This window comes from Pleurodeles waltl, chromosome 1_2 (genome assembly GCF_031143425.1).
Source record: "Pleurodeles waltl isolate 20211129_DDA chromosome 1_2, aPleWal1.hap1.20221129, whole genome shotgun sequence".
In the NCBI taxonomy this organism is placed as follows: domain Eukaryota; kingdom Metazoa; phylum Chordata; class Amphibia; order Caudata; family Salamandridae; genus Pleurodeles; species Pleurodeles waltl.
In genome coordinates this window covers 661,568,379-661,712,557 of record NC_090437.1, presented here as the reverse complement: position 1 = coordinate 661,712,557, position 144,179 = coordinate 661,568,379, and positions in this window count along the sequence as shown.

Here is a 144,179-nt window from a genome sequence, read left to right as displayed (position 1 = left end):
CCTCTGATCCCCGCCCACGCTGCTGCTAGCGTGTTCGAGGCCCTCCTCCACCCGCAGGCATCCTCCTGCGCCTCATCCCTGGTGTCTAGTGGGCTCTAGTAAGCTTCACTTGACCCGTGTGCCGCTTTCCGCCGTCCTGTAAGTGTTTTACTACTTTTTCTCCGCCTTGCCTCCTGGCGCTTCTGCCCCCGTCATGCCCCTTCTGATTGTGCCGCTTTCCGCCGTCCTGTAGTGCTTTTCTATTGTTTTCACGCGCTTTGCCTCCTTGCGCTTCTGCCCCCGTGGTGCCCCTTCTGATTGTGCCGCTTTCCACCGTCCTGTAAGTGCTTTTCTATTGTTTTCACGCGCCTTGCCTCCTGCGCATCTGCCCCCGTTGTGCCCCTCTGATTGCTGTTCCCCGATTGTATTTTGTGCCATTAGTGTATTTTTGTGACTGTTTTTCATATTGTGCCCGACTTTTTTGTGCGTTGTTTTTCTTGTTTTCGCCCCTTGGGCGCTCCCCCCTGCAGTTCTCTCCCTGCGGCCCCGCCCCCCTCACGCCCCCATTCGCCGCTCCCTCCCGCCTCCCAGCTGCTCCTCCCTCCCCCCTCCCTTCTTAATGGCTGGCGCTGCGCGTCGCGAGTGAGCGACCTCTGACCTGCCTTAGGTCTAGAGCTCGCCCCCACGTCCGCAGCACCAACCTGCTGTCTCCTGCCTCTGACCCCCGCCCACGCTGCTGCTAGCGTGTTCGAGGCCCTCCTCCACCCGCAGGCATCCTCCTGCGCCTCATCCCTGGTGTCTAGTGGGCTCTAGTAAGCTTCACTTGACCCGTGTGCCGCTTTCCGCCATCCTGGAAGTGTTTTACTATTTTTTCTGCGCCTTGCCTCCTGGCGCTTCTGCCCCCGTTGTGCCCCTTCTGATTGTGCCGCTTTCCGCCGTCCTGTAGTGCTTTTCTATTGTTTTCACGCGCCTTGCCCCCTGCGCATCTGCCCCCATTGTGCCCCTCTGATTGCTGTTCCCCGATTGTATTTTGTGCCATTAGTGTATTTTTGTGACTGTTTTTCATATTGTGCCCGACTTTTTTGTGCCTTGTTTTTCTTGTTTTCGCCCCTTGGGCGCTCCCCCCTGCAGTTCTCTCCCTGCCGCTGCCTCCCTGCGGCCCGCCCCCCTCGCGCCCCCATTCGCCGCTCCCTCCAGCCTCCCGCCTCCCAGCCGCTCCTCCCTCCCCCCTCCCTTCTTAATGGCTGGCGCTGCGCGTCGCGAGTGAGCGACCTCTGACCTGCCTTAGGTCTAGAGCTCGCCCCCCACGTCCGCAGCACCAACCTGCTGTCTCCTGCCTCTGACCCCCGCCCACGCTGCTGCTAGCGTGTTCGAGGCCCTCCTCCACCCGCAGGCATCCTCCTGCGCCTCATCCCTGGTGTCTAGTGGGCTCTAGTAAGCTTCACTTGACCCGTGTGCCGCTTTCCGCCGTCCTGGAAGTGTTTTACTATTTTTTCTGCGCCTTGCCTCCTTGCGCTTCTGCCCCCGTCGCGCCCCTTCTGATTGTGCCGCTTTCCGCCGTCCTGTAGTGCTTTTCTATTGTTTTCACGCGCTTTGCCTCCTTGCGCTTCTGCCCCGTCGTGCCCCTTCTGATTGTGCCGCTTTCCGCCGTCCTGTAAGTGCTTTTCTATTGTTTTCACGCGCCTTGCCTCCTGCGCATCAGCCCGTTGTGCCCCTCTGATTGCTGTTCCCCGATTGTATTTTGTGCCATTAGTGTATTTTTGTGACTGTTTTTCATATTGTGCCAGACTTTTTTGTGCCTTGTTTTTCTTGTTTTCGCCCCTTGGGCGCTCCCCCCCTGCAGTTCTCTCCCTGCCGCTGCCTCCCTGCGGCCCCGCCCCCCTCGCGCCCCCATTCGCCGCTTCCTCCCACCTACCAGCTGCTCCTCCCTCCCCCTCCCTTCTTAATGGCTGGCACTGCGAGTCGCGAGTGAGCGACCTCTGACCTGCCTTAGGTCTAGAGCTCGCCCCCACGTCCGCAGCAACAACCTGCTGTCTCCAGCCTCTGACCCCCGCCCACGCTGCTGCTAGCGTGTTCGAGGCCCTCCTCCACCCGCAGGCATCCTCCTGCGCCTCATCCCTGGTGTCTAGTGGGCTCTAGTAAGCTTCACTTGACCCGTGTGCCGCTTTCCGCCATCCTGGAAGTGTTTTACTATTTTTTATGCGCCTTGCCTCCTGGCGCTTCTGCCCCCGTCGTGCCCCTTCTGATTGTGCCGCTTTCCGCCGACCTGTAGTGCTTTTCTATTGTTTTCACGCGCTTTGCCTCCTTGCGCTTCTGCCCCCGTCGTGCCCCTTCTGATTGTGCTGCTTTCCGCTGTCCTGTAAGTGCTTTTCTATTGTTTTCACGCGCCTTGCCTCCTGCGCATCTGACCCCCTTGTGCCCCTCTGATTGCTGTTCCCGATTGTATTTTGTGCCATTAGTGTATTTTTGTGACTGTTTTTCATATTGTGCCCGACATTTTTGTGCCTTGTTTTTCTTGTTTTCGCCCCTTGGGCACTCCCCCTGCAGTTCTCTCCCTACCGCTGCCTCCTTGCGGCCCGCCCCCCTCGCATCCCCATTCGCCGCTCCCTCCCGCCTCCCAGCTGCTCCTCCCTCCCCTCTCCCTTCTTAATGGCTGGTGCTGCGCGTCGCGAGTGAGCGACCTCTGACCTGCCTTAGGTCTAGAGCTCGCCCCCCCCCCACGTCCGCAGCACCAACCTGCTGTCTCCTGCCTCTGACCCCCGCCCACGCTGCTGCTAGCGTGTTCGAGGCCCTCCTCCACCCGCAGGCATCTTCCTGCGCCTCATCCCTGGTGTCTAGTGTGCTCTAGTAAGCTTCACTTGACCTGTGTGCCGCTTTCCGCCGTCCTGTAAGTGTTTTACTATTTTTTCTGCGCCTTGCCTCCTGGCGCTTCTGCCCCCGTCGTGCCCCTTCTGATTGTGCCGCTTTCCTCCGTCCTGTAGTGCTTTTCTATTGTTTTCACGCGCTTTGCCTCCTTGCGCTTCTGCCCCCGTCGTGCCCCTTCTGATTGTGCCGCTTTCCGCCGTCCTGTAAGCGCTTTTCTATTGTTTTCACGCGCCTTGCCTCCTGCGCATCTGCCCCGTTGTGCCCCTCTGATTGCTGTTCCCCGATTGTATTTTGTGCCATTAGTGTATTTTTGTGACTGTTTTTCATATTGTGCCCGACTTTTTTGTGCCTTGTTTTTCTTGTTTTCGCCCCTTGGGCGCTCCCCCCTGCAGTTCTCTCCCTGCCGCTGCCTCCCTGCGGCCCCGCCCCCCTCGCGCCCCCATTCGCTGCTCCCTCCCACCTCCCAGCTGCTCCTCCCTCCCCCCTCCCTTCTTAATGGCTGGCGCTGCGCGTCGCGAGTGAGCGACCTATGACCTGCCTTAGGTCTAGAGCTCGCCCCCCACGTCCGCAGCACCAACCTGCTGTCTCCTGCCTCTGCCCCCCGCCCACGCTGCTGCTAGCGTGTTCGAGGCCCTCCTCCACCCGCAGACATCTTCCTGCGCCTCATCCCTGGTGTCTAGTGGGCTCTAGTAAGCTTCACTTGACCCGTGTGCTGCTTTCCGCCGTCCTGTAAGTGTTTTACTATTTTTTCTGCGCCTTGCCTCCTGGCGCTTCTGCCCCCGTCGTGCCCCTTCTGATTGTGCCGCTTTCCGCCGTCCTGTAGTGCTTTTCTATTGTTTTCACGCGCTTTGCCTCCTTGCGCTTCTGCCCCCGTCGTGCCCCTTCTGATTGTGCCGCTTTCCGCCGTCCTGTAAGCGCTTTTCTATTGTTTTCACGCGCCTTGCCTCCTGCGCATCTTCCCCCGTTGTGCCCCTCTGATTGCTGTTCCCCGATTGTATTTTGTGCCATTAGTGTATTTTTGTGACTGTTTTTCATATTGTGCCCGACTTTTTTGTGCCTTGTTTTTCTTGTTTTCGCCCCTTGGGCGCTCCCCCCTGCAGTTCTCTCCCTGCCGCTGCCTCCCTGCGGCCCCGCCCCCCTCGGGCCCACATTCACTGCTCCCTCCCGCCTCCCGCCTCCCAGCTGCTCCTCCCTCTCCCCCCTCCCTTCTTAATGGCTGGCGCTGCGCGCCCGTGCAGCGGGCGCACCGCTGGCGCGCCGGAGGTGCGCCAGAGGCAAGCCCGTCTGTGCCCATCCACGCCTGGACCGCGCCCAGCGCCACCCCCCCTGGTCCTCACGGCCCCCGCACCCCCTATCGCCGATACTCGGCCAGCGAACTCCTCGCCCTCAACCCTGGCCCCTCCACAGAGTGCTTCCAGGCCACCCCGAAGCACACCAAAGGACCCTTTTCCTGCCGCACCTGCAACTTCTCCTGCAACAGAACAACGAAGCCAGCAACAACTAACACAAACCACCTGCACTGCATCCTCCTCAACACACGCTCCGCACGAAAACACGCCATCGAGCTCTGGGACCTGCTCGACACCACCGCCCCAGACGTGGCCTTCCTGACCGAAACCTGGTGGAACGACTCCTCGGCCCCTGACATCGCCATCGCCATCCCTGACGGATACAAGATCACCAGAAGAGATCGCACCAACGGAATCGGCGGAGGAATAGCCATCGCCCACAAATCTACCCTCAAGATCCACACCCACACGGACGACACCCTCAAGACAGCCGAACACCTCCACTTCCAGATTCACACGGACCCCAACACTACCCTCAGAGGAACCCTCATATACCGCCCTCCAGGACCAAGAGCCCCCTTCAGCGACACCGTCTCCGACCTCGCAAGCACCCACGCCCTCGCTTCTCCAGACTACATCCTCCTGGGAGATCTAAACTTCCACCTGGAGAACAACAATGACGCCAACACCGCATCACTGACCACCAACCTCTCCAACCTCGGACTCCGTCAACTGGTCAACACTCCCACCCACATCGACGGACACACCCTTGACCCACTCTTCACTTCAAGCAACCACATCTCATTCAGCCACACCTCCGAACTCCACTGGACCGACCATCACTGCGTACATTTCACCTTCAAGAAAAACACCGAACACCACCGCACCCCTCTACCGCCTCACCGCCGCTGGGGAAAAGTCACCGAAGATCAACTAGCCAGCACCCTCGCCAAAAACCCACCACCCGACCCCACCGACCCAGACTCCGCCGCCATCAACCTCCATCAATGGATCCTCAACTGCGCCAACATCCTAGCTCCACTCAAGAGACCCACCGCCAACCAAAGAAAGAAAAAACCAGCCTGGTTCACAGACGAACTAACCACCTCCAAACGCACCTGCCAGAAACTCAAGAAAAAATTGATCCTCGAGCGCACACCCGACAACCTTGCTACCCTCAAGGAAGCCAACCGCAAACACCATCAACTGATCCGACTCACCAATCGCTCCCACTTCACAGAACGCCTCAACAACAACGCTCACGACTGCAAAGAATTCTTCTGCATAGCGAAGGAACTTTCCAACCCCAACGCCAACGTCAACGACGTCCCTCCTTCCCAGGAACTCTGCGATGATCTCTCCACCTTCTTCTACCAGAAAATCGCAGACATCCACGACAGCTTCAACACCTCACCTCCGCCAGACCCCACCCCCAACAACTCCTCCCATGCCTACCGCATCACCTCCTGGACTAAAGTAGACGATGCCGAAACCCGAAAGACCATGAACTCCATTCACTCAGGATCTCCCTCTGACCCCTGCCCACATCACGTCTTCAACAAAGCCGACGCCACCATCGCCCCGAAACTCCGCAAGACCATCAACCTCTCCTTCAACACCGCCACCTTCCCGGACAGCTGGAAGCACGCAGAAATCCAACCCCTCCTCAAGAAACCTAAGGCTGACCTCAACGATCTCAAAAACTTCCGACCGATCTCCCTCCTCCCTTTCCCAGCGAAAGTCATCGAGAAGATCGTCAACATACAGCTCGCCCACTTCCTAGAAGACAACTCCATCCTAGACCCCTCTCAATCTGGCTTCAGATGAAACCACAGCACTGAGACCGCACTCCTCGCCGCCACAGATGACATCAGACAACAAATGGACAACGGCGAAACCTCAGCCCTGATCCTCTTGGACCTATCAGCCGCTTTCGATACAGTCTGCCACCGCACCCTACTAACCCGTCTCCACGAAGCCGGCATCCAAGACAAAGCCCTCAACTGGATCTCATCCTTTCTCTCCGGCAGAACCCAGAGAGTCCGACTGTCACCCTTCCGCTCCAAAGCCACCAACCTCATCTGCGGCGTCCCCGAAGGCTCCTCACTTAGCCCAACGCTGTTCAACATCTACATGGACCCCTCGCACAACTGGCCCGCCAACACAACCTCAGCATCATCTCCTACGCCGACGACACCCAGCTCGTCCTCTCCCTGACCAAAGATCCTCTCACCGCCAAAACCAACCTCCACGAGGGACTGAAATCCATTGGCGAGTGGATGAGCAACAGCCGCCTGAAACTTAACTCCGACAAGACGGAAGTCCTCATCCTCGGGCGCACCCCCTCGGCCTGGAACGACTCTTGGTGGCCCACCACCCTCGGACCCCCACCCACCCCAGCCAGCCACGCACGAAACCTCGGCTTCATCCTCGACTCCGCTCTCACCATGTCCAAACAGGTCAACGCTGTCTCCTCTTCCTGTTTTAACACCCTCCGCATGCTCCGCAGGATCTTCAAGTGGATTCCAACAGGAACCAGAAAGACGGTGACCCAAGCCCTCGTCAGTAGCAGACTCGACTACGGCAACGCACTCTACACAGGCATCCCAACAAAAGACATCAAACGACTCCTACGCATCCAGAACGCATCCGCCCGCCTGATCCTCGACATACCCCGCCGGTGTCACATCTCCCCCCACCTGAAGGACCTCCACTGGCTCCCCGTGGACAAGAGGATCACCTTTAAACTCTTCACCCACGCACACAAGGCACTACACAACACCGGACCCTGCTACCTGAACTCCAGACTCAACTTCTACGTTCCCTCACGCCAACTACGCTCTGCCAACCTTGCCCTCGCCATCGTCCCCCGAATCCAGCGCAAGACCTCTGGCGGCAGATCCTTCTCCTACCTCGCCGCCAAGACCTGGAACTCTCTCACCACCTCACTACGCCAGACCCAGGACCTCCTCACCTTCAGGAGACTCCTCAAGACATGGCTCTTCGAACGATAGCAGCAACACCCCCCACCCCCCAGCGCCTCGAAACCCAACGGGTACATAGCGCGCTTTATAAATCTATTGATTGATTGTTTGTTTAAGTTTTCTTTTTCCTTCACTACTCTACCTTTCCCCATTTCCCACTTTTACTTTTTTGTCAAATTTTTCACCTTTCAATTTGTAAATATGTCAGGTAGGCCTCGGCTTGCCAGGATAGGTGAGGAGGAGTTGGGGGGATTCATTTGGCTTGTTTGCCATTTCCTCCCACTCATGCTGGAGGCTGGGGGCCGTGTGATACAGGGGTATATTGGGGCATAGTAATGGAGGTGTATCTTAGACACCACATGACTGTCCTGGCCACTGCATGTGTGTAGTAGGGTGTGTAACTGTAACAGGAGACTCATCCAATGTAAATGTTGCTTAAAAATACATCCATGCAGTATGAGCATGTGTGAAAGTGTATCATTACGCATGTCATATTCACACAGTGTCATAGTAACTGCAATTATTTGTCAGTGCACGGATTCTGAGTATATTCTTCCTTTCATGCTTTACAGGTGTACCTGCACCGGACACCGTGCCAGAGGTGGCACATTTTGAGGACCCCGATACCTACAGTGAGTGTGGCCTGAGTGCTATTTTTATTGTTTGCTAGTGATGCATGATGGCCTACTGTGTGTTCAACAGAATTCAAGATTTGATGCGCTGCCCGTTCATTGGCATTGTTGCTTTAGTGGGATTTCAAATATCACTTCTGTTTCTGTAGACCAATACTTAGCCATCTCTCAGATTTAGGGGCTGTAGGTCATTCCAGTCGGCCCGCTATGGGGAGTGGGATGAGTCATGTGGAATACACTGGTTAATGTAAGAGTTGCTCTGGGACTTAGCTTGGACTGAGTCTGCATATCAGACTGAAATTCTCCCAGATAGCTTTGGCAAAAGGCTTGTATAAAATATGCAGCTTCCTAGTTGAGGATGGACTGTGTACACTGAAGGTTGGATCTTCCGGGGGCATGTACTTCCACAAGTTGAACTAGAAGTGTGTGTGACTAGGGTGAAATGGCCTAGGTGTTCAGTTGACTCATGATCATGGGTGTTCTTGCTCCTCTGTGTGTGTGGTAAAACATGCCTCACTGGTAGTATGTGATGTTGGCCTGAGTCAGTGCATTTTGACATGTGTGGACCTTGGATAGGACAATGTTTGGCTGACTCCAAAGTGTTGCTAGCCCTTCATTGGTGTTGTGTGTGGAGCCAAATACTTGTTGACCTTTCTATACACTCCTGGGTGTGCATTGAATCTGGGATTGTTGGTTGTTCTTCCCACCCCACCCTCAAAGAGTGCCATGTGATTGGGAATAGGGTACCTAGGACTGTAGCAACCAGTATGTTACACATACTTGTGACCTTTTGCAACTTTGTTTAGAACCTAGTGTACACATTCGGTTATGGCCCATGGGTTCAATATTTGCAAACAACAATTTACAAATGGCATTGAGTGAGGGTTGTGATAGTTATCACATAGAGTGACATATGTAGTGAAGTCAGTATGCGGAAGAGGTTCAGCCATAATGTCAGCTGCATTAGGCATTATTTGGATGAGAAGTTTAGGCTGATGTCACCCATCATGTAGAGACATGGATATGCTAGGTGTGAGATGGCCTTATGTATGCAGGCTTCACATGTACTTCCTCTGAGACTTTCAATGAACTATGTTGTGACAATTACTGGAACAAATACAGTACAAGTAATGTGCAAATGACCCATTGTGCTATTCCACCCAATGCATTTCCCATGGTAAATATTTGCCATATCTCTTCACAGCTGCAAACATGAGTGCCGCAGATAGACACCAGTTTGAGAGGCGTGCCATGCGATACCGGCACATCCTGCAGGTGCAGTCGGGGTACAGGAGGATGGCCCGCAAATACCAAGCAGATCGGGCCTCCGGGGCATGGTGGGCCTCACCACAGGGTGGCCCTACATTGCCCACAACAGCCACCACCACCACATCCACCAGGTCTCCCCAAGTGGCCCCAGCATCGGCGGGGACAGTTGACCCTGCCTCGTCATCAAGACCTGGACCCAGCCATGTTCAACACCCAGGACAGTCCAGTGGGCATTCAACTACTGGCACAAGGTCCACCTCGGCCAGCACACAGACTGCAGCAGCCCCTCCTGTGGACCCAGCCGCATTCCTGGCATTAAGCCGTAAATTGGACAAAGTTTTTACAAAGGTGGACAAGCTAAGCCAGGATGTGGCATATATCAAGAAAAGGGTTTGGTCCATCAGGGCGACCCTACGGAGGGCCAACCTCTAGGACTTTTGCCATGTTTTACTTTTACCCCTCCCCTCTCTCCTCTTTCCTATTTTGTACTGATAGTTGGGTTTTGGGGATTAGTATTAGGTTAGTATAGGTTGTTAGCTTAGTTAGTGTTAGGGAAGAGGGTGGGGGGTCCTTATTCTTTCTATTTTTCTTTTTTGTGTGGGTGGGTGGGGGTCAATGTTGGGATTCCTGTTTGTTTTTAAAAAAAATAAAACAAATAAAAAAAAACAATTAAAAAATACAAAAAAATATATGATTGTTTAGGATAGTATAGTATGTGTGTAGGTTAGTATGTGTTGTCCTGCATGTGTCCTGTCTTATAATGGTGGGTGGGGGGTTGATGTTTAGATCGTTTCGTTATATGTGTAGAGTAAGTTTAGCTTAGGTTAGTTAGGGACAGTTGTGGGTTAGTAGTAGTCAGGTTAGATTAGTGTAGTTATTACTTTTCCCTTAGTTGCCTCTTGTGTGAATAAATAGTAATAAATATATAGTTAACCCTTTGCATGATGCGTTAGGTGCTACTTTATCATGGCCTTGACATCAGTGTAGGTGAATGTTTTTCTATGACATTAGTGACCTATGCTACCCACCACAGAAAATTGAGGTTTAACATGCCAGCTACCCCTGTGCTAACTTGGTAAGTATCCACCATTTGGGAGACCCACCATTGGTAGTTTGCATCGATCACCAAGGTTTTGTGTTGATGAGTAGGTATTCTACTTCACAAAGTGTGCTTCCAGACTTGTTATTGTGGGTAATTTAAGAGGTCGGACTACAGTGCGATGTTCAGGGAGATCTTTGTAGATGAGGTGTTGTTAACACTCTTGTCTTGTTGCCTTCATTGCTGACCAAGATCATGTGTGTAATAATTCAGCATGACTTTCCTTCATGGAAGTATACTCAGAAAGGGTGATTGATGCAGTGTTTTCTTTTTTTGTTTGCTTAGATTTTGCTGCATAATTTCATGTTTTAGTATTGCATGGTGCCTACATTTCTCAGCCACCATTAGTTGACTAGAATTGCTATAGATGGAGCATTATTCTGTCCAACACAGCATGATTGTGTGTGGTTTGTCCCTTCATCAGTTATTCTCCTCAGGATGGTAAGGCTATGATGCAATCCTGGCCACTGCACAGATGTATCAGACTACATGATGTCAGGACAGTTGTATTGACAAGCTACATGGTTGCCACACAGGCACTTTAGAGTTATCTACTGCACAGTTGATGTGTCAAATCACACAGAGACATATTAGGTGTGCAAGTGCTATTTATTGATAGGTGCTGTAGTGCAAAATGTCCATTGTCCATGTTTGCTGAGTCCGTTCTGGTGCATTCTTACATGGTGATCCTACAGAAGGGGTGTGGATGATGCTCCTGACATGCTGGGGTGATGTCACAGACAGTGCAGAGGGACAGGAATTGGCAAATAGTAGGAGAGAGACATTCACTGGCAATGGTGACAAGTCATACAGTGGATTGCAGAACAGTCATTGAGTGTAGTTGTAGTGAGACTGGCATTTGACAAAACGTAGGACCTTGGTCAAAGTAGGCCATGGTGCAGGGACTAGTGCTTCCAGGTACTCTTCCATGAGAATGTGATCTGTTCCATGTCTTCTTCTTCTGATGTGTGTGTTGCCTGGTTTGTCCTTGTTGTAGGCAGCCAGGTCGGCCCTGAGGGGTTCAATGTTGCATTCGTGCACACGTTGACTGGATTGCAGTTGTAGGTGTTGTGTCAACTGGATGACAGCTGTGCTGATTTCCTTCTGTGTTTTAGCAAGTTCCTGCAAGAGAGATGTTAGGGCTTGCATTGCAGCTGCCTGATCTGCAAATGACGTAATGCACAAACGCACCCCCTCAAGGCTGGCTGCCATGTTTTGCATCCCCACCCGCACCTCCTTGGCCAGCTCCCACTGGACACCAACTACAGTTCTTTCAAAGCTGGTGCCAGTGTTGTCAGAGTCCTCAGCTGTGTAGGAGCTGGCAGGTCTTGCAATTGGGGTGGTGGGTGGGTCTTCTGTGATGGCTGCTAGTTCTCTGCTCCTCCTTGTGACTGAAGGTGGGGTCTGGAGGGTTTCAAGGACCTTTTGGATGGTCTCCTGGGAAATGTTTATGGGCTCGTCATCCATGTCATCAGGGAAATCAGGGACAGGCATATCGGCAGGAGATCCATGTTCCTCTGCAATGAAACAGAGTACAATTAGTGTGTCTGTGTTGTGACAATTTTGCCATAACATGCAAGCCTTTTGCTGAGTTTACTTTGTGCTCTGGTTTGGTATTGGTATCTGCTGTCCTTCATTTGAGCATTGTTATAGGCCTATGGCCCACCTGTGTGTCACATGTATGATATATAGTTATCAGACTTGTCCGCCTAATCGCCTCTAGGTGTTGCTTTTTACCAATTAGGGAATTGCCATCTTTTTGTCCTACTCGTCCCTCCGTGTATATCTATTCTTATGGAGAGACATTTTGTTGCGTGGGCTCCCATTATCCTAAATGAGACTACTGGATTTCTAGGCAGCAGGATCGATAACGGTGTGGGGGCCTGAGACTGACCCACTTGTAAAGAACTCTGTCACCCTAAATCTTTTTTATGGCTCTGGCTAACTAGCAGTGCCTCATGTCTCCCACGGGGAATAAATGATTAGGCAGCCGAGCGCATGACATTTTTGCAACTTCTCAGGGAAGTGGTGGTCACTCAGATCCAAACCAACTCTCTCATTTCCAGTATGATCTCATATACAAATGACAAAGACAGTATGAGTTTTATATGATGATTTCATTAAACAACTGTATTTTAGATAATAAGGCGTGAGCCGCAATAACCAGAACAATACAACATAGTAGAATTGAAATAGTCACCAGGAGAGTAAAACTTAAGAACAAAGCTATCATAGTGCCTAACAGTTTCTACTCTCCCTCTGCTTGTTCTATTTAGAGCACAGCATGTTCAGCTTCTAGCTTGCCTTTCCGAATCACTGGGGAGACATCAGCCTTCATACCTGAGCAAAGGCCTGTGATCTGGTTCAGCATCTGCAACAAGGCAGGCAGCGTCTAGTTGTGGTTCTCTGTTCGGAAACTCCCTCTTGTGTGTATTGGGACAAGGAAGTGTTTTTATAACTAACATGTCATCGTGATCACAAAATGTCCCTACGCAGGAATGCGACATCTAAACTCCTACCACGTCTATCGGCAATGTACCAGACTGTATCCTTGACTGAAACACAGAGTGAATATGTTATGGAGAACTCCAGTGCTGAAGTAGGCAAAACAGTGTGAAATTAATACCAAACAAGACCGTAGAACTGGCTATTTGAAAATAACAGTACGATGCCTAATAAAAAGCATTTAGTGCAAAGTGCACAGAGGCTCTAAGCTGTCAGCAAATGAATAAAATACATTCAGGGCAAAGTGCACAAAGGCCTAAAGCCTGAAGCTACTGCGCAAAGGATAGGTAAAACTTACCACACTACACTTTCACTGGCTGTGGGTGTTGTGATTGCCCTGCCAGCACACTTGCCTCTCAGGACCTGCCCCAAAATCTTTTTATTCACATTGACCTAAATGTAATTGGTATGTGACATATCCTATGCATGGCAATGTTAGGATGTGATATGGATTTAAACATTGTTGATGTTTCTGTAATCAGAAGGAAGAATGGAGCACACTATTATTGATTTACTTCCAATAATGATTGAAACCCTGAGTCCTTTGGTTCTATTTAAACTTCAATAGACTACCATGGTACAGTTCAAATATATAATAAGTTCTACATATTGGCTACACTATTTGAAATTCACATTTAATACAAATAGAAACACACCTATACAAATAAAACTAATAATTCAAAATAACAACAGAAAATTAAAGAAATAAATATCACAAATTTGACACAACTCGTCTAGAAAGTCCATATCATTGAACTCCGGAGACTTAAAAGTCAAAAGACACCCAAGTCCAAAAAGTCCGTGACAAGGGTGTATCTTATCCCATATGTTGACTTGAAGCAATGCAGTTTCTTAGTATCCAATGCGAAACAGTTCGCTGCAGAATCCGAACCAAATTCAGCCGACACGTGTTTCGTCCCTAAAGGGACTTTCTCAAGGCTGACAAAATAAATTGTAAAGGTACTTACTGCAACTTAGTGTCCTATTCAAATACCAATCATTACCTAAAAAGCATGCTATTAAACCAAGTATCATAAAAATCACCGCAAGCGTGTCAAAAATAAAAACTATGAATCATGTAAACATCAAGCCATTACACCAAAATAACACAAACATCAAAAATAATCTGTGTAGCCTGAGTAAATGTGGAGACCAGCCTAATTTTAACCCAGTGATATCTCTAATATTCACCTTTGAGGGAAATGAATTTGATTTAGGTTATCATGCAAGTGATAGACATGCATCAATTGTTTTTATGCGGATTAGTACTGAGTATATCACCAAAATGATGTAAAAATGCATGAACCCATAATTGGTTGGAATAATCAAGATATTTATTAGTACCAACTGTGGTCGTATTCCATTTATTGCCCCTTTCTGAGGAAGATATTTCAAAATTTTGTACCTCGTCCCTTCGCATTTGGTATAAACTTTTCAAAATCTGTTTGTCCAGTAGGGTACAGGGATGCTACACATCTATACTTATTTCATTTCCAGTGGAGAGAATCCCGATGAGCCGTAATTTTCTAACCTGGCAAGAGATGACATGTGTTCTAAAAAGGTCGCTCTGAAATCCAAACACTTTTTGCTCTGTAACACATTTAAAAATGAGGAGGGGTTTAATAATCTCGATGGCATTAAATTACTGCTTTTCATGAAGTGAAAGAGATAACCTCTGGAGAAAGCGCCAACTGTTATCAAATATCCCTGTGAGTCCCAATTGACTCATACGTTTAGTGTATCATGGACTCATCCATGCAGTTAATCTTCACATTCTATTGACCGCATATGCGGTCGAGTCCTACCTTACTGCAGGCAGTCCCGTCGGGGAAAAGCATCTTCTCGTGCCGAAACCGCAAAACCAATTGCCTCCAATGCTCGTACGGATAAGTTCTGTTTGCCGAGGGAAAAGAGAGGTAGGACTCATCCCTACGAGACTCACTGCCGGTCTCGTGACTCTTCCAAAATGTTAGTACACCGTGTTGTTAACGCTGTCCGCCATCTTTAAATTGTATGTTATCCCGTTCCGAAATGCCGATTAAGTGAAAACTTAAAACTACATGGAAAAATGTACGCTATGTAGCGTCCCAATAAAGATTCGATCCTTACATTCATAACAGTGTTTTATATATATTTTATAATTGGGAGACAAATGTCTCCGATGAACTCATTAACTTAATCTGAAAGCCAAGGTAAAGGAAAATTTTAAGCTCATCCCTCCACATTGAATTTCTATCTCGTGACTACTACGAAGTGTTAATTAACCATAGCGTTGACGGCGTATGTCATCCTTGAATTCCATGTGTCTCATTCAAAGAACACCAATAGAAAGAAAACCCACTACCACACGGCCTAATTCCCATTCTGTTGTATCCTTAAAAAGGACTTAGTCTTTTCTTTGATGGCATTGTTTTATATTTGCTTTATGATCAAGATATAATTTAACGTTGTGAATCATAACCCCGTTATAAGTACAAGTTGTATGTGGTTCCAGACATTTAATTATTGGAACCCAATGTGTATTAAAAACTACACTGAACATTCAGAATTCAATGAAGAACACCCTTACCTAATTACCCAAGTATTCTGATGGAACAATTTTGATTTTGAATGGATAACCGACTGTTATACCACATGTGCCACGAGCACCATTTAGAGAAGGTTGTCTGCCTGTTTTACTGTAGTGGAAAACTGAGTATATTTGACTATTTTTGTTTATTACATCTTCTAGGCTTGGTCTTAGGATAACAAAAATTCATCTTATCACCAATGGACTTAATGTGAAGTGATGTTAGTACCTAGCGTTTTTCAGTAACAAGTATGTTATTTAGTGGGTACGAGCATATAGCATGCAAACCATTGGTGTATCATGCTTTGTTATGTTGTTAGTTGACTCAGATTCCTGCTTAGCTGAAATAATGATGACATTAAATACCAGTGCATAGTATCAACAGTTCTTATAACCTATTAAGGCAGCAAGTGGAATCATAAAAAGTAATGCATTTCATGATCTAAGTTCATGCCCAGTTGTATACTTCTCAATCTCAGTATCCATTTTGACTCATTTCTTCTGAGCTCTAGCTCACGATTGCCCCCTCTCGGATGTGCTCTTGTCTGGCTGATGCCCATAAATTTTAGCATCGGGACCTCTGTTGTCGAATGTTCCTTCATCATGTGACGTACTACTGGAGAAAATGAATCATTATTTCTCAGGGCCCGTACATGTTCCTGAATTCTTTCCTTCAGTGGCCGGATAGTGCTTCCTACATAGATCTTGGTACATTCACATATCAACACATAAACCACATATCTGGTATTGCAGTTAATGAAATCTTGGATCTTATATACTTTGCTGCCATTGAACTGAAAAGAGAAGGTCTTATGTAACCCCAATTGGCATATATTACATCTACTGCAATTAAAAAAGCCCATAGGTTTTTCAGGTAACCAAATTAATGATTTTTCTTTTAGCGGAGGTAAAAAGCTTTTGCATACTAAATTCTTAATGGTGGTACCTTTTTTGTGTATCATATGAGGCTTAATGGGTAATATGTGTTTTAGAGTGTTGTCAGTATGTAGGACATTCCAATGTTTGAACAAGATCTTGTAAATATCTTGGCTGTTTTGACTAAAAGAGGTACAAAAGGATAACAGTCTTGTGGATGGGGTATTCTTTTTTGCCTTATTTATCAACAGTGATGATCTCGGCAACTTGTTTACTTTTTTTCTTGCACTCTTCAAGACTTGATTAGAGTAACCTCTCTGAATGAATCTATTTTCTAGTTTGTCCAATTCTACCTCACAAAGCCTGTTATCGCTACAATTTCTCTTCACTCGAACCATTTCCCCAAAAGGAATGGCATTAATCTGTGTAGTGGGATGGGAACTATTAGCATGTAGCAAGGCATTACAAGCAGTTGATTTCCGATGTAAATTCGAATGTACGCAATTATTCTCTACAAATATTTCCAAATCTAGGAAGGTGATTCGATCCTTATTGTATTCATGTGTCATTTGTATATTGAAATCATTATTATTAATATGGTGAATAAGTCTCATCAGTTGTGGTTCATCACCAGTCCAGATCATGAGTACATCATCAATGTACCTTCCCCAAAAAAATATATGCTCCGTTAAGTCAGATGGACCATTTAGCCACAGATGTGTTTTTTCGAAAAGTCCCATGTATAGGTTTGCATAGGAGGGCGAGAAACGTGAACCCATCGCCACTCCCTGTGCCTGCCTATACCATTTCCCTTCATGAATGAACACATTATTTTCGAGTATAAACCGAATCATGTCCACTATCATGTTGGTATGTTCCAAATAAGAGGCCGATCTGTTCGCCAAAAAGTGACAAATAGCTTCCAGACCCTTATTTTTCGGTATACAGGTATAGAGGGAACTCACATCCAAGGTTACCCAAGACATTTCTGGAGACCATATGATGTCTTCCAATTTAGTCAGAACATCACGTGTGTCCTGCAGATATGAGGGGAGATTCTTGACAAAAGGTTGTAAAAAGCTGTCAATGTACTTGGATAATGTCTCAGTAGGCGAGCCTAAACCAGATATGATGGGTCTTCCTGGTGGTGCCGTCTTATGTTTATGAATTTTGGGAAGTGTGTAAATGCAGGGTGCCTTTGGATAAGCATTAAAGATATATTTAAATTCTGCATCAGAGATTAAGCATTGTTCTACCCAGTTGTGTAGTAAAGTCTCTAAATCTTGCACAATTTTAGACAAGGGATTAGTTTTTAATTCTATATATGAAGACTTGTCAGTCAGTTGTCGATTTATTTCATTAATATAGTCCACTCTATTGAGGATGACTATATTACCTCCCTTGTCTGCTTCCTTCACTATTATGTCCTGGTTGTCACTTAAATTTTTTAAGGCCATTTTCTCATTTTTACTTATATTGAAGGAGATATGTGATCCACCCCCATCGATCTTTTTTTCAAGTTTATTCAAATCCTCCACAACCAACCTTTGGAAGATGTCAATGGCATTATCACTAGCCAATAAAGGTGTAAAAATAGATTTTGGTTTGAACCCACTACTCAGTGTCAAATCTTGTCTGATGTTCAAGTCACTTAGGACTTGTTGTGTGTCCCTAGTCTCATTATCCATATTGTTAAGTGAGAGTAAAACTTGAATGTCCTCAATGTCCTTTATGGTATATGTACTGGGTGATGTCTCTGGTCCTCCTTGATATACATTCTTGTCTTTTTCTGCAAAGTATTTTTTCAGCTTCAATTGCCTGGAAAATTTATATAAGTCAATCTGTACTTGTGTCATATTGCAATGACTAGTCAGACAAAATCCTAGACCTTTGCTTAATACTTTTATTTGATCACTAGATAGAACATAATTGGACAAATTAACAATTGAAATGTCACCATTATATGCACTGTTACCCTCTCCATATCCATCTTGAGAGTGTGATTGGTCTAAGTATGTGGGTGTCTGTTCTTGGAGGCTCTGGTTTGCATTCCCATTCCCTTGTTGAACCCTACCGCTCCTCTTTCTTTTCCCTCTTCGGGTTCTTTTATATTTGGTTGTACCGTTGGAGAAAACTTTCTCCTGTTGCCTAGTCTGTACCTCTTGGCCTCCTGTAAAAAACCAGACGGGACACTGATACTAGTATCTGAGGCTAGACTTGAGCTATCACTTGGTGTTTCCCTTTCCTGATCTGTAGATGTTATTGAAACCTCAGACTCACTCTCTGAGACTTGTCTATTCAAATTTGTCTCATTTGTTGATGATTTAGTTGAGATGCCATCAAATCTCCTAGCAAAAGTGTAAATGCGTCCTTCCTTATAGTCTCTCTCATCTCTTTTTATTTTTGTCATCTTTCTATCTCTAATATATGCTTGATGTTTGTCCAGGACCTCTTTTGTTGATGTTTCTAGCTGATGTTGGGTAATGTGTGTTTAATTGGATTGCCCTGTTTATCGTATCAATGTCCTATTTGGGTCTCAGACTGTGCAGGTGTGTTTCAGTGACCAGTTGCATGTGTCCCCTCCTCAATGTTGTTGTCTGAGCAGTATGACATTAGTGATGTTGCCTTGTTAGCCAGTCACGTGAGGGACCCTGACGTATGCAGCATGTGTGTGTCCTCAGTGCTGTGTGGCTCCTATTGCTGTTTACTTTGGCTGATGTATGTGTCAACTATGGGCATTGGCATTTGAGTGTACTGGTGCCTTTGTCTTATTTCTAGAAATAGTTGCAGCTGTCATCCTCACCCCCTAATTTAGGTAGGTATGTTCCATGGGGAGGTTCCTGCCATTTGCTACTATAGCTGCACAGAGATCAAAGGTGTTAGTGTCAACTGTTGTTGCAGTTACATTGCAGTTGTTGTTTTGGCTACTGGATTACTGATAGGGACCTAGTTGATGTAGGATACATTTTGACTGTTGAGTGCCTGGATGTAAGTTTGACGTAGTGGCCTTCCCACCTGTCGCTGCTTTCCCTTAGCTCCATTGTTGTCATGACAGGTTGGCCCCATGGGACTGGTGTTGGTGCTGTGTTTTGTCGTGCCCCAGCTTCTGTCTGTGCTGGGCATGCCCCCCTGCCGTGCCCCTTTACCCATGCCACTTCATATATATGCTGACTTACATGCATTGTGTAGTTGGTATTCCCCACCCCGGTTGCAGTTATCATTATTGCATTATAATTCCCCATGTGACTTACCCTGCATGTGCGTTGTGTCCTGGTAGTCTGCGCTGTCCTGTCCTTGAATCCCTGTGACGATCTCCTCAGGGATGACGGCTGCGACCATCTCCTCCATGTGGTCCAGGGCCTCCTGTTGTGCTGGACTCCCCCCTCCAGTCTGCAGTGCTGCCTTCCTGTTCCTGGCCATTTTTTCCTTTGTCCTACGTTTGCAGTCATGCCAGCGTTTCTTACACTCTGTGACTGTTCTGCGTTCTTTAGCCACACTGTTGATCTTGTCCACAATTTGTTTCCATATGCCCTCACTCCTGCTGATTGGCAACTTAGAGGTGATGAACAGTTGGTGCTGGTGTTCCGTCACCTCTTTAACCAGGATTTCCTGCTCCTCTGCACTGAAGCGACACTTTCTTTTTTTTCTAAAAATGTCCTGGTTCCTGTATGTATTATCCTGGCTGGTTCCTGGTCTGCTGTCATCTTCCTGGGGTATGTTGGGGCATCTGGGATCCATTTTGGCTCTCCTCTGCTGAAAGGGCAGTGTTCGCGGGTAAATTTGACGCTATTGCGTCAAAATTAACGGCGCTTTCCAGGTTGCGCTGTCGTAAATCGACCCACAGTCATTTGCGTCGCGTTAACGTTGGTTTCCTTTACGACTTGACGCCACTGTGTGCATCACGAAATAATGACTCCCACCTGTTGGTTGCGCCGCCGTGCGTCAAAGTATAAATTTGACGCCCGCACGGCGCATCGAAATGGCGTTAGCCGGCGCTAATTTTTTTGACGCAAAACTGCGACGGCGCAGCTTTGCGTCAAAAAGTATAAATATGGCCCTGAATTTCTTCAAGATGCTATCTGAACAAAAGATGTGCTTTTGATAATGGGGAAAGTTTCATGCTGGGAAGAGCCATACAGTTTTTTTCCTAAAATGCAGAGCGATTCCACGCTCCTAACCAATGGTAGGTACTTTCAGGCTGCTTGACTTACAACATAATAAAGAAGTTTAGAACTTGACATTTTTCAGGCACCACACCATTCATAATAACATCATGTGATCTCCCTACATTTGGGAGTCACTCTTGCTGGTAGTGGGAATTATGAGCATGCAGAACCTGAAATCAAAAAACAAGGCAGTGGGTAAGGTGAGAAAGGTTCAATCACAGGTCATTTTCCAGCTGGCTCAGGAGTCAACTGGGTACTAGATGTCTAAATGTTTAGGGAGGGTTAGAGGGATGCTCAGGGACCATTGTTCCAGCACCATGATCAAAGTGTTTTGAAGGGTCAGTGCTCACACCATGCTAGACAGCAGCAAGTAAGCTGGAACAACCTCCCCCTGCGCCTCAGACAAAGCCCATTGCTCACCATCTTCAGGAATAACATCAAGATGTGGCTCTTCGGATGAGCCCCTCTCCAGCACCTTGAGACCCTCACGGGTGAGTAGCCGCGCTTTACAAATATTGATTGATCGATTGAAGTATCAGGAGCTCTGCAAGGGCCCTCACAATCACAAAGCATTTGCTCAATGGACTGTGTACACCAGGAAGAGTCACCACTCCCTAGGATAACTGGTAGTCTTCCCTTTTAAGGGGGCTGGAGAGCTTCCGGGCACTCTGTCAGCTTCATGAGCCTCCAAGTGTGGGCTGCATGGCCCTTATAAATAGGTCAGTGACAATGCATGGCATTAGGGCCTATCACTCACCCCCCACCAAAGACTTGACACCCTCTGCCAAACTTGTGCACACTTACTTGCTTCCAAGGTTCAAGTACAGAGAAGCAGAGCCCTTGAATTAGCTTTTACTCTCTCACATTAGGACATCTCAAGGAAGCACTGTGAGGAAATGAGTGAGGTGACAGAACTGGGCAGCCAGTGTATGAAAGAGAAGCACAGTTCAGACAGTGAATGAATGAGTGGGAAAGATGTACTGTGCAGCTAGTCGGTAGGGTGTAGGGAGCAGCACCATTTGTTTGAAGTGAGCTGGTAGAGTCACTGTACAGCACATTACACAGCGGTGAACAAGGAAGAAACATTGCACAATGATTGTCAGCCAATGAGGGAAGGCAGCAGTCCTAACTCTCTTGGGACCTCAGAGACAGAGCTGCAGTTAAGTGTTATTTTGTTTTAATCAATGTTTGGTGGGTGCATGCATGTTTGAATATTTGGTAGTGAGTGTTGTGAATGGATGGGTGTATGTGCGTGTGTGTGAGAATAAAAGGGTGTGAGTGAGTGTGTATGTGTGTGCCCCGTCTGCCCCCGCTCCCTCCTAAAATTACCGGTCACCACTGCCAGTACATCATTTTAAAACCACTCCTACAGCTGTGGGAGCTCAACACTGTACCTCAATTAGTGGTCATGATATTATCTGGATCAGAGACAATGTAAAACCTCAATTTCATGAGGCAATGATTTCCGGTATTAAGGCACCTCCCAAAGAATCAAAACCAGAAGAAATATATTATACATTAAAATAAATTCAATTTGAAATTGATTGGGCCCACTCAATAACAGAGATCAGTGAAAAGTTAAAGTATTTTATTCCAACATTCAGAATTAAAGTGGTACAGAGACAATGCAATAAAGGCTCTCAGATGCAGAGTTATACAGGGTATGCAAAAACAAAAAATATTCTAAGTCAAAATTTGCAGCAAAATCGATAGAAAGATGGGCAGCATCTCTAACAGCATCTAGGTTTTCAGGAACATCTTCTAGCTTACCCTCCCAAATCAAGGTTTTTTTATACATTATTCTTGCAGATTAAATCAATATCATTGCAGATTCATCATGGTGTGAGCAAATGTATAATTTCTTCAGCAAATCAAAGCAAATGGAAAAAAAGTCATTTTGCCTGCCCGCTATGCTAATGTACTCCAGAGACATTACAACAGAATATTACACATGAACAATAAAGTCTTATGTGAAATAATAAGTCTCAGTGTATCAGTGGAAAAAAAACGAAACGTTACAATTTATAGCTGAACAGGGAAGGCTCTTTGTGAGCAACACATTATTAATAGTGGAAAATAATTCAGTACTTTGCAGCTTGACTGTGTTCTGGAAGCTTTATGGCAGAGGATGTATACTTCACACTCCAAATAATGCACAAAAATGCAAACCCATAAACATCTCTGACACTGCTACTTGCTGCCACTCAATAATCATATGTACGCATGCATCTCTCAGAACTACAATACATCTCAGTATAAATATATAAACAATGAACGAAACCTGTAATATACAGAACATCGTTTCACATTGTAAACGCTTTCATCACTCTTTCATCGTACTTAGGTCTCTGTTACTTGAATACCATAAATACTTAAAGTATTATCATTAAGTATACATTTTCTGAAATGGATGTTTACAAGGGCTTTGATTCCCACAGGGCGTCATTTTAAATGGACACTTGTTTGCTCGGCTGCAGCAGGACAATTATTACTCTCAAAGTTGCACATAGTTCATGCTATTATCACAGGAGGTTTGACTGTCACCACTCTAACGTCTCTGGGGCCTGCTGCCAGTCTGAGTTCACACTTAGTTCTCATTAGCAGTTCTTAAAATCAGTAATCCCCTAAAATGGGGGTGGGGACATGTGCTTGATGAAGAAGCTGCAGCATCAGTTCACATTTCAGTCCAGACTGCAAGTTATCTTGATGAAAAATGGTAATTTCAAAATGCCTGCATCTACATGAGATGAGCTTACTATTGATTAAGGTCTTGTTGTTGAGTGTGTAAAGAAGTGTGCATTATGAATGTCATTTAAGGGGAGAACGTTGTAACTGTGACCACGTAGCTCCCACCTTTGATCGCTATGATTCCCTCTGCATTTCCTGGTTCTCATAGGCTAGCATTCTGGTGCCACAGCATCCATAAATACCTCATGGGCCTCCCTGCTCTCTTAAGACTGCCTGCACTCACAGTGCCTACACTCACAGGCCCCTCAGGAGACTTATATTAGTGTCAATGGAACTTGGGGTGGGATAGCTGGATGGAACTGCTTCCTTCCCCATTACCAGGACACACAAGAAAGAGGAGCACTGGGAACAGAAACAAAATAGGTAAGGCACATTATTCATTTTTATGCCCTGTTAGCGCGTCAGAGCCTTGATAAGTAAACTTACAAGGAGACACGCCTTGGTCGATGAACCTTTGGACCACGTTCGGGGAATTCCCAGTACGAGATGTCTTTTTGGCATTACAGATCAATAGATCAATAACCCAATCAATAATCACAATAACTAATTAACAAGATAATCAATAACATTTAATAAGAATCAATAAGTTGAACACACCATGACCTTTCAGTCATGAATAACCACACCAATTTAGTTTAGTGTTAGGATATTTATTTCCCTATTGGTTACAATCTAAAGTCATTTCTGTTAATCACATTAGCAATCAATCTCATTAGAAATTCATCTAATTAGTACTTAGAGCGCAAATTAATCAATGCATAGAGAATATTTATTCAGTATTTAGGCACATCATTAATATGAAGCAACTCAGCAAAGATTCGTCAATGAATAATTCAACAAAGCAAAAACTCAGTCATTTGTCTATTTGCGTCTGATATTTGTGAACACCTTAACTAACCTCAAATTAGCATCGGCATGTTGGGCTTCATGCAAAACAATTTAGTAAACATGAATTTAGAAAACATCTAACTATGGCCTCTATCAAAAGAGCAGTTGGTACTAGAAAGAAAAGGCAAACAGACAATTACAATTTTGCATTAGATAGTTACCAATCCAACAGATCAGCAAACAGCATCAGTCTTCGTCCTCAGGACATCAGTCGATTCACCTTCAGCAGAGATAGGACGGGTCAAAGTCTCAATATAGCATAGCTAAGGGATAGGATCTTCCCTCATAGGGAGGAGAAGTAAGTATCAGGTAAGAAACAGGTAGAGGATGGTTTAGAGTATCAGGACGAATAAACGGCAAAGTCTCAAAAGAATGGCCTCATTTCTCCTTGGGTAGTGCGGTTAAATCAAAACCGTCTAATCAGCCCTTAATTCCTCATTGGGTCATAATGGGTGCATCGTTATCTCTGTCCAATAATTCTCCACGCACTTTACCAGAATTTTCCACAAAACACAGTTCTCATGTCGCTGATTGGCCCATGTTATTGACATCTTCATCGGTTGGAATGTCAAGTAAGAAAAGTTACACTTTACGCTCCAGTCAGTGGCTCCATTGTTTTCTCCTACTCCAGGCAGCCTTGCACCTGTTACGAATTATACTGTTACATTCAGCAAGAATGTCTTCTTGAGCAAGTCGGGTCTCATGAGAAAGAATTTACTGCGGCTACACACACATAACTTCTGGAAAAGTACAGCTTTGTGTCCTTCAGGAAAACAGCACATTGCACGTTAGAAAAATACAGTTTAACATGAGACCAGGCAGCTAGGCCCAGACCCTCGCTAAGCTAAGGAATTAATAGGCAAACTCTTAATACATAACTCTAATCACGATATGCTTATACAAATTCAAAACATTAGTACATAATTAACTCAGCATTTAACAGCTTTCATTAGTCTTCGTATACATTGGTAGCTACTCCCGTGGGCACATTTCAAACGCGTGCATTATTTTCTAGGTTAACACGTTCTCAATGCAGCTTCATCACACAATATATTGCAAGCTTTTTCATGTTAATATTAATTTTGAACACACCCTCCAACAATCCCTCCTCTGATGACTCTTGTCATCACACAAACCTTCCCACAAATTTTACATACTAAAATTCCCTAATCTCAATCTCTTCCCTTATTGGCTTCCCCTTTGATTTTGCCCTATACAACTTTTCCCTTTGTTTTTCTTCCCTCCTCTTATTATTTTTCGCCATCTTCAATTTTATTATTTTACTAACTTTATATGCCACCCACAATCCAAATAAGCAAGCTATAACAATCAATATCCCCTGTATTATTTTAGACAATATCCCATGCCAAATGTTGTAAGCCAGTTTCCCACTGAAGCAAATCCCTTTCTAACCTTTTCCCAAACGCCTGGTTCTTTCAATTCCTTCAAGTCTGTACTATCCCTAGTTAAGTTAGTAAGCATACTTCTAATCTCATTACTATTATCTGGTATATATGCACAACAATGACGCTCATTGAGCATCCTACAAACTCCGCCATTTTTCGCTAAAAGAATGTCTGAAGCAAGCCTGTTTTGAAGAGTCATAGCCCTCTCCGCAGCAAGTTCAGTATCCGTCAGGAGTATAGCCCCTGAAACATTTGTCGGCATGTTATCCACAATAGTAGACAACTTTCGAATCTTTATGGAGTTTAAGATAACTCCCACTGAAGGAATTATCGCCCCAAATATGTCTCCTACTACACCAGCAGCAGTCTCTCTCTTTTGTCTAGTAAGATGTAATTCAGACAATTTCGGAAACCTTTTCAAATCGTCAAGTTGATATATTTTTGGGAAAACTATCCCCAAATAACATGTCCCATACCATCCCTTGGGAAGACGGTAATAAGCATTTAGTCCACATATGTAATAGATCCCTAGGATCGCAGGATCCTGTCCATTTAACATGAACGTCCATTTACTCTGAAACAAAAACACATGCTTACATTCACTCATTCCCACAAACACATTGTCATAATATGACTTCGGCCTAGATATGCAAAGCTTCCCTACATGTAATGCATCTAAAGCTAGCTTCCCTTGTTCTCTAATCGCACCATAACCTTCACTACTAGCAAAAGCTTGTTGCTGCAATCCTTTCTCTAGTTTACCCTTCAATGCCCTTCTTCTATCTTCCGTGTGGTCTAAAAAGCTTTTCTCTACAGGGGTTAGCAAACACGTCAAGTTATTACGGTGTGCATAAGATGTACTAATCGTTAAAGTCGCCTCAAAGAATCCTTCACCTAACTTTATACTATAATACCTAGCTACCCCACTCAAATCTTCTATTATAGGCACATAAGAAAACACAAGGTCATAGTTTGAGAAAAAGTATTGAATTTCTTCCTGGTTATGGAATCTTGTTAGTAACAGACTACAACTTATCCCATAGGTTAATGGCAGACTATGATAGGTAACCCCCTCCTGTACCGATACAGGAATCTGTGTACACACAAAACAATCTAACACGCATCCATTGTGTCAACATACTCACTCAGCAAGCAATAGAAAACATTAGTGGAGAGTTCCCCTTTTGTGTGAGTTCCCTCATGCAAGCATTTTGTATCCAGCTCAAACCTCTCCCAAGCTGTTAGTGCAGTGGTAGTCTCAGGAATTGTAGCATTGTTAGTCCCACTCTTATCCATTAGTGTCATACTCACAACCACAACCATAATGAATATCACATACACAACTCCTAAACCAACACCCAAATATTTACAACGCCTACTCCCTCTATTATCCTCTCTAATGTTAGCCATGATCTGTAAAGAATCAGAAAGAGAAGGATGGTTAATTCAAACAACAACAGAGGATGGTTAGAATTTATTTTTCTCGCAGCAAAGTCAAACAAGCTATTATTTACAGCTTTCAGTTTCACTCCCAGGGTCTTTGTCAATTCAGGTTAGCAGCTTGTCAAAATCGGGTTTCAAAAGTCAATTCAGGTTAGTTATCAAAGTCTCATCTGATTAATTTTCTCAGTCTCTTTTCCCAATTTTCTTTTCTCTTTAATTCGATCCTTATACCAATTCAGTCTCTTCAGCCAGACTCAGGTGCCAAAGTACTGACCTGGAATTTCTCGATCAAAGCAAAACGCCAAGAACTCTTGTTGCCACTCAGCTGTCGTTGCATACGCCCATTCAGGACCCGCGTACCTTCTGTTTGCTACTCTCTTTCTTTTCAACTTGCGATCACCTTGCAACTCTCCTTCACTTAAATCTTCTTTCCTTGTTGTATCAACCTCTTCCTCTATTGCATCTTTGACAACCACTTCTCCCCTTTTCACTTGCAATTCTGGCCACTTATCTCCTTTCAGTGTCTCTCTGGTCTTTGACTTTTCCTCTGGCTCTATGGTGTTTTCTCTTGATGGACCTGCAATTTGCTCAGGAGGAGTTTGGACTCTTTGACTCCTTTCCACCTCAACTCCTTCGCCTTCTGGGTCTGTCAGGTGCTCTAGCTCATTCCCATAATCATCTCCTTCTGGGAGAACCTCCCTCTATTAGGCTCTCCTGCTGCCTCAGTTGAGATAGGCTCACCGGAACCCGTCTAAATCTCTTCTCCTTCGTCCCTTACTGGAGTGACCAAGCCGTCCTCAACGGGCTCTCCTTCTGTCTCAGTTCCCCTTCGATCACTCTCCGGGCCTGAGACTTCCTTCTCTGTTGTTGGTACTTTCAACAACTCAACTTCCTCATCAGTTGGACACGTCACCTTCTTCGTGTGACTGGCATGGATCCAGTTTGGAATTCCCGCACACTTCACAGCAGTAGTAGTCGTTAGTATCACTTGATATGGCCCCTTCCAACGTGGCTCCAAACACGTCTTCCGTACGTGTTTCTTTATGACAACCCAGTCACCAGCTTTCAGGTTGTGTCCCGGATCATGAATTGGTGGCAGGGTGGTAGCTTCTACCTGGTGAGAAAAAGAGCGGACCACATCAGCCAGACTCTTGCAGTAGCCCATAACCATATCATCCGTGATATTCACAAGAACATTCGCAGGCACTGCGGGCAGTCTCATAGCTCGGCCCATGAGAATCTCATGAGGGGACAGTCCTGTTTTCTTGGTAGGTGTATTTCTCATTCACATTAGCACCAAAGGCAAAGCATCGGGCCATTTCAAATTTGTGGCTGCACACATTTTTGCCATTCTCGACTTCAGGGTACCATTCATCTGTTCCACTAGTCGACGCTTCAGGGCGGTAACTACAATGCAACTCCTGCTCAATGTTCAATGCTGCACACAATAGCTTAACCACCTTGTTGTTGAAGTGACTTCCCCTATCTGATTCTAAAGAGATCGGAAACCCGAAACGTGGTATCAACTTCCTAAGCAGCAGCTTCGCTACTATGAGGCTGTCATTGCTGCGTGTGGGGTACTCTTCAATCCAATGACTAAAGATACATACAATCACCAACACATACCTCAGACCTCCGCACACGAGCATCTCAATAAAATCCAATTGCATTCTGCTAAATGGACCTCCAGCTCTCCCAGTGTAGCTCAAATTCACCACTGTCCCTTTCCCCGCATTCATCTGTTGACAGATGATACACCTATGGCAAATCACTTCTGCAGCTTGTCTGAACTTCAGGTTAAACCAGTCAATCTTGAACAACCTGATCATGGCATCCCTCCCAATATGTGCTTGACCATGGTAAAACCTTGCAAATTGTGACAAAAGACTGTTCGGCAAGACCATTTTCCTTTCATGTGAGACCCACAAGTCATCTGGCCTTTGTACGCACTGCATCCTAACCCACGAAAGCTTCTCATCTTTGCTGGCACGTCCCTACAACAATCTCAATTCTTCTAACGTATCAATCACCCTTAATGCGTAACCTGTGCATGTCTCATTTTCTGTTTCAGGTAACAATTCCCACTGATCCTTAAACGATATACAGTTCAATGCGCAGAACCTTGCGACTTGATCTGCATATCCATTTCCCATTGAAACAAAATCTTGCGACTTCAGGTGAGCACTGCATTTCACCACAGCAATTTTGTGAGGTAACTGAATCGCGTGCAACAACTCCTTAATTCTCTCACCATTTTTCACTGGCGAACCAGAAAAGGTCAAGAAACCCCTTTGTGACCATAGTTGGCCAAAATCATGGACAAATCCGAATCCGTATCGGCTATCAGTATAGATAGTCACTCTCAACTGGGCAGAAGCATGGCAAGCTCTAGTAAGAGCAATCAATTCCGCTACTTGAGCAGAATATACTCCTTGAAGCCAAGACACTTCCAGGATGCCAGAAATCGTGCATACAGCATATCCGGCTCTCAACACTCCTACTGAGTCTCTCAAACATGAGCCATCGACAAAGATAATTTGGTAATTTTCTTCCAATTGGGTATCTTTAATATCAGGCCTCGGTTTGGTGCACATTTCTGTTACCTCAAGACAATCATGTTCTACATCTTCCACATTTTCAACCTCTGTGTTTTCATTTGGAAGCAAAGTTGCCGGGTTCAACACTGTACATCTCTTCAACATTACATTTGGTGACCCCAATATAATCATTTCATATTTAGTCAATCTTGCATTCGTCATGTGCTGCGTCTTAGTAAGGGTCAACAGGATTTCAACTGATTGAGGGACCATAACTGTTAGAGGATGTCCCATCACTATGCCTTCACACTGTGTGAGGCTTTGCCCAACAGCTGCTACTGCGCGCAGACAACCCGGTAAGGCTGCTGCAACTGGGTCCAAAGTAGCTGAAAAATATGCTACTAGTCGGTTTACACCTCCATGGACCTGTGTCAGGACAGACAAAGAACGTGCATCACGTTCATGACAAAACAGAACAAAAGGCTTCGTGTAGTCAGGCATACCTAAAGCTGGAGACCAGCACATGCTCTCTCTTAACTCAGTAAACGCTTTCATCTCTTTCTCTCTCATCACTATGACATCTGGCCCTTCTTTGACTGTCAGTCTCACCAATGGCTTGGAGGTGACTGAAAAATTTGGGATCCACTGAGGACAGTAACCCACCATTCCTAGGAACATCCTAACATCCCTCCGTGTTGTTGGAGGATTCATCGGTAATAGTGCAGTCACTCTTTCCCTGGATAACCTCCTCGACCCTTTCTCAATTTGATGACCCAAATACTTCACCTCTTTCTGGCAATATTGCAATTTCTTTGGGGACACCTTGTGTCTGTTCTTTCCCAAGTGATTCAGTAAGGCAATCGAATCATATTTGCACAAATCATCGATGTACTGCACTAGAGTCGATTGAAAAGGCAATTCTAATGACTCCAAATCCTTCTTCAGTATTTGATTGAATATGGAAGGTGATTCCGAAAACCCTTGAGGAATTCAACACCAACTGTAAACCTTGTCCAGGAATTTAAAACAGAAGAGAAATTGGCTATCCTCATGAAGAGGCACAGAAATGAACGCTTGGGACATCTCAATTACTGTGAACCATTCTGCATCACATGGAATCTCGAACATAATCACAGCTGGATTTGGCACCACTGGGCAGCATTTCACCACTATGTCATTGATCTTTCTCAAATCTTGGACAATCCGAACCTTCTCACAAGGCTTTCTCAGTCCCATTATTGGTGAATTACATGGACTGATCATCACTTCTTTCAAGACTCCCTGTTTCACAAAGTCTGAAATTCATTGCGCCACCTTTATAAGGACATCTTGTGCCATATGATACTGCTGCATCTGGGGGAACACAGCATGTGGCTTTACACAGGCTTTAACTGGTTCTACTCCTTTTATCAATCCTACTTCTTTCCCTGTCAAGTCCCACACCTTCTCTTGGACTGTTCCCTGCAAGTCTGCCGGGAGATCAGCCACTGTGAACATCAGGAAGAAGTTAATCAGAGGATATTCCTCATCGGTAGTCTCAGTTTCAGGCTCTGAAACCTGCTCCTCTCCTTCACCATCACTGTTTGTCTGGACCTCAATCCCCTCATTGGAACAGGTTATGGAACACCTTGTCTTGCACAGTAAATCTCTTCCCAGTAAGGACACGGGACTTGAATCACAGACCACAAATCTGTGCAATCCCTGGAAAATGCCAAGCTCAACCTGAACCGGATCTGTGATTGGGTTAGTCAAGAGTTGGTTTGCTACTCCCACTACCTTAACCGTACGTCCCGAAAGAGGCAGTTTCGGAACCTCTGCACTTCTGACTGTAGAGCGTGTAGCTCCTGTGTCAACCAGGAATGAAACCTTGTGACCCATTACCTTCCCCTGAACATAGGGCCCTTTCTGGTCTACCTCTAAGGACGCTGCAAGCCTACACTCCTCACTATCTGAACTCTCATCCAACCATTCATCGTTTATTCCATTCTCGCCACGCAATGCGAACTGTTGCACTGTGTTATTTTGACTCATTCTTTGACCTGTGACCTGTTGAGGAAGCATCACCTGTTGCTGTTCCATTGGCGCTAAAGGTGTCGAAGCCAAGTTGTTGAAGCCAAGTCGGAGTATTTCAGATCCAGACAATTCAAGAAACAAACCGAGACCAGCCGCTCTTTCTTAGATTACTTTTAATAAGAACTAATAAGACACAATAAGAAATACATGTACATGGAGACTGAGCGGGCAAAATCCAGCTCGAACAGTCTGTACAAGGAAGTAATGCATGATCTTTTATAGCATTAAACCACAGACACATTAACACATTTCATTGGTTCTTGATAATTGTCGTATGATTAACTTTTTTCTATATAGCACACGTGATGCTCCATATAAGGGTTAGAATCATGGACAGGAAGCTTGCACAATGTCCTCTGAATCAAATGTCTTGTGATACATCTATATGTGGAGAAAGAGGAACCATAAGTGCATACGTTAGTACTTTTAGCAGTGAGGATTTCGCAAGCTAGCATGCGGTGGTGTCTTGTGATGGCCGTCAGTTTAGCAAGCCTTGCAACATAATGCGTTTCAAGCACAATAGACATTTCTTCAAGGCCTAGTTAATTCAACATTGTAATGTGTTCAACAGAACAGGCCTGTATTTTCACTGTGTATCACAGGGTCTACTAGGTCCAAATGGATCCAGGAGAACGTGATTCCACATTCCGCCCTCTGATACCCAATGAAAACACTCATTGGCAGTTTAATCATCCTGATGGACAGGTGTCATTTCAATAGCATCATTTTCCCTGCCTCATTCTCATGCCTTCTCTTACGATGGTGCTCAGTGTCCTTATGACACATTTTCTTCATTAACATGTTCAAATAGGAAGGACACACCCTTATCAACACACATAATGTTATAAATCCTACTATTCCCACCACCAGTACTTCTATCAGCCAGGATCCCCAACCACGGAACCATGCTGTAATGTCCTTTAGTATTCCTCCTATTTCCGTCACATCCGTCACATCCGCCACTTTCCTTGTTCCTTCTTCTACCACCTCTATTTTCCCTATTGCCATCCTCACATTCCCACTGTTGTCTGGTATAAAAACACAGCATTCCTGATGGATCACGTTACATACACCACCGGCTCTTGCTAAAATGATGTCTAATGCAAGTCTGTTCTGTATTACAACAGCTCTTAAGTCTGTAAGTTCTTCAGTAATGTTACCTAAGGCTGATTCAGTAGAACTTGCTAATGTTTCTACCAATACTGCCAATCTGTGTATTTGATATTCTGAATGCGCTATCCCTAATGGCATCACAAATATACCTTCCACTGCTATGAACCTATCCAACCAAGTAGTTGCCCTTCTTCTTCATACCCTACCGGGTGCCTCTTGTGTTGCATTGGTCAAATTTGTTATATGCAACATTCGGGGTAGTACGAACGCCAGGTAGCAGGAGCCCTGCCACCCTGCAGGCAGTCTAAAATATGCAGATGTCCCGCATACTATGTATATTCCCCTTGGAGCTGATAGACCTATAGACAAACCTTCTGGGCCCTTCCGTATGTTATCCAAATCAGAGTATTTGGAGCAGGTGCTTTCTCCTACCTTTATGCTGCTATTATTATGGTTGGGGAGGTGTATGTTAGGGCATTTCATTACTGGTGTAACCATTCGACACACCTTATCATAAAATGTATTTGGCCTTGGGATGCTGCCTTTGAGGTATCGAAAACACCATGACCCCTTTTTCTCCTTATGTATAGAAAGGGACATTTATGATATATCTATGTTCTTCTCCCCCTGTACATAACCCTCATCTCTTCCTATGTTGAATGCTTCGAGCAGCTCTGTTTCACCTTTTTCCGGTGCGAGTTGTCCACACACACCCATCCTACCTCCTCCTTTACTTTCTCTTTCCGCCCCACTGTTTCCCTGCTTTAATCTCCCTTTTCCAACCTTCCTCTTCCTTTTAGGTGGCCTTCTCTTTATAGTCCCATTTACTTCCTTTGCAAACATGCTGTTTAGTATGTGACATGAAGCATACTGAGGAAGAGGAATCTGGGCGTAATCTGTCCTTCCCTGGGCAGAGGTGGGTAAATGTGTACAAATATAGCAATCAGACACATTTGCCAATTCCTTATAAAATTTCACCATTGGCACAAATGCATTATCCCCGTAATTGTTCCCATCTTCCTCCCATTTGGTATATTTTATCCACTGTGTCCTGCTCCCCTCCCTTTCTACCACACTAGAGTTCTCCCCTTGTTCTTGTTTCACTGCAATGGTAATCCCTATTTTATTTACACTGTTATTTATATACTGTTCTTGGTCCAGATATGGGATTCGTATTTCTTCATGATATATAATAATTATTATAGTGATAATTATTGCTGGAACAGGGGTACATATGGCAGTTAGTACCATAGGCCACTTTTTCTCCTTTCTTCTTCTTCTAGGCATTATTCTACTCCAGGTGTCACAAATTGCACTGTTTAGTCCTTGTCTGTTAATCTCTTATTCTCTGTATCTTCTTGTTGGCACGTCACAGAGTGGTGTCAGAGGTTACTAGCACTTGAAACCACTTTCATGATATACGTAGATATTTAGGTAAGACCCGCTTGCACCCATCCCTCTCCTGAGGTGTGCAGCACGAGCAGTCTATGAAGAACTCTTTGATGGACCCGCTTGCGTCTCCTGACTCCTGTAGGAGCGCAGCACGAGCAGCCCTGTAGTCTCACCGCAGGACCCTCTTGCACCTCCTGACTCCTGTAGGAGTGCAGCACGAGCAGCCCTGTAGTCTCACCGTAGGACCCGCTTGCACCTCCTGACTCCTGTAGGAGTGCAGCACGAGCAGCCCTGTCGGTGTTGTTTGGTGTTTCTTGTTGATCGAAGGTTGTACCCCTGCGGTGCAGGTGTGACCTTTATGGGTACCGCAGGTGGTGGCTGGATGACCTCAGGTTCAATTGCTCTCTTGGTGTGTGAGCTGTGGATCCAATATTTGAGACCCTCACACTTGACCGCTGTGGCTGTTGTCAGTAGGACTTGGTAAGGCCCTTTCCACCGTGGTTGAAGGCAATGGCGTCTAGTGTGGGCCTTGACCCAAACCCAGTTGCCAGGCAGTAGTCCGTGTTCTGGTGGCGTTCCTCCTTCTGGCAGGGCCTGCAGTACCTGGCGGTGAAGACAGCGTAACGTCTCTGTTATCTTCCTGCAATATTGTAACAAAAGATCATCTGTTATTGCCAATGGGGCAACTGACATGTGGCCTGGAATATTCATGGGGCGCCCAAATAGCACCTCATGGGGACTTAATTTTGTGACTCTATCAGGGGTACTTCTCATAGCGAGGAGCTAATGGTAATGCATCAATCCAAGATAGTTCAGTCACTGCGCATATCTTCCCTATTCTGTTTTTTAACACCCCATTTTTTCTCTCTACTGCCCTGCTGCCGGTGGATGGTATGCGCAATGCAACTTTTGTGTTATTCCCAGCCCTTTGCAAAGGCCCTGAATAACATGTGAAATGAATCCTGGTCCGTTGTCTGAACTTAAAAGAATCAGCACCCCAAAACGTGGTATTAACTCTTTTAAAAGGCACTTAGCCACAGTTTGTGCATCACAGTTCCTGGTGGGGTATGCCTCAGTCCATTTGCTGAACATACAAACTATTACCAAAACATATTTTAGCTTGTATACCGGGGGCATCTCAATGAAGTCCATTTGGAGGCTTTCAGAGGGTCCATGTGGCGGTGGGAAATGGCCTGAAGCAGTTGGTGTACCTTTTCCCATGTTGTACTGTGCACAAACCGTGCATCTCTTACATAAATGTTCTGCATATTGCCAAAATTTGGTATTAAACTTAAACCAACATTGTGAAAACAGTCGTACCATTCCATCCCTACCCACATGTGAGGGGCCATGGAAAAGGCGTGCCATAGAGGACAGTAACGTGGATGGTAGACATATTTTACCGTTTGGTCCCACCCACACACCCTCCCCGTCTGTCTTGCAACCGCCCTTTTCCCAATCTGTTAGTTCTGACCCATCAGCCTGCTGTTGAACACATTTTGGATCAAAAGATGTACTTTCCTCCTTAGCTATTGTGGTGGGTTTAACCTGGACCATTACATACTCACACCCACTGAGGGCTATTCTTCGTGCCTCTTTGTCAACAAAAGCATTTCCCACAGAAACATAGTCCTTAGCAGAAGTGTGGGCTGCACATTTTACAATTGCAATTTTTCTGGGCAGTAGTAGAGCTTGCAGCAAGGCAACAATCAATGAAGCATGTTGTATGTGTTGGCCTGCTGAAGTGAGAAATCCCCTCATTGCCCACAGTTGACCGAAACCATGAGTGACCCCAAAAGCATATTGGCTGTCTGTGTAAATATTTGTTGTCTTTCCTGCTGCCAATTTGCATGCTCTGATTAGTGCTACTAATTCTGCTGCCTGGGCACTTTTAATCTTTGGTAGCCTTCCTCCTTCAAGTAGTCTTTTGGCCGTCCCCACAGCATAGGCTGCTTGTAGCATCCCTGTGTGGTCCCTAATGCATGAACCATCCACAAACAAATCACCCTCGGCCTCAGGGAATGGGGTGTCTCTGAGATCTGGCCTCACCTTGGTGTGTGTCGACTGCCATAATACAATTGTGGAAAGAATTATCTATGGTGGGATCATCGTGATCCATTTCGGTAGGCAACAGGCAGGAGGGATTCAATGTTGTGCATCTCTTTATCCTTATATTTGGTGCCAATAGTGTCAACTCATAGCGTGAGAGGCGAGCATTTGTCAGGTGCTGGGTCTTAGTGGTAGTTAGTAATGTGTCAATTGCGTGTGGGACATGTAACACCAAAGTATGAGCCAGGACAATGTTTTCTGATTGTTCCACTGCTAAGGCGGCCGCTGCTACTGCCTTCAGACACGGGGGAAGACCTGCTGCTACTGGGTCCAGGGTAGCCGAATAGTAAGCCACCGGGCGGTAGAAGGTGCCGTGTTTTTGTGCCAAAACCCCTAAGGAGCAACCACCTTTTTCATGGCAAAATAAATGGAAATCTTTGGTGTAATCTGGGAGGCCTAATGCTGGTGCCGCACACAATGCGAACTTTAATTTCTGAAAAGCCTCTTCACAGTTTTCTGACGATGGTACTTTGTCTGGCACATCCTTGTGTGTTAAATTCAAAAGTGGTCGTGCAATCAGGGAGAAATTCGGTATCCAATGCCTGCAGTAACCTGCCACCCCAAGGAAAACCCTCACCTCCTTCTGTGTTTGTGGCCTGGGGTGCTGAGTTATTGTTGCTATCCTATCTGGCAACAATCTCCTGGACCCTGCTGACAGTTCGTGCCCTAGGTACTTCACCTTTGATTGGCAAAACTGCAACTTCTTTGGGGAGACCTTATGTCCTTTTATGGCAAGCTGACAGAGTAGGGCCACGGTGTCCTGGACACACGCTTCCCATGATGGGGAGGCTAGCAACAAATCATCAATATATTGTATCAAAGTTGATCCTCCTGCAAAGTGCAATGATGCCAAATCTGCTCTTAAAGCGTCTGGGAATAATGTTGGACTGTCCACAAACCCCTGAGGGAGACAAGTATATGTTAGCTTTCTATTTTTGTACGTAAAGCAGAATAGACCCTGAGACTCCCTATGAGGAGGCACTGAGAAAAAGGCATTACTGAGATCCAGGACTGTGAAGTGCGTAGCTGTACTGGGAATGTTTGATATGATGGTGGCTGGGTTGGGAACCACAGGAAATGATGGTATAACTGCCTTGTTCAGTTCCCTAAGATCTTGAGTAAATCGGTATACCGGGGACCCATCTGGTCCTTTCGCTGCCTTTTTCACAGGGAGAATAGGAGTGTTGCATGGGCTGTGTCGTACCTCCCGCAGTATCCCCTTCTTTAGAAGCTCTTCTATTACTGGAGCTATCCCTCCTCTCCCTCTTTGGCTATTTTGTATTGTGGCAAATGTGGTAGACGGGCTCCAGGGCGCAGTGTCACTCGCACTGGGGGGCAATCTAATATTCTTCCCACATCATTTGGCCCCTTTGCCCACACTTCACTGGGGACCGAGTCTTGTAACTCTTGTGGGAGACTTTGTTCTTGTCCCTTGCCTCGTGGTGTCACATCCCATGAAAGCCTGTAATGCTATCCCATTCTCCTTGCTTTCCAGGAAGATCCCTTCAGGTGAGCAGCTGATGGTGCACTGTAATTTACATAGGAGATCCCTTCCTAGCAAATTTACTGGACAGTGTCTCCCAAAAATAAATTGGTGATTTACAGTAATAGGGCCTACTTTGAATTTCAATGGTTGTGTTAAGTATTCACTCATAGGTTGTCCTGTCAAACCTACGGCTGTTATTTGAGTTGCTGATAATGGTGCGTTGGGTACATCAGAGGCCTTTAGCATTGACATAGTGGCCCCAGTGTCAACTAAAAAAGGCACAGTTCTGCTTAGCACTGTTCCATCTACATATGGACCTTCTTGATCAACCGACAGTACTGGGCCTGTAAAATGTGTCTCCACAGGAGGTGGGTATGGAAACCCATATCCCCCCTGAGGTGTCTGTGGTATGTCTTGATATGTACCCCACCCTGCACAAGCCGGGTCATTTACAGTGGCAGCAACATATGCATTGTTAGTATAAGGTGGGGGTAGTAACTGTTGTGTCCTGTGTTGTATACTGCCCTGTTGTTGTCTCTGCTGACCTCTACCTCTTTGTCCCCTGGCTAAAAAAGGGCAATCTGCCTTCCAGTGTCCCTGTTGGTTACAGTGGAAACAGGTGGTACCTGGCGGGGGCGTGAAAGGTACCCGTTCACCCTGTCCTCTGCCCCTTCCCCTACCCCTGCTTTGATTATTATTGTAAAATCGTTCTTGTGCCACCATTAGTTTTACCTTATCCTTTTTCAATTTCTCATCATCTGCCCTTTGGATATTTGTTTGATAGGCTGCGCAATACCTGGCTGCTGCTAACACTTTGTCAATGGGTTCTTGTTGCCAACACACAAAAGACGTTTGTAAATGAGTTTGTATAGGCTGCTGTAATCCATATACAAAGTTGGTCACAAATTCAGGCATCGCCTCACCCAGTGGGTTCCTCATTCCACTACTCTGCTGGTAGACCTGTAGAAGGCGGTCATAGTAACTTGTCACACTTTCATTCTTCTCCTGTTTTGTATGTATTATTTTAGACCAATCAACCTTTTCCTCTGGTACTTTTTCTCGTATGTATTTCATCACCTTGTCTCTTGCTGTCTCCACCTCTTGTCCCGGTGCCCCCCTTTTCCCCTCACCGGTTCCTCTGCCGGCCATCCTACCACCTTCTTACAATCCTCCCATAAATCTCGTGGTATTATTATACTGAATAACATGTTCAAATCCTTCCACAGCATTTCTCCCATTGCCACTATTCTATTCAATTCTGTGTACCATTTGTGTCGCTCATCGCGTAATTTTGGGAAGTCTTTGGTGAAGGAAAACAGGTCAGTTCTATGCCAAGGTACATAGACATATGTTGGGGTATGGCCATCCTACCCTAAGGAGGACGAAGGTACTTCTCTCAGAGGCATCATCTTTGTCTGTACCTGTTCTGTCCCTTCCTTATTTTTCTCTAGGCTCTGCAGGACCTGAGCTGCTTTTAACCCTTCTTTCAATTCTTTCCATTTCTGTAATTTTAATATAGCGTATTCCAGTTTTTCAGACCATTTGTCGTTACTCCAGGATGGCACGTCTGCATCGGTGAAACTCATTTGAGAAGTGTCCCAACTGTATTCTGTTGGCAGGGGACTCGTGCTGTTGGTGTAGCGTGCATATATCTGGTGTATCTCAGGGCCTAGGGCCATCAGTTCTGATCGCGCCATGGCCAAAGGTTCCTCTCTGTATTCCCCATTGTTATCTCTTTCTACCTCCGGAAATGTCTGTCTTCTATCAATGAGATCTGTGAGTATGGCACGACAATTTCTTCTGTTTGATTTCAGGAACTTAGTCTTTCTTAGTGTGCTGGGAGAAGCACTCGGTGTACCGTATGGTGAATTTCCTTTCGTTTGTGTTCCTGTGAGGCTGTTCCTCCTTTCAAATAGACTTCCGTCTAAAAACCTTGTCAAAATATCAATGTTATGCTTCGTGTGGTGTGTGAAAATACATATCTCCCATATTATCTCATGCAATCCCTTTGTCCCTTCACTACTGTCCCTGGACGCGTCTTGGAACTGCTGTTTCCAATGTGTATTCAACACTTTTGGTCCATTTCCTTTCTTTGTAGCCTGCGCCAACAAACTGTCACTTTCCTTGTTCGTTTTCTGAGCAATGTGGGCCACTTCCTCTCTGACTTCCTGCAGCATTTAAAAGTCTTTCAATCGTTCAAGGTTCATTTTTGTTAGTTCCTCTTTTATTAAACCATGTGTGAGCTCACGGGCTGCAGTTTTCTGAGCCAGAGATAGCTCATGAGGCTCTGTGCCTGTCACTAAGTGCTCAACGTGCACTTTTTCCTCCGAACTCATTGTTTTGTTCTCATTACCTAACCTCCCCATCAGTATGTCTTCTATGAGTGCGTCCTCGGTCTCTTCCTTTGTCGCTCCCTGCATACTGTGTTTCTGTGATGGTACACCTACCACAGGAAGACATGGAAATGTTCCTACCATATCGAGCATTTTATCCCTCCGCTCCTCCCTCTTCTCATTCCTCTCTTTTTCACAATAAAATCCCTCTTTCAACACCACCAATTCCTTGCACACTTTAGCTTTTATGTCGTTGGTATGTCTGAGGTCTCGTAGGCAATAGTCCCATGAGTAGAAAGAGTCCCATTCAAGGTTACGAATCTTACGTCCCTTTAGAATCAGCATTTGTCTCAAGTATGACAACTTGTTCATGTCATATGTGCCATTACTTGGAAACTGTAAGTCGGGTCGCCTTGCCGTCAGCCTGTGCCATTTGTCAAGAAACATTAATGCATGTAGTCCTTGCTTAACGGCTACTTGGTAGGCAGGACTATCCCTAGGGGGTGTGATTTGGTGTGTGTTCAAATGTTCCTTGCTAAAGGGGTTCCCCATAGCTAAATAAAAGGTCACTGCTTTCCCTTAGCACTTCACGTAAACAGTTCGGTCACACCAGGAAACACCAGGGAGTCGGCTATTTCTGCCACTCATATCAAATGACACATGAGGAAAACCCGCACTCAAATCAGCACTGCCAACTGCATTTGTTATTAGTGAAGCGGAGAGTTTGTCTGCAATCACACAACAGTACACGCAGCCTTGTTCACCGCGAGCATGCACAAGTTTGGAATGAAAAAAAAACAGTGCCAAGGTGCTGGTGACGGCGTCCTTTTAGCGAATAAAAGATGACAGGAAGGTCAAGAGAGAAAGGCAAAGATCCCACACCCTTGCTTTCCTGCCCTGAGGCAGGGTGCGGCTGTATGGGATTAGAACCCGGACCAGATCTGTGGCGGGTGACACACAGGTAATGCAACAATGGTGAACAGTGCACTCAATCACATATAGGACAATACGATAACAATATAACAAAAACAGGTACTTGCCCTACGTGATGGTCATGCCTCCCACCCTTTGTGCTGGTGCGTGGTGACAGTAGAGTGTGGTGCACAGGCAGACCCTGTCAGTTGTAGTAATCAGTCACTGTAACGGTATTGGCGGGCGTAATGCTCCTGAGTTCTGGTACAATCGCAGCTTGAGTCAGTCAGCTAATACACATCTCCTTCCTCACTATATTCTCACTACTATCCTAACACATAATTCATCCACCCCGTCTATCTCCCCATCACCCTTTTCCTACAGCTCATCCATTCATCTCACTCGACTCTCCATCTAACCAGCAGGAGAGAGAGAGAGAAAGAGAAGAAAGAAAAAGGAAAAAATCAATACGATGCCCCCACAGAGCACGACACCGCAACGCTATCAGCGCAAAGAGAGAGAGAAAATAAATAAATAAATATGCGAGAACACGGCACTGCCTGCCTTGCCTGCTCCACTGGAGTGGACAACTACCACTCGATAAATCACCGGGCACAACCTGCCCTTCCTGCTGGGGTGGACAATCACCACCCCCTCCGGCCAGAGTATTCCTCCCCAGACCCTCCGGCTGGGAAATGCTGCACCAACCCTTTCCGGTTGGGAGCTGTGGCCACACAGCGCCTCCCGCTGTGTACCGAGACCATACCATTAACAGTCTCACACATGTACCGTCGCTGGATAAACAGAAACCCTTGGCTAATATTTACAGCAACTACTGAACCATGAATTCGTTAGGCACTGAGAACAAAAGAGGGAAGGAAATGGCGCAATAAAGCAGAAACGATAATATCAACACAAAACTCCAGCACGCGGCCATCTGACGGCCATCATCTGAATGTCTGAACGAGGTACTCTAGAAGAGCCTGGAATAATGGGGACAGGAACATCTGCATGCCACCGTAAACAAAGAACAAACATAACAAGAAAGAACAGCAGGCTAATAGGAATAGCATATAGTACAATTATCCACAACTCCATTTAGAAATGCAAACGTAAATCACCCGCCACCTCCCCCCTATACAACACCCTCTGCTAACAGAGGGAGAGAGAGAGAGGAGAAGAGAAAAAATAAAAATAAAACATAAACAAACGGGACGGAGGAAATGACAGATACTCACGACAGCACCAGCACCCTGCCCCGGATGGGGCCCGACCAGCCCAAAACGCCGTTGCCCCCCTCCGCAGAGAGGCAGGAGCTGTGCCAGCGAAATCATAAATCCAACCGCAATCCTCCACCAGATGTCGAAGCCAAGTTGTTGAAGCCAAGTCGGAGTATTTCAGATCCAGACAATTCAGGAAACAAACCGAGACCAGCCGCTCTTCCTTAGATTACTTTTAATAAGAACTAATAAGACACAATAAGAAATACATGTACATGGAGACTGAGCGGGCAAAATCCAGCTCGAACAGTCTGCACAAGGAAGTAATGCATGATCTTTTATAGCATTAAACCGCAGACACATTAACACATTTCATTGGTTCTTGATAATTGTCGTATGATTAACTTTTTTCTATATAGCACACGTGATGCTCCATATAAGGGTTAGAATCATGGACAGGAAGCTTGGACAATGTCCTCTGAATCAAATGTCTTGTGATACATCTATATGTGGAGAAAGAGGAACCATAAGTGCATACGTTAGTACTTTTAGCAGTGAGGATTTCGCAAGCTAGCATGCGGTGGTGTCTTTTGATGGCCGTCAGTTTAGCAAGCCTTGCAACATAATGCGTTTCAAGCACAATAGACATTTCTTCAAGGCCTAGTTAATTCAACATTGTAATGTGTTCAACAGAAACAGGCCTGTATTTTCATTGTGTATAACAGGGTCTACTAGGTCCAAATGGATCCAGGAGAACGTGATTCCACAAAGGCACTTGCATTTGCTGTCTAGATACCATGGGAACCTGCTGTTGCAATTGTTGTAACTGCATCGGCTGTATACCTGGCATCTGCACCTTCTGCATCGGTTGAAAACCCTGCATTTGATTCATATTATTCTGAAAATTCGGATTAGGACCTCTCAGCCTCAGTCCTTTCACATTTTGAAATGCACTGACATCATTGCTTTGTTGAACAACACCCTCCTGCACCATCATCGGGCACTCCCGCTTCCAATGCCCAATGACCCTGCAAGCATGACAAGGTAACATCTTCTTCATTCCCTGTACATCGTTTTGAACTACTACAATGTTCAAATCTGGACTGCGGTTCACAAAACCTCCTCGGCCTCTGCCTCTCACTTGCGCCTGAAACATCCCGTTTCCTTGCGGCTGTTGCACCATCTGCTGTAACAACCTCCCTGCATTCCTGACTGTGCTGCCTTAATTTGCATCACCATCGCTTTCTCTTTCAACTTTCTCTCCTTTAACTTAATCTCGTCACTACAGTACTTTGCATACTGCAACATCTCGTCAATCGGCTTTGCTTGCCAGCAAATCAAATGGTTCTTAATCATCTGGCTAATCTCAGGTTTCAACCCTTCAACAAACCTAAACACAAGGTGATTCATGTCCTTTGCCTCAATAACCTCTGCACCACTGTAGTGCTTGAACGCCTTCAACAACCTCTCATAATAGGCATGTATCGAGTCCTTGGCTTCCTGAGCCGTCCGATCAATCTTTAGCCAATCAATATTCTTCGGCAAACCTCTCGATTTCAAAAACTCATCACCTTATAGTAATACTTCATCACTTCAGGAGACGGTGCTCCTGTGATTCTGCCAATCCACGCTCTTCTTGCTCTCAAGCCACAACTCAGCTGGAACTATGATCTCAAAGAGAGTATTCAGGTCTTCCCAGAGACATTTTGCAAGTTTCACAAACCTGTCCGTCTGCTGATACCACTCTATTGGCTTCTCCCTCAGCCTGGGAAAATCATTCTTAAATGACAGAATATCACCTCTGGTCCATGGCACATGAACAAGAACCCCTCCGGCCATCTCTCTCATTGGTAACATTGGTAACATCTTTACCGTACCGGCATCCGGTAAGGCTTTCGTTAGCTGCTCCAAGCAGTCACTCTTCCTCTTGTCTCTTTTTTCACCCATCTGCCTTCCCACTTTTCTAAGGCTCCCCAAACTTGTGCACTCTGCAGTATTTCCTTGCGGTGTGCCTTCATCCCAGTAGACCTCATGTGTTCAAAATCCTTCGGCTCAAAGTCTAACCTGTAACTCCTCTTCAGATGTTTGGTATTTCCTAAATCTATGCCATATTTATCTGCCAAATTTGCCAACCTCTGATGCACCCTGCTCACTTCTTTAGTTATCTTTGGACACAAGTATCTCAATTCTGCTTCCGTGTATGACTCTAGCCTGTTCACTCCCATGCTCCCTTCAACAAGTTCATTTGCCTCCATGACCAACCTCACAAAATTTAGGTACTCTTCTCCTTCTGTTCTCCCTGCTGCTGCAGGAGTAGTCTGTGGAGTATTAAGCTTGTCTAACCAGTCGTTCAGCTGTTGTGCGGTTAAACCTTGTAATGAGATATTCCCAGCCTGCGCTAAAGGTGTTTGCGGTATATTCACATTCAAGATCTGCGGAGTTAACAGTCTCGAACCTGTCTGTCTCATTGCTTCTGGAGGAGCCCCAATCGGACTGAAGTCTAACAAAGACCTAGATCCTTCGAATGTCGGTTCCACTGGAGTCATCCCTTGAGAGCCTCCTCTTGTCATCTCTTGAGTCATTATCCCTTGATCGCATACACTAGGCTTCGCCTGCGCATACAATGGTACAGGTGGACCAACTGTAATGGGCAAAAACATGGTGGCTGGCGTCTGTCTATTTCCCAAAACCTGTGGAGTATTAACTCCCATATTCTGGTTCATTACTGGTGCCATGGTTGACTGCTGTCCTGTGACCGAAGTGTAATTCGGAATCATTTGTTGCTGTACCTGGGGCAGTAAAGGTGGAGTTGGCTCAGACTGAATCAACTTTGACCCTCCATATACTTGCTCTGTCGGCACCATCAGATTTGTAGTAGTCTCTAAGATTGGGACATCAGGGTAAAGTCTCTGAACCTGTGGTGGTTGCAACTGAGATTGCATACCCTGAGCAGGGGACACGCTGAAACTACCCTAAACAGGAACTGGTGTTGAGACAGGACTAACCTGTGCCAGATTCGTTGTCACCTTCTCTTGGGTCGAACCTGCAGGACATTTACTAGTACTCGGTTTATTGTCATCTATTGCATATGGCGGTGGTCGGTCTGATTAAGGAACTCATCATCGTCTGAGTCATCTACCTCTGAACACGGCTTCCTAGCCTCTTTGTCTTTGGAGGGACTTTTGCTAGTCTTACAAGTAGCTTTCCCCCTTTTGTCTTCACCTTCTTGAGCTATCGCTGGAAACAGCCTGACCCCATCTATTGTCTCTCTCCTCCAAACTCTCTGTGCACTGTCCCACCTAGCCTCCGCTAGTGTCTTTTCTGCCTTCCTCATCCTCAAATTTCTGTTGCTGTTGTCATATTACCATCAGTTCCCAAATTGCTAACGCCTCGAACTGTGCTGGCCTCGGAGGTGGCTTTAGCTCATTTAGCACTCTCTGCAAATTTTCCAAAACCCTCAAATTGAACATTCCGTGCTCCAGAAACCCCAAACACCCTTCTTTCTCTGTCGCTTTGCACCATTGCTTTAGCCAAAGACATGGCGCGACACCCTTTTCCTCCATTACAGCATAGGCCGGTGTATCCTCTGGCAGTGTAACCTCCCCTACACTTGCGGTAATATATACGTCTCCCCTCAAAGCGCTCTTTAAAGCCTTGAAAGATTTCATGTTTGCTTCTTTTATTTTGTTCAAAATCAAATCAGGAAGTGACTTTAATTCCCAGAACTCTCCTCGCCTACCTTCTCAACCAATTGCCTCTCACGGACGGCTGCCAATCCGTGCGCGACCCTTCTCACTAACCAACCTATCCCAGCGCGGCTCCAATGATGTCACACTCACACACACTGCGGCTAACAAAGTCTTGCGGTTTGTCTTCCCACTCTCGATTCACACAAAACGAATGCAATATATTGCGAGCACCAACCAAAAACAAACTCAAATTTGCCGGTTTACCACAGGAAAGGCTAACACAATCGCTTCAGAACTTTACAGAGATTTCGCTTAGCCTCGGCCGCTACTCTCTCCTTCTCAGATCCCACACTCACAAGCAAAATTTGACCCGCAAATTTTACTCTCCAATTGTCAATGGATTATTGTTCTAGTGCACTTTAGAACTCACCAAATCTCCATCGAACTTTTCATTCGCTCACTTTGACTCATTCTCAACTCGTCGATTTCACCATCGACCTATTAAACCCACGCAAATGACTACATAAACCAGGTGTCTCATACACTTATCAATATACTCTGGAGTCTTATACCACGCAGGGTCCATACATCATCAACAAACACGTGGACAATTTTTGAGCACAAAGCGCCACACTCACATGAAGCTCGCTGACTTCCCTACTCTCATACTGCAGAGTACGCACACTCCTACTAAAACATCATCATCTGGCCTAAAATCCTCACAAACCTCACAATTCAGCTCCGGTATGCATAAGCTGTGCAAGCGCAAAACATACTTCATTCACACTATCACTAGAACACCGAGAACATACTCAAACTCCCTTCAGCAAGCTCCGAGATTCCAGGAAAGTCATTTGGGACTTAGGGGCACATCATCTCTCCTATGTGCATCATTGAAAAAGAAAAATCTTTCTCAAAATCCAATTTTCTGATACACCTTGCTCACTTCCAAACCACGCTCATCAATTCATCAATTCCTACCAGACCTTTTGAACCATCAACCCTATCAAACCGTAGTCCCTCGTCCTGGGGCCCCAAAGGGCCAAACCATCCGCAATGCTACCAAAAACTGTTAGCGCGTCAGAGCCTTGATAAGTAAACTTACAAGGAGACACGCCTAGGTCGATGAACCTTTGGGCCACGTTCGGGGACTTCCCAGTACGAGATGTATTTTTGGCATCACATATCAATAGATCAATAACCCATTCAATAATCACAATAACTAATTAGCAAGATAATCAATAACATTTAATAAGAATCAATAAGTTGAACACACCATGACCTTTCAGTCATGAATAACCACACCAATTTAGTTTAATGTTAGGATATTTATTTCCCTATTGGTTACAATCTAAAGTCATTTCTGTTAATCACATTAGCAATCAATTTCATTAGAAACTCATCTAAATAGTACTTAGAGCGCAAATTAATCAATGCATAGAGAATATTAATTCAGTATTTAGGCACATCATTAATATGAAGCAACTCAGCAAAGATTTGTCAATGGATAATTCAACAAAACGATAACTCAGTCATTTGTCTATTTGCATCCGATATTTGTGAACACCTTAACTAACCTCAAATTAGCATCGGCATGTTGGGCTTCATGCAAAACAATTTAGTAAACATGAATTTAGAAAACATCTAACTATGGCCTCTATCAAAAGAGCAGTTGGTACCTAGAAAGAAAGGGCAAACAAACAATTACAATTTTGCATTAGATAGTTACCAATCCACCAGATCAGCAAACAGTATCAGTCTTCGTCCTCAGGACATCAGTGATTCACCATCAGCAGAGATAGGACGGGGCAAAGTCTCAATATATCACAGCTAAGGGATAGGATCTTCCCTCATAGGGTGGATAAGTAAGTATCAGGTAAGAAACAGGTAGAGGATGGTTTAGAGTATCAGGACGAATAAACTGCAAAGTCTCAAAAGAATGGCCTCCTTTCTCCTTGGGTCGTGCAGTTAAATCAAAACTGTCTAATCTGCCCTTAATTCCTCATTGGGTTATAATTGGTGCATTGTTATCTCTGTCCAATAATTCTCCACGCACTTTACCAGAATTTTCCACAAAACACAGTTCTCATGTAGCTGATTGGCCCATGTTATTGACATCTTCATCGGTTGGAATGTCAGGTAAGAAAAGTTACACTTTACACTCCAGTCAGTGGCTCCATTGTTTTCTCCTACTCCAGGCAGCCTTGCACCTGTTACGAATTACACTGTTACATTCAGCAAGAATGTCTCCTTGAGCAAGTCGGGTCTCATGAGAAAGAATTTACTACGGCTACACTCACATAACTTCTGGAAAAGTACAGTTTTGTGTCCTTCAGGAAAACAGCACATTGCACGTTAGAAAAATACAGTTTAATATGAGACCAGGCAGCTATGCCCAGACCCTCGCTAAAATAGGCAAACTCTTAATACATAACTCTAATTACGATATGCTAATACAAATTCAAAACATTAGTACATAATTAATTCAGCATTTAACAGCTTTCATTAGTCTTCGTATACATTGGTAGCCACTCCCCGTGGGCACATTTCAAACGTGTGCATTATTTTCTAGGTTAACACTTTTTCTATGCAGCTTTATCACACAATATATTGCAAGCTTTTTCATGTTAATATACATTTTGAAAGACACACTCCAACACCCCCACGCACAACATCTGTTTGGTCCTCCCTACATTATGCAGTCCCACTTGCCATAAGAGGCAGACAGCAAAGCGGAATGGAGATGACTGCTCTGTACTCCAGTAGAAAGTGATTGTTTCCAGTCACACAAAATATACGAAGTTAAAGCTGCAGTAGAGATGGTGGAAGGTGAAGGCAGAAGCTACATTAGCTTTACATTTCAATGGCCGCTGGAAGGATAAAAACATCTATGACACACTGAACACAAATGTGGCCCATTTAGCATATGCTCTAAAAATTTAGACAGTAGCGATACACACAGAGTATGCCTACACCATCCTCGTAACAGCCTGTAATACTAATACCTCAGTACTAGCATTTCACTTCGGTCAGCTCCGGAGAGTACACCCAAAGCATCTGTGTTCTGAATCTGCACCATCTTGCCACCTTTTATCTATCAGGTTAGCACTGCAATTAAACTGAAATGAATGATGGGCTACTTATCCACTAACAGCCCTGGTGCCATCTTGTAATGCATACTCTTTTGTGAAATTGTAATATCTAAAAAAAAATCACTTATTATGAATCTGTTGCATTTTACTGTACCGTTCCTGTAATGGCCATTACCACATCTATCCTCCATATCAACCGCTCAATGATATCTCAATAAGTGGATGATGAGAACAGGCTGAAAATAATGTGGACTTCCCTTTTCCTGACCATATAGCACCATCTTGAAATGCATTAACTAACACTTAGAGGGTCATTGCAAGTTTGGAGGCGGCGAAAGGTTGCCTGCCAAACTCAACCCGCCACCTGACCGCTGGTGCCGTCAGGACACCTCGGCCCTATTATGACTTCACCGCAGGGCCGGTGGGTGGAAACAGTGTTTCCGTCGGCAGGCCCTGCGGTAAAGAGGGCCTTAACATTGACGCCGGCTCGGAATCAAGCCGGCACCAAATTGGCAGTACAGCAGCACCCGTCGCGCATTTCACTGCCTGTAATTTGGGCAGTGGAATGCGAAATGGGGACCCCAGGGAACCCCCGGCACCCCCATTCCGCCAGATTTTCCATGGCGGTGTAAATCACCATGGAAATGCTGGCGAAATGGAACTCATAATCCGGAGGGCAGTGCTGTTTGCAGCGCTGCCTTGGCGGATTACAACCGCCGGAACCGCCAGGCTGGAGGCTGACCCCAGCCTGGCGGTGTCGGCGGTATTACCCGGCGTTTCAGCCGCAGTCATTATGTGGCGGATTGGACCACCACTACCGCGGCGGTCAGATGGCCACCCGAGTCTGGCGGTCTCAAGACTGCCCGACTCGGACTGACCGCCTCAGTCTCGATGTTTCAAAGAAGATCTGGGCAACATAATGCCACATGGAAAAACTTTATTATTCATTTCCCTTAGGAAATTATGCCATAACACATGAGGGGTGACTGTACAATGTCTTGTTAAGATACTGGAGTGGTTCATAAGTGTTCACATGATGTTATCATAATTTCTGGATGACAGCCAGGCACGAGCAGCAGCCTCGGTTGAAGGTAAGTATTACTGTCCGAATATATCACTAAAATAAGTGATGACGGTTGGTTTAGTGGTAGTTGATTGTGACTCTGTTCTGTTTCAGCTTCAGTGAGTACGAAGCAGGTATTTTCCACACATTATGGGTGATTGGTGATGGATGGTGAGCCTGGATATGGATGTTAATTAGTCATTATATTTATATTATTTTAGAATGGTACTTGGTCCTTATTAGGTATTTATATATGGTTTATAATAGGAATTTCTGGTTTTTAGTTCATGGGTTCCTCACTTTGGGTGTAATATCAATTTGGATGGTTCACACTAAGAATTTCTATGTGATGGAGTGGCAATGGATGTGTGACACAGGTGTGGTATTTGTGTATCTGCACTTATTATGTGAGAAATTGTTTAATTTTATTCTAAAATTATTCTATTGTTTTGAATAGACATTTGACTATGATGCATGAGTTTCCATCCTCAATATAGTCAGTTCAATTCACTTGTAGATCCGAATATGACTTGCCACATAGTGATAAAAGTGTAAAATGTTGGAATTTGGATTGATATTTATGTTGTTATTTTATTCCAGCCCTGATGAAGTAGTGGGGTATATGATCAATTGACAAAACACATGTTGGCTGTGGCTGTGACACGGATAATAAAGAGAGATACTAAATAAAGGAACCAAAGGAATGCCTAAATCTTTATTATTTTGTGGAATTGTGCTTTGATTCACATGTGCTTGGGGCTTGTTTCATTAAAATATTTTAAAATGCAACACAAATATGTTTTATTTATAGATACTTAATCTAACATTCCACTATATTTACTAATAATTTAAATAAGTTAATCTAATTTAACATTATTTCCTATGGGGTTTTACGTTAAGTTTATTTCTCCATTATTTTCTATAGGAGGGTGCTGCAGTGCCTGTGAGGTGCCATGTGTGGTGCTTGACTTACTCCAGCACTGAGTCGGAGTACATATACAACTGTTTTGGATGTTTTTTCCGCTGTAGTAAGTATAGTATTGTACCTTGTAAATAACAATGGGCTTACTTTTTGTGGATGGGTACATGCCCCTCCCGAAACATCTTCGTAACCCTACCAAAAGGTTGCCTAACTCCTCCCATCACATTTTTCCTTTAGTAGTAAGTATTCACCATTTTTAAGCCACTCCCCCATCCCTCCCACATTTACTACTAATATATATACCTGCAAGTGTGGAGATCTCCACAGTTGAGCCGTATATATACAACATATAGAAGAGTGGCAAAGCAGAGGCTGAGAACTTCACAGGTAGGGTGATGAATAACATTTTGCACTATGTGAGTAATACTATTGTAGTACTACCAAACATACTACAAAATGCAGTGTGTGAACATGCCCCCTCATTGTTTATAATAAGAGTTTAATCCTTGTTATTCTCAGAATAGGTTTCTACATGATACTAATCTGCCAACACAAACTAAATATGGCACAGCTGTGGGTGTCAGTTTTAAGGCCACCAAATAACAGGTATGATCAGTGAATACAACAGGTGTCTGAACTACTTGGTTAGGTCTCCACTATCAAGTGGTTCTAAGGACCCGACACAAAGGGCTTCATTACGAGTTTGGCGGCTTGACGGTAAGACCGGCGCAGTGGCAGCCGCCAAAAGACCACCATGTTGGCAGTCATACAGAACGCCAAATTATGAGTTACATAGGCAGGACTGCCTAAACCAGGCCAAAATGCTGACACCATCAGAACTCTGGGGGGGTGGTAAAGAGGCAGTTCCACCGCCAGCCTGTCAAAAATCCTTTGATTCAATTACGACCCACAAATCATGAAAGCGGTTCTCCTATGGCATTAAACCAATGGCGGTACAACCACAGCAGTCAGTGGTCTACACAGTAATGCACTACACCACATCGGATAATTTGAATTTCACACACCTGACACACATCCACACACCCAACACACCTAAAAAGTGCCCTATTAAACACACCCCTTCACACTCCACAATCCTTTGCATCAAAAACGCCATACACAGCAATATAGAGGCCGCACACAGAAATTAGAAACCATAGAACAGGCATCGCTCAGCACTCCAAAACCACTTAAACCTACACCTGCACATCATACATATCACACAATTCTTTTTCCACACATCGGACACCACCCATTACCCACTCACAACACAGCACCCACACCCCATCACTCATTTTCTTTGCCTTATCATGTCGTCCACCACTGCCATGTCCCCACAAAAACTTCCCTGCTTCACAGACACTGAGTTGAGGGTCATGGTGGATGAAATAATTAGAGTAGAGCCACACCTATTTGGAGCCTAAGTCCAACAAACCTCTATTGCCAAGAAAATGGAGATGTGGCAAAAAAGAGTCAACAGGGTACATTCTGTAGGTAGCTAACCACGCACAAGAGAGGACATTAGGAAAAGGTAGAACGACCTCAGGGGGAAGGCGCATTCCGTTTTCACCAGGCACCAGCTGGCGGTAAACAAGACTGGTGGTGGGTCCCCACCTCCTCCCCCAACGTTCACATCATGGGAGAAGAAGGTCTGGGACATCCTGCATCCTAAGGGCTTGACAGGAATACCTGGGGGAGTGGAGTCTGGTAAGTCATAACAGTGAAAATGTCACCCTAAAGTTCTGTCTTGCATGATCACTGATCACCTTTTCACATCTTAGCAGCCAACACACTCACCATCTCTGTGTTCAACTGTCCAAATACCCCCTCCCTGGCATGCCACATGTCTACTAAACTTAACTGGGGACACAGTGTCGGTGTATGGGGTGGGTAGTAGAGGGACTGACAGCACTACATCGCCCAGCAGGCACTGTTCTACCATTACGAAAACAGAACAGTGTACCATAGTGAAAATAGCCTTGCATGTCAACTACACAATCAACTAATCCCACCTGAATGATCCACAATTTTACAGTGTAGGGCAATGACAGTAATGCTATGGGCACCTGCCAGTTCATTACCAGCAACACACAGATACAGTTGTGCCCTCTGCTAAAATGGCTCTTTTACCTCCCATCACCGATTTAAAGCTATTCACCTGGGAGCACACACATATCTGCAGTGTGCTGTACTAGGGGTAACTTGGTATATATGGGGAGGTAGAATGGTTACTCTTAAGCTAATGGACAGGTCAGTTTCCACTTTACATTCTGCAGATCACTGGTGGCTCAATACAGAACTACTGCTAACTGGTAGGTAACATGAACAATATAAAGCTACACATCAGACAAGATATGAGTCTATCAACAGACGTCCAACTGTCAAGCTAATCTGATATCCTGTAGCAAGGTGCATGATATAGGAATTCAGTGTATCTCATATAGCTGCACCCCAAATTTAAAAGCAGTTGTCACTGTCATGTCAGGGAATCAAGCAAAGCGTTTCTGTACATGGCTCAAAGCATATCTACCTGTCAAAGTTTGATACCACATGTTGCATTAAAACTGTCTGTTCCACTTCTTCAACAGATCACCTACCCACTGTGACCATGGAGAGAACACCTGAGACAGCCACGTCCCCCGTGAATGAAGCCCTCAGTGAATAGATCACCACAGAATGTGAGGACATTGAGGACGACTCTGGCCCATCTGGGACAGCTGTCAGCCTCACCCTGACTACATCGACCCCTCTCAGCCCTTTTGCATCTACATCCCAAGCAACCATTTGTCCCCAAACCTGTGTTCCAAGGACATTTACAATCATAATGTGCCCCCCAGTACAGGTAATGGAGTCACCACTAGAAAACCCAGACAATGAAGGGCCTGACACCAGTGGGATTGGACAAAGTGTGCCAAGAGCACAGGCACATGGGGTTAGGGTGCATAGGAGGGATGGTGTGGGCCAGCGGATTAAGGCTCTTCAGGATACAACTGACCAGGACACCATCTCCGAAGTCTTGGAACCTACCAACAGTGCCAAGGCGTGATGGGCCAGGTACTTGCCATGATGGGGGAGATTAAGCAGCTGCAGAGGGACAACCACACGAAAGTCATGCAAAAGTGGGAGACCCACAATGCCAACATGGCCTCACTAACATAGGTGCTGAGAGACATTAGGTTATGTCTACAACAGTAGATCCCTTCCATTGGCCATGTAACATCAGCCCCTTCTACATCTGTGGCAGCTAGTGAAATGGAGGCTTTTCAAGGGGAAGGACATGCCTCAGACACCCAAGCCTCCGTAGCTCCCCCCCCCCCCAAGAACCCATGGACATCTACCAAAACATCCAGGAGGAGCAGATGCCCAGACTTCAACCACTGCTAGAAAGTGATCCTCTACTCATTGGTTCCCTTTGTGTATGTCACAGATACACCCTGTTGACTGTTTTACAACCACTCTCCATTGTTGTAGCAGCTACTCTGATGATTACATCCACCATGACTGAACCCTTCACTGTTTGCACTTTATAATTTGATCCCATTCCTTTAATTTTCCTATGTACTTGTAAATACAACTAAAACACATATCATGTTTGAGAGTCATTTTTCAGTACATTGAACAGTTAACTGTGCAATTTGTTGCTTACATGTGATATTCACATATGTACCAAATCTGTTAAGTCCCATCTCACATGTACTGTTGAATCTGGGCCAGATATATGTGCAATTATACAAATGGACACACTCCTAATCCCATTTAATGCATTTTCGTGCACATAGGTTGACAACATGCCAAATATCACACAGTGCAATACAGCTTCACAATTTAATGCTTAAGACTAGGTGTGAATAACAGACACCCCACAGACTAATAAAGTTAGGGACATGCCAGTCTTTGTCTATCCAAATAGGCAAACTGATTGGTTTAATTAGTCATCAGCTAAAGCCTTATAACATACCCATACCATACCTCCCAAATGACCATACCCCATAATACAATAATAATATAGACAGAGGTCAGTACAATTCTCCCTGGTCATTGAATCTTCCACTTAGCATGGTCAGGTATCTGTAGGCATGCTACTCACCTACGTCAGTCTTGACACATATGCACAGTGGCCTGCAATGAGGAAACACAGTGACAGCTACATACAAGTTAAAGTATCATAATCAAACCAATTAGAAGGTTGAGCTTATGGAATGCACAGGATGACATGTGACATGTGGCGGAGACACAAGACCAGGCATATGACACCAATGGACACAGATAACATGGCACACAGGTCTAATGTGTGGAACAGTACCCTACCATCCCACTGTCCAGACAGTCTGGGCATGGAACTCATATACCATCAATTTTACGCCATACAGTACCTGGATCTTTCCATGTTCTCTTCCCATGTCATACCTGCAAATCACACCTGCCTGTGACACAATTCACAGCTGACCACATGATGATGACCTGTTTTAGGTCTAGAGCTCACCCCCCACGTCCGCAGCACCACCCTGCTGTCTCGTGCCCTTGACCCCCGCCCACGCTGCTGCTAGCGTGTTCGAGGCCCTGGTAAGCCTCACTAGATCCTTGTGCCGCTTTTCGCCGTTCTGTAAGTGTTTTTCCACTTTTTTCAGCGCCTTGCCTCCTTGCGCTCTTGCCCCCAGTGTGCCCCTTCTGATCGCTGTACCCCGATTGTATTTGTGCATCCATTGTATATTGCGACTGTTTAACTTGTGCCTTTACTTTTTGTGCCTTGTTTTCCTGGTTTTCGCCCCTTGGGCGCTCCCCCTTGCCGATCTCTCCCTGCCGCTGCCTCCCTTCAGCCCGCCCCCCTCATACCCCCATTCGCCGCTCCCTCCCGCCTCCCTCCTCCCAGCTGCTCCTCCCTCCCCCCTCCCTTCTTAATGGCTGGCGCTGCGCGTCGCGAGTGAGCGACCTCTGACCTGTTTTAGGTCTAGAGCTCGCCCCCCACGTCCGCAGCACCACCCTGCTGTCTCGTGCCCTTGACCCCCGCCCACGCTGCTGCTAGCGTGTTCGAGGCCCTGGTAAGCCTCACTAGACCCTTGTGCCGCTTTTTTCGCCGTTCTCAAGTGTTTTTCCACTTTTTTCAGCACCTTGCCTCCTTGCGCTCTTGCCCCCAGTGTGCCCCTTCTGATCGCTGTACCCCGATTGTATTTGTGCATCCATTGTATATTGTGACTGTTTTTAACTTGTGCCTTTACTTTTTGTGCCTTGTTTTCCTGGTTTTCGCCCCTTGGGCGCTCCCCCTTGCCGATCTCTCCCTGCCGCTGTCTCCCTTCAGCCCGCCCCCCTCATACCCCCATTCGCCGCTCCCTCCCGCCTCCCTCCTCCCAGCTGCTCCTCCCTCCCCCCTCCCTTCTTAATGGCTGGCGCTGCGCGTCGCGAGTGAACGACCTCTGACCTGTTTTAGGTCTAGAGCTCGCCCCCCACGTCCGCAGCACCACCCTGCTGTCTCGTGCCCTTGACCCCCGCCCACGCTGCTGCTAGCGTGTTCGAGGCCCTGGTAAGCCTCACTAGACCCTTGTGCCGCTTTTTTCGCCGTTCTCAAGTGTTTTTCCACTTTTTTCAGCGCCTTGCCTCCTTGCGCTCTTGCCCCCAGTGTGCCCCTTCTGATCGCTGTACCCCGATTGTATTTGTGCATCCATTGTATATTGTGACTGTTTTTAACTTGTGCCTTTACTTTTTGTGCCTTGTTTTCCTGGTTTTCGCCCCTTGGGCGCTCCCCCTTGCCGATCTCTCCCTGCCGCTGTCTCCCTGTGGCCCCGCCCCCCTCGCGCCCCCATTTGCCGCTCCCTCCCGCCTCCCGCCTCCCAGCTGCTCCTCCCTCCCCCCTCCCTTCTTAATGGCTGGCGCTGCGCATCGCGAGTGAGCGACCTATGACCTGTTTTAGGTCTAGAGCTCGCCCCCCACGTCCGCAGCACCACCCTGCTGTCTCGTGCCCTTGACCCTCGCCCACGCTGCTGCTAGCGTGTTCGAGGCCCTGGTAAGCCTCACTAGACCCTTGTGCCGCTTTTTCGCCGTTCTGTAAGTGTTTTTCCACTTTTTTCTGCGCCTTGCCTCCTTGCACTCTTTCCCCCAGTGTGCCCTTTCTGATCGCTGTACCCCGATTGTATTTGTGCATCCATTGTATATTGTGACTGTTTTTAACTTGTGCCTTTACTTTTTGTGCCTTGTTTTCCTGGTTTTCGCCCCTTGGGCGCTCCCCCTTGCCGATCTCTCCCTGGAGCTGCCTCCCTGCGGCCTGCCCCCTCGCGCCCCCATTCGCCGCTCCCTCCCGCCTCCCAGCTGCTCCTCCCTCCCCCTCCCTTTTTAATGGCTGGCGCTGAGCGTCACGAGTGAGCGACCTCTGACCTGTTTTAGGTCTAGAGCTCGCCCCCCACGTCTGCAGCACCACCCTGCTGTCTCGTGCCCTTGACCCCCACCCACGCTGCTGCTAGCGTGTTCGAGGCCCTGGTAAGCCTCACTAGACCCTTGTGCCGCTTTTTCGCCGTTCTGTAAGTGTTTTTCCACTTTTTTCAGCACCTTGCCTCCTTGCGCTCTTGCCCCCAGTGTGCCCCTTCTGATCGCTGTACCCCGATTGTATTTGTGCATCCATTGTATATTGTGACTGTTTTTAACTTGTGCCTTTACTTTTTGTGCCTTGTTTTCCTGGTTTTCACCCCTTGGGCGCTCCCCCTTGCCGATCTCTCCCTGCCGCTGCCTCCCTTCAGCCCGCCCCCCTCACACCCCCATTCGCCGCTCCCTCCCGCCTCCCTCCTCCCAGCTGCTCCTCCCTCCCCTCTCCCTTCTTAATGGCTGGCGCTGCGCGTCGCGAGTGAGCGACCTCTGACCTGTTTTAGGTCTAGAGCTCGCCCCCCACGTCCGCAGCACCACCCTGCTGTCTCGTGCCCTTGACCCCCGCCCACGCTGCTGCTAGCGTGTTCGAGGCCCTGGTAAGCCTCACTAGACCCTTGTGCCGCTTTTTTCGCCGTTCTCAAGTGTTTTTCCACTTTTTTCAGCGCCTTGCCTCCTTGCTCTCTTGCCCCCAGTGTGCCCCTTCTGATCGCTGTACCCCGATTGTATTTGTGCATCCATTGTATATTGTGACTGTTTTTAACTTGTGCCTTTACTTTTTGTGCCTTGTTTTCCTGGTTTTCGCCCCTTGGGCGCTCCCCCTTGCCGATCTCTCCCTGCCGCTGTCTCCCTGTGGCCCCGCCCCCCTCGCGCCCCCATTCGCCGCTCCCTCCCGCCTCCCGCCTCCCAGCTGCTCCTCCCTCCCCCCTCCCTTCTTAATGGCTGGCGCTGCGCATCGCGAGTGAGCGACCTATGACCTGTTTTAGGTCTAGAGCTCGCCCCCCACGTCCGCAGCACCACCCTGCTGTCTCGTGCCCTTGACCCCCGCCCACGCTGCTGCTAGCGTGTTCGAGGCCCTGGTAAGCCTCACTAGACCCTTGTGCCGCTTTTTCGCCGTTCTGTAAGTGTTTTTCCACTTTTTTCTGCGCCTTGCCTCCTTGCACTCTTTCCCCCAGTGTGCCCTTTCTGATCGCTGTACCCCGATTGTATTTGTGCATCCATTGTATATTGTGACTGTTTTTAACTTGTGCCTTTACTTTTTGTGCCTTGTTTTCCTGGTTTTCGCCCCTTGGGCGCTCCCCCTTGCCGATCTCTCCCTGGAGCTGCCTCCCTGCGGCCTGCCCCCTCGCGCCCCCATTCGCCGCTCCCTCCCGCCTCCCAGCTGCTCCTCCCTCCCCCTCCCTTTTTAATGGCTGGCGCTGAGCGTCACGAGTGAGCGACCTCTGACCTGTTTTAGGTCTAGAGCTCGCCCCCCACGTCTGCAGCACCACCCTGCTGTCTCGTGCCCTTGACCCCCACCCACGCTGCTGCTAGTGTGTTCGAGGCCCTGGTAAGCCTCACTAGACACTTGTGCCGCTTTTTCGCCGTTCTGTAAGTGTTTTTCCACTTTTTTCAGCACCTTGCCTCCTTGCGCTCTTGCCCCCAGTGTGCCCCTTCTGATCGCTGTACCCCGATTGTATTTGTGCATCCATTGTATATTGTGACTGTTTTTAACTTGTGCCTTTACTTTTTGTGCCTTGTTTTCCTGGTTTTCGCCCCTTGGGCGCTCCCCCTTGCCGATCTCTCCCTGCCGCTGCCTCCCTGCGGCCCCGCCCCCCTCACGCCCCATTCGCCGCTCCCTCCCGCCTCCCAGCTGCTCCTCCCTCCCCCTCCCTTCTTAATGGCTGGCGCTGCGCGTCGCGAGTGAGCGACCTCTGACCTGTTTTAGGTCTAGAGCTCGCCCCCCACGTCCGCAGCACCACCCTGCTGTCTCGTGCCCTTGACCCCCGCCCACGCTGCTGCTAGCGTGTTCGAGGCCCTGGTAAGCCTCACTAGACCCTTGTGCCTCTTTTTCGCCATTCTGTAAGTGTTTTTCCACTTTTTTCTGCGCCTTGCCTCCTTGCGCTCTTGCCCCCAGTGTGCCCTTTCTGATCGCTGTACCCCGATTGTATTTGTGCATCCATTGTATATTGTGACTGTTTTTAACTTGTGCCTTTACTTTTTGTGCCTTGTTTTCCTGGTTTTCGCCCCTTGGGCGCTCCCCCTTGCTGATCTCTCCCTGCCGCTGCCTCCCTGCCGCCCGCCCCCCTCGCGCCCCCATTCGCCGCTCCCTCCCGCCTCCCAGCTGCTCCTCCCTCCCCCCTCCCTTCTTAATGGCTGGCGCTGCGCGTCGCGAGTGAGCAACCTCTGACCTGTTTTAGGTCTAGAGCTCGCCCCCCACGTCCGCAGCACCACCCTGCTGTCTCGTGCCCTTGACCCCCACCCACGCTGCTGCTAGCGTGTTCGAGGCCCTGGTAAGCCTCACTAGACCCTTGTGCCTCTTTTTCTCCATTCTGTAAGTGTTTTTCCACTTTTTTCAGCGCCTTGCCTCCTTGCGCTCTTGCCCCCAGTGTGCCCCTTCTGATCGCTGTACCCCGATTGTATTTGTGCATCCATTGTATATTGTGACTGTTTTTAACTTGTGCCTTTACTTTTTGTGCCTTGTTTTCTTGGTTTTCGCCCCTTGGGCACTCCCCCTTGCCGATCTCTCCCTGCCGCTGCCTCCCTGCGGCCCGCCCCCCTCGTGCCCCCATTCGCCGCTCCCTCCCGCCTCCCGCCTCCCAGCTGCTCCTTCCTCCCCCTCCCCCCTCCCTTCTTAATGGCTGGCGGTGTGCATCCGCGCAGCGGGCGCGCCGCTGGTGCGCCAGAGGCAAGCCCGTCTGCGCCCGTCCGCGCCCGTCCGCGCCTGGACCGCGCCCAGCGCCACCCCCACTGGTCCACACGCCCCCGCACCACCAGCCTTCGCTACTCGGCCAGCGAACTCCTCGCCCTTAACCCTGGCTCCTCCACAGCCTGCTTCCAGGCCACTCCAAAGCACACCAAAGGACCCTTCTCCTGCCGCACCTGCAACTTCACCTGCAACAGAACAACGAAGCCTTCAGCAACCAACACCAACCACCTCCACTGCATCCTCCTCAACACACGCTCCGCACGAAAGCACGCCATCGAGCTCTGGGACCTGCTCGACACCACAGCCCCAGACGTAGCCTTCCTTACCGAAACCTGGTGGAAAGACCCCTCGGCCCCAGACATCGCCATCCCTGACGGCTACAAGATCACCAGAAGAGATCGCACCAATGGAATCGGTGGAGGAATAGCCATCGTCCACAAATCCACCCTCAAGTTCCACACCCACACGGACGACACCCTCAAGACAGCGGAACACCTTCACTTCCAGATCCACACGGACCCCAACACTACCCTCAGAGGAACTCTCATATACTGACCACCAGGACCAAGAGCCCCCTTCAGTGACACCATTTCCGACCTCGTCAGCACCCACGCCCTCGCCTCAATGGACTACATCCTCCTTGGAGACCTCAATTTCCACCTGGAGAACAACAACAACGCCAACACCGCATCACTGACCACCAACCTCTCCAACCTCGGACTCAGACAACTGGTCAACACACACACCCAAATCGTCGGTCACACCCTAGACCCACTCTTCACTGCAACAACCACATCTCTTTCAACCACACCACCGAACTCCACTGGACCGACCACCACTGTGTCCATTTCACATTCAAGAAAAACACCGAACATCACCGCACCCCACTACCACCACACCGCCGCTGGGGAAAAGTCACCGCAGACCAACTAACCAGCACCCTCGCCAAGAACCCGCCGACCGACCCCACCAACCCGGACTCCGCCGCCATCAACCTCCAACAGTGGCTCCTCAACTGCGCCAACACCCTCGCACCACTCAAGAGGCCCACCGTCAACCAAGAAAAGAAAAAAGCAGCCTGGTTCACAGACGAACTCATCACCTCCAAACACTCCTGCCAGAAACTCTGCTCGAACGCACACCCGACAGCCTAGCAGCCCACAAGGAAGCCACCCGCAAGCACCACCGACTTATCCGACTCGCCAAACGCTCCCACTTCACAGAATGCCTTAACAACAACGCGCACGACAGCAAGGAACTCTTCTGCATCGTGAAGGAGCTCTCCGACCCCAGCGCCAACGTCAACGACATCCCACCATCCCAGAAACTCTGCGACGCACTCTCGACTTTTTTCTACCAGAAAATCGCTGCCATCCACAACAGCCTCAACTCCACACCTCCGCCAGACCCCACCCCCGAAAACTCCTCCTACGCCGACCGCCTCACCACCTGGACCCACGTAGATGACGCCGAAACCCGAAAGACCATGAACTCCATCCACTCAGGATCCCCATCAGACCCCTGCCCACACCACGTCTACAACAAAGCCGACTCCACCATCGACCCCCAACTTCGTAAAATCATCAACCTTTCCTTCGACACCGCCACCGTCCCGGACAGCTGGAAGCACGCCGACATCCAAGCCTTCCTCAAGAAACCAAAGGCTGACCTCAACGACCTCAAAAACTTCCGCCCGATCTCCCTCCTCCCCTTCCCAGCAAAGGTCATCGAGAAGATCGTCAACGCCCAGCTCACCCACTACCTCGAAGACAACTCAATCCTAGACCCCTCCCAATCCGGATTCAGACGCAATCACAGCAACGAGACTGCACTCCTCGCCGCCACAGACGACATCAGACAGCAAATGGACAACGGCGAAACTTCAGCCCTCATCCTCCTAGACCTATCCGCCGCCTTCGATACGGTCTGCCACCGCACCCTACTAACTCGTCTCCACGAGGCCGGAATACAAGACAAAGCCCTCAACTGGATCTCCTCTTTTCTCTCCGGCAGAACCCAGAATGTCCGACTCTCATCCTTCCGCTCCGAAGCCACCAACCTCATCTGCGGCGTCCCCCAAGGCTCCTCGCTAAGCCCAACGCTATTCAACGTCTACATGGCACCCCTCGCACAACTGGCCCATCAGCACAACCTCAGCATCCTCTCCTACGCCGACGACACCCAGCTCATCCTCTCCCTTACTAAAGATCCACACACCGCCAAAGCCAACCTCCACGAGGGACTAAAATCCATCGCCGAATGGATGAGAAACAGCTGCCTGAAGCTAAACTCAGATAAGACGGAAGTCCTCATCCTCGGACGCTCCCCCTTGGCCTGGGACGACTCCTGGTGGCCCACCGCACTGGGACCCCCACCTACTCCAGCCAATCACGCACGCAACCTCGGCTTCATCCTCGACTCCGCCCTCACCATGTCCAAACAGGTCAACGCAGTCTCCTCCTCCTGCTTCAACACCCTCCGCATGCTCCGTAGAATCTACAAGTGGATCCCGACGGAAAACAGAAAAACGGTGACCCAGGCCCTCGTCAGTAGCAGACTTGACTACGGCAACGCACTCTACACAGGCATCCCAGCAAAAGACATCCAACGACTCCAACGCATCCGCCCGCCTGATCCTCGACATCCCCTGCCGATGCCACATCTCCCACCACCTGAAGGACCTCCACTGGCTCCCTGTGGACAAGAGGATCACATTTAAACTTCTCACCCACGCGCACAAAGCACTACACGACGCCGGTCCTGCCTACCAGAACAACAGACTCAACTTCTACGTCCCCTCCCGCCAACTCCGCTCGGCCAACCTCTCCCTCGCCATCGTCCCTCGAATTCAACCCAAGACCTCCGGAGGCAGATCCTTCTCCTACCTCGCCGCCAAGACCTGGAATTCTCTCCCGACCTCCCTGCGCCAGATCCAGGACCTCCTCACCTTCAGGAGACTCCTCAAGACGTGGCTCTTCGACCGATAGCAGCTGCCCCCCCCCCCCCCAGCGCCTTGAAACCCTAACGGGTACATAGTGCGCTTTATAAGTTTAATGATTGATTGATTGATTGATTGAAGAAATCTGCAAAGTAAAAATGTAATACAAAAGGTATAGGCAGGTAATAGTAATGAAGACCTATAAAGACATGTCCCAAATACAATAGTAACACTGATTGTGCAGTGTGACAAGCATTAACAAAGGAGATCATCACGATAGGCACAACTCCAAGTACAATTTTGCATGCACACCTGAGCTATGTACTGCTAAGCAACTACTGAGCTGTCTGATGGTCATACAAAGACCCTTCTCAAACATATCTTAGCCCCCCAATAACCCACTGAGTCAAGTACTTTACAGAACAACACATACCTACAGTCAGTGGAAGTACTGATTTATGAGATTTGCCCGGCTGTCCCCACCTTCACCCTCATCACAGTCATCCTCACTTGGCATTTCTGCATTCTCAGCCACTGGAACTGCTGGCTCCCCCTTATCTGGTGCACATGGGATCTGACATCTCAGGTTGAGGTGCATGCAGCAGGCAACAATTATTTGACACACTTTGACAGGTGAGTAGAAGAGGGCTCCAACAGACTTATCAATGTAACAAAATCTACCCTTTAGGAGCCCAAATGTCTGCTCCACAACACCCTTGTCCTTCTGTGGACCTCATTGAATGAAACTTCCCCTGGCGTGTTTGGGTACCTCACTGGTGTCAACAACCAGGGGTGTTTTGGGTAGCCAGAATCCCCTGTAAGGAATCATTACACATGTGCAAACTGAAATCTTTGACATCCTCACATTTGGCAGCAGACATAAGATACTGACACACAACACATCTATGACTTACTAACCAGCCACACCTGCTCTGTGTACTGTTGTGTCATCAGCAGTGGGATATTACTGTTCCGCATGATGAAGGCGTCATGAACTGAACCCGGATACTTTGCACATACTTGGGAAATGTAGAGGTCGGCCAAACAGCCTACTTGGACATTTATGGAGTGGAAGTTCTTCCTGTTCCGATACACCTGTTCATTGCCATTTGTGGGAACCAGTGCTACATGGGTACCATCAATGGCTCCCACCACAAGTGGGATGTGTGCCAAAGCATAACAGTCAGCCTTCACATGGGCCAAATCTTGATGTGTGGAAATCAGTGTAGCTGTCCAGAAGTTTTTAAGGTGCTGAGAGGACATCCTTCAAGACCAAAAAAATAGGCTGTGACATCCCTGCAGTTAGGGCCACAGTATTTTGAAAGGAGCCTGTGGCCAGGAAGTGCAGCACTCACATGACTTGTATAATGGGTGGAATGCTATTGGGATGACAAATGGCAGGCATCAGATCTGGCTCCAACTGACGACAGAGATCCATGATTGTCTGCCTATCCAGGCAGTAGATCTGGATGACATGTCAATCCTCTATGGTCTGCAGGTCTGCTAGTGGATGGTACACTGGAGATTGTCTGACCCTTCTCATTCCAGGGTAACTAGATGAAGGATTATAAGAAGGTATGTCTATCAGTCATTGTGTCCATTGTGTGAAAATACATATGTCACACATGATGCTTGGACATGCCATATGAAATAGTTAAAACATGGTACATAGGACATACCTAGGGAAATAATGGCTTTTTGCTGCACTGTTGTAGTGAATCCTAGTTCGTTTTACTGGGATAACAGGAGTTAGCTTAGCCTCTGGCTTGTAGACTCATGCCCCCGTCACCTAGTGACTTTTAACCTACTTAGCTTGCTCTGTCTTAGCCCATTTAATTATTTATTTCTTCTAAGATGGCTGCCTTGTTTATAGTTAGGCCACTTGTTATGAGTTACATTATCAGTGTCACCGCGCCAAGGCGTCAAGATCAAGCACCAAAGACAAACAAACAGTAGTTGTTCACACTTAGGGATTTTCCCTCTCTATACATTCGAGGGATTGTTGAAATTAATTGCCGTCCCAAGCATGCCTGTTATCTATTGTTTAGGAATACATCTACGTCAGGGGACCTTGTAGATCTGTATAAATACATCACACTTTAGACAGATAATCAGAGGGATTCCGACCAGAGGGCATCGCCACCAATCGCTGATACCGATGTTGCAGTCGTCTTGACGCTGACCCAGTCTTCGTGTCCCTGCGGAGTCTGAGATAGAGACCTCATTCCAAGGTAACGAGGGTTGGGGGCTCCTCTCATGGACATGGCATTGGCAGATTAGGTTTAACAAATCCAGCTCTCCTTTAGGTAGGAGGTTAGGCCTTTTCACATTAGGGTATTAGGGCATATTACATCTCATATATCTTTTCTATTTATTGCAAAATGGTGGGGGTCTTCGTAACAATGACTCTCGTCTTCACAATACTGTTACTTGCTTTATTCATTATCCTAATCATTGCAGTCCATGCAACTTATCGCAAATTGCAGTTATGTTAAATAAAAAGCTATTATAACTTTACTGCATCTGTGTCATTGCCTGTGTTTGTATGAGACATACTATATCTGTGAGAAAAGGGTAATCTCCGTTTAACCACGACACTCCTTGAGATAACTTATTTTTGAGTCCATGCGTAAACGGCTTCCATAAATCACCTTTTACGATTATGTTTCTGGTGAGGTGCTGCTAGTGAGCCGGTAAGGTAGGGATAACAGTTGCGACTTGTTGTAGGAAAGACGCAGTCGCCTACAAACAGAAGTACTGTCATCCTTAAACCAGCAGTCTTGTTCAGAGCAAGAGTCCAAACTATGACATGGCGCTACCAACGATGGTGTTTAGGCACTAATTTACGGATGCCCAGACTATCACTGTCTCACAGACAACAGGTACCCTAAGTACCATTATACGGAGACGTCCGTGGTCTTTGGGAGAATCCTCCTCAGCTGAAAAGGTAACACCTAATTAAGCTGTAGGTTGTTCGAGCTAAAACTCATAAAAGGAAAATACTTCCCCTATCTGGTGTTCCATTTCTCTAAGTAGCTATGGCTGATACCATAGACATTCCTAGAATTTCTAGACATGCACTAACACAACATTTATTAACGCATGGCCTTACAGATGAGGGCGGGGATGTTACTCTGATAATTTAAGCTACTGAAGCATACCAAACAGAAACATTTTACTGTTGGGTCACCTTTCCTGAGGTTGACCAAAGAACGCACACATTTCACACATATGAAGTTGCGAACGTACCTTTACGGTACCAAGCATACCAGTATCATGAAATATCGCTCACATACCAAGAGCATCAGAACTGGTTTGAAGGCGCCCTACCACATGTACTACGAAGAGTGAGGTTAGGTCCCTTAAGCAATGAGGGACCTACCTGGCCTATGTTCGCCACATACACACCTCACCCAGACATACAGAATATGCTGGTAGCAGATTTACGAGTTTTATATAGTGAATTAGTGGCATTATATAGACGATTAGTTCAGTTCGTAATGCGAACATTGAACACAATACCAGCGCGTCCAGCACCGCCAGTAGCTGTTGGTTATCAATTGGCTACTGGGATTAATCCAGAAACAGTGCATACTATTATGGGTAAAGTGCCCACGGAACGGGAAAAAATACCGTTCTAGATTGCCCAGAAAACTAATCAGCTGGAAGCTGTGTTTCCCCAGACGGGACCACAGGAAAAACATATATTGCTCACTATGTGCTTGCCGTTTGGGATGGTTCCCTCAGTGGATGACTGAGCCACATGGGGGACAGTATTCGCTGCCATATATACTACCACACATGGTACCCCGACACTTGCCAATTTACCGGAAGTGTTAAAACAAATACAAAATGAGCATGGGGCTGCACCAGCCCTGGATTTGGGGATGAAATTAATGCGTAACTTTGACGCTGTATCCTCAATAATACACAGTAATATTAAAGGGGAAGCGGTAGCACTGGCAATACGCCAGCGTCTCAGGGAAACTCCAAACCAGGAACAAGAGAGAAAGCTACCGAAAATAATTTCCGATACCTATACTAGTATAGGACGGGATAGTTTGGGAGCCAAACCTAAAAAATCGGAGTTACAAAGTACCGCCCATAAGGAGGGTACAAAGCAGGCACAAGAGGGCTCTAAGAAGCGCTGGGACAAACAAAAATATTTCAAAGAAAGAAGAAATAAGAGAGCTGATTCCCCACACCCGGAGAACTCCGAAAGGAGATATAGGGGGTCATTCTTACTTTGGCGGGCGGCGGAGGCCGCCCGCCAAAGTAACCCCGTCAGAACACCGCACCGCGGTCGAAAGACCGCTGCGGTGATTCTGAGATTTGCCCTGGGCAGGCGGGCGGCCGCCAAAAGGCCGCCCGCTAGCCCAGGGCAAATCAACCTTCCCACGAGGACGCCGGCTCAGAATTGAGCCGGCGTAGTGGGAAGGTGCGACGGGTGCAGTGGCACCCGTCGCGTATTTCAGTGTCTGCATAGCAGACACTGAAATACTTTGCGGGGCCCTCTTACGGGGGCCCCTGCAGTGCCCATGCCATTAGCATGGGCACTGCAGGGGCCCCCAGGGGCCCCGCGGCACCCCCTACTGCCATCCTGTTCATGGCGGGTTTCCCGCCATGAACAGGATGGCGGTAGGGGGTGTCTGAATCCCCATGGCGGCGGAGCGCGCTCCGCCGCCATGGAGGATTCAGAAGGGCAGCGGTAAACCGGCGGGTGACCGCCGGTTTACCCTTTCTGACCGCGGCTGATCCGCCGCGGTCAGAATGCCCTTCGGAGCACCACCAGCCTGTCGGCGGTGCTCCCGTGGCCGGTGAGGGTCAGAATGAGGCCCATAATCTCAGAAATAGGGAGAACATTAAAACTCCTGACAGATATACTGATTCACGTCCCTCTCGTTCCTTTCAGGACGCACCGGATAGACGTAGCGAGAGAGGGGGCCGTCAGGATCGACGTCCGGAATACGTGAAAGAAAAGAAAGACTCACCACAGTCTACCATTAAAAAAGAAGAAAAGACTCCTCAGCAAAAGCCACAGTTTAAAAAGAAGAAGGTGGCAGCACTGACAGTTACAAATGCCAGTAGTATTGAGAACGCTGTTGAGGAACAAGAGGTGGGCAGTGACTCTGTTTAACAGCGCGGCAGAGGTCACGATATGTCGCCAGAGTCTGAAAGATCATCTGGATGCGACAGCAACTAGCGATTACATCGCGGTTGAAACAGCGGATGGCCGCGTTCTTCCCCCGATAGGGTTTATGATTTAACAATTCAGATAGAGGGAGATGTGAAGCGCACTATTAGTGTAATATTTTGGGATGAACTTACTAGTGATATCCTATTGGCCGAGAGAGTCTGGCCACCTGAACACGTCCGCAAGCTCCCGAATGGGGAAGATGTAATTTTGCCTTCTTTCTCCGATCTTGTTCCGGAAGCAGCAAAAGGAGCCTATGCTGCTGAATGGGCTTTAGCGCAGGCACCTGCACTATACCGCAATCATGTAGGTTGGGACAAGGAGTCTCCTTGTCATATTATTCCCGTTAGGTCTACACCCCAACTGCAGCCACAATACCCTGTTAAACATGAAGCGAAAGCTCCGGTAAAGGAGATCCTATCACAACTTGAGTACCAGGGAGTAATTGAGCCCTGTACGTCTGCAATGAATAATCCATTATTCCCCGTTGCAAAGCCAGATTATTCATATAGAATAGTGGTTGATTATAGACACTTAAATAGTCATACACGCACGTATGCTATACAAAATTCACACAGCACAGCACTGATAAACAATATAGTGCGTAAAAAATATAAAACTACGGGCCAGATGTATGAAAATATTTTGCACTGGCAAACGGTAAAATCGGCCGTTTGCGAGTGCAAAATAGTGGTCTGCAATGCATGAAAGGCATTCGCAGACCACAAAGTAGAAATCGCAAAAATTACGATTTTTAGCGTTGTGACCTGGATTTTGTGAATCGCAATTTGCGATTCGCAAAATCCAGGTCCCAAGCCAATGCTGCAAAAAATCGCAAATTACGATTTTTCGCAGAATAGTATTTTGCACATGCAAAATACCATGATCTGCAACCAGGTGGTAACCTGGTGCAAAATTTAAAAATGCAGTAAAACTGCATTTTTAAATTGAACATGTAAAGCACACGTGCCCTTTTGGCATGTGTGTACCTTACATGTTAAAAAAAAAAAAATTGGGGTGCAGTAGAGGGGGCCTTAGGCCCCCAGCACCCTGGCCTTTTGCATTTCCAAAATTGCGATTTCTGGTTCAGAAATTCCAATTTTGGAAATGCAAAAAATTTGCAGCTATGGCCCAACAGGCCCATAGCTGCGAATGGGGCTGGTATCGCAATTTGCGATTCGGTAATAGCATTTGCGATTTTTAAGAAATCACTATTACCGATTCGCAAATGTGATACATGGCCCTTTGCGAGTCGGTAATAGCGATTTCTTAAAAATCGCTGTTACCGAATCGCAATGGGCCGTGATGGTACATCTGGCCCTACATTAGATATATCTAATGGATTTTTCTGCCAGAATTTAGCACATGAAAGTAGGGACCTAAGTGCATTTTCATTTGGCTTTCAGAAACGCTTTTGTCGTTTACCTCAAGGCTATAAAAATAGCCCAGGCCTGTTTTCAGCCCGTGTAACACCAATATTACATGATATTGATTCCGAGGCATTGTCCTATGTGGATGACATATATCTCACAGACGACGTCCTCGACATTCATCTTGCGAGGGTCGATCGGATCATTTTGGGGTTTGCAGACCTCGGTTCTAAATTCAATTTTAAGAAAGGCAAGATAGCCTTTCTTAGTGTATTATTCCTGGGATATGAGCTATCAAACGAGGGGAAGAGCCTGGCCCGCACTTTCTAGAGAAGTGTGCTCAACTACAGCCTCCAAACACACTTAAGAAATTGCAGTCATTACTGGGTTTCTTCAATTTTGGCAGAACATACATTCCAGATTATGCAGAACGCATCAAGCCACTTTATGACTTAGTTCAGCCCAATTTCTCTAGCAGACGCTGGACGATTGAACACACACACATCCTTAGGGACATACAGCAGGACATGCTAGAAGCTAAACACTTACACACGTGACAATAAAACAAACTTGGTCATCAGAATAATTGCTGGTGCCCTTGGATTTACTTATGTCACCTTTAATGAGGATGACACGGTACCAATAGCATATAAATCACATTTATATTCAAATGCTGAACAACGTTTTGCACCTACAGAAAAGATTCTGACAGCAGTTCAGATGGCCGTCATAAAAGAGAGGCCACTTGCCCAGGGGAAACGCATTATTGTTGTCTCCCCAGTGCCGGCCTTAGAGGCTGTCACTAAAGCGAGCGTTCCGAACGCTAAGGCATTACATCCACGTTGGATTCAGTGGGCAACGTCTCTGACCGCCACTGATGTCGATTATATATTCGATCCAAGACTTCAAACACAAGAATCTCTCCAGTATGAACAAGAGTACCCCGCTCCTCTAAATATTTTGCCACTAGACAGTTACAATACTATCATATATACTGACGGATCAGCACAACCGGCTGTAGGTACTAAACATCAATACTCGGCAGCTTGTGCAGCTGTGTGCGGAGTGATGGAAGATGGAGTTTTCCACCCTCACAATACCTACACGCAGACCTTAGGGGACTGCACAGCACAGTTGGCTGAGCTTAAAGCTCTTATTCTAGCGCTTGAACACACTGAGACAGGAAGCCAGACTTTGATAGTCTGTGACTCATATTACTGTGTCCAGTCATACAATGAATATCTCAATCATTGGAAACTGAACGGGTTTAGAGATTCAAAGGGGAACACCATTAAACACAAAACGTTGTGGGGGAGGGTATCTGATCTTAAGGATAAGCTACCGTGTGTCCATGTAGTTCATACATTAGGACACCAACGTGTAGGAGTAAACGTTGCCGGTAATACATTGGCTGACGAAGCGGCCAAAGCATCAGTAGCTACGGCTTCTGTGGCTGCAGTGACTCGTTCTCAGACGAGATTGGATAATGAAATACTGATTGCCGTTAAAGCTTTGGCTGCAGGCAAGGCCCTTCCGAAAGGGTACCCTACGAACTATACTTACCATATCAGTGCACAGAATGTTGCTTATACAACGATTCCTGGGGTTGGAGATCGAGTGATCCCCAATGAAGACCAGAGATTAGAGCTGATTACAGCAGCACATGAGGGTGTCGCTTCTGCACATGCTGGTATACAGGTCACGATAACAATTCTACAGCAACGCTACTGGTGGCCTGGTCTATGCAGACGAACTAAGCAGTATGTCCTTTGCTGTGACATTTGCCAGCAGATTAAGGGCTCTAATATCAAACGCCCTCCGCAGACATCCCTCTTAGTGTCTGACAAGCCACTTCAGTGTGTGTACCTAGACCATTGTGGTCCCTTACAGCCTGATGGTGCATACAAATACGTTTTAGTGGCTGTGGATTCCTGTTCTAGATTCCTGTGGGTGTGGCCACAGCGGTCGGCTGACGCCCGGACTGTTATAAAAGATTTGCTGATCTTTATCGGTACATATGCGATTGCAGCATTCCATTCGGACCAGGGCCCTGCAGTTGCCTCTAAGGCATTCAGGGACACCATGGGGACGACAGGTGTTGAACTCCATTACTCCTCACCATACCATCCCGAGGGAAATTCAGTTGTGGAGAGGCGGAATCGTGATCTAAAGCAGTCCTTAACAGCTCGAGTATTAGGTTCAGGCCGCAGTTGGTTACACCACCTATATGGGGTCCAGAGAGCACTGAATAATCTGCCAAGACGGTCCTTGGGGGGACGCTCTCCATATGAGGTTCTCTTTGGGATACCTATGTATGTCCCAGATCTTGATGCCCCTGGTATGGTGGCAGCAGAAACACCATTTGACATAGAAGAATGTCTCTCTGTTTTACAGGAGCTTCAACAATTTTGTGATGATAAATCATCTACAAGTGCTGCCACTTTAGGAATAAGGGAATAGGTGAAAACTTCGACTGGCTGGATTCCTAAAGTTGGGGATCTGGTTCGTGAGAAGATCGCTGTGAAGAAGGAGTTTGGTCCATAATACAGAGCACTCGTGCCAGTCTTGGGAATAAAAGGCACCAGGACTGTCATCTTACCACCACTGTCTGGTTCTAGGATGAACAGATTCATCTCCTTTGATGACATCAAATTACACCATGTGGCCAATCCTTCACAGTAGACCAGGAGGTCCCTTGGGTGGTTCCCGATCCCCTCTCACTACCCAACAGGACATCCATCTACATAGTAGGATGAACATCACTACTACTGACTATGCAACTATGTCAACTGCTGTTCCAGACACTTCCTCGACCATGGGGAGGGCGGAAAATGAACTTTTGTTGGTTCCAGTCACATCTTCAGTGACCACCCCGCTTCAAGATTTGGCTGTATTTTACACGAACACTTCCACGACTAATGACTTTGTCTATCAAGAGCCTCCACGTGCAGTGGATCAGAATACACCGGCTACTGTGTTTGCAGAGACTACCTCTGGCTATTTCATTGACAGTGATGATTTTTCTTCGGATTCATCCTCTACAGTGATTGACAATATTTCAAAAAGTAGTAAGCTGTATCGATGGCTTAAAAAGAACTATTTGATCTACCCATGGAACTGCCTGTGGTTCTGTTTGACATTTATTGCATTATTTTTATGGATTGGTTTTGTGACTGTTTTCTTTTTGCTCATAAATGGTCACTATATTTCTGACCGCTCCTCAGTGGAGCCTGTTGATGAAATTTTAACACCACATCATTCTTCACATAAGGTCCGAAGAGATTTGTCCCCTGTAAATATTACAGCAATACCAATTACTGATGGGATTGTGTGGGACAAAGTTCCATTCGATATATACGGGCCTACAGAGATTATTCAAATACCATACGTGTTCAAAATTTCAATGTCTGATGTTATTACACCTGATGTTGTCTCTGATGATTGGGATGTCCAAACAGTTAATTCCATGCTAACTGAAATGAAAGACTATTCCGCTTTTGAAAGTGATGATGTATATGATTATACAATGAATTATGGGGAAATGTTCTGCTATAACAATTGGGGACATCACTACCTACACCGTGCCACTAGATATAGGCCTCTCTTGAACTACACACAGTGGGAACACTGTTCTACACCACAGGTGGGGAGTCCAAAGTATTATAGCGATAAATTTACATACTTTTCTGGGCATGATACAAAAAAGCAGAGTCGTATTATTTTAAAATACCTCCGGCACAAATTAGGAAAATTTTGCTAACAGATACGAAACTGATTTATTCAGATCCCTTTGTTTCCCGGCTCTAGATTGAGGGTTACGAATATTGGAAGAGCACTATTGACTTTAAAAGTGTGTGGGGAACACAAGATTGGCAGATACAGGGTAGGGAGGCTTTGTTTCGAGCATGCCTGATTCCTGTGCAAATGATTTTCTTAAATGACACTATTGAGCAGACATCCTGTCTGGGGTTAGTAAAAATTAAAGATCTGAACACGCCCAGTATCCCTACTCCGGCAAAATTTAAAGATTGGCAACACTTTCTTAATGTTACAGAGGACAGGCTAGATGCAATGGTTAAGGCTGGTACCTATAATTCTTCACTTTACAGTCCCGGCGGGTGGTTGGTATGGCCCACCGACACTAATGAGTGTCAAAGGCGTTTCCTGAACTCTTCAGGGGGTTTCTTTAATTAACAGGCCAGACCCTCACTTTATATCGGGTCAACAAACAGGTATAGTTACAACATACAGTGTGGGTAAGCTGTGCCAGCAATGGGTGAAACGAACATGTTAACAGCAGTTAAGAAACACCTGAACACTCTTTCTGACAGTATAGACTTGCAGGATTTTCTGCTGGGTCCTAGAAAACAGGGCTTGAAAAGGATTTTATATGCTGTGTACAATGAAATTTGGAAACTTTCCCAGTTTGAGGCTGCCGCGCGTTTAAGGCAACTAGATAAGGAAAGTTTAGAAAAAACATTAGCTGTTGTCGACAATGGCATGAATACACTGTCCAACAGGATTTATTCACTATCAAATATAGTGTCGTCTGCTATTGATATCACTCAGACAGACTTGTCCCGGTTATATCATGGGCAAACACAGCTACGTTCCATCATGCAGCTAGGTTGGACGTTGCAGACACTGAAAAATGGCCACATTCCATGGAAATATATTAATGGGAGTGAATTCTTCACTGCTTTTAATTTTTCCAGGGAACAAGAGACAATGGCTAAAAGGGAGGCTAGTTTCACCCTGCTTCAAGTAGAGAAATTAGATAAGTTGCCCTTCACGGTAGAAGAGAGTCCTTCAACTATCTGGCTCTTACACTGCATTATTAATTTACCAATTTCGACCTTTCGTTTCTCGAGCTGCCTGAAACATCTTGCAGTGGGACGATATGAGCAACTAGGAGATAGCTTTATTAAGGAAGAGTGGGAGTTGCCCTTTGACTATAGATGTCTGAACAGTGAAAGGGAGGTCTTTCTTAGCGGAAGCGAATGTGAGACTGCTGTTCGTCATTCTATGATATGCAAACAGGTGTCTCTTCACGGTCTTTGCAATGCGGGGGTCGCACATTTGGCCTGTTTTCTGAAGCATACTCCCGTCCCCTTGATTCGTCCAGTGTTTCATGAACTTTCCAGTGGAAGTTATGTGGTACTGAACGATCAAAGCTGTTGCAGCATGCGAGCTGGAATTGCCTATGCAATCTCGGTCACGAAGGTCGTTACATGTTGTGGACATGTTTTGTTTCCCCCCACACGAGAGATAAAGGTATCTGACATGTGGCCCCACATAGATACTATTAATTTTAACTATGACAAGCTGAGTAGGCTAAAGGCGCTATTGTTTCAGAAGCAGGTCGCCTTGACATCTGCAAAAGAGACGTATGCTCTCCAGATTGCGAGATCATCAGCCGAGATACAATCCCTTTTAAATACCAATTTCCCCAAACACTTTGGAGAGCTGGTATCCAGAATATTCAATGCTTCGAGCACCACTGGGATTGTTCATTTCTTTAAGGCTGTCGGGTCTGGTTTCGTGTCCATCTTCCAGACTGTCTTCGGAGTCATCCCATCAGCCATCCATTCTCTCTTTTCAAGTGTGTTTGGTGGCTTTCCAATTTTTTTGGCTTTAATTGGCGGACTACTACTGCTATTTCTTCTGATTCGCAGTGGTTGTTTCTTTCAAGCAACGCAGAGCAATGGAGCCGCTCCCGCCAACTCCACTGTGCCGTGAGCGCATGGTTTGGATCTTCGGTACACCTTTGCTGGTGGAACTGGAGCTTGACTGGTCGTTGTCATTTCGGCTACTTCTCTGGTGTGTACAACCAGTCTTCCACTGCATATGGTGTCTCTTTGAACATCTGCCTATGGTCTGTCTTGCTGTTGCACCGACATCTCCTGTGGACCACGAACTGCTGATGTCCCCGATGAGGGTTCATACACGGTCATGCCCCTTTAGACTGAGGTTGCTCCGCGAGGCCACCTACGAGCCTTCCGTTGTTAGATCTACCATGGATGAGGACATTGCAACGAATAACGACACACCAGGAAACACGGCTCACTTCTGCTCTGTTGATCCGTTTGACGGCCTAGCATTCGACTTAACTTCGGACGATGTTGACTCATTTTTTAGATCCTTGACTGGTGACTTCGATGACATTCTTCAAGATCATGCGTATAATAAATAATTTGATGAATTGACTTGCCATTCCCGATTCCAAATTATGCATTTAAATTGAAGTTTGCTGTTGCACGCTGTGCTTGTCATAGTTGACATTAACATCTCTGTATGTGTTTTGACAGATTTGTTTCAACATATCTTTTTTAACACATACGAATGCTTTTTAGCTTGTTTTTGCTTTTAGCTTTTAGTTCAGAAGCAACTTTTTAGCATTGGGGTTCCTGTACCTTCATCATACCTGTTACGGCAATGGGGAGGGTGTAGTCAATCCTAGTTCATTTTACTGGGATAACAGGAGTTAGCTTAGCCTCTGGCTTGTAGACTCGTGCCGTGTCACCTAGTGCCTTTTAACCTACTTAGCTTGCTCTGTCTTAGCCCATTTAATTATTTATTTCTTCTAAGATGGCTGCCTTGTTTATAGTTAGGCCACTTGTTATGAGTTACATTATCAGTGTCACCGCGCCAAGGCGTCAAGATCAAGCACCAAACACAAACAAACAGTGGGTGTTCACACTTAGGGATTTTCCCTCTCTATACTTTCGAGGATTGTTGATATTAATTGCCGTCCCAAGCATGCCTGTTATCTATTGTTTATGAATACACCTACGTCAGGGGACCTTGTAGATCTGTATAAATACATCACACTTTAGACAGATAATCAGAGGGATTCCGACCAGAGGGCATCGCCACCATCGCTGATACCGATGTTGCAGTCGTCTTGACGCTGACCCAGTCTTCGTGTCCCTGTGGAGTCTGAGATAGAGACCTCATTCCAAGGTAACGAGGGTTGGGGGCTCCTCTCATGGACATGGCATTGGCAGATTAGGTTTAACAAACCCTGCTCTCCTTTAGGTAGGAGGTCAGGCCTTTTCACATTAGGGTATTAGGGCATATTACATCTCATATATCTTTTCTATGTATTGCAAAATGGTGGGGGTCTTCGTAACAATGACTCTCGTCTTCACAATACTGTTACTTGCTTTATTCATTATCCTAATCATTGCAGTCCATGCAACTTATCGCAAATTGCAGTTATGTTAAATAAAAAGCTATTAGAACTTTACTGCATCTGTGTCATTGCCTGTGTTTGTATGAGACATAATATATCTGTGAGAAAAGGGTAATCTCCAGTTAACAACGACACTCCCTGAGATATCTTATTTTTGAGTCCATGCGTAAACGGCTGCCATAAATCACCTTTTACGATTATGTTTCTGGTGAGGTGCTGCTAGTGAGCCGGTAAGGTAGGGATAACAGTAGCGACTTGTTGTAGGAAAGACGCAGTCGCCTACAAACAAAAGTACTATCATCCTTAGACCAGCAGTCTTGCTCAGAGCAAGAGTCCAAACTACGACACTGTCATCCCCTTACCTCGATTATGACTAGGAAACGGATATGCATGTCACTAAAAGTCTCAGTGATCATGACACTCTTACCATGTTTCACATATAATAGACACTAATGGCACCAATCCAATTGCCTTGAGGGTGCAGACTATGCCACTAATGATACATTACTCACACATCATGAATATTACAAAGTCTATTATGTCAGATTTTAAATACATGGTTGCTCAAAGCCAGCAGTAAAAACTATGGCGTAGAAGTGTCTTTGACCTCGTGACGCATCTTTAATTTAACTTTTCTGACCATCTAAAGACCTTAACATGGCAGCTGCCTCACCTTCTGTACTGGACATTTGGAAATGACCTACGTCCGCCGCCTGAAGTCGTCATGGCAGTAGGCGGATACTACTGCGGTGGATATTGCCATTGGAACACATTGCTGCTTAAAGTCTACAGGTTGCCAAACTTGTGATAGAATGGGATGATTTCCTGGTCAAATACGTTTGTTTAATGACAGATTGTGAGTCCTGAGACATTATAGAGAGTGTTTGATTTATGTTCCCTGACCCACATTGTGAGTTGGTATACCAGACTCCTCCTGAAATACTATATTTGCCAGTGTGTTTGCTGTCTGGGCATATGTGATAACATGACAGCTGGTGCGGGAGGTGCATGTTGTCTGCCTGTTTCCACCTCACATCTGGTCTGACTTCATATGCTCATCGATGTTAAAGACAGTCTGTGTTTGGCTTGTTGTACTAACTAGTTAGTAACCATGCCTGTTTTAGTATGGTACATGTGCACATGACATACTTTTTTATCTATGTCGTCCATGCAGGGGTCAATGCCTATCCGAAGAAGGGGATTTGGCATGCCATCGCAACGAAAGTGCAGACCCTGTGGGTCCACAGTCAGTAGATTGTGCACTGTCGGAAGAGGTTGGAGGACCTGAGACACTGAGCCCGGAAGACCACAGAGGCCCAGCTTGGGATGTCCTCCCAACAAGGACAGGGTGCCTGTCGGACTATGACCCTCCTAATGTCCTGCATTTTGGCAGTGGCCTACCCTGAGTTGAATGGGTGTTTGAAGGCAGCCCAGTAGCCACAAGGGGTTGAGTACAGACCTAACTCATGTTTGTTCCTATACCAGGAGATTGAGTGAGGGAATAGAATGTTGGCTCTGACAATGTGATAAGTGCAAAGTGTTACAGATATCCTGTGCACACATTGATGTACCATAGCCATCTATAGCACAGAGGTGTGCACCTACAAATGCATTTATTGGCATGTTACTCAACTATGTTGTCCCCTCAGTACAATAGCATATTATGGTTGCCATATGACTGTGTAATATGTATACCACTATACAGCATTTTCTACTCTGGTGATTGTTAATACCCACCAAAAGGTCAATCCTCCCAGTGTCATGGTGGTAAGGTGTGTAAGTCCTTGATCTCTGTCCTCTGCAATGTCTCACGATCCCTGTCTATGTGCAACAGAGTCAGACATATTCTATTCATCTCTAGTTTTCTAAAGTTTTCTAATATGTGACAGCAGCATATGAGGCTGTGATGTCCATCTGACGTGTCACATGACATACAAGGTTAACATCTTCACACCGTTTACAAGGTAATCCCGCTTGGTAAGTGAAGGATGTACAAAGACATTTGTGAAGTCTCATCAGAGTACACAACATGTATGTTGGATACCATTGAGGTATTCCAATATTTCTATGGGCACACATATATTGATATCAGAGGCTAAGAATGTTACAACCTTGCTAATGTTCGGTTATTGGAAATTGGCCACAAAGCATTGCCCTTGGGCATACTGTTGTAGGCATGACAAATAGGCAATGGTAGCCTATTCACAGTTACATTCTTGACAGATATGTATCAACATCATGTATCAATTGAAAGGTTCAGTAATGAATCAACTTTGGAAATAGTTATGTCTACTTGCTGTTGCTATGGCGGATGTGGCAAATGAGTGCTAGCTGTTTGGGAACCTATTGTTGGCAATAACACCTATGTGGTGCAGGTGTGGTAGTTCACATACACATATGAGTAGTATTGTAAGTGTATTTAGGCTAGTGGCTTGCATCATGGTAGGTGTAACTGTCATGTTAGCAACACGTGCTTTGGCCCTGAGAATCCTCCACAGACAGATGTAAGGCTTGCCATGTCTGATGTGTGTGTGTAGTGATGTACCCACTCAGTCAGTGACCCACTGTTGGACTAATTGCATAATTAGGTAGGTTTGACTGTCATCTTTCTGCACAGTATAGTAGACCATATGGAAGGTACACTCTTTTTGACATCTTGTGGTTGTGTGTAGGACATAGATCTGAGCTAACTTTGCCCTTACTTGACTGATGAAGATTGTTTTCAGACGACCAATGATCTAGATCACTTTGTCCACGTTATATTTCCAATCCTATATACATCACTATTGGTGCATGTGTGTGTGATATCTGTTCTGACTCCTTGACCTTATATTGAAATGTATGGCAATTTGAGTTGTTACAGGTTTGCATATGTCCATTGTGTATGGTTGAAAGTATGTGAAATGAAGAAGGTTTGGCTTGGCTATGTTAGACTTGCTTGCCTTTACTTTAAAACATATGTCATACCCTGGTACATGATATCAGAGTAAAATATTTGTATGTGTTGGGTATGTGTTTTTGATTAGTGATAAGCAATTTCACATTCATAGACTATTGCTTGATTCATGCTTGACTATGTTGTTGTGGATAGGGAATCTGTATCATATGGCAAAGTCACCATGTCATGGCATGGTCAGTGTAACTGGTCAACTTCATTCATGGTATTGTAGGTGTCAGGTAGCTTAGCAGGTGTATAACAATGTTCATATTGAGGGACATACATCATATTTTGTTGTGACATGATGTTGGCACTTTACTGGCACTACCCTGGGGTGTTGGTGAACAGGATGTAATGAGACGTATGTGTACTGTATGATGGAAGTGTTATCTTGTCAAGATGATGACCATACTTAACTTTCTATTTTTCAGCATCAGCACTGGCAACATGGGCGGCTCCTCCATAAGGGTGGAGGAGCGTCGCCCCTGCGCCAGCAGCAGCAGCTGCAAACCTTTTCCCAAAAAACGATCATGAACCATGTTTATGATTGTTTTGTGGGGAAAGGGATGGGGCCACGGGATGATGAGCAATGAGGGGGAGTGCACAGCACTCCCCCCCAGAGTGCATGTTGGTTTGGCCAGCCGTCTTGGGCCGACCAAACACAAATGCACAGTGGGATGTCTCCATCCCAGCAACACACTTGCTGGGCTGGAGAGAGCCTGCACAGGCTCCCAGTCTGCCTGGGAGCACCCTGGCTGGGCGCTCCCAGCCAATCCGAGCCTGTGCCTGCTTACAGCGAGATGGGAGGAGGCAGAGAAGCGGCTCGGGAGCGGAGGTAAGTGTTTTTTAAAAATGTAATTATTTTTAATTTAATTCTCCCCCCCGCATGCTGCCCGCCCCTTTTAATTAGTGCAAGCCGCAACTGACCAGCAGGTGAAGGAGATGGGGCACAATTGAGTGGGGAAGCTTCTACCCACGGGACTTCCAGTCACAAGAACACCAACAGCGAAGGACCCAGTGGTCCGGAGGACGAGGGCAGTGCCACGGGGGAGACTGGATCCACTACATCTTCTTCAGAATCCTCCTCCAGTTGCCACTCCCTAGTCGTGGCAGACCCATCTGGGTTCACCCCAGTACCATCTCTGTCCGTCACCCCCCATTCTATCACCGCCCTCCCTGTAGCTCCCCACCCAGTTGGCCGTGCCCAACCATCCAAGTGGATGGGCGTCTCCTTTTTCACAGGCACCTCTGCCCCAGTCCCAATTAGCCCTCAGCGAGGAGGCTAACAACCTCCTGAAGTCGATCTCTGTGGGTCAGTCGACCATCGAGAATGACATCCAGGGACTGGCAACTCAAATCCAACAGAGCAACGTGTTCCTGGAGGGCATTCAAGGTGCACTGGCTGGCCTACAGAGATCATTTTAGGCTCTGCCTCCACACTGACGGCAACCAGTAACCCCTTGTCTACCTTCCCCTCTCCACCTTCCTCTTCCAAGTCTGAATCCCCCCTTCTCTGACCCAGCCAAAGCACACAAACAGACAGGCATGCATCCACCTCAATATCCAAGGGTAGCACAAATATAAGCACTACAAGACACACCTCTGGCATGCACACAGACAACATCCTACGGCGGACACAGCAACAGTCACGACCTGCCCTGACACCCCCACCATGCCTGCATCACAGACACAACAACTAGCACACCTGCAGACACCACACCCACATTCAGTGATCCAGACACCACACCTATCCTACCTGCCGACAGCACCGCAGCAGAATCTCAGACATCCACCCAGGTCACCACACTCTCAGACACAACAACCACTGACAAGCAGCACATCCACCATACCTGCAGTCGTCACCCAAACAGACAGCCACACACCCACCATGGCATCCCCCAGCACTTCCACCCCCCCTCAGCCCAAGACACATAAATGCCCTCACTCAACCACCCAATAGACACCCACCACCCACAAGCACACCTCCCACAAAAACGCATCCAAGACATCCTCACCTAAATGTCAGACAACCACTCCCACTCCCTCAACCTCCACACCCAGACCCCCTTCTGATGACCATACCTGTGTGTCAAAAAAAAACTTTCCTTGCCGAGTTTGACCTTTTCCCAACTCCTCCCCCGTGACATTCATAAAAGAGCTGTTTCCCTCCCCAAGGCCATCCCTTCCACCTCCGAGGCCTCCCCTACTCCTTTGCCAGCACCAATGCCCCCAGCCAAAAAGAAGTACCCCTCCCAAGCCAAAGTCTAACCCCCCACTCCCAAGCCTAACCCCAACCCCCCTCCCCCATCACCCTCTAGGGATCCCTGAGGTACCTGTCGCCTTGATGCCCCTACCTGCGGAGGTTACATGGCAGTCAGGAGTCAAGTAGGTGCACCATTTAGTGCCTTTGGTGCTGCTTTTACCTGCAAATGACTGGTCAATGGCCTTGGACAATCTTATTTGATACAATTATTTTATAAAAAAGTAAACCAACCAGTTGTTGGTTTTCTAGTTACATCTTTGTTCTGCATTTCCTTTCCTAGGTTCGAGTTGTTCCTGGCTGACATTGGTTGTATGCAGTATCTGTGTGTGTGCTGCTTGATGCTTCCGGTATTGTCTGAGCAGTCTGTGAGGTTGTGTGCAGTGCTTTTATCCCCCAGGGATAGGGTATGCTTTTGTGTGATGGGTATGTGTATGTAGCTGAAATGTTGTTGTCATGGTGGTGTGTTGTGTTAGTGTTGATATGTGTTGGTTGTAGTTCTGTGTGGCTTTGTGTGTTTAGACTGTTTGAGTGTGCATGTATTGTGCATGGCATAATAGGTTCGGTGTACTCTGTGTGTGTGTGATATGCATTTGATTGCTAGGTTATATGTGTTTGATCACTGATGGCTGTATATTGTGTTGTATGTGTGTGGAGTCCCTGGCCAGAGTCGGTTATGAGTGTATGACATTTGTTCATATTTGTGCAGTTGTGGTGTTGTTGTTACGAGTTCGTATGTTGTGTGTGAATTTGTGAGGCTAGGTCTCTGCTGTATTGCCATGCATAAGTGTGTGTTATTGACATCAGGTGTGTGCGTGTGTGCTGGCTGCAGTGTGCAAAATGTTACAAATGTAGCAGGTGAGTGTGTGTGTACTTACTGTTGTTGTCTTCCTCGTCAGCTAATGATTCAGTTGTCTTTCTGCAAGCAGGAGCCGCAGGATGATGTCTAGATGCGGTTCCATGGTGGCTCCGTATGAGTATGGCTTCCTGGAGATGAGTGTCTCCTTTTATGCTGTTTGTTTCCTCCTGGTGTTCCGACCACAGCGGAAATCTTGGTGGTGTGCAACCTCGTAATGAGTCAAGCGGGAACATGGTCTCCGCCGGACTGGTGGTGGCTCCATTCAACTTCAGTAGTCTGACTGCACTGGCGGTGCCGTCGGTGCTTTGCTGGGATTCTAAATGCATCACTGCCAATGTCATAATATGGCGGTCATACCACCAACACGGTGGTCCTCGGACCACCAAACTTGTAATGAGAAGTGGCTTCACTGTGAAAGTGAAAAACATAAAATGATTGTGTAGCTCCAAGACTTGTTATTGTTCAATGTCACTAATCTTGAAATGCTGCCTGTGCTAGTTACTTATACACAATAAGGATCTTCAGTCACATTGCCTAAATCCTCAATGTTATATTGATCAATACACAGGTGCAGGATAGTCCCTGGTATGCCATATTCTGATTAAAGCAATTTTAACAGGCATCAAGCTCACATGTTTTACAGGACAGTTCCACCTGACCCCTAAACAATCACTGGAATAGTAATAAATATGTATTTGTGTGATTATCTAGCTTGTGATTTTTAGACCATTCAATCATTTGTACTTCAGTTGATGCTTTCTTTCATCACAGGAGGCACACACTCAAGCTGTTATGGGTGACCAGTCAAATCAAATCATGTGTATTGTTTAGTGAATTAAAACTGTTAAAAGTGATAATGATGCACAAGCATTAAAAAATCACATGCTATAAAAAGCAAGGTACACATTCAGAGTCGCAAGTGTAATTGATTAATTCATTGCTGTTTTGCTAGTTGAGTAAAACCATCCAGAATTATATACATAATCATATTACTAGCATTTTATATTACATCTATGCATCATCAAATTGGTTTGTGATGTGCAAAACGTATGTATCTTACCAAAACTAATTCATTCTTATCACCTGACTTTGTTTTTTTAAACCTTGACAATCAATCATGTGCATAGGTACCATGACATTTTCAAGTTCAATTACCACTAAATCTCAATATTTTACTGAGCTGCTAATTAGCTGTGTGTTTTTGCACAAATAGCATGCAACCATTGTTTCATCAATAGTGTGAATGGTTTTTTGGGGGGGGATTTCTGACCGGAGGGAGGTCTCCCCTAACAGGAAGATTGGGGAAGGTGGTGACTGCATTGGACTGGTTGGGCTATTTTTGGGCTATGTATAGCCCGGTATGTTAGGGAGCCATTTTAGGTGCAGGGCAGGGCACCATTTTGAGGCAGGTGACATGGTGGTTAGCGGATAGCTAGTGAGTTTTTTCCAGCTTTGCTCTAGCTTTACTTTGGTAAATATGTAGGAGTGTTGCAGCATGTTCGCATGATTCGTGATCCAAAAGACATATTCATACTTTAGGATGGACTTACCTCTGTAGCGATGTCGTCCGATGAGCTGGTGCAGCAGGTGCTCTGCCTCCTCAGAGAGGCGGGCGCCCAGAGCGGCGAACGGTGTGGCAGCGGCCGTATTGGCCTGTTCATCGCTACGCAGTGTGAGGAGTGCCAGGGCCCAAGTAAGGAGAGGAGGCTGCCCCGTCTGCATTGAGCGGCCTCCCTTGTGGAAAGGGAGGAGCGGGGAGCACGTGCATTATTGCCGCTCCCTGGTGAAGGCACGCCGAGAAAGACTCTACGCTGGCAGGCGAATGGGAGAGGCAATGGTTTTTCCAATGTACAGGCATTGTTGCCATGCGTGGAGTCTCAGAGAGAAGAGGCCTCCTGTGGAGGGGATGGGGCCTCACAGAACACACACCAAGGCAGGGAAGGGGCTGGGAGAGGTGGTGTGCCCCGAGGTTTGGTGATGCTGGGTGGGGAGGGTGGGAGAATGGGAGAGGACGGGGGATTGGTCAGGGAAGTGGGAGAGGGAGAAGTACATGGGAGGACACAGTCGTGGATGTCATAGGGGAGGACCTGGAGTGTCAGAGGGCAGGGAAGGAAAGGCAAGCCTTTAGTGGGAAAATAGGAGGCAGGGAGGGAAGCATAGGAATAGAGGAGGTAGGGGTGGGGCTTGACAGGGAAGGAAGAGAGGGAACAGGAGAAATGGGATAACAAGGGGGCTGGGGAAATAGAAGGTCCTTTCGTGGTTAAGCTTCCCTCTAAGGTATATAGCAGAAAGGTCATGGGGGGTAATGGCCTGGAGCTGTGGGAGGTTGGAGGAGAGGGCCTGGAGGGTGCCCAGCGGGACGTGGAGGGTGGGGGTAAGAGAGTGGGTGCAAAGGGAGGGATGGTGCAGGAGGTAGCATGAGGGGGGTAGGAGACCAGAAGTAGGACAACTAAAGGGTGGCACCATCACATCAGACATGTTTTATCATTGGCAGGAGGAAACGGGGTAGAGGAGGTGCGACCAAGGCAGGCCAAGTACGGCTCAGTGACCCTGGGGAGAAGAGAAGGCAGGGCCACGAACGGCCAGCCGGATGTCGCCACTAGTAAAAGTGGGTGCCTAGTCAGTACAGGCTAAGGACGCCTTTTTGGGGCCATGTGAAGGTAAGGGTCATGCGCCCACTGGCCTTGTGGCACCAAAGAGGCAGCGTCCTGGTGCAACAGAGAGGCATAGGGGGCTCAATGCAGCCCCTTGGCACCTGCCACAGGAGGAATTCGCATGGCTACATGGAGTAGGGCAGGAAGAGGCGTCTGGGGTGGAGGCGTCTGGTGAGTATGGTGCAGATGGAATGGAGTCAACTTGGCTGGACTTTGATGAGGAGAGTGTGGAGGAAGGAGAGATCAGGGATGAGGATGAAGGAGCGGGAGAGGAGCAGCTATGGTGGAAGGAAGAGCAAGGGGGGGCATGATAATGTTGTCGATAAGTCGTTGCAGCCATCTATCATGACAGGGAGGCCCAGAGGGAAGCGGACAGCCAAGGAGAAGACCCAGCTAGCTAGGCGGAAGGCACAGGAGCGGCCACAGACCTTGACGCCAGGTAAGGGGATGACAAGGGTGAATACCATGGTATCAGTGGCAATTAAAGCCAAGGAAGTTGGTGGTGGTGGGGAGGCCCACCTACTGAAAGGAATATATGTGACAGAGGTGGGGGTATCCACAGATGAAGGACGGGCGGGGGCAACAAAAAAGTATTGACGGGGACAGATCAAGGTGCCAAGGTAGGGGAGACGGGTGACGTTAAGGTGATAGAGACAGTCGAGTTAGGATCACTCGAAAGTAAGGAGAAAAAGGAAAGAAGTTGCCGTACATGGGCAGTGCCAAACGACTGGGAGCCCATCTTATGCTGGCTACAAAGGAGAAAATGTGGAAGGGAGAGTATGTTGAAAGGTAAGTGCAGTCGAAAGAGGGCTCTAAGGAGAAGGAGCATGAGCTAGTGAAGCTCCCCAAGGTCCCGATTAGTATTGAAAACTGAACAGCTGCATTTTTAATTTTCGCTAGCATTTTCTGCGAGCGCTATCCAGAAAGATCAGTTGCTTTGTTGAAGTACATGGATATCATCCAGAAAGCACAACTGAATTATGGGGGCTACGCTTGGGTGCAGTACAATATAGAGATCAGTGAGGGGCAATGAGGAGGTGGTAAGAAGCAAGCTCAAAGGAGGTCGGGGAAGGTCGCATGGCAGGTCCTTTTTCAGACTGGCCGAGGTGGAACCTTATCATTTCACCTGTCAGTGTGGTGCTCAAAAAAGAGGCAGGCAGTTCCGGCTAATTTAGCACCTTTCATGGCCGGACGGCACATTGGTGAATGACTTCATTCCAGAGAAGTTAACGCGGGTATCATACGCCTCGGTGAAAGTGGCAATTGGGATGGTGGAGGCGTTGGGTCCCTAAGCACTGATGGAAGAAACAGACATTAAGTCAGCTTTTCTGTTGTTGCCAGTGCACGCAGATGATTTTGAACTCCTGGGTATCCAGTTTGACGGGGCACGGTGTGTGGACAAGGTGCTGCCAATGGGATGCTCTATTTCTTGCTCCCTGTTTGAGTGCTTTAGGACAGTCCTCCAATGGCTTTTCACAAGGGTCACAGGGAGGTGACCCACTATTTGGATGATTTCTTCTTTGCAACGGACGCAGGTTCAGAGCGAAGCTTTTGGGCCAATTCAAGAGTGTCATGGGGGACTTGGGTGTGTCCCTGGCCCCTGAGAAGATGATTGGACCGAGTACAATGTTATCCTTTTTGCGGAATGAGCTGGACTCAGAGGCCATGACAGCCCACTTGCCAGAGGACAAAAGAACGGTAATGCTGCTAGTGGTGTCTGAGATGCTGCGCAGGCAGAAGGTGACGGTCAGAGACATACAGGTTTTACTGGGACATCTCAATTTTGTCTGCAGGGTGTTGAGAGCTGTAAGGACACTTTGTTGGCAACTGGAACTGGCTCTGGCAGGGCACAGACTACTTCACCACCACATGAGACGGCAGGTACAAAAGAGGACTTGCACATGTGGAATATATTTTGGCAATCCTTCAATGTCATCCCTTTGAAATCATGGCAGGAATACGAGTGGGATGCGCAAATTGTTTCTGATGTGGCAGGTGCGACAGGTTTTTGGCATCTACTGGCAAGAGAGGTGGTGTGCTGAGGAGTGGCTTGTAGAATGAAAGCAAGGAGAGAAGAGCGTAGCTTTCTTGGAGCTATTTCCTCTCGTAGTGGCAATCTGGGTCAGTAGCTGGAGCAAAAGAAAATGGTTTTCAGGGTGGCTAACTTGGCAATAGTGCACATGGAGAATAGGCAGTCAGCAAGGGATCCACAAGTACTGCGACTGTTGAGGATTTTTGTGTTGGGTTGCCTGCACCATGATATTTCCTTCAGGGCAAGACATGTGCCTGGCGGGAACAATGACACAGGAGATGCTTTGTCTTGTTGACAGTGGGAGAGGTTCCAGGGTCTGGTCACGGATGAGGAGCTTGTCAGGACACAGTTTCATCAATAGTGCGAATGGGGTTTTTTTTGGGGGGGGATTTCTGACCGGATGGAGGTCTCCCCCCAGGATGATTGGGGAAGGTGGTGCAGTCCGAGACTGCATTGGGCTGGTTGGGCTATTTTTGGGCTATGTATAGCCCGGAATATTAGGGAGCGATTTTAGGTGCATGGCACCATTTTGAGGCAGGTGACACAGTGGTTGGCGGGTAACTAGTGAGTTTTTTCTCCCTCTTTCCCACCCAGAAAAAGAAAGGGTTTTATCATGGGGCAATAGTGAGAAGGTTTTTTGTTGAGGCCGGTTTCATTGGGCTATGGGTGCACAGGTGTGACAGTGATTGTAATGTTGTTGTTTGGAATAGGTGTAGGCAGAGGCAGGGCAAGTTCACATGGCATACAAATAGGTACGGATCACGGACCTGGCAGTACACATTGACAGCAAAAGGAGGGGTGGAGGGGGGGTGGACAACAGCAGGCTGAGATGAGACAGGAAGTAAAATGTTGCCTTACGAGTTATGCTAGTTGCAAGTTCATTGTTATGTTGCATCAGAGGGCTATTAACGATAGGAAACAGTTTCAACAGGGAATAAACAGTTTGAACAGTTTAAGGAGTACTAGATGGCAAGGCTAAGCTTAAAGGGTGGGGTAGGGGAGAGTAGGGGAGTGGGTGAGTTTTGGTAGGTGACTGGCTGTATAGTGAGGTATATAGTTTTGTAAGGCAAAGGCCAAGGTTTGAATTGTAAGTGCACCTGTTTTCCATAAAGTGGCCTTTTCCACACACATGTCAATGTCGGTAAGGTCCCCTCTTTCCCAATACTCAAGCGTATACAACGTGATCGTAGGAGGTTTCAAAGTGATATTATTAGATTTGGACTTAAACATATCGTATGTGTCACTAATTGGGTCTCATATCCACAAATTCTACATCATTTGCTGGGGCTTTCCAGTCAACCCATATATCTAAATCTGTTAATAGTTGAAACCTAAATTTAATACATTTATTCTAACACTCAGTTTTAGGTGAACTCCCAGATAATCTTGAGCCATCATGTAGAAAAACGAAGGTAGTAAATAATTCCCCCTTTTAAGCATCAAAAGCTCCCCAATATTTTCACTAAAGGAGAATTTATTTTTCACTGAGTATATTCCATGTTATTTTTGCAATCTTCTAACATTTGAATTTAATCAGGAATTCAATTTATATTACGGAAGATGTTCGCCAAATGGATTTTTGATTGATTATCTAATTCCTTCCAAATTCTTCAGAGTTTAAGTCAAAAGCAGTACTTGACAAACTGTAAATTTAAAATCAGACTCAAATTTAAAAGTCCACATTCAAGTCTTAATTGCCTGACAGGACTACTGTTTGTTAATCCCAAAAACTACCTTGTTACTGCACTTAGTATAATTTCAAATTCCTTATGAGGTTTGTCTCTATATTTTGGTGATTCATGTACGACTGTCAGATGGAATTTGGCTTTAAATAAATCCAGGATGGACTGTGACCAATGTAGTGTGTGATAAAGTTACTGAAGCACGGTATGGTACCGCATGCAAAATACACCAAATGCACCAGACCCTAATAGGCACTAGGCAGCGTGCAGACACCTGTTAGTGAAGCAGTCCCCTGTGTGAATTTTTAATCTTTTTGTAGCTAATGTTGTATAAAGTTTGACAACCACACGTACACAATTTGGTTAATAATCTGTTGCTTATGATAAGAATCTAGTCCATATTACATGGCAACGGTGCTTAACACAGGCCACGGACATTTACCATATCAGGGGTGGCTAGTACATATCAAAGATGGCAAATACATGTGCCAAGGATACCCATACTATACCAGTGACTACCATTACAACCTGACAATCCAAACCATATGCCAGGAATAGGAACCAAACAACACTGTTTGCGGCAGGATGGTCTGGATAGTCAACACATGTCAGGTATTATCATGAGATTCTACACAGGGCCATAAGATCCCAGGAAGAGGGGTTATATGATGGAACCACCCATGCCGGAACAACGCATGCCTTAACAACACGGTCAGAATCACAACTGTGTTGTTTCCACGAATGCCTTTACCACGCATGCCTTTACAACAAATTTCATTGTAAAAGTTTCCCTAGTAAAGGCATTTGTGGAAACGGCATATGAAACGGTATGTGTGGTTCTGTCATGCAACCCCCCACCAGCCCTGAGGCCCAAAAGTACACCACCCCTAATACATAAACTGCCACTACCCACCATGAGCCCTAAAAAAAACCTATCCCAACCCCCCACCTTTGCCCTAAAAACTAAAGTACCCTGACCCCCCCCACCACCCTGAACTGCAAAATAACCACCCGACCTCCTCACCTTTGTCCCATAAAACTAAACTACTCCGACACCCCCACACTCCCTGAGCCCTAAAAATAAAAAAAATCCTTCCTCCTCTTCTCTCCTCCCGCCCTTCCTTAAACCTTCCCCACCCCATTAATAATAAACTACCCGCCCCCCACCCTAACTCCTAAATAAAAAAATACCCAAACCCCCTAAAAAAACAAAATAGTCTGCCCCACCCACCCTAATTCCTTAATCCACCCCCCAGGCCTGCCCCAGACCCACTTAGTTCAGCGCGTCCTCCATGTCCTCTCCCGAACAACACATGGCTTTTTCTGTGCCTTAACCACGCATATGCGTAGTTTAGTACATGTGTGGTTAAGGCACAGAAAAAGCCAAGTGTTTTTCCAGCAAGCGTGGTTACGCTTGCGGGGGAAATGCCTGCATTGTTAAGAACGGATTGTTAATGACGTTTCCTCAGGAATGGGCATCATATGATAGAAAATAACTCCATATGAGTAGGAACGACTACCAGAATAACACAAATGCCCTCTTAGGTCAACACCAGTGCTTCCTGACAAAGACACACAATAAGATGCAGATTGAACAGTGAGCATACCTTAGAAATAAGAGACTCTAAGTACCACCATAGTCTGGGTTGAAAAAGAGATGATAAATGAATGGAGATTTTAGGTTGTACCTATGAATTAGGTGGATTACTTTTATTGTTGTGGGCCCTCCAAAGAAGATGGCATAACTAATGGCTCGTTGAACTTGTATTGATCCATTTTAGTCACCCGTTCAATCATCCAAATGACCTCACACTGATCACCACCTTATTTAATTATCCCTGTAAAAGTATGTGTAGTGAACTACTGAGTAATAACGTGACATTATACAAGAGAACATCAATTAATCTGCCAGAATCCCCCTATCCCAGGGTCCTTTCAAGGACTCAAATGAATGTTAAAATATACTTATTCCTGCATGTAACAAGTAACAAGAGCAAAGATATTGCACTAATGGAAATTCTTAATTTGGTAAGTGTGTTTCTTCAGGCTATCATAAACTAACATGTCATTTGTATAATTCAAATGTAATCAAACTGAGCATCATCAATGAACTGGAGGTCCTGCCTCAATGTTCAGGGAAATGCTTCCTTCTCAATGTTCTACTTAATTACTGTTCAGATATTGTTTCCAAAGAAAGCAATACTTTTAACGCAGGCCTTTTTGAACTATCTCTGTAAATAACACTGTATTGTTCATAACTATCAGAACGCATTGCTCACTACACAGAAAAATGTAGAATACTCCTCACATTCTCAAATACCTGTAAAAATACGTGTAACAACTTAGCAATCATTAATCCTGGAACGGAACCAGAGATCACACTGTTCTAAAGAGACTGGCTGGGCGACCTTCGCTTATATGAACTAGTTACCCCAGGTATCAAGGATTATTATTTAATCACATCTGACACACATCCAATTACGAGGATGAAAATGTGATAAGGGTAAGGGATTTCTGTTACAGTCACATAATTCTTCTATCTTGCACTTCTTTTTGGGATTTCAAATGCTGACTCTATGCCAAGGAGAGGCGGCGGATGCCAGGGATGAAATTAGGGAATGTGCACACTCTACTAGATATACCCATGAAGAAAACATCTCTAGCAAAAGCTGCTCAGACTTTAAACGTGACTGTGAATCTATTCGGCTCTGATGTGCAATTTTAAGCCATATATGCATTTTCTTCTGCTATATAGAGGATCCTTTTACAACCCAAAATTCACGTAACCACTCTCACGCTGCAAATCTCATATCTTAAAATTAAAAATTAAATTAGGCAGGTGAAATTTGTGAAATTTCTAAATTTCACATTTTGCCAAATTTTCTAAATGCCACACAATTCTGCCTTGCAGGATTTTGTTTAATATTGCCCAGGGGAGACTAGTTCACTCTGAACATTTCTCAGCAATAGAGATTTTGTACTGGAACAATTCTCCTGCCAGTATCTCCAATACATTTTAAACTCAATGTATATCCTCACATGAAAAAATTCTCACTATAGACAGGAGTCTATCAAACTACATTTCTCTCCTAAAGCCTAATTTCATTCAGTTTCTTGTCATGTATTCTGAAATTAGCAACATTTCATGAAAAATTGTTTTGCAATTTCACACACACCCAAATTCAAAAATCAACCAATCACTGTAAAAAACAACCTTCAGCACAAAAAGCCTAGACCTAAAACAATTTGTCAAAGGGAATGCTCACACTGCTGGACACACACTTGGGGCCTTATTACAACCCTGGCCCAACCTTCAAATTATGACCGAGGTCGGATCACCAGCACTGCCAATTTTCCGCCATAGGAGGGGCTGGAAGGTGCTGGTGGTCCTAATCCGCCAGGGCAGCGCTGCACGGTAGCACCACCATGTAACTGTTGGTGGAGACAGGGTGCAGGAAGCCCCGGGGGGGGCCCTGCACTGCCCATGCACTTGGCATCGACAGTGCAGGGGCCCCCCGGCAAGCCCTGTCACGATGGTCACTGTCTGCTTTGCAGACAGTGAACATCACAATGGGTGCTGGTGCACTCGTTGCACAACAGCATTGCCGCCGGCTCTATTATGAGTTGGAGACAATGCTGTTGGGCATTTCTCACTGGGCCAGTGGGCGGAAACATCAGGCTTTTCCATCCGCTGAAGTCGCAATGACCCCCTTCATGTCTATGTTGGTATACAGGCACAAGTGCTACATGGGGAGACTGATTCTCCAAAGATGCATGTAAACTTCTCCCAGCCTCTCATCTGTTGCCTTCCAGGGCTGCAAATCTGTGTCAGCAGATTGCTTGCTACAACTCTAGGTTAGAGTGCAAGAGATCCTAGTTAGACAAGATCTCACGAGACCTTGAAATCCCATAAGTCATCTTGGGTGGGTTTGCTATTTAAACCACAATTAATGGGGGGCGTGGCTTGGTGCCGTATGAAGATTGCTGCCTTTTTCGGAGCTCTGTGATGGCGGCAGGAGGTGAGGGAGCCGGCTCATTGTTCGAGGGTATTTTTTATAATACTTTTGAGAGGAAAAGTTGGGGGAATATGCCTGGAGTGCATTATTCCCCTTAGAATGACTTTTAAAGTATGCCCCAATTCATTGAATTAAATGGTGGTCAACTGAGGATTCGAATGCGACTTGTTTTTTATTTTCACCTCACAACTTTTTCTTTTTCTCTATAAATTGCTGCCTTAGGGATTATTTCTGCACTTTTTCACCTAAAAGTGTATGCTTACGCTCTTTGCTCTTGGTATCCTGCGTTTTGACAGATTGTGTCCAGTTTAGTTCATATTTTGGTCTACTCTCAATTCTGAGGTGAATTTTGCTTCATACAATACAAGATTTACTTCACATTGGGCAAACTGTATACTTTTGCTTATGGGCAGATCTAGAAACCTTCAACTGACTAATATCAAAGTATAAACTCATAAATGTTCCGATAGTGTTCCTTTGTCAAACTCATTTGCTCCTTTGTCAAATATGGTGTACAGGAGCTACTAATTATGATATTTCACATTCAACACCTGTTTCTCCCTCTACTGTTGTTAATAAAATATCATCCAAGCTTCCAGTAACTGTTTCGTCGATTACGAATAAAAGAGCTTAAAAGGATCCTCCATCTCCTATTAAAGTTGTAGATACTATATCTATGGAGTTACTTCTTGAGGAAATAAGGTCTCTTAAACCATAAATGGAAGATACAACTACAAATATTGGACAACAAATGGTCTCGAATGGAGAACAGAGCCTCTCTTGTGAAATTAAGAGTGGAAGCGCTTGAGGACTCAGTTGCGTCTACTAAGTCTCTGCAATCTGAAGTCGTTATGTTGAAGAAGCAGGCAGATGAAATAGGAAACCGGAACGGAAGAAATAATCTACGTATTTATGGTCTACCTGAAGGAATTGAAGGTTCGGACTCCTTATCTTTCTGTCAGTCCTTTCTGCCCAAACTTCGGGATCTGCCTACTTCTCCTGCTTTAAATATACAAAGAGCACATAGACTTGGTCATCCTTCACATTTGGCTTCAATGTCACAGAAACCAAGAAGAATAATACTTTATTTTTTGGAATATGTAGACCTGCTAAATGTTCTCAGAGCAGCAAGGGCTAAAGGTTGGGTCACATGGTCAGGTTCCAATCTCTTTTTTGCTCAGGATTATGCTAAGTCGATGGCAGATAAAAGAAATACATTTCTGGATATGCGTCCAGCATTAAAGTTGCTTAATGCTCGATATGGTCTCTTCCATCTATGTTTGTTTAAGGTGACCTACAACAATAAGACCACCACGTATGAAGACCCAATATTACTTCAGCAATTTATTGACTCTTGTAGAGGTGAAAAGATGGACACTTCTAAAATATCGGAAACTTGTCTACTGTATTGATTTTTTCTTGCTTTTTCTTTTTTATTTCTCTATTTAATGGTTGTGCCCATTCATGGTTTATTTGTTCTTAAGAGTGACAGATTCTCTACCGGATTTGAAGTTCCCTATTTTCCTCTCTTTTTAGATCTCCCTTCATTAAAGTATCTTTGTTTTGTAGTAGCAGCCTGAGTGAACTGGTCCCTCTTCCCTTCCGTGTCTGAAGTTGTGGAGTGAAGGTTGCGTCGTCTTCCCTTTGTGGGTTTCACCACCCTCATGTTGTATTTGTCTTCTAGGTATGTTTTTATTCCTTGTTCTATGTTTTTTCTGAAGTTTTAATGTTCCCATCTATATTGTATTTTGTTTCTTTCTTTCCTTTCCATTTCCTTTTACTTTTAATATTTTTTCCTTCTTCCCTTTTTCTATTTCTATTTCCACCTGTTCATAGTTCTATTCTTCTCTTTTTGTTCGTTGAATTATTTATCTACTGGTTCAATTTTTCTATAACCCTATTTGGTTTATTTGCATTAAGTCATGGTTAAAAGATTTATTCTATATATTAAATGACAATTGAAGTTCATTCATGGAATGTTAAAGGTTTGGGATCTCCAATAAAGCGCCAAAGAGTTTTACCACATATTTTAAAATTGAGAGCTGATATTGCCCTGTTGCAAGAGACTCATATATTAGAAAATGAGGTGGCCAAACTTAAAAGACAATGGGTAGGTCATATGTTTTCGTCTCCGGGCACGGGGAAGAGAAACAGAGTTATTATGCTGTGCCACCAAGCTTTGAATATTACAGATATTTCTCAAGAATTTGATGTGATGGGTAGATGGGTTATAGTTTCAATGTTTATTAATAAAGTACCTTTGACTATATTTAATGTTTATGCTCAAACCCAACCTGATAAATCTTTTTGAAATGAAATTGTAGTTAAGTTAATGTCTCTTTCAGATAAATATTTAATTTTTGGGAGAGATTGTAATATGGTTATGGAGCCTTTTATTGAGCATAAATCCAGCTCTAGATTTGTACAATCCACCATATTTTCTCAGTTTACTTCTATGATTCAACAAAGAGAATTAACGGATGGTTGGAGATTGTGTAACCCTACATTACAGGAACTTTCCTTTTTTCCCCTGTACATTCTTCCCAATCAAGGATTGATTATTTATTTGTCTCACAGCATCTTGCACAACATGTTTGGGGTTCTGAAATTGGGTCTATAGTAATTTTGGATCATGCACCAGTGAGTATGGATCTTGATCTTACCAGCCCTGTAATAGTTGGAGATTTAATAATTCATTACTTCTTGATACTAATTTTACTCAGCTTTTCGAGAAGTTTGCAACACATTTTTTTGTAGAAAATGATACTCCTCAGCTATCTGTTCAAAGTATTTGGGAAACTTCCAAAGCGGCCTCTAGGGATTTTATCATTTTGTATGTTGCTAATAAAAGGAAAACGGCTACTAAAAAATTACAGCATTTGATGGATCGTATCAAACAATTAGAGAATCTATATTACTCTTCCAAGTCCACAAGTTGCCTTAATGAATTACTTCAAGCTAAATTTACTTTCAATAAAAATTCGACTGATATTGCTAATTCTTATCTTCTCAAATCTAGTGCTAAGTACTATGAAGGCCAAAACAAATCAGGAAAACTTTTAGAAATGTATCTTAAAATTAAAAAAGATAGAACTAAGATAGATTCTATTTATAACTCTTCAAATTTTTTACTACATGAGAATGAAGACATTTTGGGTGAATTTGTTCATTTTTACACACAATTATATACTCCTGAATCTTACCCCACACAGGATCTTATTGATAAATATTTGTCTGCCATTAATCCACCTGTACTTCCCCCTTCTGAGTTTTCTGCTCTTGATAATGATATTTCCATTAAGGATGCTCTTCATCTTATCAAGAAAGGTAAAGCACCAGGCCCAGATGGCTTTACTATTGAATTTTATTTACATTTTTCTAAATTATTTATTCCAAGATTATTTCAGCTTTTTGCCTATTTCTCCATGCAAACCTCTGGCGGTTCTTTTCAAGAGGCATTGATAGTTCTTATACCAAAAGATAACAAGGATCCAAAGCTTTGTAAGAATTATAGATCTATATCTCTAGTTAATTTAGACTATAAAATCTTTGCTAATATTATTGCTATGCATTTGGAACTGATTCTCCCTAAATTAATTGGTAAAGAGCAGTCTGGTTTTATGAAAGGACGTCTATTATCTTATAATACAAGATTATTTTTCAATATTTTGAGTAAATCTGTGACATATAATGACTCTCTTTCTGCAATTGCTCTAGACGCTAAAAAAGCTTTTGTTTGTGTTAATTGGCTCTTTATTTTTTCAATGCTTTCATGGTTTGGCTTGGGAACTAAATTCATAAATCTAATTTTATTATTATACTCTTCTCCTAAGGCTGCTATTTTTGTAAATGGTCTCATCTATCCTTCATTCTCGCTCTATAGAGGAGTCCGTCAGGGATGTCCGTTGTCACCGCTTTTATTTGTTCTTGCCTTGGAACCCTTTTTATTGAAACTTACAGCTAATCCAAATTTACATGGTTTCCAATTTGGGGAAAGACAGATAATAGTTTCAGCTTGTGCAGATGACATCTCACTTTTTATATTGAATCTGAAATCTTCACTTCTTTCCTTTCTATTCGAATTACAGAATTTTGCTTCTATTTCAGGGTATAAGTTAAATAAAGATAAATGTGAAATACTTCCTTTAAATAAATTCTGCTTACCTGAAGATTTGAAATCTTCAAATTTTCACTGGAATAGTGATAAAATGAAATACCTAGGTCTTTGGTTTAAACCTTCTTTTAAAGATACAAATTCATGTACTTTTTTGCAATTATTTTCTGTTCTTGATTCTCTTATATCTAAATGGAACCCTTTATGTTTATCCTGGTGGGGTAGATTAGATTCTCTTAAAACGATGTTGCTTCCTGTAATTCTCTTTTATTTAACAAACATTCCAATTAATAACCCCTGTTTTTATTTCAAGAAGCTGAACTCTATTTTAACTAAATTCCTATGGAATTATAAGGGACCCAGAATGTCCCTCCAAAAGTTAATGAGGCCAAAAAGCTGAGGAGGGGTTAACTTTCCGAATCTCTATTCTTACCATAGGGATTTTTTCTCTTAAGCAAGCTTCTTGTTTATTGAAGGAAGATGATTCTGCTTTTTTACCTTTATGAGTTGAAGTTGAAAAGTCATTCATTGTTCCCTTTACATTTCCAGAGGTATTAACACTGTTTATCTCCATCCCAATTATGAACAATTCATGCAGATTTCTGCAGCCTATTTTTGCTTCTTACAATGAAGATAGAGTACAATTTCTAAATTTGTCAATTTGGTAGAATAAGCACATCAAGTTAAATAATAGAACCATCTACTGGAAATCGTGGCATTTGAAGGGGTTAAGATGGGTGCATCAATTGTTTGAAAATGATTCCACTCTTTCTTTTGTACAGGCACAACTTCTTTTTTTCATTTCCAACCTCTTTTAATAAAAATATGATGCTCTAATGCATGTTGTAAATAGTTCATATCAATCTTTTCCAGTTCAGCAAGCACCTTTGTTCCATCCTTCTCCAATTAGGAATAAGCTATTACAGTCGACATCAGCCTCTTGCATTTTTCAAACAATTACAGCTCCTCCTGATTATAGACCTAAATCTGCAATAGAAATACAGTGGGAGAAGGATTTAGAAATTTCACTTTCACATCCTTTATGGAATAAAGTGTGGATTAAATTACGAAAATCCTACAGAGCAGCTAATGCAATTCAAACTTTTAAAAAATATATATATAATAGGTTATTATTACACCTTCATCTTTACATATAATAAACTCTAACCTTCTGTCTTCTTGTTGGACCTGTAATGGGGCTTGTTGGACTTGTAATCAGACCTTAAACATATGTTTTTTGATTGTCCATATACATTTCAATTTTGAGTTAAAGTATGGAATCAAATTAACACTATTTTTCACACACACATTATCCTAACCTTTACAAATATCTTTTTTGGCAGTCTTAAGGACGATTGGTCCTGTTATCCAAAAAGTAATATCTGGATCTTAAAGTTATTTTTGGCTGTTGCTTTTCAACAAATTACGAAAAATTGGAAGGACTCTTCTAAATTATCCTTTCAAGTTTGGTGGTATGGTATATATTATAATCATAGGTTGGATAGGGCTTATGTTTCCCCCAGTATCCCTTGCTAATAAAAGAGATATGTTATGGTTACCTGTTACAAATTATCTAAACTCTTTGGCTTATTCTTCATGTAATCATTTTCCTGAAGTGAGGAGGTTTCTAAACCGCCATGACTTCCCTTTCTTGTATTTTTACTGTACTTAATTATATTGTTTATACCTGCTTCTCTTCTGTATATTTAATATTTGCATATATACCTATGTTTCCAAGTATTAATATATCAACTGTGTTCACTCAATTAAGCAATTTTCATGAAATTGAACTGCTATTATATTATTTTACTCATGTCATCAAATCTATTTATATCCTTTTAATATTGTATTAATTATCAATAAACTTTCTCTTTAAACTTAAAACCACATCCAATGATGAGAAGGCATTTTGCTTTAATAGTGTCAGGTTGTGTTTAAAAAAAATACTTTATTTAAAGTTGCTCACGGACATGGTCGTCTGTTGACCCTTCGAGGCCACTATCGCTGTGATGACCACCATTCAGAGTGAGATGTAATTTGCGACTTATCCCATGAATATAAATGAGGCAGGTCATATTGTGACCCATTCCAATTCCTTATTCTGTGAGCAAACCTATTTATACATAGGTAGACTAACAAAAAATGTAGTGGTTGCAAAATGTCAGTACTTAAATTGTGTCCGATTTTTGTGACCACTTTTCTAGTACATCGGGCCCATCACTAATAGAACAACCCCTGCTTTATGTTTCCTGACAAAAATGTATACATTTATCCACTCCTTTGTGGTCTCTTCCTCCCCTGTCCTCATCCCAACTTTCCAAGTTTCTATTCATCGCCTTTCTCACCCCACCCCTCTCTGCCCATACATCTGTGACTGCAGCTTCTTCCATTTTTTCTTGGATTTGAAGACTCATGCAACTAGATTCTCTTCTGGTAAGTGAGTCATATTACGGATAAACAAATGTAAGTGCAAAAAATAGGAGTATCAAATACCTTGTGGTTTTTGGGTTTGCACGTGGTCATCTATCAAGCTATGCAGCTTTCCTTGTACATATTTATTTACTTTTAATTTATTTTATTATTTACATAGCACTCTACTTCCAAAAAGCTTCATGGTACTAGCAGGGTTCCCGAGAGGACAGTTGCTGAATAAACAAAACAGGGACAAAGATGGAGGAAATGAACAGTGACAACTACACAGAGAAATGCACCTTCACTATTGAACAAAATAGCAGTATTTTGAGCATTCTTAAAAAAAGAAGACGGTTTTCTTGCCATATAGGAGTAAAGAAATTGAGCAAGAATATAAAGTTTAAGCACTTAAGAGATTTCAGACCTCTCCTGCATCTAACAGATGTTCTGAGCAATACAGAGGCATCTGGAATGCATCCTCTGCTCAACCGCTTGCCAGTGCAGATCATACTAGTATTCAACTTCCAGTTTTTTTTTAACCCTCTCAGTACAGAGTTCTGAGTCTTGGGAACACGGTAATCATTATATTTGGCATGCAAAATTATTGCAGTATTGGACAGAATAGAAGTGGAGACTATTCATGCATGCACTTCACATAGAAGGATGAATCTCCCTCAGAAGCCGCAACATATTGATACAAGAATAGAACAGTGCCTTAGATAGTAAAGGTAGAGAGGTCTGCTGTCACTAATGACTTCCAGAGACTTGACTTTAGCAACTGATGGTGGGGGTGGCCATGGCCACATAATGGCAGGCCACAGTCTGCAGTCCTTTGCACACGTTGCTTCCCCAAAAGTAGCAGCTCAGTATTGTTAGTATTCAATTTCAAATAATTATTGTTCATCCACTGATTGCATGCCATTGAACAGTCTCTGACATTAGTGGCTGAAGAGGAAGCTTGCTTGTCTAAAGTAGAAGTCAGCTGAGTGTTGTCAGAATATCAGAGAGTAGGGCAGACAAAAGATTTAATCAAGGCTGATAGTGGATGGACATAGGTGCAGAACACAACTGGGGATAGAGATGAGTTTTAGGACCCCACACCGTATTTCTGAACCAGCCGAATAAAAACCTCAGTCATCAGATACTTCATGTAAAAGGCAGGTGCCACGGCCAACTGTATGTCGCAAAGAGATCCAGAATGATCACTCTTACAGCAACCCGCTCATGATCATCCCAGATTAATCATGTCCCATCCAAAGAAGTGACTAAGGTTGATTCAGTAGCATGGTCTAGTTGAACTCTAGTCTGCCAGGGATCTGTGAGGTAATCAAGCAATTGTCTGGCCATCAAAGTCTTCCATATTGTTCCAAGGCAGGGAAAATGGTGATGGGGTAATAGTTGTTCAAATCCCCTGGAGTCTAAGCTATTTTTGGTAGGGGAGATTTCATCCCGAGCTGGGAGTCACCCAAATAATTAGACTGTTAACAAATATAGATATGTCTGAGGATGAAAATATTGAGCCAGTTTCTCCAGCACGTCCTCTCACTGCCATGGGGAGGGGCATTGTTAATGGGGTTTGATTTCATCTTCCTGGTCAGGGCCTCAACCTCGCTGACTTCACTCAGGACAAAGTGATCCCTTCAGGGTCCTGTGGGTGAAAGTGTAGTCATGATAGACCAATATGATAGAAAGCTGTATATATTAATGAGGAGGTTGTAATTGGGTGTTATAAATCTGGAGAGCATGTGTTAGCTGTGAAGGGCATCTCATCCCTGCCATTCTGAGCTGATGATGTTAGATATGAGGTAGCATAGTTAGGATGACAGACGAGCAGCAGCCTATGAGATGGGATAAGCTGGAGCAGTATGGAGCTGGTTGATGGGATTTAGATCTTTAACTTCCCTGCAACAGAGCAACAGCATCTTCCTTTCCATCCCATTCTATAGCAGGTAAAACGAATAGTGTGACTCACTTACTGCAGAAAATAGGCTTGTGACTCCATGGACTACCGTGGCATCCCTTTTTTCGGGCCGCGGTCAGGCTGGCAGTCCGCGTTTTGGGACGCTGGAAACTGCTGTGGCCCGTTTTTTGGTGCTCGTTTGGCGTTTTGTGCCATGGTGTGGCCCAGAAGGCACATTTTGTGCTCCGGGTTGCACCGTGGCCCCTGGCTGTCTCCCTGACTTCCCTTCCCACTTACCTTACTTGGGTCCTTTTTCTTTTTTCTTCTTTTTTCTTCTTTTTCTTCTGTCTTCACGCCTTCTTTCTTTTGGTCATCCGTATTGTCTTCTTCTGTGGTGGTTGTCTTCCCAGCATGTCTTGCTCCTTTTCCTTTTCTATTTTGCTTTCTTTCTCATTCATTTCTATGTGGCTTTTCCCAATCCAAGATGGTGTTGTACGTTCTTCCTGTTTTATCACTTCCACTTTCATGGTATATAAGCAATGTGGTTCCCTCCTTCCTTGTGTTGCAAACACTTCCGTCCTGGTGGTGATCCTTGCTTCTGTTTCCAGTTTCTTATTGCTTCTGCATTTTTCCCTGCAGATTTGATTTCTATTTTGTCTTTTTCATTGTTTTTCCTCTTTTTCAGGAGTTCCTGTGATAGAGGTTTTCTTCCCATTACCTGGGTTTTTCCTCTGGGTCTCCTGGTGGGTACTGTCTTCCTTGGCTTTTTTCTAGTCAGCAGCACCGTGACTACTAGTAGGGGTCGCCATTATCTTGGCCAGTCCAGAACCAGTAAGAAACCAGGCGTCCCTCCAAGTACTGCAGCCTACATCGATAAAAGACGTGCAGACCCTAACAAGGCTTTGATATCAACCAGCAGAAGTGTATTCTGATACTACCCAAAAAGATTCAGTTTTAGGGCTTGAAGATGTATTCAGAGAAACCATATTTTCAATTTCTACACACAAATTATTTGCAAACCAGACATCTCATCATGACGAAGATAGTGGGTCTCTTTTCCATTTCTATCCAAGGCATGTTCGGATCCATTACATTATTGAACACTTAAGCATTCAAGTCAGGGGTGAGCATATTTGTGCATTATTCCTTTAGACCAAGAAGCTCAAGTGGAATTGCAATGGTGATTAAAATGTCTTAACACCTGGAACGTAAGTTCATTTTATGCTTAGACCCCTGATTTAGTCTAAATGTCAGAGCCAAATTTAATCGATTAAGGTGCAATATATTATCTTTTGTGTCTTGAGGTACATGGTCCAAGAGTCATCTCTGTATGTTTATCGCTTAGAGATGCTTGATGGGTCCCTTATCTTTCAAAGTTTCACAAGAAAAACAATTTATGGTGTGCAGTTCTGTTACGCATAAAAAATCTGACAGCCGTCAGCTATATCAACCCGTTAAGGAGACACATGACCAAGCCCCTAGCAGAATTGGAAAAAATGTTTCTGGAAATGTTTTCTCAAGTGTGGAATTTCAGTACAGGCAGTATGCCTTCCAGGGAATCTAAACACAGTTACGGATTGGTATTGCAAACATCTTTAGGATCACAGCGGCTGAATTCTGAATCCCCTTTTTTAACATAATTTCTTCCAAAAGGGATCCATGGTCAATAGATATTTTGACATCCCTTTTGAACTCAAATAGAGACTAGCCTATTTGTCAAAATAACTGTTTTGTTAATTGGTTTCCTACTTTTTTGAAACTACCAACAGACTCCCCAATGCTAATTCATCCATTTCCAGGGGCAGCTCCTTTGTAATAGCGGAGGAGCATTGCCTCCTTGCTTAGAGTCAGTCAGCAAAATATAAAATTATAATAAAATAATTCTATTATCTTTTTATTTTCGACTGACTGAGACGATGGAATCTAGGGCAGTGCCAGGCCGGGCCATGACAGGAAGGAGGAGTGGTGGGCACTGTAAGTGAGCATGTCAGTTTGGCTGGCCGTCTTGGGTTGGCCAAACCGACATGAACACTTTTATTTCTCCAATGCAGCTGTGTTACACAGCCAGGTGGAGAAAAGGCACAGGCTCCCTGTCCTGTGCCTCAGTGAGCATCAGACCAACCCACTCAGGCAAATCCCAGCACTGCTCTCATGCTTGGTATAGCATGAGAGCAGCGACTGGATTGGGTTGGGGAGCCTGGGCTTGTGTCCCAGGCCAGGAGGAGAGAAACACCGAGGTGACTGGCAGCAGCAGGTATGTTTTTTTTAAATTATTAATCCCCTAATCCCCCACACCCATCCCACCACTTTAGAATGGTGGCAGCCACCACTATCCATTTCCCAATCTCTTGATGAATACATTGTTCCAATATTATAAGTATATACTGAACTGAATCGAAATTTCAGCAGAGAATGAAGACCTTGAGCTAGTTGTACAAAACATTTTAAAGTTTGAAAACCACTCTTTTCATTAAATTAATGGGTTTGCAACCTTTAAATGTTTTTTTTAACCTATGTACGAATCCCATTTACTGAATCAAAAAAGCATTTACGATTCGGTAAATACATGTAGGATGGTTTACACATCACTATTTAGATGGGGCATGTTGTGGGCTTCCCTGCCAAAGAGCCATTCAGTACCAAATGTATCAATGGTTTGCAACAGTAATTTTCGTTGCAAACATTTGAAAAGATACAGCTTTTCAAAGGAGAAAGTAAGCCATTCACAAAGGGGACCCTTTCCCATTTGTGAATTTGTGAATTTCGGAAAATGTTTCTGGATGAGTAGGCAGTGGTTCGGGGACCACTGCCCACTCTGCAAGAATATTTAAAAAAAATATACTTAAAAAATAGTAGCAAAGTTTCCATTAAGAATATTGTGCTGCTTTTTTCAAAAAAGAAGTCAGTCACAGACATGGCCTTCTGACCCTAGCAGGCCACTCATCCCTGTGATTTTTGCAGTCTTAATGAGGTAGGTCAGATTGCAACATACTCCGAATATTTTTTATTGTGAACTGACCTATTTCTACATAGGTCGCTTCGCAAAAAACTGACTGGTCACAAAAATACTGGTTGTAAACTGCAACAAGTATTTGCAACCACAAACCATATTCCTCTAGGTGTTTATTCCTAAATCAGTGTCCCCATGGATATCCAAGGAGACGTATTACATGGTTCAATGTGTCAATCTCTTTTCAACTGATGTAATTATAGTAGTTACATTTTTGGCTTCAATAAATATTGCAGCCAGGAGATTGAAATGAAACAGAAAAGACTGAAAGAAAAGGCACTGAAGGTTCAGGCATCATAGCAGAGCATGCATTGGTCGAAGGTAGACCCATTGGTGAGCATTGATGGCGTCGTCTTTTACCAGTAGTACATTTCTTTAATCTCTCACTTCCCAAATACCGTTTATGACATCTAAATGTGGTACTTAGTTTATTTCTATGTTGGACTGAAAATGTTATTTACCCATAAAAATGTTACCTGCAAAACTGACAATGGGGGTTATTCTAATTTTGGAGGAGGTGTTAATTCGTCCCAAAAGTGACGGAAAAGTGACGGATTTACCACCAGCCGTATTACGAGTCCATTATATCCTATGGAACTCGTAATACGGCTGTTGGTATATCCGTCACTTTACCGTCACTTTTGGGACGGATTAACACTCCTCCAAAGTTAGAATAACCCCCAATGTTTCTATGTTTAATTTCCATCAAACGGCTTACTCGTGTTAACGTTCTTGTTATCTAACAGATGTTCATTTCAATTAAAATTTATTTTACAACTATAGAATATCTATGTTTTCCAGACCAGACAAACTAATGTTTGCTATCTATTTTTAAGGTAGATGAACAGGGAACTGAGTATTTGAGAATGTCTTCGTGGTCATGCTCATTCTTCAACTTTATTCCACCATGGTAGGTGGATTACGAGTTGGCCAGTCTTGACACTGATTAATTTGGTCCAGTTCTGGGCCCCATTATCCTGGTGCACTAATTGCTTCTGAAGTGTCTTAAGCAGTAACCAGTTTGGAAGACATTCTGATTTGCAAACTGACAAAATGTTCCATTCTTTTTATTGAAAGTATTGCCGAATGTGTCCTTGATTATCATCAATATGTTTTAAACAAGCATAAGTGGAGCATCTGTCAAATGCAGACTTTCGTAAATAAGTAGTATTATAAACGTGCTAATTTTATTAAAAACACAAGTGAGTATTTTTCTCCTTTGTACTGTTCATATGTACACTAATTTATGGCTCTATTTATGGTCTATGATGTTTTCAGCACCGCCTTTTGATGTCTGAAAAATATATATTTAATGTTTGCTAACAACTGCATGGTTCAATGTTCATTGGACGCTCTACAAAGATTTCAAAGTCATCTCTCGGGAACTACACCATTCTCAGTGCCTTACAAGAGCCTGGAAGCAACTTGTGGACATTTTTGCAAAATGCTTCATCACTCTTAATTGACTGCCTAGTAAGAAAAGAGAATATGCCGATCGCAGGGGCAGTTACATGACAACATTGAAAATAAATTCAGGCAAGTTAGCATAATTCTTAGCTCTGTGTCTTATTTAAAATCAGAAATTCCTGGCCCCACTTTAGCAAGAAGAATGTGCGTTGTCAATTAGTGTTATTGCCTAGTGGCAGAGCAGGTTTGCCTTGGACTCTAAGGCAAGCAAGACAAATGGCCTGCCCCCTCGTTGGGTAGACGGCAATACCTAGGGTGCATTGGGCTTCTGAGACCCTTGCCCTCCAGTGCAACTGTACCTGCATCAAAAAGCAGGCACTTTAATTTATCTTTGATTATGTTATAATGTGGAGTATGTAGAATATAAACAAAATATGATCCTTATCTACTTACTCATTTATTAATTAATTTGACATATACATAAAGATTATATTGAATTCATCCTTTTTAGTTCATTTTGACATTAGTTTATTTTCCACGACCCAGTAGTTCAACTGCACCTGCTACACCACACCATTGACAGCTGCACTCCTGCCAATGCCATTCGTGCACTGATCAGACAGTGCACGTCATTGTGCACTAGTCTGTCTGTGCAGTGCCATCTACTTATGTTTCACTTAAAGGACAACCAGAGTTGCATTCTGACTGGGACCTCATCTGTACACTGAACTTGCAATGAACAAAAAATATAAAAGTTATCAGAGATAAACATGAAGAGTGGTTTACTCAGCATGTGTGTATGTAGGTCTAAGGCCCTATTAGGAGTAGGAGTTAGTCAGATTTAGATGAGGCAGACCTGGGGACTGGAAGGTCCAATTAAGAATGGTATTCCCGCGTCTCTATCTACCAATTATGAGATTTCGTCCCCGTTTGTGGAGTAAGCAGTGCTTTAAATGGGCCGGTACTGTCCGGTACTGAGTACCGGCACTTTTTTATTTTGAGAGGGAGAGTACCGGCACATCTCAAGAAAAACTTAATACTTTCAATTGGAGAGTACCGGCACTTCTTAGAAACAAGCAGGTACTCTGATATAGAGTACCGGCACTTTAATTTTTCCATTTCAAGCACTGGGAGTAAGCAGATGGAGTCGGAATTACTGGGCCTAGGTTTCCCCCAATTCCAGGATATATATCTGCGAACAATTACCACTAGGTATGAGCAGATGGTAAATGTTAACGGGGTGTGGGGAGACGCTGTGAGCGTCAGAGGTTCAGGGATGTGAAGGGTGGGCATAGGGGTCACAGGGAGACTGTGGTTTGCTTGGGGAGCGCATTGTTTTCTCCACTTTTGGTGCTGGGGAAAGTGGGCGGAGCTAGGCTGTGCCTCTGCCTGCAGCATTTGCCCCTCTCCAGCGGTGGTTAGTTCTGGTGCAGGCGAGAGTTGCTTTTTGGAGCTCAATACTTGTTTTTACAGCTTCAAATTAAATGGCACTCCATTTTATCAACTTCAGAAGAATGAAAGAACGATATACAACCTGCACAATGTATGCCTTTCCCTTGCATACATCTGCATGCAACAAACATTTCACATTATGATGAACCATGTTACTTGTACTATGTATACACAAAGATCTCTGCAACAAAACATGAAACTACATTGCTTTTCTACATAGCGCACGGACCTTTAACTCGCAAATTACTCACAATGCTCGTTCACAGTCAAAGTTATTATATCACGGTTCAAACCTATGACCAGAGATTGCACACTGATCTATGTAGTATGCACCTTAACCATCTGACCTATCTTGCCAGTTTTATACCCTCGGACCTTCTGGGTAGACACAAAGGATGCCTTAAACTAGCTTAAATGCAGCCTATTTGAGTCAGTAAACCAGGGTAGCCTAACAATCACATTTTTGCTAGCAGTCAGTTTCTTTGGATAACAGAACATTTCATATGTTGCATCTCATCGGTTGATTATGTTGACTTCTAGCTGTAAATAAATGTGTTTAACAAAAGCAATCATATGTACTCAATTTTCTGCTGGACCTTAGGCTTAAGGTGATTCCTCTGCTTTTCTCGACTCCACCCTTCTGAACCCTACTGGGGAAAAATCACAAAACATATTTTTAAAGGTGTTATTTCACATCCATAGTGATAAGTTAGGATAGCGCTTGGTGCAAGCACATTTTATACATTATTATGGAGTCAGGTTTCTGGAAGTAGTGGTATTTTGTTGCGGTGCTGGTGTGCTCTGTTGTTTTTGTTGTTGTGTTTTTGTCCTGCAATATTTCAATTAAATGTTGGCCTGTATTTTCTTCTGTTTTCACCGTCTTGTTGTGATGTGCCTCCAATTTTGTACAATTGTTAAGGGCAGTGTACAACATTCAACAAGAAACAACTGATTTGTAAGTACAACATACAACTATACCTCTAACATTGCCCAATACATAGAAGGAAAGATGACCAACATTATCAAGTGATATAAGGGAGAGGAGATTTTTAATAGAAATAGATACAAATTATATGTGTTGTCTGGTGTTATCCTACATTCGTTGGGTGTAGAAGCTAATTATTGTAAAGGATGTCTTTCTTACCTACGTGTTGGCGAAGAGCTGAAAGGGAGTGGGGTTATTGGGACATTTGAGCTGAATAACGGGAGCGGAGAACAGGGAAGGGGAGTCTTGGGCCCTAAATGCCTGATAAGATTTTCTGAGTTTTTGGAGGAAACACATTTGGGAGCACCACGCATAAGTGTGAATATACATCTCACCAATTCACAAGTCTAACTAGTATTCCATGGTATGATTTTATTTTGGATCCACACTACTTTTTAGTCTTATGTGGGAGTAGTGTGCACACAGTTATAAAGCACGCTCCCCATATTCTGTCAAAAAGAGAGATCTGATCCTAGAGCCTGTATTTTGTGAGTTCATGTTTTGCTAATCTTAGTGATTTTCAGGTCCATTAGCTTTGGAAGGTAATCTTTGTCATTCTCCAGTGTCTAAGGATAAATATTTCTGCAGTGGAAAGAGGTGTTAGGGTCGTTGCATCTCCAGCAATAGTCTTATGGAGTCAGTTTAGTCTAGCGGGGGACCAGCACCTATGGTGCGGTACCATAAAATGTGTGAGATCCAAGCATCCTTCCCTTATTTCTCTGACGTGAGTCAGAGCCAATGAGTCCCAAACTTTGTCTGAGTATTCAACATCCAGAAAGGATTGCTATCGTATTTTGGTTCCTTTGACAACTGTGAATGAGTGCAATGTTGTAATAAATACATTGTATAGTCCTGATACTGTATTTTGTATGTCCCCCCTTTGGACATAAAAGAGAGGATTGGGAATTCTTTGACCGATATGGGTACTTGTCCTAATTTCCCAGTTAGGCAGTGCCTAAGAGGCCTATCCTTCTGCTACAGTGGTAGTAGCAAATGGTATTCTTGTCCTAGGACATCAAAAAATGTAAGTGTACCACCTTGTATTATGTCTGCTAGTGTGGATATGCCACAGGACACCCATGGTTGCTACCTAATTTTACATTCACAATCTGTATGGCCCTTATTATGCCATAGGGATGTATTCCACAGATCTAACATTGCTTTAATTGTGGGGGGCCGAGGTTGGCTCTTCAGGTTTCTGCAGGCACATAAACCTTGGAGATCGGGCAGATTGTTCATTTGATGTCTTTCTAGTCAGGTGCTCATTGGAGAGTGTGGAAGGCTGCTCATAAGATATGGTAATTGTGTTCTGTGATGTGCTAGGTGAAATGAGTACATGTAAGGTGGTCACATGTAAGGTAGTCACAAACCATCCTTTGCTGTTGTTGCCTGTAGTTTAGAAAGTTTCAGTCTAGGCTTCCTGTTTGCCCAGATGAAGTCCACAAAATGGCTGGTGGTGATTTTCAGGATTGACATTGGGTTGGTAGTGTAAGCATTCCTAAGACATAGTTATAACAGGGGACAACAACCACTTTACCAATTTCTCTCATCCCCATGAGGTTGATTGCACCGTCTAGTAAAGTCATTGTTGTTTTTTTTCCATGATGGAACAGAAATAGTCTGATGTCATATTATTTAATCCTCTATTGAACAGAATTGCTAGGAATTGTTTGGTTTTTTTGCCATCAGAATTCATACTCTGCTGTGGCTTCCTTAGAAGTGCCACTGGGTAGTGGATGGGTCGCACTTTTGCTCCAGTTGATTTTTTTACCTGAAAATAGTGAAATTATTCTATTACGGAAATCAGAGTGGAGATTGGGGATCCACGGTCTTTGGAACTAAGTAATATGTCATCCATGTAAAGGAGAATTCTGGCATGTCCCTCTATTGTGTGCATGCAGGGTGCTCCGGTGACAGAAAAAACAATAAAGGAAAAGGTGGGCAGCCCCGTATTGTTCCTTTGCAGATTGAAAAGGAGACTGAGAAGAATCCACAACTCCCAACGGGGGCATTTGGATTATTATTATTATATAGTCATTTAACTTTTTTCACACATTTGTCTGAAGCCTGCTCTCTCTAATGTTAACAGGAATCCATATTCAACAAGTTCAAATGCTTTATATGCATTTAATTATAGGTCCACTTTGTCCTCTGGATCATCTTCGAGCTGCCAAAAACTGTTTCCTAAAAGTCTGAGTTGATTTTGAAAGGATCTTGAAGGAACAAATGAGACCTGTGTTTCATGGATATGACTTTCAGAGAAATAGTCCAGTAGCTAAAGTATAACAGTTAATCTTTTTGTCAGATTTTATGAGCAAGTTATAAATGCCTTGTTGAATTCTGGTCTAATTTTGCTTGTCTCCTCTGGTTTCTTGAAGACATCTAAAAGAAGCACTGAGAGAGGGGATGTATTTCTTCCTTAGAATACTTTAGACACTCGTCTTCACCGGAGCGCTTCCCAGGGGCTAGATAGTACAGGGTGATGTATATTTTATAAGAAGTCCCTCCCCCCTTAAAGGTATCCCTGTTACATCAATCACACATATCTCTGTAATGTGCTTTGACGGCGTTTCAAAGCAAGTACTCACCCAACTTTTCTTTTCTGTTCACAGTCTCATCACTGTAGGTGTGATAACACATATGACACAATTTTTGTAACCACATAATTAAGGTCTATTTTGTTTATTCAGTTGTTGTCGTGTTTCTAGTAAAAGGTGGTCTGCAAAGCTTTAATTCAATTATCTCCTGATCATATTATCCCTTAGGGGTGTTTTACCTACAGTATGTCCAATAGGTTTAGGCCCTTTATTTTATTTTGTGCCTAAACAAGTTCATACTTGGTCTCTCAATTCTGTGTTTTTTTAGTAATTCAAAGTATGTTGTGTTCATTCTCCATCGTTTTGACTCCAGTGCTGCATGTCCTAAGTCAAGGTCTAATCAGATCAACGCTGACACTTTTGTAGTGTTGGATGCATGTATGGATCCCACCACTAGTCTGGAATGTAACAATATCTGTAGTGAGTACAGTGTGTTGAAGCACCTTTCACATTAAAATTGCCACTCCACACTTCTTTGAGAATAACATTTGTGTGTGGTCTTGCACTGGTTTGCTATTGTCCTGTCCTACTGTTGCCTATAACTCTCCCCACCCACTCTCTTTTCAGCTTTTTCACTTCTCTTTGGCTTCTCATTGGCCAGGTTTGTCAGTACTGTTTTGCGTTTTATGAAAAGTGCTGTTTTACTGACATTAAGAGATAATACCATCAGCCTTTTAAGAAGTTGTTTCTCAGTTTACCTATGTAATGTGAGTGTTTTGTGGCTGCTCGCAGGTTTCGATATTGCGTTAGAAGTCTACGTGTGTCTCTCTAGGAAATACTATTATACAATTGTTGGACCAGTATTGTTGGCATTGCCCAAAATTGGGTAAAAGTGATGTGGGGAAGGGAGAGACAGTAACTGGTGTGGGGCATTAATGGAAGGGGAGGTGTAATAAAGGGTGTATAAAGTTGAGGAAAGGAATGAGATGATTCCACTGCTGTATACAACTAGTGGTCCACTCCAGTGTCATTGAAATTATATTGAGTACAGCTACTCGTCAATGTTGTGGTCAGTAAACAGAACTCAAAACACAAAGCAATGATAAAAACCGGAATGAGAGGAGAGATAGAATTAGAGAAGATGTATGAAATAGAATGTGGGTATGTATGGTCTCACTTTTGCACTGCTATAGGATGCAAAAAGTTTCAACTTTTTACAGGTAGGCTTAGCCTGCTAATAGCCCCCTCCAACTCCACTTCATCACCCTGCTACAGTAGAAAAAATAAAACTGTGCCACCTGCAATTTGAAGTCCGGTTCCCTCATCCTGCACCCTGCACCCAGGAGCTAGCGCTCCCCACATGGGCTCCCCACCCACCCCCCCGGTGGTGGATGGAAGGGGAAGCCCTTCCCCTTATACTCCCGACCCCCTCACCCCCCCTGTGACGTCAGCACGCATCGCGCGCTGACAATCACAGAGGGCCTCCTCCCATAGTGCTGGAAGCTCAGCTTCCAGCGCGATCGAAAGAGAAATGCAAAGCATTTCTCTTTCGATCATGTGGGGGAGGCCCAGAGAGGCTTCAAAGGGAAGGAAAGGAATTTCCTTCCCTTTGAAGTCTCTTTGAGCGTTTCAAAAGCCGGATTGCAAAGCAATCCGGCTTTTGAAATGCCCACTAGACACCAGAGATTTTGTGTATTTTTAGATATTGGCATAAGGGAGCGACCCCGTAGGCAAGGGTCGCTCCCGGGGGTGGGTTGGGGGGGAAAATTTATTTTAGGCCATTTCTGCCCCCCCTGGGGGCAGATCGCCCTATTGTTATTAGGCCGATCTGCCCCCAGGGGGGGCAGAAACCTCTAGGCGCCAGGGCAATTTTTTTTTTGTGTGTTTTTTTTTGTTTGTTTGTTTTTTTGGAGATGGGGAGCGACCCATTAGGCAAGGGGGGAGGCTTGGGGGGGTGGGGGGGAGGATTTATTTTAGGCCATTTCTGCCCCCCTTGGCGCCGGCTGAGCTAGAGGCCAAAATCCACAGGTAGGCACTTTGCAAAAAACACCTCTGTTTTCTGTGAAAAAATGTGATGTGTCCATGTTGTGTTTTGGGCCATTTCCTTTCGTGGGCGCTAGGCCTACCCACACAAGTGAGGTATCATTTTTATCGGGAGACTTGGGGGAACGCTGGGTGGAAGGAAATTTGTGGCATTCTCAGATTCCAGAACTTTCTGTCACCGAAATGTGAGGAAAACGTGTTTTTTTTAGCCAAAGTTTGAGGTTTGCAAAGGATTCTGGGTAACAGAACCTGATCAGAGCCCCACAAGTCACCCCATCTTGGATTCCCCTAGGTCTCTAGTTTTCAAAAATGCACAGGTTTGGTAGGATTCCCTAGGTGCCGGCTGAGCTAGAGGCCAAAATCCACAGGTAGGCACTTTGCAAAAAACACCTCTGTTTTCTGTGAAAAAATGTGATGTGTCCATGTTGTGTTTTGGGCCATTTCCTTTCGTGGGCGCTAGGCCTACCCACACAAGTGAGGTATCATTTTTATCGGGAGACTTGGGGGAGCGCTGGGTGGAAGGAAATTTGTGGCTTTTCTAGGATTCCAGAACTTTCTGTCACCGAAATGTGAGGAAAATGTGTTTTTTAGCCAAATTGTGAGGTTTGTAAAGGATTCTGGGTAACAGAACCTGGTCAGAGCCCCACAAGTCACCCCATCTTGGATTCCCCAGGTCTCTAGTTTTCAAAAATGCACAGGTTTGGTAGGATTCCCTAGGTGCCGGCTGAGCTAGAGGCCAAAATCTACAGGTAGGCACTTTGCAAAAAACACCTCTGTTTTCTGTCAAATAATTGTGATGTGTCCACGTTGTGTTTTGGGGCATTTCCTGTGCCGGGCGCTAGGCCTACCCACACAAGTAAGGTATCATTTTTATCGGGAGACTTGGGGGAACGCTGCGTGGAAGCAAATTTGTGGCTCCTCTCAGATTCCAGAACTTTCTGTCACCGAAATGTGAGGAAAATTTGTCTTTTTTAGCCACATTTTGAGGTTTGGAAAGGATTCTGGGTAACAGAACCTGGTCAGAGCCCCACAAGTCACCCCATCTTGGATTCCCCAGGTCTCTAGTTTTCAAAACTGCACAGGTTTGGTAGGTTTCCCTAGGTGCCGGCTGAGCTAGAGGCCAAATTCTACAGGTAGGCACTTTGCAAAAAAACACCTCTGTTTTCTGTCAAAAAATGTGATGTGTCCACGTTGTGTTTTGGGGCATTTCCTGTTACGGGCGCTAGGCCTACCCACACAAGTGAGGTATAATTTTTATCGGGAGACTTGGGGGAACGCTGGGTGGAAGGAAATTTGTGGCATTCTCAGATTCCAGAACTTTCTGTCACCAAAATGTGAGGAAAACGTGTTTTTTTAGCCAAAGTTTGAGGTTTGCAAAGGATTCTGGGTAACAGAACCTGGTCAGAGCCCCACAAGTCACCCCATCTTGGATTCCTCTAGGTCTCTAGTTTTCAAAAATGCACAGGTTTGGTAGGTTTGCCCAGGTGCCGGCTGAGCTAGAGACCAAAATCTACAGGTAGGCACTTTGCAAAAAAACACCTCTGTTTTCTGTCAAAAAATGTGATGTGTCCACGTTGTGTTTTGGGGCATTTCCTGTTACGGGCGCTAGGCCTATCCACACAAGTGAGGTATCATTTTTATCGGGAGACTTGGGGGAAGGCTGGGTGGGAGGAAATTTGTGGGTCCTCTCAGATGACAGAACTTTCTGTCACCGAAATGTGAGGAAAATGTGTTTTTTTAGTTACATTTTGAGGTTTGCAAAGGATTCTGGGTAACAGAACCTGGTCAGAGCCCCACAAGTCACCCCATCTTGGATTCCCCTAGGTCTCTAGTTTTTAAAAATGCACAGGTTTGGTAGGTTTCCCCAGGTGCCGGCTGAGCTAGAGGCCGAAATCTACAGGTAGGCACTTTGCAAAAAAAACAACTCTGTTTTCTGTCAAAAAATGTGATGTGTCCACGTTGTGTTTTGGGGCATTTCCTGTTACGGGCGCTAGGCCTACCCACACAAGTGAGGTATCATTTTTATCGGGAGACTTGGGGGAACGCTGGTTTGAAATTTGTGGCTCCTCTCAGATTCCAGAACTTTCTGTCACCGAAATGTGAGGACTTGGGGGAACATAGAATAGCAAAACAAGTGTTATTGCCCCTTGTCTTTCTCCTTCCAAATATAAGAGAGTGTGTAAAAAAGACGTCTATTTGAGAAATGCCCTCTAATTCACATGCTAGTATGGGCACCCCGGAATTCAGAGATGTGCAAATAACCACTGCTCCTCAACACCTTATCTTGTGCCCGTTTTGGAAATACAAAGGTTTTCTTGATAGCTAATTTTCACTCTTTATATTTCAGCAAATTAATTGCTGTATACCTGGTATAGAATGAAAACCCACTGCAGGGTGTAGCTCATTTATTGGCTCTGGGTCTCTAGGGATCTTGATGAACTTACAAGCCCTATATATCCCCTCAACCAGAAGAGTCCAGCAGACGTAACGGTATATTGCTTTCAAAGATCTGACATTGCAGGAAAAAGTTACAGAGTAAAACGTAGAGAAAAATTGCTGTATTTTTCACCTCAATTTCTTATTTTTTTTTTTTCAGTTATTTTCTGTAGGAACCCCTAGTAGGATCTACACAAATTACCACTTGCTGAATTCAGAATTTTATCTACTTTTCAGAAATGTTTAGGTTTCTGGGATCCAGCATTGGTTTCACGCTCATTCTGTCACTGACTGGAAGGAGGCTGAAAGCACAAAAAATCCTAAAAATGGGGTATGTCCCAGTAAAATGCCAAAATTGTGTTGAAAAATTGGGTTTTCTGATTCAGTCTGCCTGTTCCTGAAAGCTGGGAAGCTGGTGATTTTAGCACCGCAAACCCTTTGTTGATGCTATTTTCAGGAAAAAAAACACAAGCCTTCTTCTGCAGCCCCTTTTTTCCCATTTAAAAAAACAAAAAAAATCACTGTATTTTGGCTCATTTCTTGGCCTCCTTCAGGGGAACCCACAAAGTCTGGGTACCTCTAGAATCCCTAGGATGTTGGAAAAAAAGGATGCAAATTTGGCTAGGCTAGCTTATGTGGACAAAAAGTTATGAGGCCCTAAGCGCGAACTGCCCCAAATAGCCAAAAAAAGGCCTGGCACTGGAGGGGGAAAAGGCCTTGCAGCGAAGGGGTTAACAAAGGCCATTTAGCAGTGCTGCTTAAGAAAATCTGTGGATTTCTGCACTTTTCTGTTTTTCACAAAATAAAAAGTGACAGTCACCATGCATGTAATCCAGCCCTGATACTGTACAAAAAGTGCAAAACGGATGCTGGCTGATACTGAAGGAATTCTTACCAGTTTATGGACTCAGCATCATCAGTGTATGGTATTTTAGCATGTTGGAAGCTAATGAAAACACCTTGACACTTGATAAATGAGAAAGACTTCTCCACGTGCATAAAATGCTAATGCCCTGTCCTGAAATGCTGTGCATAACACATTAAGCGACAGAGTCATTACTCATCCTTTCTATTTTAAGAGAGTAGGATTTGGGTCACTTTCACGTTATGATGTTTCCCATCACCTGACACGAAAAGTCCAACACTTCTGTTATTATGGCTTCACTGCTGACATAATGTGATTGTTGTAGACGTGTGTGTTTAAAAACGCTCACCGTAGCTGAGGAGCTAAATTGTAAACTGCTGTTTTAGAGACAGGCTGAAATGTGGCATTCAGTGGAAAATTACCAATGCGTCACAGAAATGATACGCTATGTGGTAAATGGTGTCTTCCCCAACAATAAGCCAACCAGCATAAGAAAATAATGCATTCCTGTTGGGCACAGGCATGTTTTAGACTAGGTACAGGTCAGCCAGAAAGCACATGGATCACATGCATCATGTACGCTATACATGTCTGCAGAGCAAGGAAGAAGGTACTTATTCTAGCATAAAATGGGCCCTATTCATAAAAAAAGCCAGAAATATGCTGGAGGAGGCTTACACCTCCTACTGAGCATATTGGCAGTTTTCTTTTCCTTATTCACAATCTTTGCAGAAGTAGGTCTGAAAACCTCTGTCAGGCATAGGTTTTCAGACATACTTTTCAGTGGTGCTGGAACAATTTCTAGAGTAGAGATGCTGGCCAATAATATCACCTCACTAAAGGCACAGGGGATAAAGTGTTAGAAAGGAGGTTGGAAATACCCTCAAGTGCTTTGCGCATTTTATTCTTGCCTGCTAACCAGAGGTAAAGTGCTTGTGCTATCCCTTCTAAACAATGTAAACATTGGCATATACCTAATTGGCACTTATAATTTACTTATTGGTCTATTGTATATGGTACTACATGTACCCAGGGCCTGCAAATTAAAAATAGTAATGGACTGCAGCAATCATTGTGCCATCTACCAAAGTAGTACTCTAAAACACGTCTATGGGCCTGCCAATGTAGCCTGGGTGTGCAGTTTGAAATTGCCATTTCATCCTGGCAAAACAAACATTTTTTTAGGCCTCAACCTTCTTTTTTAATGCTTAGAAGCATTCCTCTAAAGTAGGCTTTAAGCGTCCCTGGGACAGGCTGCATCATATTTAAAAAGTAGGACATGCATAATTTATTTTTTGCATGTCATGGCAGTGAACACTCTACAAAGTTGTTTTTTACTGTAGCATGGCTGGCGCTTTCATAGGTTTACACTAGTTTACACCATTACTTTTAATAAGTGCTAAATTCGGTGTGGGAGTAGCCAGTAAAATGATACAAGGACTCAGTTTAACAGTAATTTAAAATCCAACTTAATGGTGATGTTGGATTTTATATTACTATTTTGGAAATTATACTTTTGGAAAGTTCAAACACATATCCTTTTCAGGACCATGTCTCCCCATAAGCACTGCCTATTTGGTGCCCTCCAGGGCCTCCTTTTCAATCCTCTGTTGTCAATCTCTCATAGTGATATCTTACAACATTATGGAATGATCATTCTTCCCTGCTTGTAGTGTCATGGGGCACTGATGAATATATCAATCAGTATGATTTGAATTGGGATATAGAATGAAATGAACAAATGATTATAATCACTGCAGCTGTCCCTTAGGTGAGACCAATTGACTTTGCCAATGCCTGTTTCTTTCTGCAGGCATCATGTGTATTTGTGGTATCCTGGGCTTCACTTCACCTAGGACCTCCAGTCAGTCATCTACGAATGCACTGGAATTCAGCAAGACACAGCTTGGAACAAATGGTGCCTGTCACAATCAACATTTGGGAAAATGCAGAGGTGGCTAGATCCCACACATCTACCTAAAGGAGTCCCTTTAACTATGCCGCCTCCATGCATCTTAACCATAGATGCAATCAGATTGAGTAGGGGTCACTTTAGGCTCACTCCTCAAATTGGAAAGAGATGAAAGCAGTTTTTGTGCTCTTCTTCATTATTCCTACTTTCTGCTGAATCAGATTGATGTAGGGAGAACAGACAACACAGTCTTAAAATCCTACTTCAACAAACAGCCATTGGATCCCATGATCTAGCAGATCTCACCTGCCAAACAGTTAGCTCAGTGGAAATTCATCTATTGTCTCTGACAGTGACCTACATTCTGGGGAAGCACAATACCCTGGTGGTCACTTTAAGCAGGGTATTCCCATCTTCCCACAACTGTTGTCTTGCTCCTTGTACTTTCAAACAGATATGCCAAAGATTTGGTATTCTTCAGCTAGATCATTTCGTTAGTGCAGAGGATACTTTTGTTCCAACATTTCTATCCAAGTTTTTAGAGCAGGGTTGCTGGGGGATATATACACTGACATGTCTATGGCCTTCAGTTCTGTTGCACATCTTCCATTCTTTTCCCTTCATATCCAAACTTTAGTCAGGTTGAGGAAGGTGGAGGTAGGCCTTATTCTTATAGCCCCATTTTGGCCTTTATTGAAATTTATGTTGAGGGCAGCGGAATGGGTGATGCTGATAGATCTGTGTCCTCTTCTTCCTCTGTCTACATGCAAGAGAGTGTGATTGATGGCACAGCTGTTGAGTGCAGCGGTTCAAAAAACTGGTGCTCTCTTCACCTGTGGTTTAGTCAGTTCAGTAATCAAGGAGGTTATCCACTAGAAAATCCTATGACCATCATTGCTCATCTGTCTCTAAATGATGTATGAAAAAATCTTCAAAACCTACTGATTGTGCTTCTAGATGGATCCTTCGATTTTTGCAAGATGGTTTTGACAAAGATCTAGCTCTTGCTATCCTAAAGGCACTGAAAGTACAAAGGACAGAAAATGGGCAGTTAGAGCAAATTGGAGCATTCTGGAGTTGAATGTCTTTGGTGAAAGGCTACTGAAGGGCTTTTCTTTAATAAAACCAAATTTCAAAGTAGCTGCCCCTTCTTGGGATCTTCAGTAATTCTCAAGGTTTTAAAATCTCATCCATTTGAACCACTGAAGTAGGTAGACTTGAAACATTTATCATTGAAAGTATGTTTTGGTGGCCATAGAATCAGCCAGTAGACTAGGAGAACTGGGTCCAGTGTCCATTAAGTCCCCTTATCTAAGACTTTTCTTTTGATAGATTGGTTCATAAGTTAGGACCATGGTTTTATCCTTAGATATTAACTCTCTTTCTTTGGGAGCAGGGAATAATTTTAACCTTTTTTTCCAGCACCTACAGCTGTTGAAGAAGAAAACTTTCATACATGGGGTGTATTAAGGGCTGTAAAGATTTACTTGTCCAGGTCACAAGACTATAGGCAATGTCGGAACTTGCTTTTAAATGTTTGTGGTTTTTGTCATGAGCATAAGACCCCCACTCAAACGTTAATTGATGCGTGTGAACACTAATTTTTATTGCTTATGCTTCTCAGGAAACAGCCTTATCAGGTAAAGTACAGTGTAAATCCACTCGCGGTATGGCTGTTTCCAGTGGTGATGTTTGCGAGGCTTCTCTTTTGGATATATTCAAAACTGGCACTTGCCAGGGCCTCCAGCTTTTAGGGATTTCACAAATCGCTATTTTCCCACTAAGTCATTTATTTATGTTGGTCACTCTGGCTGCTAAAAAGAAATCTTAACGGTGTTCCTTTTTTTTACAGTTGTACCTTTCTTCATTGATGAATGGCTGACGGCACAGTAAAACATACAAGAGCAGTTTTGTTACAGGTCCTAGTAGCAGCAGGATGCCATGAGCAATGTCTATGCTTTTGCTTCCTAGCACGGCTGCAGGTAACTGTCCAGGCCTGACAGCAAGACGTGAACTTCCTCCCTCCTCCTCTCTTCTAAGTTTTGTCAGGAGGACTCGAACCTGTCTGCAGCATACCTCAATGAGTCCCAGCAAAGATAAATTAAACGTGTCTATTTTTCAGTCATGCGCATTGCACCATCTTGGGAGCAGTGGTGAAAGTACGTAAAAAAGGTATGACAGATCCTTAGAACAATGGGAGAAGGGTCAGTAAGTGTGGGAGCAGAACCATACACATAGCTCAAAATAACAATATATTCTATAATTAATTTGTTGGCCTTGTATATGTATCTAACTGTGTATTATAAGTGAAAAAATACAAGGTAAACTTATCTGTGGAAATATTTTGTTCTTTGGGAAAGGTCAGCCTTTTAACACAATCACTTCAGATATCTGTGTGTACAGCAAGTTGGTCAGTCATTTAAAATACACTGGAAAATAGCGACATCTGTTTATAGTGTTAGGAGTACCCAGCCTGTGACAGAAAGCACTGTGGGAGGGGAGGTTCATGGCAGAGGAGGCAGATGGTGACATAACAGTTATGGCAAAAAAGAAAGGTGATGGGTGGAGGTGGTGGCAGAGGAAGACAATATCAGAGAAGGGTAATGGCTGGTCATGTTAATGGCAGGAGACAGCGAGGTTTTGGGGGATTTAAACTATGATGAACCAAGAAACAGTGGTAAAAGAAAATAATTCAAAATTGTCTCAAAATATGAAACTTTGTGCCACAAAATTTTCATTTTGGTGCTGCAAAATTTCAATTTTGATGCTGGCTGAATCTGTATTTGAGGTTTACAGAATATTGCCAGCCGCTATACCCTTGATACGTAGGTCACCTAAGTTTGTATTAAATAATTTTGTTTGCATTATTTGGAAATTGTTATTATGAATGTCATGAATGTGTCAGGGATTCAGGTTGCGTTAATTGCTCTGGCATATCCTCACATAGTTAGTAGCTGTAAGAGAAAATGGGTTCATGAGATAATGATTCAATTACTCACTGGTAATCTTCATTAGTCCAAATACCAATACTGACAATCGTCCCTACCAGTTCCCATTCAAAACCTGGACTCCCTTCACATAGCTTGGTAATATAGAGGAAGTGTTGTGGGCTCTGGCCCTATTTATTGCCACACTGATAGGAGAGGCATGGTGGGGGCGCAAATGGAGTGTCTTGATTTTTTGTTTTTGGATTGGCTCCAGCTAGGTCACAAGGTGCCTGAGTAGTGATTAGACACATCACATAGTAAGTATTAGTACAAGAAAAAGGGTACTCAGAGTAATGAAAATTACTGGTAACTAAGTGAATCATTACCGCCTCAACCCATTTCCTCTTACAGCTACTTCCTGTATGAGGATATACCAGCGCAATTAACAATTAAGATTACCGGTAAGTAGATTAATCAATACAGTTTTTCATTGCAAAGTGTATACGCCATGGATACACCCATATGGGCAGAAAATAGAATATATTTACCTCAAGAGTATGTCCAAACTGTGCCTTGCTACAAAATATAAAAATAAATAAATCATACCAAATCATTTATGACTTTAAAAACCACAAACTGGCACAAGGAGACCATCAGAACATTCCAATTTCTCTGCCTGTCAGACACCTAATGGTTTTGTGGTGCAGACAGCATAGTAAAGATATCTCAGCCTGAAAACAGATTGTCTGAAGGTGCTTGCAGAGTCTGTTCAAATCACATTTATTCTGCAAGGTCCTAGAAGGGGTTACACAATCTTGGAGTTATGTGTGAAAATGCTCTTTCACCTTTTCCCACTAATTTACTTTGTCTTTTGGGAAAGGATATGAGGCTACGTTTATATGAATCAACATATTAAGGCATGAAACATCGACCAAAAACTAGAATCAATATGAATATACTTGATGCCACATAACTCAATATACCATGGCCTGAAACTCTGAGTAGAAATCAGGATCATCATGTCTCTGAGTTTCTTGATTTGTTTTTAACTTGCCATAGATCTTGGTTTTTATTGAAACGGATCACACAAGATCTATAGTCAATTTTATTCCACATGTTTTCCAATCTTCTCTTACTGCCTGGGACACACTGTCATGCCCAGCCAACTCAAAGCTATCCGAAGAAAAGATCACTGGCAAAGTGCCCCCTCATGAGACCCTTTGGGCATTGCAGCGCCAGCCCAACAAGGAGCAGGCCCTATGATGAAGCATGCCACCTTTGGGTGGATGAGGGCACTTTCTCCTAGGAGCTGATGCTCCGAGTGACCACTACCTTTTCCCAGGTCTCAAATAGATGACCAGGATAGGTATAACGCAACAGAATACTCCGTTATAAGTTATGTGAGTCAAATGCAATGATTTACAGGTGATCCTCTTTGTCACAGGAGATTAGTGGAGAGTACGAATGTGGTGGGTTACATGATAATATATGCAATTTTCTGAGTATTCATCCCATACAGACCGAAGTGCATACCAGAAGGAGCTCTGATGTAAGCCCGGTGAAAAGTTTGTCACACTGGTGTAATCTCGTTATGCCCGTTATGCAAAATATTAAAAATTACACAATTAGGTGAGGTCACATAATTAGACCACAATTGGCAACAAATCCTAGTAAAGTGGGTTAGTAACAGTGTGAATGAACAGAATGCAAACAGCTGCTGTTTGCATAACGTGAGATTTAGCACTTTTTAACACTAAATACTTTCTTTTGCCCATAATGGATGCAAAGACTCGTTTTGCACTAAAAGTCAACACACAATACTGTTTTTTTTTGCTTAATCTTGCATACTTTTCTCAAAATAAAAATTAAACTACATAGGAGAAAATCTGTGTACAATTTACACACCCTTACTCTGAAGGAGATGAAGGTCCAAAAGCTTTTTGAGTGGGATGAACTTGCTAACTCACCAAACTCCTTCACTAAAGTTATGTCTAAGAAGCTTAAAAGGTTAACCCAAATGAGAATATCTCTATCTGAGAAAACAGTACAGTAGTTGACTAATGAATTTCCAAAAATTCTGTTTTAGTACTTTAATGTCCAAAAATTGACAAAAACTGCTCTGAACCTTCACTTAGATACTATCCTGTAACATATATGTGTTTGATCCATTGTTAAGCCATGTAGAGCATCATCTTGAACATTATGTGCAGAATATTCTGTCAAAAATTAAGGACAGGTGTTATCTTCTGAAGAAAATTAGCTGTACTACTATTATGGAACAATGCATCTTATTTACCTGTGACGTAGTAAACCTACTTGAAGTATTCCCATATATAGAGAAGGACTACAGTGGAAAGAAAGAAACAACTGTATCCCAAGATACAAACTCTAGCATATTTTCTTTTGAAACTTAACCGTCTAGTTTGTGTATTATAATTCCTTCCAGTTTCCTAAGAGTTCTACTGAAGATCATCAGGACTGCAATGGGCAGCAATATTGTGTCTACATATACAAACATATGCATGCATATTTTTTAATATAACATGTTGAGCAGAACCCACTCTGAAACACCACGGTGTGCACTATAATAGTAATACTTTGAAAATATGGACTACAGCTGTCGATATATTACAAATATTTGGACAATAGTTAGTAGCTGCCATGGTCTCAGTGAAATAAAGGTTGAAAAAGGGAGGCCTTCAGGTCTCTGTTTTTGAATACAATAATATGTCCTAAAGCCAATCAATTGCTAACAGACTTTCATGTTAAAGTAAAACATATGAACAGTTTACTGTTAGCCAATAGATGTCATGGGAGACCACTTGAAGACAATTTTCTATATAGCCAACTGCTGACAATAACAAACATGCTATTGAAAGACAAGAACTGTTTTTCAAACAACACCAGCAAGAAAAGTTGTTGGAAAATGAATCCACCAATGACATTTGTCAGAAGCAGAAACCCACATCAGCAATTTAACCACAGCAGAGCAATTTCAATGCATACACAACAAGGATACCAAAGACAGACTGAGATGTATTCTACCACATTCTGAACAAGCTCATCATACTACAAAGATCATCAGTAAACATTGGAACATGCCTGCAAATTATAATACATTGCCCCCAACACATTCTATGAAACCAATAACAGTGTACACAGTCAAACTCAAAATTAGGTATATTTTTGAATAAGCGGACCTCAGTAAACATCAGCAGCAATAACTTCAATTGTAAGAACCAGGACATACCTATATCTTGGGTGTGGAAATTATAATGAAGTTATAAAAAATGTGGTACTTCAACTTCCATGTACTGGCAATGACATACAGTTATGAAACTATACTACATGTCACTCAACAAATGTTATTTATGAAGTTTTATGTCAATGTTATAAGCTCTGGATTGAGCAACATTTTTGAAAAATAAAGATACGCATCAATGAACATAAATCAACAATCCATGACAAATACATTAGAAGTAGTTTGGTGAGAAATGTAATTGGACATTATCATACAGTAGTGCAGTTGAATTATCAAATGTGCAAAGAAGGTTCCAAATCAGCTGAAGGGGTGACAACATGGGACTGTTAATATTAAAATGTGAGTGTGGGTGGGTAGAATTGTTGGAAACCATAATGCCAATCTGGCTCAACGAGGAGCAGGATTTTTAAAATTTTCTACAGGGCCATGATTGTGGAATATGGCCTAAAAAGCTGTTGTCATACTAGCATGAAGTAAGACTTTTGGGATCAAACAGAAGAATATATGACTTCCAGACAACAAGCAGAAAAGAGGCCTGAAGTTGGGTAATTGTACTTGATCAATGTGGCAGTTGAGGTACACACAGTATTCAAATGGAGTGGATGTAAACTTAAATCATTACTTTTTCTATACTTTCTTTTTTAACCCCTCGGGTGACGTTGACGAGCTAGTCTCGGCCACGGTCACCGTGTGCCGAGGATGAGACCAGCTCGTCCTGCACCTCACTCATGGGGGGAGCGCTAGCCTAAGGGGCAGGGATGGAAGGGGAATCGCTTCCTCTTCCACCCCCACACATCAAATGACGTCAGCGCGCAATCGCCCGCTGTCGTCATGAGAGGCCAAAAGACACGCTGGAAGCCATTTTCTTCCAGCGCGTCAAGGAAAGAGGAGGTATGTTTCTCCTCCGGCAGGTGGGGGATTCCTCTAAAAGAGGCATCGGAGGAAAGGAAAGGGTTTTCCTTTCCCTCGATGTCTCTTTCAGCATTTCTGCTGCCCAATAGCGATGCGATCGGGCAGCAGAAGTACCCACTAGACACCAGGGGCTTTTGTTCATATTGTGGTTTGTTTGTTTTATGTTGCGGGGAGCGGCCCCTTGGGTAAGGGTTACTCTCCTTAGGGGGGCAATATGTTTTGCACCATTTATTTTAGGACAATCTGCCCCCAAGGGGGGCAGAAGCCACAGCGACCCCAGGGATGTTTTGCTTTTGTTTTTTTCTGTGGGAAAGGGTCGCCCCGCCAAAGGGGGTAAAGCAATGTTGGGCAGTTCTGCCCCCCTTGGGGGCAATCCACTTAGCGCAAGGGATCTTGAGTGTGTGTGTTTGTGTGTGTGCTTTGTGTGGGGTGGTGGTCCCTTGGGCAAGGGTCGCCCCCCCAAATGGGGCAATATGTTTTATGTCATTTCTTCCCCCCCATGGGGGAAGATCAGCCTATTTTTTTCTTAGGCCCATCTCCCCCCAAAAGGGGAAGAAGCCACAACGACATCAGGGATTCTTTTTTTGTTGTGTTAGGGGTGCCCCTTTTGACAACTGTTGGGCAGTTCTGCCCTCCTTGGGGGTAGTTAGGCCTATGTTTTTAGGCACATCTGCCCCCAAGAGGGGCAGAACCCACTAAGCGCCAGGGATCTTTTGTGTGTGTGTGCGTGCTTTGTGTGGAGGGGTGGCCCCTTGGGCAAGGGTCGCTCCCCAAGGGGGGGGATCAATATTATTTACACCATTTCCACCTCCCTTGGGGGCAGATCAGCCTATTTTAATTTTAGGCCCATCTGACTCCAAGGGGGGCAGAAGCCACCAAGATGCCAGGGATTTTTTTTTGTTTCCTTTGTTTTTTTGTGTTGGGGGGCACCTCTTTTGGCAAGGGTCGCCCCCTCAAAGGGGAAAAGCACTGTTGGGCAGTTCTGCCACCCTTGGGGGCAGATCAGCCTATTTATTTAGGCCCATCCACTTAGGCACCAGGGAAAATGTCTAAATGCTTGGTGGCGGGGTGTTTGTCAACTGACGAAGTATTTGCATTTGTGATTATAACAGTTTATGTCTCCTTTTTGTTCTAGTTCAAAGCTTTTGCTTCCTTTGCTTGCGGTTTTGGCAGTGGGTGACCTGTGGTTTGCTTAGTTTCATGTTTTAGGTAAGTAAAAACATTTTACTCCAAAGGAGTATTGTTGCCATGCATGAATGACATGTTTGTAGGTGGTGTACTAAATGCAGGGTTGTGTGTGAAATTGTCCTTAGATTTGTGCGCAATGATATTTGTGTTGTCTTATGTCTAATTTGGTTTTCTTCTTTCTTTTTAGTGGGATATCATTGGTGATTGCTGGGTCTGTGCAGAGTAGTTGCTGGTAAGTCTAGCTTTTCCAGACAAGTGAGTGATATAGGTTTTTGAGTACATAAAACTTTGTGATAAAGCCACACTTTGTATATTACTTATTTTAGACAGTGCTGGTTGTTCTTGGCGCATTTGTCAAGTTACACTTCTTAGAACGGATCATGGCTAGCCGCAGAGTGACTGCTCAGCAGGTTGTTGGCATGCTTTTTGAGTCGTCTTCTGACCATGATCATGAGACTGACTCTGCATCTGAGGCAGAGGAGGAAGTGGGAGATTCTGGCAGTGAGTTTTCTGTCTGAAGGGAATCTTTTAATGAAGAAGCCACTCTCAGGGCAGAAGAAGGGCCTGTTTTAGAGGAGGATAGTGCAGCAGCCTGGGGCTGAAACGTTTCCCATTGGAAGACCTGATACCTGGGTTGCCACAAACATGGAGCAGCCACAGTTGCCTGCCTTTACTGGTCTCCCAGGGTGTAGAGTGAATACGGAAAACTTTTTGCCTGTCAATTTCTTTGAGTTGTTTATGGACGATGTATTTTTGGAAGAGATTGTTGAGCAGACTCATTTGTATGTGGAGCAGTATTTGAGGGACAACGCTGCCAGACTTAGGCCTCAGTCTAGAGCTGCCCAGTGGATTCCCACAAATCTGGAAGAGTTGAAAAAGTTCCTCGGTTTGACTGTTTTGATGGGGTTGATTAGGAAGCCGTCACTGTCTTCTTATTGGCCTACTAGTCGCTTGATGGCAACGGCTATATTTCCTGCAACCATAGCTCGTAATCGGTATTTGCTTCTTCTTTGGATGCTGCATTTAGTTGACAATGCTTTAGCCTTGCCACAAGATCACCTTGATTGTGACCGTCTTTTTAAGATTAGGCCTCTCCTAGATCATTTTGTAGATCGGTTTTCAGAGGTGTATGTTTCAGGCAAAAAAATAAGTGTGGTCGAGTCTTAGGTCCCGTTCAAGGGGCGTTTGATTCTTAAGCAATACATTCCTAGCAAGAGGGCATGGTATGGAATTAAAATGTATATGCTGTTTGAAAGTAGTACAGGATATGTGTATATTTTTCAGGCCTACACTGGTAGGGATTCCATTATTGACCCCCCTGGTTGTCCGCCCACTTTTGGAGTTAGTGAGAAGATTGTGTGGAAAGTTGGTAGATGACTGTAAGGAAATGCCTCCTTGGCATGGTTGCCCCCTGACTTTTTGCCTTTGCTGATGCTATGTTTACAATTGAAAGTGTGCTGAGGCCTGCTAACCAGGCCCCAGCACCAGTGTTCTTTCCCTAACCTGTACTTTTGTATCCACAATTGGCAGACCCTGGCATCCAGATAAGTCCCTTGTAACTGGTACTTCTAGTACCAAGGGCCCTGATGCCAAGGAAGGTCTCTAAGGGCTGCAGCATGTCTTATGCCACCCTGGAGACCTCTCACTCAGCACAGACACACTGCTTGCCAGCTTGTGTGTGCTAGTGAGAACAAAACGAGTAAGTCGACATGGCACTCCCCTCAGGGTGCCATGCCAGCCTCTCACTGCCTATGCAAGTATAGGTCAGCCACCCCTCTAGCAGGCCTTACAGCCCTAAGGCAGGGTGCACTATACCATAGGTGAGGGTACCAGTGCATGAGCATGGTACCCCTACAGTGTCTAAACAAAACCTTAGACATTGTAAGTGCAGGGTAGCCATAAGAGTATATGGCCTGGGAGTTTGTCAAACACGAACTCCACAGCACCATAATGGCTACACTGAAAACTGGGAAGTTTGGTATCAAACTTCTCAGCACAATAAATGCACACTGATGCCAGTGTACATTTTATTGCAAAATACACCCCAGAGGGCACCTTAGAAGTGCCCCCTGAAACTTAACCGACTGTCTGTGTAGGCTGACTAGTTCCAGCAGCCTGCCACACTAGAGACATGTTGCTGGCCCCATGGGGAGAGTGCCTTTGTCACTCTGAGGCCAGTAACAAAGCCTGCACTGGGTGGAGATGCTAACACCTCCCCCAGGCAGGAGCTGTAACACCTGGCGGTGAGCCTCAAAGGCTCACCCCTTTGTCACAGCCCAGCAGGGCACTTCAGCTTAGTGGAGTTCCCCACCCCCTCCGGCCACGGCCCCCACTTTTGGCGGCAAGGCTGGAGGGAACAAAGAAAGCAACAAGGAGGAGTCACTGGCCAGTGAGGACAGCCCCTAAGGTGTCCTGAGCTGAGGTGACTCTAACTTTTAGAAATCCTCCATCTTGCAGATGGAGGATTCCCCCAATAGGGTTAGGATTGTGACCCCCTCCCCTTGGGAGGAGGCACAAAGAGGGTGTACCCACCCTCAGGGCTAGTAGCCATTGGCTACTAACCCCCCAGACCTAAACACACCCTTAAATGTAGTATTTAAGGGCTACCCTGAACCCTAGAAAATTAGATTCCTGCAACAACAAGAAGAAGGACTGCCTAGCTGAAAACCCCTGCAGAGGAAGACCAGAAGACAACAACTGCCTTGGCTCCAGAAACTCACCGGCCTGTCTCCTGCCTTCCAAAGAACTCTGCTCCAGCGACGCCTTCCAAAGGGACCAGCGACCTCTGAATCCTCTGAGGACTGCCCTGCTTCGACGACGACAAGAAACTCCTGAGGACAGCGGACCTGCTCCAAAAAGACTGCAACTTTATCCAAAGGAGCAGCTTTAAAGAACCCTGCAATCTCCCCGCAAGAAGCGTGAGACTTGCAACACTGCACCCGGCGACCCCGACTCGGCTGGTGGAGAACCAACACCTCAGGGAGGACCCCCGGACTACTCTACGACTGTGAGTACCAAAACCTGTCCCCCCTGAGCCCACACAGCGCCGCCTGCAGAGGGAATCCCGAGGCTTCCCCTGACCGCGACTCTCTGAAACCTAAGTCCCGACGCCTGGAAAAGACCCTGCACCCGCAGCCCCCAGGACCTGAAGGACCGGACTTTCACTGCAGAAGTGACCCCCAGGAGTCCCTCTCCCTTGCCCAAGTGGAGGTTTCCCCGAGGAAGCCTCCCCTTGCCTGCCTGCAGCGCTGAAGAGATCCCTTGATCTCTCATTGACTTCCATTGCGAACCCGACGCTTGTTCTAACCCTGCACCCGGCCGCCCCCGCACCGCTGAGGGTGAAATTTCTGTGTGGGCTTGTGTCCCCCCCGGTGCCCTACAAAACCCCCCTGGTCTGCCCCCCGAAGACGCGGGTACTTACCTGCTGGCAGACTGGAACCGGGGCACCCCCTTCTCTCCATTGGAGCCTATGCGTTTTGGGCACCACTTTGAACTCTGCACCTGACCGGCCCTGAGCTGCTGGTGTGGTAACTTTGGGGTTGCTCTGAACCCCCAACGGTGGGCTACCTTGGACCAAGAACTGAACCCTGTAAGCGTCTTACTTACCTGGTAAAACTAACAAAAACTTACCTCCCCCAGGAACTGTGAAAATTGCACTGTGTCCACTTTTAAAATAGCTATTTGTGAATAACTTGAAAAGTATACATGCAATTGAAATGATTCAAAGTTCCTAATGTACTTACCTGCAATACCTTTCAAACAAGATATTACATGTTAAATTTGAACCTGTGGTTCTTAAAATAAACTAAGAAAAGATATTTTTCTATAACAAAACCTATTGGCTGGATTTGTCTCTGAGTGTGTGTACCTCATTTATTGTCTATGTGTATGTACAACAAATGCTTAACACTACTCCTTGGATAAGCCTACTGCTCGACCACACTACCACAAAATAGAGCATTAGTATTATCTCTTTTTACCACTATTTTACCTCTAAGGGGAACCCTTGGACTCTGTGCATGCTATTCCTTACTTTGAAATAGCACATACAGAGCCAACTTCCTACATTGGTGGATCAGCGGTGGGGTACAAGACTTTGCATTTGCTGGACTACTCAGCCAATACCTGATCACACGACAAATTCCAAAATTGTCATTAGAAATTGATTTTTGCAATTTGAAAAGTTTTCTAAATTCTTAAAAGTCCTGCTAGGGCCTTGTGTTAGTCCCTGTTAGCATTTCCTTTTAGAGTTTAAAAGTTTGAATTAGATTCTAGAACCAGTTTTAGTTTCTTAAAAAGTATTCCAACTTTTAGAAGCATAATGTCTAGCACAGATGTGAATGTGGTGGAACTCGACACCACACCTTACCTCCATCTACAGATGAGAGAGCTAAGGTCACTCTGTAAACTAAAGAAAATAACAATGGGCTCCAAACCTACCAAAGTACAGCTCCAGGAGCTTTTGGCAGAGTTTGAAAAAGCCAACCCCTCTGAGGATGGCAACACAGAGGATGAAGATAGTGACTTGGAGGGAAATTCCCCCCCTCCAGTCCCACTTAGGGAGAACAGGGCTTCTCAAGCCCTGACTCCACAAATAATAGTCAGAGATGCAGGTTCCCTCACAGGAGGGACCAACAACTCTGAAATCACTGAGGATAACTCCAGTGAAGAGGACATCCAGTTAGCCAGGATGGCCAAAAGATTGGCTTTGGAAAGACAGATCCTAGCCATAGAAAGGGAAAGACAAGAGATGGGCCTAGGACCCATCAATGGTGGCAGCAACATAAATAGGGTCAGAGATTCTCCTGACATGTTGAAAATCCCTAAAGGGATTGTAACTAAATATGAAGATGGTGATGACATCACCAAATGGTTCACAGCTTTTGAGAGGGCTTGTGTTACCAGAAAAGTGAACAGATCTCACTGGGGTGCTCTCCTTTGGGAAATGTTCACAGGAAAGTGTAGGGATAGACTCCTCACACTCTCTGGAAAAGATGCAGAATCTTATGACCTCATGAAGGGTACCCTGATTGAGGGCTTTGGATTCTCCACTGAGGAGTATAGGATTAGATTCAGGGGTGCTCAAAAATCCTCGAGCCAGACCTGGGTTGACTTTGTAGACTACTCAGTAAAAACACTAGATGGTTGGATTCAAGGCAGTGGTGTAAGTAATTATGATGGGCTGTACAATTTATTTGTGAAAGAACACCTGTTAAGTAATTGTTTCAATGATAAACTGCATCAGCATCTGGTAGACCTAGGACCAATTTCTCCCCAAGAATTGGGAAAGAAGGCGGACCATTGGGTCAAGACTAGGGTGTCCAAAACTTCCACAGGGGGTGACCAAAAGAAAGGGGTCACAAAACCTCCCCAGGGGAAGGGTGGTGAGACAGCCAAAAATAAAAATAGTAAAGAGTCTTCTACAGGCCCCCAAAAACCTGCACAGGAGGGTGGGCCCAGAGCCTCTTCACAAAACAATCCTGGGTACAAGGGTAAAAACTTTGATCCCAAAAAGGCCTGGTGTCGTAGCTGTAATCAGCCTGGACACCAAACTGGAGACAAGGCCTGTCCCAAGAAAGGTTCCACTCCAAACTCCAATCCAGGTAACACTGGAATGGCCAGTCTCCAAGTGGGATCAACAGTGTGCCCAGAGCAAATCAGGGTCCACACTGAAGCTACTCTAGTCTCTGAGGGTGGGGTGGATTTAGCCACACTAGCTGCCTGGCCGCCTAACATGCAAAAATACAGGCAGCAGCTCTTTATTAATGGGACAAGTGTAGAGGGCCTGAGGGATACAGGTGCCAGTGTCACCATGGTGACAGAGAAACTGGTTTCCCCTGGCCAATACCTGACTGGAAAAACCTATACAGTCACCAACGCTGACAATCAGACTAAAGCACATCCCATGGCAATGGTAACTTTAGAATGGGGAGGGGTCAATGGCCTGAAACAGGTGGTGGTCTCCTCAAACATCCCAGTAGACTGTCTGCTTGGAAATGACCTGGAGTCCTCCGCATGGGCTGAGGTAGAACTAAAAACCCATGCAGCCATGCTGGGTATCCCTGAACTGGTGTGTGTAAAAACAAGAGCACAGTGCAAGGCACAGGGTGAAAAAGTAGAGCTGGAGTCTGGAAGAAAGGCCCAGCCTACCAAGAGAAAAGGAAAGTCAGTTGGGAAACCAACTGCAACACAGTCAGAAAAAGAGAACCTCTCTTCTCAGGAAGAAGTTCTGCCCTCTGAGGGAACTGAGCCTTTGGAGCTTGAACCTTATCAGGTTGAGCTCTTAGGCCCAGGGGGACCCTCAAGGGAGGAGCTGAGTAAGGGACAAGAAACCTGTCCCTCTCTTGAAGGCCTTAGGCAGCAAGCTGCTGAAGAGTCCAAGGGCAAGAAAAATGGAAGGGAAGATGGACTCCTGTACACTGAGGCCAGAGACCCCAAACCTGGTGCCACTAGGAGAGTGGTAGTGCCTCAGTCGTTCAGAGAGTTTATTCTGACCTTAGCCCATGATATTCCCCTTGCTGGGCATTTGGGACAAACCAAGACGTGGGAGAGGTTAGTCAATCACTTCTACTGGCCCAATATGTCCCACAAGGTTAAGGAGTTTTGCCTCTCCTGCCCCACCTGTCAAGCCAGTGGTAAGACAGGTGGGCATCCAAAGGCCCCCCTCATTCCACTTCCGGTGGTGGGGGTCCCCTTTGAAAGAGTGGGTGTGGACATAGTTGGTCCACTAGAACCTCCCACATCCTCAGGAAATATGTATATCCTAGTAGTAGTGGATCATGCTACTAGGTATCCTGAAGCTATTCCCCTTAGGTCGACTACTGCCCCTGCAGTAGCCAAGGCCCTCATTGGTATCTTTACCAGAGTGGGTTTCCCTAAGGAGGTGGTGTCTGACAGAGGTACCAACTTCATGTCAGCATACCTAAAACACATGTGGAATGAGTGTGGAGTGACTTACAAATTCACTACACCATACCATCCACAAACTAATGGCTTAGTTGAGAGATTCAACAAGACATTAAAAGGCATGATCATGGGGCTCCCAGAAAAGCTCAAAAGGAGATGGGATGTCCTCTTGCCATGTCTGCTTTTCGCTTACAGAGAGGTGCCACAGAAGGGAGTAGGATTCTCACCCTTTGAAATTCTGTTTGGTCACCCTGTAAGGGGACCACTTGCTCTTGTTAAAGAAGGCTGGGAGAGACCCCTTCATGAGCCTAAACAAGACATAGTGGACTATGTACTTGGCCTTCGCTCTAGAATGGCAGAGTACATGGAAAAGGCAAGCAAAAACCTTGAGGCCAGCCAACAGCTCCAGAAGTTTTGGTATGACCAAAAGGCTGCAATGGTTGAGTTCCAACCAGGGCAGAAAGTCTGGGTTCTGGAGCCTGTGGCTCCCAGGGCACTTCAGGACAAATGGAGTGGCCCTTACCCAGTGCTAGAAAGGAAGAGTCAGGTCACCTACCTGGTGGACCTGGGCACAAGCAGGAGCCCCAAGAGGGTGATCCATGTGAACCGCCTTAAGCTCTTCCATGACAGGGCTGATGTAAATCTGTTGATGGTAACAGATGAGGATCAGGAGGCAGAGAGTGAACCTCTCCCTGATCTTCTGTCATCAGACCCAAAAGATGGCTCAGTAGATGGAGTGATCTACTCAGACACCCTCTCTGGCCAACAGCAAGCTGATTGTAGGAGAGTCCTACAACAGTTTCCTGAACTCTTCTCCCTAACCCCTGGTCAGACACACCTGTGTACCCATGATGTGGATACAGGAGACAGCATGCCTGTCAAAAACAAAATTTTTAGACAGTCTGACCATGTTAAGGAAAGCATCAAGGTGGAAGTCCACAAGATGCTGGAATTGGGAGTAATTGAGCGCTCTGACAGCCCCTGGGCTAGCCCAGTGGTCTTAGTCCCCAAACCTCACACCAAGGATGGAAAGAAAGAGATGAGGTTTTGTGTGGACTACAGAGGTCTCAACTCTGTCACCAAGACAGACGCCCATCCAATTCCTAGAGCTGATGAGCTCATAGACAAATTAGGTGCTGCCAAATTCTTAAGTACCTTTGACTTGACAGCAGGGTACTGGCAAATAAAAATGGCACCTGGAGCAAAAGAGAAAACAGCATTCTCCACACCTGATGGGCATTATCAGTTTACTGTTATGCCCTTTGGTTTAAAGAATGCCCCTGCCACCTTCCAAAGGTTGGTGAATCAAGTCCTTGCTGGTTTGGAGTCCTTTAGCACAGCTTATCTTGATGATATTGCTGTCTTTAGCTCCACCTGGCAGGATCACCTGGTCCACCTGAAGAAGGTTTTGAAGGCTCTGCAATCTGCAGGCCTCTCTATCAAGGCATCCAAATGCCAGATAGGGCAGGGAACTGTGGTTTACTTGGGCCACCTTGTAGGTGGAGGCCAAGTCCAGCCACTCCAACCCAAGATCCAGACTATTCTGGACTGGGTAGCTCCAAAAACCCAGACTCAAGTCAGGGCATTCCTTGGCTTGACTGGGTATTACAGGAGGTTTGAGAAGGGATATGGATCCATTGTGACAGCCCTCACTGAACTCACCTCCAAGAAAATGCCCAAGAAAGTGAACTGGACTGTAGAATGCCAACAGGCCTTTGACACCCTGAAACAAGCAATGTGCTCAGCACCAGTTCTAAAAGCTCCAGATTATTCTAAGCAGTTCATTGTGCAGACAGATGCCTCTGAACATGGGATAGGGGCAGTTTTGTCCCAAACAAATGATGATGGCCTTGACCAGCCTGTTGCTTTCATTAGCAGGAGGTTACTCCCCAGGGAGCAGCGTTGGAGTGCCATTGAGAGGGAGGCCTTTGCTGTGGTTTGGTCCCTGAAGAAGCTGAGACCATACCTCTTTGGGACTCACTTCCTAGTTCAAACTGACCACAGACCTCTCAAATGGCTGATGCAAATGAAAGGTGAAAATCCAAAACTGTTGAGGTGGTCCATCTTCCTACAGGGAATGGACTTTATAGTGGAACACAGACCTGGTACTGCCCATGCCAATGCAGATGACCTTTCCAGGTTCTTCCACTTAGAAAATGAAGACTCTCTTGGGAAAGGTTAGTCTCATCCTCTTTCGTTTGGGGGGGGGTTGTGTAAGGAAATGCCTCCTTGGCATGGTTGCCCCCTGACTTTTTGCCTTTGCTGATGCTATGTTTACAATTGAAAGTGTGCTGAGGCCTGCTAACCAGGCCCCAGCACCAGTGTTCTTTCCCTAACCTGTACTTTTGTATCCACAATTGGCAGACCCTGGCATCCAGATAAGTCCCTTGTAACTGGTACTTCTAGTACCAAGGGCCCTGATGCCAAGGAAGGTCTCTAAGGGCTGCAGCATGTCTTATGCCACCCTGGAGACCTCTCACTCAGCACAGACACACTGCTTGCCAGCTTGTGTGTGCTAGTGAGAACAAAACGAGTAAGTCGACATGGCACTCCCCTCAGGGTGCCATGCCAGCCTCTCACTGCCTATGCAAGTATAGGTCAGCCACCCCTCTAGCAGGCCTTACAGCCCTAAGGCAGGGTGCACTATACCATAGGTGAGGGTACCAGTGCATGAGCATGGTACCTCTACAGTGTCTAAACAAAACCTTAGACATTGTAAGTGCAGGGTAGCCATAAGAGTATATGGCCTGGGAGTTTGTCAAACACGAACTCCACAGCACCATAATGGCTACACTGAAAACTGGGAAGTTTGGTATCAAACTTCTCAGCACAATAAATGCACACTGATGCCAGTGTACATTTTATTGCAAAATACACCCCAGAGGGCACCTTAGAGGTGCCCCCTGAAACTTAACCGACTGTCTGTGTAGGCTGACTAGTTCCAGCAGCCTGCCACACTAGAGACATGTTGCTGGCCCCATTGGGAGAGTGCCTTTGTCACTCTGAGGCCAGTAACAAAGCCTGCACTGGGTGGAGATGCTAACACCTCACCCCTTTGTCACAGCCCAGCAGGGCACTCCAGCTTAGTGGAGTTGCCCGCCCCCTCCGGCCACGGCCCCCACTTTTGGCGGCAAGGCTGGAGGGAACAAAGAAAGCAACAAGGAGGAGTCACTGGCCAGTCAGGACAGCCCCTAAGGTGTCCTGAGCTGAGGTGACTCTAACTTTTAGAAATCCTCCATCTTGCAGATGGAGGATTCCCCCAATAGGGTTAGGATTGTGACCCCCTCCCCTTGGGAGGAGGCACAAAGAGGGTGTACCCACCCTCAGGGCTAGTAGCCATTGGCTACTAACCCCCCAGACCTAAACACGCCCTTAAATTTAGTATTTAAGGGCTACCCTGAAACCTAGAAAATTAGATTCCTGCAACAACAAGAAGAAGGACTGCCTAGCTGAAAACCCCTGCAGAGGAAGACCAGAAGACAACAACTGCCTTGGCTCCAGAAACTCACCGGCCTGACTCCTGCCTTCCAAAGAACTCTGCTCCAGCGACGCCTTCCAAAGGGACCAGCGACCTCTGAATCCTCTGAGGACTGTCCTGCTTCGACGACGACAAGAAACTCCCGAGGACAGCGGACCTGCTCCAAAAAGACTGCAACTTTATCCAAAGGAGCAGCTTTAAAGAACCCTGCAATCTCCCCGCAAGAAGCGTGAGACTTGCAACACTGCACCCGGCGACCCCGACTCGGCTGGTGGAGAACCAACAACTCAGGGAGGACCCCCGGACTACTCTACGACTGTGAGTACCAAAACCTGTCCCCCCTGAGCCCACACAGCGCCGCCTGCAGAGGGAATCCCGAGGCTTCCCCTGACCGCGACTCTCTGAAACCTAAGTCCCGACGCCTGGAAAAGACCCTGCACCCGCAGCCCCCAGGACCTGAAGGACCGGACTTTCACTGCAGAAGTGACCCCCAGGAGTCCCTCTCCCTTGCCCAAGTGGAGGTTTCCCCGAGGAAGCCCCCCCTTGCCTGCCTGCAGCGCTGAAGAGATCCCTTGATCTCTCATTGACTTCCATTGCGAACCCGACGCTTGTTCTAACCCTGCACCCGGCCGCCCCCGCGCCGCTGAGGGTGAAATTTCTATGTGGGCTTGTGTCCCCCCCGGTGCCCTACAAAACCCCCCTGGTCTGCCCCCCGAAGACGCGGGTACTTACCTGCTGGCAGACTGGAACCGGGGCACCCCCTTCTCTCCATTGGAGCCTATGCGTTTTGGGCACCACTTTGAACTCTGCACCTGACCGGCCCTGAGCTGCTGGTGTGGTAACTTTGGGGTTGCTCTGAACCCCCAACGGTGGGCTACCTTGGACCAAGAACTGAACCCTGTAAGCATCTTACTTACCTGGTAAAACTAACAAAAACTTACCTCCCCCAGGAACTGTGAAAATTGCACTGTGTCCACTTTTAAAATAGCTATTTGTGAATAACTTGAAAAGTATACATGCAATTGAAATTATTCAAAGTTCCTAATGTACTTACCTGCAATACCTTTCAAACAAGATATTATAGGTTAAATTTGAACCTGTGGTTCTTAAAATAAACTAAGAAAATATATTTTTCTATAACAAAACCTATTGGCTGGATTTGTCTCTGAGTGTGTGTACCTCATTTATTGTCTATGTGTATGTACAACAAAAGCTTAACACTACTCCTTGGATAAGCCTACTGCTCGACCACACTACCACAAAATAGAGCATTAGTATTATCTCTTTTTACCACTATTTTACCTCTAAGGGGAACCCTTGGACTCTGTGCATGCTATTCCTTACTTTGAAATAGCACATACAGAGCCAACTTCCTACATTGGTGGATCAGCGGTGGGGTACAAGACTTTGCATTTGCTGGACTACTCAGCCAATACCTGATCACACGACAAATTCCAAAATTGTCATTAGAAATTGATTTTTGCAATTTGAAAAGTTTTCTAAATTCTTAAAAGTCCTGCTAGGGCCTTGTGTTAGTCCCTGTTAGCATTTCCTTTTAGAGTTTAAAAGTTTGGTAAAAGTTTGAATTAGATTCTAGAACCAGTTTTAGTTTCTTAAAAAGTATTCCAACTTTTAGAAGCATAATGTCTAGCACAGATGTGAATGTGGTGGAACTCGACACCACACCTTACCTCCATCTACAGATGAGAGAGCTAAGGTCACTCTGTAAACTAAAGAAAATAACAATGGGCTCCAAACCTACCAAAGTACAGCTCCAGGAGCTTTTGGCAGAGTTTGAAAAAGCCAACCCCTCTGAGGATGGCAACACAGAGGATGAAGATAGTGACTTGGAGGGAAATTCCCCCCCTCCAGTCCTACTTAGGGAGAACAGGGCTTCTCAAGCCCTGACTCCACAAATAATAGTCAGAGATGCAGGTTCCCTCACAGGAGGGACCAACAACTCTGAAATCACTGAGGATAACTCCAGTGAAGAGGACATCCAGTTAGCCAGGATGGCCAAAAGATTGGCTTTGGAAAGACAGATCCTAGCCATAGAAAGGGAAAGACAAGAGATGGGCCTAGGACCCATCAATGGTGGCAGCAACATAAATAGGGTCAGAGATTCTCCTGACATGTTGAAAATCCCTAAAGGGATTGTAACTAAATATGAAGATGGTGATGACATCACCAAATGGTTCACAGCTTTTGAGAGGGCTTGTGTTACCAGAAAAGTGAACAGATCTCACTGGGGTGCTCTCCTTTGGGAAATGTTCACAGGAAAGTGTAGGGATAGACTCCTCACACTCTCTGGAAAAGATGCAGAATCTTATGACCTCATGAAGGGTACCCTGATTGAGGGCTTTGGATTCTCCACTGAGGAGTATAGGATTAGATTCAGGGGGGCTCAAAAATCCTCGAGCCAGACCTGGGTTGACTTTGTAGACTACTCAGTAAAAACACTAGATGGTTGGATTCAAGGCAGTGGTGTAAGTAATTATGATGGGCTGTACAATTTATTTGTGAAAGAACACCTGTTAAGTAATTGTTTCAATGATAAACTGCATCAGCATCTGGTAGACCTAGGACCAATTTCTCCCCAAGAATTGGGAAAGAAGGCGGACCATTGGGTCAAGACTAGGGTGTCCAAAACTTCCACAGGGGGTGACCAAAAGAAAGGGGTCACAAAACCTCCCCAGGGGAAGGGTGGTGAGACAGCCAAAAATAAAAATAGTAAAGAGTCTTCTACAGGCCCCCAAAAACCTGCACAGGAGGGTGGGCCCAGAGCCTCTTCACAAAACAATCCTGGGTACAAGGGTAAAAACTTTGATCCCAAAAAGGCCTGGTGTCGTAGCTGTAATCAGCCTGGACACCAAACTGGAGACAAGGCCTGTCCCAAGAAAGGTTCCACTCCAAACTCCAATCCAGGTAACACTGGAATGGCCAGTCTCCAAGTGGGATCAACAGTGTGCCCAGAGCAAATCAGGGTCCACACTGAAGCTACTCTAGTCTCTGAGGGTGGGGTGGATTTAGCCACACTAGCTGCCTGGCCGCCTAACATGCAAAAATACAGGCAGCAGCTCTTTATTAATGGGACAAGTGTAGAGGGCCTGAGGGATACAGGTGCCAGTGTCACCGTGGTGACAGAGAAACTGGTTTCCCCTGGCCAATACCTGACTGGAAAAACCTATACAGTCACCAACGCTGACAATCAGACTAAAGCACATCCCATGGCAATGGTAACTTTAGAATGGGGAGGGGTCAATGGCCTGAAACAGGTGGTGGTCTCCTCAAACATCCCAGTAGACTGTCTGCTTGGAAATGACCTGGAGTCCTCCGCATGGGCTGAGGTAGAACTAAAAACCCATGCAGCCATGCTGGGTATCCCTGAACTGGTGTGTGTAAAAACAAGAGCACAGTGCAAGGCACAGGGTGAAAAAGTAGAGCTGGAGTCTGGAAGAAAGGCCCAGCCTACCAAGAGAAAAGGAAAGTCAGTTGGGAAACCAACTGCAACACAGTCAGAAAAAGAGAACCTCTCTTCTCAGGAAGAAGTTCTGCCCTCTGAGGGAACTGAGCCTTTGGAGCTTGAACCTTATCAGGTTGAGCTCTTAGGCCCAGGGGGACCCTCAAGGGAGGAGCTGAGTAAGGGACAAGAAACCTGTCCCTCTCTTGAAGGCCTTAGGCAGCAAGCTGCTGAAGAGTCCAAGGGCAAGAAAAATGGAACACATAGGGTCTATTGGGAAGATGGACTCCTGTACACTGAGGCCAGAGACCCCAAACCTGGTGCCACTAGGAGAGTGGTAGTGCCTCAGTCGTTCAGAGAGTTTATTCTGACCTTAGCCCATGATATTCCCCTTGCTGGGCATTTGGGACAAACCAAGACGTGGGAGAGGTTTGTCAACCACTTCTACTGGCCCAATATGTCCCACAAGGTTAAGGAGTTTTGCCTCTCCTGCCCCACCTGTCAAGCCAGTGGTAAGACAGGTGGGCATCCAAAGGCCCCCCTCATTCCACTTCCAGTGGTGGGGGTCCCCTTTGAAAGAGTGGGTGTGGACATAGTTGGTCCACTAGAACCTCCCACATCCTCAGGAAATATGTATATCCTAGTAGTAGTGGATCATGCTACTAGGTATCCTGAAGCTATTCCCCTTAGGTCGACTACTGCCCCTGCAGTAGCCAAGGCCCTCATTGGTATCTTTACCAGAGTGGGTTTCCCTAAGGAGGTGGTGTCTGACAGAGGTACCAACTTCATTTCAGCATACCTAAAACACATGTGGAATGAGTGTGGAGTGACTTACAAATTCACTACACCATACCATCCACAAACTAATGGCTTAGTTGAGAGATTCAACAAGACATTAAAAGGCATGATCATGGGGCTCCCAGAAAAGCTCAAAAGGAGATGGGATGTCCTCTTGCCATGTCTGCTTTTCGCTTACAGAGAGGTGCCACAGAAGGGAGTAGGATTCTCACCCTTTGAACTTCTGTTTGGTCACCCTGTAAGGGGACCACTTGCTCTTGTTAAAGAAGGCTGGGAGAGACCCCTTCATGAGCCTAAACAAGACATAGTGGACTATGTACTTGGCCTTCGCTCTAGAATGGCAGAGTACATGGAAAAGGCAAGCAAAAACCTTGAGGCCAGCCAACAGCTCCAGAAGTTTTGGTATGACCAAAAGGCTGCAATGGTTGAGTTCCAACCAGGGCAGAAAGTCTGGGTTCTGGAGCCTGTGGCTCCCAGGGCACTTCAGGACAAATGGAGTGGCCCTTACCCAGTGCTAGAAAGGAAGAGTCAGGTCACCTACCTGGTGGACCTGGGCACAAGCAGGAGCCCCAAGAGGGTGATCCATGTGAACCGCCTTAAGCTCTTCCATGACAGGGCTGATGTAAATCTGTTGATGGTAACAGATGAGGATCAGGAGGCAGAGAGTGAACCTCTCCCTGATCTTCTGTCATCAGACCCAAAAGATGGCTCAGTAGATGGAGTGATCTACTCAGACACCCTCTCTGGCCAACAGCAAGCTGATTGTAGGAGAGTCCTACAACAGTTTCCTGAACTCTTCTCCCTAACCCCTGGTCAGACACACCTGTGTACCCATGATGTGGACACAGGAGACAGCATGCCTGTCAAAAACAAAATTTTTAGACAGTCTGACCATGTTAAGGAAAGCATCAAGGTGGAAGTCCACAAGATGCTGGAATTGGGAGTAATTGAGCGCTCTGACAGCCCCTGGGCTAGCCCAGTGGTCTTAGTCCCCAAACCTCACACCAAGGATGGAAAGAAAGAGATGAGGTTTTGTGTGGACTACAGAGGGCTCAACTCTGTCACCAAGACAGACGCCCATCCAATTCCTAGAGCTGATGAGCTCATAGACAAATTAGGTGCTGCCAAATTCTTAAGTACCTTTGACTTGACAGCAGGGTACTGGCAAATAAAAATGGCACCTGGAGCAAAAGAGAAAACAGCATTCTCCACACCTGATGGGCATTATCAGTTTACTGTTATGCCCTTTGGTTTAAAGAATGCCCCTGCCACCTTCCAAAGGTTGGTGAATCAAGTCCTTGCTGGTTTGGAGTCCTTTAGCACAGCCTATCTTGATGATATTGCTGTCTTTAGCTCCACCTGGCAGGATCACCTGGTCCACCTGAAAAAGGTTTTGAAGGCTCTGCAATCTGCAGGCCTCTCTATCAAGGCATCCAAATGCCAGATAGGGCAGGGAACTGTGGTTTACTTGGGCCACCTTGTAGGTGGAGGCCAAGTCCAGCCACTCCAACCCAAGATCCAGACTATTCTGGACTGGGTAGCTCCAAAAACCCAGACTCAAGTCAGGGCATTCCTTGGCTTGACTGGGTATTACAGGAGGTTTGTGAAGGGATATGGATCCATTGTGACAGCCCTCACTGAACTCACCTCCAAGAAAATGGCCAAGAAAGTGAACTGGACTGTAGAATGCCAACAGGCCTTTGACACCCTGAAACAAGCAATGTGCTCAGCACCAGTTCTAAAAGCTCCAGATTATTCTAAGCAGTTCATTGTGCAGACAGATGCCTCTGAACATGGGATAGGGGCAGTTTTGTCCCAAACAAATGATGATGGCCTTGACCAGCCTGTTGCTTTCATTAGCAGGAGGTTACTCCCCAGGGAGCAGCGTTGGAGTGCCATTGAGAGGGAGGCCTTTGCTGTGGTTTGGTCCCTGAAGAAGCTGAGACCATACCTCTTTGGGACTCACTTCCTAGTTCAAACTGACCACAGACCTCTCAAATGGCTGATGCAAATGAGAGGTGAAAATCCAAAACTGTTGAGGTGGTCCATCTCCCTACAGGGAATGGACTTTATAGTGGAACACAGACCTGGGACTGCCCATGCCAATGCAGATGGCCTTTCCAGGTTCTTCCACTTAGAAAATGAAGACTCTCTTGGGAAAGGTTAGTCTCATCCTCTTTCGTTTGGGGGGGGGGATTGTGTAAGGAAATGCCTCCTTGGCATGGTTGCCCCCTGACTTTTTGCCTTTGCTGATGCTATGTTTACAATTGAAAGTGTGCTGAGGCCTGCTAACCAGGCCCCAGCACCAGTGTTCTTTCCCTAACCTGTACTTTTGTATCCACAATTGGCAGACCCTGGCATCCAGATAAGTCCCTTGTAACTGGTACTTCTAGTACCAAGGGCCCTGATGCCAAGGAAGGTCTCTAAGGGCTGCAGCATGTCTTATGCCACCCTGGAGACCTCTCACTCAGCACAGACACACTGCTTGCCAGCTTGTGTGTGCTAGTGAGAACAAAACGAGTAAGTCGACATGGCACTCCCCTCAGGGTGCCATGCCAGCCTCTCACTGCCTATGCAAGTATAGATCAGCCACCCCTCTAGCAGGCCTTACAGCCCTAAGGCAGGGTGCACTATACCATAGGTGAGGGTACCAGTGCATGAGCATGGTACCCCTACAGTGTCTAAACAAAACCTTAGACATTGTAAGTGCAGGGTAGCCATAAGAGTATATGGCCTGGGAGTTTGTCAAACACGAACTCCACAGCACCATAATGGCTACACTGAAAACTGGGAAGTTTGGTATCAAACTTCTCAGCACAATAAATGCACACTGATGCCAGTGTACATTTTATTGCAAAATACACCCCAGAGGGCACCTTAGAGGTGCCCCCTGAAACTTAACCGACTGTCTGTGTAGGCTGACTAGTTCCAGCAGCCTGCCACACTAGAGACATGTTGCTGGCCCCATGGGGAGAGTGCCTTTGTCACTCTGAGGCCAGTAACAAAGCCTGCACTGGGTGGAGATGCTAACACCTCCCCCAGGCAGGAGCTGTAACACCTGGCGGTGAGCCTCAAAGGCTCACCCCTTTGTCACAGCCCAGCAGGGCACTCCAGCTTAGTGG